Here is a 142,417-nt window from a genome sequence, read left to right on the forward strand (position 1 = left end):
AAGAGGTCTCTAGGCTGGCTCCTTCAAGGCTTGAAAAGACTAATGGTAGTCAATTAACTTCCGAGAACCCTATTTTAATAAAGTATAGACTTACTGTCCTATAGTTCTTAATATCTGTCCTCTTTTTTGCATCATAAGAACATGTGAGGATGAAAAATAGTGCATGAACTATCTAGACAAAGGAATTCCAAAAGTTCAAGGTGACGCCGTTATTTTCTGTGTGTGCTATTCCCTAAGGAAGCACTAAAAAAATGATTCCCTTTCCCTCTGAGTGCCCTGCATTATTGTAGCATAGCAATTATGGCCTACTACTGTTTGAGCAAGGACTATTACTGAATTGTTCTGCTTCCTGAATGAATGCTGAAAATGCAGTCCAATTACCCAATACTCCCTCCACTCTGTGACTATTAACACACTCATGCCTGGTCATCATATCACTCACAAATGCCCACCTCCAACTCGCCAAGCGGAATGTCCTCTTTGACCACAGCTGCCTCCCCTTCCGGCTTGCTGAGTGACATTTTTTTTTTTTTTTTTTTTTTTTTTTCTGTTAGACAAAACCTTAACCTTGAATGCTTTCGGATTTCTTTTCTCCCGGCCGGCACCTGAAGTGCTGTTCGGACAGTGGTACCACAGAGAAGATGTTAATTAGAATGTATATGATATGATGTATATTGTGATCTGTACTGTCCTGAAATGCGTTTGACACCCCCTGCCCCAAACTCTTCTCCTACTTTATATAGAAAACAGATGCCATGATCAGACAGCAATCTCTACTCTTTTTGATCCAAACACATCAACTACTTACATCTGCATCCATTCTATCCTTTTTCTTTCTAATAGGGAAGCTGCTTCTTCTCTCCCAGGCTAATCCCTGCCTCTGTGTGGTGGACTCCACCCTCTCCTGCTTTCTCGGGAGCACTGCCCTACGGGTTACTTTTTCTTTCTCTTGTATGTTCAACTTCTCATTGCATCCAGTTTTTAAAATCTGAAGTCCTTGCCATTAGAAAATAAAATAAAATAAAATAAAATAAAATAAAATAAATCCTTCCCAGTCCTAAATTCCTCTCTGCTCCCATCTGACTTTAGAACAGCTCTCACCCAGATTTCCAATGACTACCAGTCACTAAATCAAATAGGAAATTCTACTCATTTGCTCCCTCCCACGGCAGAGTTCAACACTGCTGTCAACTCCCGCCCACTCTCTCTCTCTTTTTAAAAATTTAAAAAAAAAAAAAATTACTATTTTTGGCCAGGCATGGTGGCTCACACCTGTAATCCCAGCACTTCGGGAGGCCAAGGTGGGTGGATCACGAGGTCAGGAGATCGAGACCACAGTGAAACCCCATCTCTACTAAAATATACCAAAAAAAAAAAAAAAAAAAAATAGCCGGGCATGGTGACATGTGCCTGTAGTCCCAGCTACTCAGGAGGTTGAGGCAGGAGAATGGCGTGAACCCGGGAGCTGGAGCTGGCAGTGAGCCGAGATCATGCCACTGCAGTCCAGGCTGGGCAACAGAGTGAGACTCTGTCTCAAAAAAAAAAAAAAAAAAAGAAAGAAATTTATTTGTAGAAACTTTTAAATATTCACAACAACAAAGAAAGCAGTAAACTAGCACCCCCAGGTGCCTGTCAACCAGTTTAACAATTTTCATATATTGACAATCCTATTGTGTCTGGAATTGGTGGGTTCTTGGCCTCGCTGACTTCAAGAATGAAGCTGTGGACCTTCATGGTGAGTGTTACAGTTCTTAAAGGTGATGCGTCTGGAGTTGTTCATTCCTCCCGGTGGGTTCGTGGTCTCGCTGGCTTCAGGAGTGAAGCTGCAGACCTTTGCAGTGAGTGTTACAGCTCACGAAGACGGTGTGGACCCAAAGAGTGAGCAGCAGCAAGATTTATTGCAAAGAGCAAATGAACAAAGCTTCCACAGTGTGGAAGGGGACCCAGCGGGTTGCCACTGGCAGGCTCAGGCAGCCTGCTTTTACTCCCTTATCTGGCCCCACTCACATCCTGCTGATTGGTCCATTTTACAGAGAGCTGATTGGTCCATTTTTTCAGAGAGCTGATTGGTCCCTTTTGACAGTGTTGATTGGTGCGTTTACAATCCCTGAGCTAGACACAGAGTGCTGATTGGTGCATTTACAATCCTCCAGCTAGACATGAAAGTTCTCCAAGTCCCCACTAGATTAGCTAGACAGAGTCCTGACTGGTGCACTTACAAACCTTGAGCTAGACACAGGGTGCTGATTGGTGTGTTTACAAACCTTGAGCTAGACACAGAGTGCTGATTGATGTATTTACAATCCCTTAGCTAGACATAAAGGTTCTCCAAGTCCCCACCAGATTAGCTAGATACAGAGTGCTGATTGGTGCATTTACAAATCTTGGGCTAGACACAGGGTGCTGATTGGTGTATTTACAATCCCTTAGCTAGACATAAAGATTCTCCAAGTCCCCACTAGACTCAGGAGCCCAGCTGGCTTCACCTAGTGGATCCCATGCCACGGCCGTGGGCAGAGCTGTCCGCCAGTCCCATGCTGCACCTACACTCTTCAGCCCTTGGGTGGTCGGTGGGACCGGGTTCCATGGAGCAGGGGTTGGCACTCGTCGGGGAGGCTCGGGCTGCGCAGGAGCCCACGGTGGTGGGGAGGCTTGGGCATGGCAGGCTGCAGGTCCTGAGCCCTGCCCCATGAGGAGGCAGCTGAGGCCCAGCAAGAATTCGAGTGCAGCCCCGGCAGGCTGGCACTGCTGGGGGATCTGGCACACCCTCTACAGCTGCTGGCCTGGGTGCTAAGCCCCTCACTGCCCAGGGCCAGCAGCGTCAGCCAGCCGTTCCAAGTGTGGGGGCCCACCGAGCCCACACCAACCCAGAACTCGCACTGGCCCACGAGCACTGTGTGCAGCCTCAGTTCCTGCCCACACCTCTCCCTCTGCACCTCCCCACAAGCAGAGAGAGCCAGCTGTGGCCTCAGCCAGCCCAGAGAGGGGCTCCCACAGTGCAGCAGCAGGCTGAAGGGCTCCTCAAGTGCAGCCAGAGTGGGCGCTGAGGCCGAGGAGGCGCCGAGAGTGAGCAAGGGCTGCGAGGGCTGCCAGCACGCTGTCACCTCTTAATCCCCCCTCTAAACACGACATCCCAACTGCTGTTGGGAATTTGGCGGATGACCACTGTAGCAACTTCCTGCTGGATAGGGGCAATGAAGGGGCCCTGCAGTTATAGTGCCCTCCAGAGGGGAGCTCTCTAGGCCAGTAAAAGTGCCAGCATGTCAGTCCAGGGGTCCTTGGTAGAAGTTGTTAGTTGAACTCATTTGGGGTTCCATTTGTAAGACCATCTGTAGCTTGATGGCCTCAAATCTAGAGGAAACAAATTTGACAAGAAGGTTGAAAATACAGGACCCAAAGATTAGTAACAGCAAGATGGCTGCCAAGGGACCTAGAAAGGGGAGAAACCATGTTGCCCAACTCCAGAGGTTGGTATAAGAGTTTGAAAGGCGTTGTCTGATTTCAGAAGCCTTTTCATGTAAACGCCAGGTGGCCTCTCCTACTATCCCTGACTGGTTAGTGTAAAAACAACACTCTTCCCCTAAGAAGGTGCAGAATCCTCCTTTCTCAGCAGTGAAGAGGTCTAGACTTCAGTGGTTTTGGAGAGTCACTGCTGCTAAAGAGTCTATTTGTGATTGCAAAGTAAAGATAGATTATGTTATTTCTTGCAAACTGTCTGAGAAATCCTTTAAGAGTGTGTGATAGTAGGACAATGAAGTAGATAAACCAGCTATTCTGGTTCCTATAGCAGTAGCCATTCCTAACCCTATAAGAAGGGGTATTGGTTGTATGGCTCTGCACTGATGGACTTGAGCTTTGAGGTGTACTAATAAGGTCTGATTTCCTGGGGCAATATTAATGTTGGGACTTAGAAAGACTAAGGTGTAGGTGCCTGTCCAGTTAGTGGGGAGGCAGGTATAGGTGGATGTTCCACATAAGAAGAATATACCTTGGCTGGGCAGACAGAACTGGTTATGTATGTTAAAAAGGTGTGTGAGTTTGTTGTTTTCATTTTCCCATACTCCTAGAGTACTTTCCAAGGTAGCTCCAGTAAGTGGCTGGAAAGCGGTGCTGGGAGCAAACTGACTGACTCCCTGTGTTATATTTTTCCCATTGGAGAAAGAAATGTTTTGTATCTACTAGGAACCATTCGAGAGAGTGATTGAAAGAGGGGATAAGAAGGCATTCACTAGTGGTGGGGGCACTGCTGCAGGGGGGTCCAGGGGTGAATGGTCATGTAGGGAGTGTGTTTGCCATTACAAAACCTGGAATGTTTGTTAAGCAGGGAGGAGGAGATGATTTTGGGGGAACCTGAGAAGCAGACAAGTCATCTGAATGGAGCTGTTTGGGGGACTCGGAAGTTACTATGATCAGTTGGGGCTTGAAGTTGTAGGGTGTAATTACACTGATATGTTAGTAGGTGCCCCAGAGGCAGGCCTGATAACAGGTTGCGTTGGATGCATAAAGGGGCTTGGAAAGTTAAGATAGTATTTGTGGTTACAGGGCCGTGTACGGGCTTTTCATTGCTTGTGTAATAGGTGAGGTTGGAAATTTAAGAACATAAAAGTTGGATTGCGCGTCCTGTTAGGGTATTCTTGGTCCTATTAGAGATGGGGAAGTCGGCTAATGATTGCATATTTAGAAGTTGGAAAGGGTCTTTTCCTTCATAATGAGGGTGGTAGGTTAAGTTGGTAAAGACCCAGTTTTTTGAAGGAATTGGAGTGGCAACAAAGGCAGAGGTTGATGAAGAGATACAAAGTCAACAGTCATTTGCCAGGGAAGGATTGGATTGGTTTAACAGAGAGTGAGTTAAGTTGAGAGTCTTGTAGAGTTAATTAGGAGCTAGTGGAAGGGGAGGGGTGATTGTATGAGGTATCCAAGGAAGCAGGAGGAATAGATAGGCAAAGAGCAAATAGGAAGGTAAAGAGGGTGCTCTGGAAAACGAGATCATTTTATCTAGTCTGAGTTAGAGGTAGAAGTAAGTTGCTGTCAGAAGGAAGGAAGATAGAAAGAAGGTTGATGTGATTAGGATTTTCGTCCTGGCAGGAGCTACAGTATATAGTCCTATCACGAAGAGTATGGTTAGTATGCTGTTTTCACTTATCTTTTTTAAGGAGAAAGGGGTCTTTCCTCAGGATCAGTTGTAGGAGCCTTTTTAGTCTGGGATTTTCCTTCCAAAATAGGAGGTGCAAGTCCTCCAACGGTTCGCAGGTGTATCGAGGCTGGTCTGGCTGATCTTGGGACTCCTGAGCTGATGGTCCTGTAGGTTCCTCAGGGGATGTCCAAAGTTTAACTCGGATGTAGTGAATCCAAGATTCTACTCCTGCCACCTTAACTGCAGTGGGAGCGAGTATGGTCCTTCCCACTAAGAGTCCATAGATGGGGAAGTAGAGGGGAGAGATTTGACCAACACTAGATCTCCTGGTTGAAACAACTCTGTTCCCTTTTCTCTGTGACATCCCTCAGGTAGATTTTTAAGGTTTTGTTGATATTTTGTGAAAGAAGTTATATCTTTGACCAAGTTGGCCGTTTCCTGATCAAGTAGGAGATCATTTGTGAGAAAAGGTCATCCATATAGCATTTCATGTGGACTGGGCCCTATTTTGTGAGGAGAATTTCGGATTCTCAACAGGGCCATGGGCAAAAGAGCAGGCCATGGGAGATGAGTTTCTTGTGTTAGTTTCCTTAAGTGCCTCTTGAGTATTTCATTTGCCTTCTTGACCTTCCCTGAGGATTGTGGCCTCCAGGAGCATTGAAGGTGATATTGTATCCCTAGCGCCCTGGAAATTCCCTGAGTTATCATGCCTTTAAAAGTCGGACCATTGTCGCTCTGTAAGCTTTGGGGAAGCCCAAATCTAGGAATTATTTCATGAATTATGACTTTAATCACTTCCTGAGCCTTCTCTGTCTTGCAGGGGAAAGCTTCTATCCAATTTGTAAAGGTATCAACTCAGACCAACAAATATTGAAATCCCTTTGACAGGCATATGGGTGAAGTCTCACTTCCAGTTCTCTCCAGGATAGTGACCTATTCTTTGTTCCCCCAAAGGGGCCTTACGATGAGCCAAGGGATTATTCTTTTGGCACACCTCCCAGGCTTTGACTACCTGTTGGATGATCCGGAGGAGATTTGGCCCTGTAAATGGGATTTGGCCATTTGATTAGTGTTTTCAATACCCATATGAAAAGTTTGGTGGAGGGTTTTAAGTATTTTCCACTGGCTGGCTTCAGGTATAAGTATCTTTCCTTCTTCTGTCGCCAACCACCCTAGGGGGAGAAAACTATGCCCCAGTGAAAGTCCCCACTCTGCTTCAGTCAGGGAATACTGGGGCTTAATCTCTTGGAGGGGGTTGTTCCATACCAAGGGTCCTTCTGTAGGTATTTCTAATGGGGGGTTCCACCTGGCAGCAATTTTGGCCTCAGCATCTGCCTGAGGGTTTCCTTCTGCCTTCTCTCCTTCACCTTTCTGATGGCTTTGGCAGTGTAAGACTGCCACCTCCTTGGGTTTTTGCACTGCATGCGATAACTCTATAATTTCCTTGTGGTATTTAATGGGGATTCCCCCAGAGGTTAGGAACTCCCTTTCTTTCCATATTGCAGCATGGGCATGTAGGATTAGATAAGCATATTTGCTATCTTTATACACATTTATTCTTTTTCCCTTTCCCAGTTCTAAGGCTCAGGTAAGTGCCACTAGTTCTGCTAACTGGCCACTGGTCCATAGGGGAAGAGGCTTACTTTCAAGTATGGTTACATCACTAACTATGGCATAACCTGCCCTTCGTATCCCATTCTCCACAAATGAACTTTCATCAGTATATAGGTTAAGGTCAGGATTAGCTAAGGGGACTTCTAAGAGATCCTCTCAGGCAGCATAAGTCTGGCATAACAAGAAAGGCGTGTGAAAAGAGCAAAGTCTCCCAATTACAACTGAGGAGGTGGGAGAAATACCTGGTTACAGGCTGTCCCAGCATTCCTCGGATGGTAACAGACCTTGAGGGCAGTTGTCCAGGACAGGAGATTAACACTGAGAAGGCTGTGCCAGTGTCCTGGAGGAAGTCAATTTCCTGGCCCTCAATGGTTAAATGTACCCAGGGCTCAGTGAGGGTGATGACATGAGCTGGTACTTGCCCCAGGCACCCTCAGTCCTGTTGTTGGATCATCTGGTTGAGGGCTTCTGACCCAGAGAACCTTTGTCCTCTAGGGCAGTGCACCTTCCAGTGATGGCCTTGGCTTAGTGGACATGGACGAGGGGGCAGCTTGTTTCTCATGGACAATCTTTTCTTTAAAAGTGTCCTTGCAAACCACACTGGTAACAAGCCCTACTGGGTGATTGGCCTGCTCCATTTTCTGTCCTCTCTGAACCACCAAGGTTTGTCTGTCTGAGGGCCATGACTCAGGCTGTGGCCTTTCTCTGATCTCGCTTTTCCTTTTGAGCTTGTTCCTCTTGGTCCCTATTATAGAACACCGAGGTTGCCAGGTTTAACAATGCCTCCAAATTTTGTTCAGGGCCCAGGGCTTGCTTTTGGAGCTTTCTCCTGATATCTGTGGCTGATTGGGTAATAAACTTATCTTTCAGAATCAATTGACCCTCGAGTGAGTCAGGTAACAGGGGAGTATATTTTCTTAAGGCCTCCCATAGCTGCTCAAGGAAGGCAGAAGGATTTTCTTCTTTTCCCTGAGTTGTGGTGGACATCACTGAATAATTCATCGGCTTTTTTCTAATTCTCCTTAGTCCTTCTAGAACACAGGTCAACGGATGTTTACGACTCCAGTCCCCATGATCTGAGTCAAGATCCCAGTGGGGATCCATACTGGGGATGGCTTGCTGACCGGTAGGGAATTTGTCCCTTTCTTCAGCTTTCATTGTATCATTTACTTAACTAAGATACCAGGTATCTCCAAACTCTCGGGCTGCAGCTAAAGCCGCATTCTTTTCATTAAAGGCCAGGGTTTGATCTAACAGTAGCATGACATCTCTCCAAGTGAGGTCAAAGGTTTGCCCTAGACTCTGTAGGACATCTATGTACCTATCAGGATCATCTGAAAACTTCCCCAGGTCTGCCTTGATCTGCTTTAAATCAGAGAGGGAGAAGGGGACATGTACCCGGGTTGGGCCAAATTCCCCTCCCCCTACAGCTTGAAAGGGATATAACCGATAGCCTGGGGGCTTTTGGTGCTTTGGCAATTTCTTTGCTTATTTCCTTCTGGACAGGGGAGATTAGAGGAGGATTATCATTAGTAGGAAGGGGAGCTATAGGAAGGCTAGGATATGGGGGTAAGCTGAGAGGTCCTCCTGTGGGATGTAAATTGTAAGCTTTGCATAGTTGTGTATTCTCCCTCAGTGAAAAGAAAGCTTGGACATAAGGTATTTCACTCCATTTGCCTTCCCTCTTACAGAAAAGGTCAAGCTGCAGGATAGTATTGTAATTTGTACTTCCCTCACGTGGCCATTTTTCCCCATCAGAGAGAGAATATTGGGCCCAGGCCATAGTGCAGAAAAAAATGAGCCACCTCTTTTTCAGGGTTTGTGGATCAAATTGGTCCCAAAGGCTTAGGATGCATTTCAAGGGTGAGCCTGTTGATGCCTGAGTGTTTCCCATCTGAAAGGCAAAACCACCTGCGGTTTTTGTTTGTTTTGTTTCTCCCCCTGCCCAAGAACCCGCAAAGGTCCCTGGACCCTGCTGATCGGAATAGTTGCACTCACCGACACAGCAGCAGAAACACTAATTTTCCTCCCAGAGCACAAGGAGGACCGAGGAAGATCGGATTTAGTGGCCCTTCCAACGTATTCTCGAAAACCTGCACCCTTACCTGTCCTCCTAGACTACAAGAAGAACCGACAAAAATTGGATTTAGTGGCCCTTACTGACGCATTCTCAAAAACCTGTTAGAGTCCTAAGCATTCTCCTGTTAGTACTGGGACTTTACCCCTGTCCTATAAAGATGTTATGCCCCAAAAATGAAGTGAAGGGCCATACCCTGAGGGAAGGAAGGGAGCTCCGGGGTTGGAATAGTGACACCTTTTGTACTCACTTATATGAATAGGAAGGACACAATTTCTGAGGCTCCCCATATCCCAGCTTCAGCAATAGCTTTTGTTAGGCCTGCTTGGCTGAGGAGGGATCCTCAAATTCCAGATAGTCTCCCCTATGATGGGGCTTTGGGCAAAAATTATGTCTTTCTGATTGGTAAGCCCGGGTGCCTAAAGAAGGTAACGGAGTCCTGGAGCTCATGCTAGAAATCATTCTTATAGGAGAAACTAGAAAAGCACCAGAGACAGGTAGTGATTTTTAAAAGCTGGACTAGCTTGGAAAAGAGAGGTGAGAGGAACTTTGTCTGGCAGGCATTAGGACCCAGGGGGCAAGGGTCAGGATAGATAGGATAGATGGGTGAGTGTGGCTTGGGCGACATGCCTTTGAGAGTTCCACTCATGGCCACAGGGTCAACCAACTTGTTGTCAGGACCCCGGAGCTGAATGGCTTTCCTCTCTGTCGACCCTCAGCTCAGCCCAGAAGTACAGGAAAAGCGGAAGCTGGTTCTAGGCAAACCAACGCTCCCAACTCCGAAGAGTTAGGGGTTGTTAGAGAACCCTATCCCAGAAAGCCTGACACCCGTGTCTTTAGCCCAGTGGCCGCACTAGTCACTTTTAACGGGCCAACAGGCACCCGGTATTTAGCTTCCAAATTCTAAGGAAAAATAGGACAGAATAGCAAGTGAAAGGTGTCCAATGGTACTCACCGCTTGGTGATAGGAGATAGTCTCACTGCTTGGCGATACATTATGGTCCCTTCGTGGTCACCAAAATGTGTCCGACTTTGGTGGGTTCTTGGTCTTGCTGATTTCAAGAATGAAGCTGCAGACCGTCACGGTGAGTGTGACAGCTCTTAAAGGCAGCGCATCTGGAGTTGTTCGTTCCTCCCGGTGGGTTTGTGGTCTCGCTGGCTTCAGGAGTGAAACTGCAGACTTTCGTGGTGAGTGTTACAGCTCATGAAGACGGCATGGACCCAAAGAGTGAGTAGCAGCAAGATTTATTGTGAAGAGGGAAAGAACAAAGCTCCCACAGTGTGGAAGGGGACCCGAGCGGGTTGCTGCTGGTTGGCTCGGGCAATAGCAAATGCGCATACTATTTTATGAGTGTGCACAAACACACTCCCTATTTTTGTTTTGTTTGTTTTTGATGGAGTATTTTAAACAAAATCCTAGACGTAATGCTGTTTCTCCCATTTATACTTTAGTATGTATCTGTAAACGATAAACTTGCTTACCATAACTACAAAATGAATTTTATAAAAATTAACGATAATCATTTTTAAGTGAATTTGAGATTAATGGAAAAATTAATAGTAATTTAAAAATATCATTTTATATTCAAGTTGTATTGAAATTTCCCAGATTATCTCAAAAACGTCTTTTGGCAGTTAGTTTGTTTAAACTGGGACCCAAGCAAGGTCTACACACTGTGTTTGATTGACATGTTCCTAAATCTCTTCCTCTGTAGCAGCTTCCCCTCCCACTTCTTCCACACTAATTATTAAATAAACCAGGTCATTCATCCTATAAAAATGCTCACTTAAAACTGATGGAATTATCTTGGTATTATTTAACGTATTTCTCTATCTTGTATACGCACTGTAACTAGTAGCTCGTTTGAGAGACTTGGTGAGATTCAGGTTCATCTTCATTAGGCGGTGGGGTTTGGCTGTATGCCTGGTAGCCTACAGGCCTGGTAATTTTCACATCTTGCTTACTGCTCTCAAGTTAACTGCTGATCCTTTTTTTTTTTTTTTTTTCTTACAGGACTATGTATATAATAGCATTTTACACATTTGAAAGGGCTGTACCAGTTCAAGTTGTAGGTAAAATAGAATATTGAATGGCTCAGAACCTGGTTGCTCAATGGCAGGCTAAGAGGAGAAAGGTACCTGGGAGGTTTACAAGGGTTTGTGCTTCAGGACTGGAGGAAAGAAAGGGGCAAATATTAGAGCTGTGTAAAGATCCAATTATATCAGAAGCACTGACCTCTGCACTATGCCTAGGGGCAGGGGAAGTAAAGCTAGGGCTAGGGGAAGTAAAGCTGAAGCTAAAGGAAGATTCTGACACCTGGTTGAGTTGCATGGCTATTTATTTCCCCAGGCTCATCAGATGGGAGTGAATAATAGAAATTCTCCGTTCAATAGAGCCTTCAGATTTTGTTGATTCTGCAACTCTCCAGAACAAGCAGGGGGGGCCTTAGGAACAGGAGAATAATAAATCATGCCAAGTTATTGTTTCCCAGCCTTTTAAAACCTAAGTTCATATTAGACAAACAAAAAATTCTCACGTCCCTCCTGGGGTCTTCTCCACTTGGTAAAAGCAATCTTTTTTTCATAGACCCTCTGGCCAAGAAGATTTTGTAAATCTTCACTTTCTGTAGATTGTGTAATAAAAATGATAGATGTAGCTTGTGTTGTGTTGTGTTATATTTTTTCCCAAAAATACATACTTATAATACTAGATGGGCTTCTTTATTTTATGCATGCTTTTCTGTGAGTTCTGCCCTATGTGATTTGAGTGTTATACTCAGGAGAGTGGAGTCTACCAGATTTTACTCCAATAAGGGGGGCTGAATGTCTATATAGGCTGGGTCAAAGATGCTTGGCAGATGTTTTCTTCCTTACACAGCCTCCTTTCTATGTTTGAGTTTTGCAAACATTTAGCTTTCACATACTCTTATATTTCTATTTTCTTTTATAGGCTTTCATCCCATTCATTTATTTAACAAACATTTATTGAGTTATCCTTATGTGCCAAGCACTGTGCTAAATAATGAGGCTATCTAATAAAAAGATATATAGTCCCTATTCTCAAGGCACAGCATTGAAGAAGTCACAGGAGAGGAGATCACTGATTCTAATACCACATGACAAGGATTATAACAGAAGCAGGCACAGGGGTGAGAGAAGCACAGAAAAGAACCAGCTTTTTCGGCTAGTCTTAAGACCTTTGCCCTCCACGCATTGATCTCCTGTGGGAACAATAACTACAAAGAGAGTAAACAGTGGGTTTTCTTTTCTGAATTCTGTGTTTACCACACATATGTTGTCATAAGCAATCTCACTTTGGAATTCAGGGTACTTTATTTTTCTGGAAGCTATGGTCCTGGAAAATAGAACTGACATTTCATTCATCCATACACACATACATCTACCCATCAAGGATGTATTGACTGTCATCTGAAGCCAGAGGAGCAGTAATTTCCTCGAGGGTCCTAGACCAAGGGAGCAAAGGCCATGTCCAATAGATTTAGGACAAATCCAACCAGACCATGACTAATCCACTCATTTCAGGCTCCTCTCGGACACAGTCAAGTGGCCTTAACTGGGTCAATTGCAAAACAGTGTCCATTGATCATGAAGACAGATGCAATTACCAAACTTTAATCCATCATTTAGGAATAATCGCAGCAAACCTAATATTTAAGATAACTTAAGGCTAGAAATGTGAGTGTGTGAAGGAAGAAAAAAATGTCACTTAAAAATAAAGAAAACATCATTGTTTCCTCTCTCTTAGCTCAAAGACCATACTGGCAGTGGACAATGCTTCCGGACAGTTCATTTATGTGAGACAAGTCTCTGAAGCTCTGTATTCAACTAAGAACTCAATCCAAGTCACTATATTGCAAGTGTGGGAAAAGGGAAGAGAGTGATTCTCATCTGGCTTAAAAATGAAAATATATGCATATATATAGCTTCTGGAGAGCAGAAAGGCATTTAAATTTTATTTCTACCACAAAACATTTTTAAGTCAACCAATGAGAATTAGACCTTTTATAAGATGAGGGCTACATTCATAGACTGTAACATCAATATCTAAAGTCCAGGTGTTTTACCAAACTCTTTTTAGCATTTGGAAATAGCACTTCCAGCAACATGTTTATTATGCATGATGCCATTTACCTTTTCTCTGAAGCGGCAGGGGAAATATGCAACATTTTCTGTCTTATTTACAGAAGTTTCTTGCACCAGCACTTACAAACGCCCATGAATTTTCGAGGCCAAAAACTGTAATTCTGTTGGTTATCACAGAGAAAGAAACAGGCCCAAGGCACCCAAAACAAAAAACTTGAAAAAAGAAAAATGCAGAAGACAAAATGGAACGTTTGGCCAGAAGACAAATGGAGCATGTTGATATTTTGTACCAGCAATGCAGATGACATTGTCTGAAATCTTAGAAGTTTATTTCCGTTTGAACTTCCACAATATCTTAGAATCTAATACAGTGAATAGAGCATAGAATTGTGAATCAGAGGATCTAGGATCTAGCTCTGATTCCAGCATCAATTAATGAAGTGGACTTGAGCAAATCTATTCTCCCCTTTAACCCTCAGTGTATCCATCTGTAAAACGAAGGTAGCATTCATGATTTCTGGGGTTATTTTCTTACTGTGAAATCCTTGAGGAAAATTAGGTCAGGATATGTGTACAGGAGTGACTGGACAGATGGATGGATGAATGAATGAATAATGACTCAATCAGTACAAAAGAAGCTTTGGATTTTCATGTGTGGTCATAATTCTCTCCAATCATATACAGCTATAATTACATATTTTTATGTTTTAATTATGTTTACTGATTGCACCAAATAAATTCTAATTTTCCAAAAGTTTGATTTGTCTTTTTATCGTGGAAAGCCTTAGTTGACTTTAATAGATTTATTACAGTGCCCTCTAGTGGAAGAATGAGCATATTGTGTCATCCAGCGACTGCTTAGTCATCAACAAACCTCTACATTTCACACATTTTTGATGAATCAAACCTCTATGCTTCTTGCAGTGAAATTTTCAGTTTCTAAGATATCACTCGGATTAAAATTCTGGTTTATAAACAATCTTGAAATTTAGCAACGACAAGTATTAAGGTAGAATATCATTTTTTTAAAAACCCTCTCCTGATTATTGACTAATGCTCTTGGAGTAAGTATATATAAAACATAAAGGTCAAACCTCATAGCGTTCTCCAAATGCATGAATTACAACCAGTAAAGAAAGAAGATTCTGATATCCTGAACTCTTTGCTGGTTTACCATGTATGTTTCTGTCACATGTTTCAGGTGGGACAGGGACAGTACCTGTGGAACGGAGAAGAGGAGCACCAGGATGGAGAAACTGTAGCCTCACAGAATGTTTAGAGTGTGAGAGCACAGGGGGCACGTGCCGTGGGCGTTCTTCAGCTATCTGTCCTCAGGTTACATAGGAACTTACCGTCTTACTCACTGGCCTCAGCTTCAATGTAATTGCTGTTGGTGTAGTAATCAATAGACATTTCTCTCCAGAAATTGAACTTTCCCCTTGGTTGACTAGCAACTGAAAGCATACGAGGGAAACATTTAAGCTCTGCCTACAAACCAATTTCACACAATTAACTGGTCAGTTTTGTTTTTAAAAAATGACAAAGGCATTTTAGTCAAGCAACAAACATGATGTTTTAAAGTAGAATTTCTCCAGTCATTTATTTCAGTTTATATCAACATACCAGATACCAACATACCAAAATATCACATTGGTTTGTATGTACAGAGAGTGTTATGGAGTAAATAAAAAGCTAAAAAGAGATGTGGTAACTTGAATTCCATAGGATTGAATAATTACCTTAATTAGTACTTTCTAGGACAACATCTGATGTGATTAGTTTCTATAACAACTCTTCATGTTAAATTTAGATCACTCCTCATAGCAAAAGGATGCATTTGCATTTTTTAATGTAACTATGGAAAAAAATCCATGAGTAATCAATCTTTGGGGTGCTGAAAATTCTTGCATTGAACAGAGCAAAATCCTGCCATCTCTACATTTGTCACCTGAGTAACTCACGTTTCCAGAGGTTCCCTACATCTTTAATTCTAACACTTCATATTCTCTTTTCTATTTACACCATTGGCAACAGGATAGGCTCCTACTCCACTGAGGAGGATAGGACGATAAATGAGGACAGTGGGTGAATCACAGGTGAGCAAAAACAGTGAGCCCTGGAAAACCTATGACACTAATATACTCAGTGTAATCCAGGCTAATTTCTAGGAAGGAAGCCCCTTAGGAGACGGGCTGCCACAGTTTAATTTAAACTTCTTTTTATTGAAGTGTAATATACATACAAGAAAGTGCACAAATCGTAAGTGTACAGCTCAATCTTTTTTTTTTTTTTTTTTGAGACAGAGTTTTCCTCTGTTGCCCAGTCTGGAGTGCAGTGATGTGATCTCCGCTCACTGCAAGCTCCAACTCTTGGGTCCACGCCATTCTCCTGCCTCAGCCTCCCGAGTAGCTGGGACTACAGGCACCCGCCACCACGCCTGGCTAATTTTTTGTATTTTTAGTAGAGACGGGGTTTCACCGGGTTAGCCAGGGTGGTCTCCATCTCCTGACCTCGTGATCCACCCACCTTGGCCTCCCAAAGTGCTGGAATTATAGGCGTGAGCCACCGTGCCTGGCCACAATTAATTTTTTAAAATAAACACGGCCGGGCACGGTGGCTCACGCCTGTAATCCCAGCACTTTGGGAGGCCGAGACGGGTGGATCACGAGGTCAGGAGAGCAAGACCATCCTAGCTAACATGGTGAAACCCCGTCTCTACCAAAAATACAAAAAAAAAATTAGCCGGGCATGGTGACGGGTGCCTCTAGTTCCAGCTACATGAGAGGCTGAGGCAGGAGAACGACGTGATCCCGGGGGACGGAGCTTGCAGTGAGCAGAGATCGGGCCACTGCACTCCAGCCTGGGCGACAGAGAGAGACTCCATCTCAAAAAAATAAAATAAAATAAAATAAAAATAAAAAATAAAATAAAATGAACACACCCATGTAATTTTTTAAAAAAGAAGAACATTAATGGCATCACAGGCCAGTGCCTGTGATTTTTTTGTAAAAATACAAAAAATTAGCAGGGCATGGTGGTGGGCACCTGTAGTCCCAGCTACTCCGGAGGCTGAGGCAGGAGAATGGCGTGAACCCGGGAGGCGGAGCTTGCAGTGAGCCGAGATCGCACCACTGCATCACCGTTCATTTAATTCTATTATTTAGAACCCAGATGCTATATATATCTATTGTTTTCTTGCACTGCTTTGGTCAACAGACAGTCAATAAATCAGAGTGAAAACCCACAGCGTCTCATTTTTTCTACCTGTCATCATTTATATCTTGATAGGATGACTGCAGAATTCATTCTCCAGGTGCCCTATTCAAATTGACTTTTGGAGGCTCTCCCTGCCATGGCACTGTGTGCCTGTGCTGTTAAATGGTAATATTTGCTGAAGAAAAATTTATGCTTTCATTTTATTTTTCAGAGACGGGACCCCACTCTGTCACCCAGGCTGGAATGCAGTGACATGATCATACTGTGTCCGGAATTGGTTCCTTCCGGTGGGTTCTTGTCTCCTTGACTTCAAGAATGAAGCCGCGGACCCTCACCGTGAGTGTTACAGTTGTTAAAGGTGGTGTGTCTGTAGTTTGTTCCTTCAGATGTTCAGATGTGTGCAGAATTCCTTCCTTCCAGTGGGTTCCTGGTCTCACTGACTTCAGGAGTGAAGCTGCAGACCTTGGCAGTGAATGTTACAGCTCTTAAAGGTGGTGCATCCAGAGTTGTTTGTTCCTCCCAGTGGCTTTGAGGTCTTGCTGACTTCAGGAATGAAGCCGCAGACTCTCGCGGTGAGTGTTACAGCTCATGAAGGTAGTACGAATCCAAAGAGTGAGCAGCAGCAAGATTTATTGTGAAGAATGAAAGAACAAAGCTTCCACAGTGTGGAAGGGGATCCAAGCAGGTTTCCACTGCTGGCACTGGTGGCCAGCATTTATTCCCTTATTTGACCCCGCCTACATCCTGCTGATTGGTCCATTTTACAGAGTGCTGATTGGTCCACTTTACAGAGTGCTGATTGGTCCATTTTTACAGAGTGCTAAAACCTTTAGCTAGACACGGAGTGCTGATTGGTGCATTTTTTTTTTTTTTAAATTTTAGACAGAGTCTCACTCTGTGGCCCAGGCTGGTGTGCAGTGGCTTGATCTCGGCTCACTGCAAGCTCCGCCTCCCGGTTTCATGCCATTCTCCTGCCTCAGCCTTCTGAGTAGCTGGGACTACAGGCGCCCACCACCATGCCCCACTAATTTTTTTTATATTTTTAGTAGAGACGGGGTTTCACCGTGTTAGCCGGGATGGTCTCGATCTCCTGACCTCGTGATCCACCCGTCTGGGCCTCCCAAAGTGCTGGGATTACAAGCGTGAGCCACCACGCCCGGCCTGATTGGTGCATTTTTACAGAGCGCTAATTGGTGCATTTACAAACCTTTAGCTAGACACAGAGTGCTGATTGGTGTGTTTTTACAGAGCGCTGATTGGTGCATTTACAATCCTCTAGCTAGACAGAAAAGTTCTCCAAGTCCCCACCTGACCCAGAAGCCCAGCTGGCTTCACCTCTCAATAGCTCACTGCAACCTTGAACTCCTGGGCTCAAATGATCCTCCCATCTCAGCCTCCTAGGTAGCTGGGACTACTGGAACATGCCACCATGTCCACGCATCTGGCTTTTTTATTTTTAACTTTTTTGTAAAGACTGGATCTCTCTATGTTGCCCAGGTTTGTCTCAAACTCCTGACCTAAGGAATCCTCCTGCCTTGGCCTCCCAAAGTACGGGGATTACAGGAATGGCCCATCACACCTGGTCAAAAATATTTATATATGTGTGTGTGTGTGTGTGTGTATATATATATATTCCTAAATATTGAACTCAATATTATATATACATAATTTTTTGTATATTTTACCTAAAGAATATGCCTTTTATATTTTGAATTTGTGGCTTGATTTTTCCGAAACATATTAACAAGACAAAGGAATGCGTATATATATATACACACACACACACACACACACACACACACAATTATTTACCTGCATTTAGAAAATGAAAGTAAAATTTTTAAATTAAAAAAAAATATTACCAGTGGTGTGGAGAGAAATAATGTGGGAAAGGACAGAGAAAGCCCGACTTTTCTGAATCTACTTTGTTTTGTAGATTTCATTTTGGAAACATGTAGGTATTTTACATGATTATATAACAAAATAAACTAATAGAAAAACAATCCTTGGCGGGGCGCGGTGGCTCACACCTGTAATCCCAGCACTTTCGGAGGCTGAGGTGGGCGGATCACGAGGTCAGGAAATCGAGACCACCCTGGCTGACACAGTGAAACCCCATCTCTACGAAAAATACAAAAAAAATTTAGCTGGGCGTGGTGGCAGGCACCTCTAGTTCCAGCTACTTGGGAGGCTGAGGGAGGAGAATGGCGTGAACCCAGGAGGCGGAGCTTGCAATGAGCAGAGATCGCGCCATGCCACTGCACTCCAGCCTGGGTGACAGAGCGAGACTGCATCTCAAAAAAAAAAAAAAAAAAGAAAAGAAAAAGATAAAGAAAAGCAATCCCTAAATATTGGACTCTATATGAAATAAATGAACTTAAGTGTGTATCTGGCTGATTTGCATAATTACATAAAGATAAACCACTGCAAGTGGTTTTATAGGTCATTTGACTTATTTCCCCAGTGGGAAAACCTGAAGGATAAAAAGACCTGTGAGGAAAAACCACATAAACTCTTTTCAGTATTTATATTGTTGTTGCTGGTGTTGATATTGCCATTTTGAAACTGATGCCTGTGTTGTTATTTTGAGATCATTGTAGGATAAAACAAATCAAAATTAAGTTGATGTCATTGAGAACCAGTACTTCTGGCAAGGAAAAAGAAAGGATATATAGATGCAAGGTTAATGAGATTACATAAAATCCTTTAGTACTGAAGTGGAATTCCAATGGGAACTCATAATCTATTTTTCTCTTTTTCTAAAATAAAAAGCTTTTGGAAAGGCATATTTAAAGGCCTAGAAACAATAACCAGTCCAGTAGTGATGAGCACCCTAGCACCCAAATTGTGACCTCCACTTGCCGTCTCCCAGTAAAAATAACCAAAGCTTCTTGGAGAAATGGCTGACTTCAGGTTGAAGATGAGGCCAGCACATCTTGTCTGACCTGAAAGCAAAGAAACCGTCAAGGATTACAGGGTCACGTTAAAGAGACTAAGGAGCTGACTTAAAGAGGCTCATACTTATTGCAGATGGGACACTATGAGCATCAGTAAACAGTAGTGATATGGCAATGGCCGTAGATGGAAAGATTTAAAAATTTGTTTACTCATGAGTTCAAAACGATGCTAGAAATCAAAACAAAAAAAGTTTATTCATCACCTTTGGAGGATGATAAACTCATTGCTTTGAGAATTGGCAAATTAATGGTAAATCATTGTTCCTGCCTTTCCTATATGAATTGTAAATCACAGCAATTAGTTATTAAAGTGGCAAGTAATAGTAATTAGGGAGGCAAATTCCTCTTTATAGAAATATTCTAGATAATACATGAAATAGCAATTATATAATTAGGATACCATTATTTTCAAACCTTAAAGAATTATAGTATCTAGGCAATGATTATCATTGGCTACTAACATCACAAAAAGACAGACAACCAGATATCTGGATATCAGAGTCGTGAAATACACTATACCTAGCATTGCTGCATAGAATCCCTAAGGAGTGGCTTTGACAAACAGCTTCCTAGTGATCTTACTGGGAACGGTTCAGATTTCAGTTCCCCCAGTAGATGTCTATCACTGTTTCTCAAATTTGTATGTGCATCTGAGTAATAAAAGAATTAAAAAAAAATACTGATCCCCAAATAGTGCCCCTGATCATGTGATCCAATAGATCTCAGTTGAGGAATTGATTTTATAAAATTTCGCAGGTATTTCTGATGTTCATCCAGATAAGGAACCATTGGCCTGTCTGTTATTGTCCCCAAAGCCTCATCTAATACCCTGTATGGAGCAGACTGTAGGCAGGTAAAGCCTTGGGATTTTTGGAGAATCCATCGAAAGGCTGATATCTTCAATCACTCCTCCACCTTATTGCTGGCACCTTCCATTCCACCATCAGCATGTAAAGTGTTTAGCTTTTTACTGTCAAAATAACTCACTAACGACGGGAATGGAAAACGCATAGCCAATGTAATACCATTTTTTACTTGCAACCAATGGCCCTGCGACTAATTGATCAACATCCTCTTCCCACTGAAATCAAATGTGACCTCAGAATCCTTCTCACTCCCATGATCCGGGCAGTCACAACCAGTTAATTATTGTTGACACGCAAAAATGATTTGTCATCCTTGGCTCCGGTGTTACTATTATCCCCTGCGCACTTTGAGTAGGCAGGAAAAGGTGATTTGTTTGCAGCTCCTTCTTAATATCCACTAAGGACCTGAGAGTGGCAAGTGGTGATAAAGTGAGAAATCACGAACACTTCCTGTATCTCAGGCTGACAATGGTGTGTGTGCTCATTACTTCAAGTATTTATAGAGTTGCTCATGTCCAGGTCCCATGTTTGGCAGCAGGGTTCAAAAGAAGAAAGTATACATGGCCCTCAGCCTCGCGGGGTTCACTGTCCCACACTTCACAGAGAGGGTCCCATCAAGAGGTGAGCATTTAGCTTGGAAGTTTCACAGGAATGAAGGAATGTAACAATGTTGTTTGCATGCACTTGACAAATAGGAAATGTAACATTTACTATCATTTCCTTGGAACTCCTGCTTCCTTCTTAATAATGTGCTCTGAGGATGGAATCCATCCTTTGGCCTCAGCAAGCATTTTAATTAGTAGCAAGACTCTCAGCTAATGTCTTCTCAAACCTTTTGTGGGTTTATTCTTCAATTGAGCTTGTTAATTTGCACAAGTTCTTGTTACTCCTGTGTTTGTTTCCTGTGTTTGTTACATCCCTGATTCACTAGAAAGAATCAGTGGCTCCAAAGTTGTTCACTGAGAGGGGAAATCAGAGATGACAACAGCAGTGTAAGTACCAGGCACAGAAGCAAAACCAAAGCCCAGCCTTGGCTCGAATGAATCTGAAAGCATGAGAGAAGCCAACTGAACAGCAAAACATTTTCCATCTTCCTTCAGGTCTAGAGTGTGTAAACACTTCTCCAGCAGTAGTGTCAAATTTTTGACATTCTCATGACATATTTAAGCAAAATGTGGTGGCCTCTTTATTAACTGTATTTATTTATTTATTTATTTATTTATTTATTTATTTATTTATTTTTGAGACAGAGTCTTGCTCTGTCGCCCAGGCTGGAGTGCAGTGGCCCGATCTTGGCTCACTGCAAGCTCCACCTCCTAGGTTCACGCCATTCTCCTCCCTCAGCCTCCCAAGTAACTGGGACTACAGGCGCCTGCCACCATGCTGAGCTAATTTTTGTATTTTTAGTAGAGATGGGGCTTCACCATGTTAGCCAGGATGGTCTCAATCTCCTGACCTCATGATCCGCCTGCCTTGGCCTCCCAAAGTGCTGGGATTACAGGCGTGAGCCATGCTCCGGCCTAAGTGTATTATTTTTTAAACAAGCAGAAAATAATACCTTCCAGCATGAGGTTTATACATAGGAGATGAGTTCAAGAGTACACAGGCATCATTCAGTGTTGCAGCCCTTATGGCAAAAACAGGTGCAAGTCACGGTATCACAAAGGAGCTTGTAAAACCAGTCTCAAAGTCAGTGACAAATATTTTTGAGTAAACAAAATAAGCTATTGGTTAAATACCTTAAATGCCTTTTCAGATGAAGCTGTTGGATTTTTTTTTTTTTTTTTTTTTTTTTTTTTTTTTTTTTTTGAGACAGTCTCGCTCTGCAGTTCAGGCTGGAGTGCAGTGGCCAGATCTCAGCTCACTGCAAGCTCCGCCTCCCGGGTTGACGCCATTCTCCTGCCTCAGCCTCCCGAGTAGCTGGGACTACAGGCGCCCGCCACCTCGCCCAGCTAGTTTTTTGTATTTTTTAGTAGAGATGGGGTTTCACCGTGTTAGTCAGGATGGTCTTGATCTCCTGACCTCGTGATCCGCCCGTCTCGGCCTCCCAAAGTGCTGGGATTACAGGCTTGAGCCACCGCGCCCGGCCGAAGCTGTTGGATGTTGCATCATATCACTAGTATACCATGTGGAATTACTATCACTTCTGCACGCCAACAGGCTTATACAGTTGTAACAATACCATTGATATGTAAAGTAGTACGAGGGAGAAGTGTTTGATGACTTTTTGTCCTCTGTATTGTGGAAGGCCCATGCCAAAAGGAGCAAAGATTTCCACCCAGCTCAATGGTTGGTGTGTGAGCCATAAGATAAACTGGAAGAGGTATACTGGGATCAGTACAGGCAACACCAGCTGTGTTTGCAGCAAAGAGGCTGTGAGGACACAACTGAAAAATGTGGCACCAGAATGCCAGTTCATGCATGGCTGAATGTGCAAAGAACAGTTGGTCTACAAAATGCCTTCTGGTACAGACATGGTGTTGAGAAAGATTGCGAAAGTTTCAATATGACAGTATCATGGCCACAGAATATGTGTTTAGCATGCTGCATGAAGAAAAGAACTCCAGTTCTGAAGGGAAGTGTATTCATGTTGAAGAAGAAAACAGCATGTTGAAGAAGAAAAAAGCATGTTCAATACCCCGATGATGTCTGTTCCATTATTTCCAATGAATGATCTTAGCAATAGATTTATTTTCTTGAATAGACTGAACTCTCACTTCTTGGATAAAATACCATAGTTTTTAATGCTGAGGGAAAAAAATATAATTTTTAAGAAGAGAAGACTATGGTGAGAAACTGCTTGATGCCCAAGATGTGATTCTTTCTCATTACTCAATAATTTTCCCCATTCTCCCCCTCCAGTCCTATGCCCTGCTGCCCAGTAGGCATATTTTTAAGAATAAAGAAGAAACCTCCTTAACATCCTCAATTGAGGATGTAAGAATGGCTGGATTCTCAGATATTCGTCACTCTCCTTGTAAAACATCAACAGGTGTCTGCAGCATGGTGATTCCACAATGACTCAGTATGTCTGTGTGTTCTGAAACATATTTATCACTTACACTTTTAATATAGGTGTATAATTTAATCAAACATTACACCAGCTGATGATATAAAGATATACACCAGACTTTCTTGGGAAGCTTTGAAAATCCCAGCCCATCCTCCAGACCAATTTCACCAGCATCCCTGGGAATGGGTCCCAGGCGTCAGTGTTTTCTTTACAGATCTTCAGGTCATTCCAATACGCAGCCAAAGCTGAGAAACAGAGATTGATCACCCAGCTATCTTAGGTATGGAACAAAAGAAACAGTTGGCACAAACTATTAGGCTTTTTTTCTTCTTTTTTAGCATAGCTCACAACGACCAAGCTGTCTCCATAGATTCTCAGGAATTTTATGTCTTTCCTTTTTTGATTCCTTTTACTAAGTAGTGGCATTTGAGAAGACGTTGCCATTTTAAAGGTCCAGGATGTAGCCTACCTTTATATAACTGCAGCTGATATATATATTTTTTGAGATATTGTGGGAAAAAAAGGTCCTGTGGCACCTCCCATCCTGATGAAGTCCTGAATCTGTGGGAGTATTCAGACATCTTCATAGCTCACTAAGCAAATAGAGACTACTCAAAAGATGCTTGAAGCTAGGCACAGGGTAGTTCCAGCTACCTCAGGAGGCTGATGCAGAGGATTACTTGCGCCCAGATGCTCGAGACCAGCCCAGGCAACATAGCAAGACCGTGCTGTGAAAATTTTTTTTCAAAAAAAAGAAAGTTGGGGAAAAAAATAGTGCAGTGGGGGCGGGACTGGAGGACAGCACCAAAGGGAAGATTTCACGCTCAGGAGGGAATTCTGCTACAGATAGACAGATACTGATTGAATACCAGGGTCGCTGGGTGGGCCATTGGTGAGTGTTACCAGGTGTGTGGGGGATGGGGGAATATGAGGATAGGGAGTGTAGTGGGGAGGAAATAATGTTCCTGACTGAGCAAAAGAAAAGTGAGAGGAGAGCTGAGCAACTCTGCCGTGTGTCTCCAGGGCCCTTGGGGAATTCCACTACCCAACCATTCTTGGAATCTCTTTTGTTATCCTCTCTGGGGTCCAGATGGGAAGACACAGGAACAACTGTTTCTCTGCAAGTCCTTGTTTCTCAGGCTTTCAAACTCATGCTCATTTGTCCAATCGGTAAAGGTTGCTTGAGATGGGAGCCTCTTTGGCTTATCTGAAAAACAGCAGCGTGGCCAGAGCCAGAGTGCAAGGCAGAAAGTGAGAGGTAATGACGTGAGGGAGCAAAACAACCAACCTAGAAAGCCATGGTGAGGAACGTGGAACATATCCCAAGGAAGCTGGGAGACCCGTGGAAGATCTTGAGCACGTCCTCTAAATTAGTTCCCTAAGAGGAATAGCTTTACCCTTAACGTTTGCAGAGCTGTTCGCTAGAGACATAGCCTCATTTTTGTGACTGTGATTGACATTAAAAGACTAATGTAAACCTGGTGGCAATCTGGTGTTTAAATACCTGTTGGGGATGACTGGATAAAGAAAATGTGGTGTATATACACGGTGAAATACTATTCAGCCATTAAAAAGAATGAAATTGGCCAGGTGTGGTGGCTCACGCCTGTAATCCCAGTACTTTGGGAGGTCGAGGCAGGCCACGAGGTCAGAAGATCAAGACCATCCTAGCTAAGACAGTGAAACCCCGTCTCTACTAAAAATACCGTGAAAAAAAAAAAAAAAAAAAAAAAAAAAAAAATTAGCCAGGCGTGGTGTCAGGTGCCTGTAGTCCCAACTACTCTGGAGGCTGACGCAGAATTGCATGAACTCAGGAGGTGGAGCTTCAGTGAGCCCAGATCCCGCCACTGCACTCCAGCCTGGCGACAGAGCGAGACTCCATCTCAAAAAAAAAAAAAAAAAACAAAAACAAAAAAACACGAAATTATGTCTTTTGCAGCAACTTGTATGGAACTGAAGGCCATTATCTTAAGTGAAACAAGTCAGACACAGAAAGACAAATACTGGATTTGCTTAGAAGTGGGAGCTAAATAATGTGTACATATGGACATAGCGTGTGGAATGATAGAAAATGGGAACTTGAAACAGCAAGGGAGCAGGAGGAGGTGGACAGTGAGAAATTCCTTAATGTGCACAATGTTTGTTATTCAGGTGACAGATACTCTAAAAGCCTTGACTTCACTACTGAGGAATCTATGCATGTGACAAAATTACACTTGTACCCCATACATTTACATAAATAAATAAATAAATAAATACCTGTTGGGTGTTTTTACTTAATGGACCAGTTTTTCTAAAGAATTACTTCCTTGACAGTTCTTTGCAAGGAGTCTTTTCTTTCTTAAGTGCTTTTGTTCCTAAGTCCTGCTTCCATACAGCACACAGGCATCAGCAAGATCCCTAGAGTCAGAAAGAACAGACCCCAGAGACCTGTCTTTCTTCCTGTGGGCGCCTGTGACTGATGGGGACCTAAGCAAGTCAAGGGTGACCATGGTTGAGCTATCTCGAGATGTGATGTGCTGTGGAGACTGGAGGAGAATAGCTTTGGGTGGCAAGTTCAAGTGGCTGCCCATGATATGTGAGTGCCCTCTGTGTACTGGCCCCTTAGGCAACTTCAGCCTCACATAAATGATGTCTGGGGACCCAGGGAGCACTGGGTAAATCTGCACTGAGGTTTGGGGTTTCAATTGACCTCAAGCTGCCTAGAAATCACAATTCCCGTAGGTATGATAAATAACGATGGATATATTCAAGTACCCTACCAAATCATGAATTTTAGGTAATTTAAGGATAGCAAATGGGAAGGATTTTTTTCTAATATAGAAAAGCTCTTTCAGGATATTATGGTTATGCACAAATACTATCTCTTCAGAAATATTCGTAAGTGCTGCCCAAGCCATTAAGGATGTTGGCAGATCAGTAGATTTTTTTTTTTTTACTTAAACTTTTAATGGACTTTAGAAGGAAATCAGTGAATAATGAAATACTGAAATACTCTAAACTATTTTTCTACTGGGAAATAAATGGCACTCTAGAGGCCTAAATAAATCATTACAGCTAATAAAATTTCCTGATATTGCCTCTAGTGAATTTTCACCAGGAAGATTGAATTTGTACAGATTTATACAGTCAAACAAGGTCAGTCTAGGAAAGGAAAGCTGTTTATCCAGCATGTGGGCAACATAAATTCAGACTATTCATTATGTAACCACACCTTTGGTAGATGCCCTTTGTAGCTTTCCTGTGAGATTGGAAAAGAGAAGGCTTACGTTGCTGGAAATAGATATGACTACTAGTGAGAGAGGACACTGTAAGATTTGCTCCTAGGATATTGAACTCAAAAGCCTGTGCCTTCGGTCATTGCAGGCTTTCAGTTTTATTTCTTCCCAAAATTATATCTCACTTTAATTTGCATTGTCATTACTATATTTAATTCTATTTTATGTGTAATTTTTCATATATATATTTAAGTTCCAAATTTCTTGTTTGTATATTTTATCTCTTTACCTATTTATTGTATCTGGATGGTTTGTCTTTCCCTTATTGATTTGTAAAAACTCTTTGTATATCATGGATATTATTTTGATTGACATATATGTTGCAAATATATTTCCCAGATTGTGGTTTGCATTTTGTCTTTGTTTATATCTTGTGGAGATTTTTTTTTTTTAATTTTTATGCACTCATCATTCAACTGAGGTTAAGATTAGCTTTATTTCAAAAAAACTATTCACTAATTATCTAAAATCCATCAATTTCCATTTAATTGATTTAATGATATCTTTATACTAGTTTATATTGCTATAGGTCTAATACTAGATTCACTACTTTCTGCTGTTCATTTGTCTATTTTAGTTTCTCAGCCTTGGCACTATTGACATTTTTGAGCTAGTTATTCATTGGCAGGTGGGAGTGGGGGGCTGTCCTGTGCATTATTGTAGGATCCTTAGCAGCATCCCTGGCCTCCATCCTCTAGATGTCAGTAACACACAACTGAGCATCCCTCAATTGTAACAAAAAATACCTCCAGCCACTGCCAAATGTCTTTGAGGAGCAAAGTTGTCCCCAGTTGAGAACCCTGGTCTATGTCTATCCCTCTACCTCATTATTTTAATAATAACTGTGGCTTCCCAGCATACCCCGGTATTAGGTATGGCAAGTTACCCCCTTTTATCAGAATTCCCACATTCAGAATTCCAAAATTTAGAATCACCTAGTGAATTAAGAAAAAAATTCTGATATAAATTATGTATCAATAAAGTTGTTATATTTTTAAAATCCTGTCAACATTTTGTTGGGTTTGCATTTAATTCAAATATAATTTGGTAGGAACTGACACCTTTTATGATACACAGCCATCCTCTTCAAGACATATCTCCACTGAGTGAGGTGCTTGTGTAATACTTTAGTGGAGTTCTATAGCTTTTTTTTTTTGTAAAGGTAGAGCGGCAGTCTCTAGCCATTAAGACCACAATCTTTGGTGCAAATCCTGACTCTCCTGTGTTCTGGAAATGACTTTGGCGAGCTGGTGATGCTTTTTGAAGCTCGGTTTTCTCAGTTACAACATAATTGTAATAATGTTAATGCCAACCCATAGTTTGTTTTGAGGATTAAGTGATAAAAAAAGTAAAGTAAAAAAAAAAAGTCCCCATTTCAACAGGTGTTTGCTATTAGCTACCATTGCGATTCCTAGATATTTCGTGTCTTGTTTTTGTGAATAGAACTTCTTCTTTCATGATGCAAATTGTTTCTGTAGAATGAAGTTTGTTGATCCTTGCATATAAATTTTACAAGTAACCACCTTACCGAACTCTCTTATGGTTTTCAATGATTTTTTTTTAATATAGTGATAGCATCTGGAAGTAAGAGGATATTGCCCCCTTCTTTCCAGGTGGTTTTAACTGCTTGTTACTGAACTGATGCATTATTTAGCACTTTCAGAACAATTTAAATTATAATAAATGACAAGCATCCTTGCTTCCTCAGGTGTAAATGAAAATACTTCTAGCCTGTCATCATTAAACATTGGTTCCTGAGAGGTATTATCGTTGTGTTGAAGTAATTTTGTATTATTCCTTTCAAAAGTTTTGTTTGTTCATTTTTTAATCAAGAATAAATACTGACAGAGAGTAGAATATGGTTGCCATTCTGCTCTAGCAAATGGGGAGTTGCTAATCAGTGGGCATGAAGTTTCAGTTATGCAAGAGAGAGTAATGCTAGAGAACTGCTGTACAACACAGCGCCTGTGGATAATGATACTATATCACACACTGAAATATCTGTGAAGCAGGGAGATCTCATGTTAAGTGTTCTTGACATAGTAGAAAAAATTTTTTAAAAAGTAATAGACAAGGAAACCAATGAAACAAAATAGACACAGACCCACACAATATAGGAATGATACATTGTTGAACAGGCAGATGCAGATGAGTGGGTACAGTTTGGGCATTTCAACAAATAGTGCATGGACAGCTGGTTAGACATAGGAAGTTTGACCCCTTACACCATACGATACCTAAAGAAACCAACTGTAGGTGGATTCGAGACTCAAATGTAAAAGGAAGAACTATAAAACAATTGGAAGACAGCACCAAATATCTATATTTTCTGAATTGAGAAGGTTTTTCATAAGATATAAAAAAAATATAGACCATAAAGCAGTGGTCCCCAGTGTTTCTGGCACCGGGGAATGGTTTTGTGGAAGATAATTTTTCCATGGACCAGGGCGGGAGGATGGTTTCTGGATGATACAAGCGCATTACACTTATTTATTTATTTATTTATTTATTTATTTTATTTTATTATTTTTTTTTTTTTGAGACAGAGTCTTGCTCTGTCGCCCAGGCTGGGGTGCTGTGGCCGGATCTCAGCTCACTGCAAGCTCCGCCTCCCGGGTTTAGACCATTCTCCTGCCTCAGCCTCCCGAGTAGCTGGGACTACAGGCGCCCGCCACCTCGCCCGGCTAGTTTTTTGTATTTTTTAGTAGAGACGGGGTTTCACCGTGTTAGCCAGGATGGTCTCGATCTCCTGACCTCGTGATCCGCCCGTCTCGGCCTCCCAAAGTGCTGGGATTACAGGCTTGAGCCACCGCGCCCGGCCGCGCATTACATTTATTGTGCACTTTATTTCTATTATTACTATATTGTAATATGTGATGAAATAATTACACAACTCACCATAATGTAGAATCAGTGGGAGCCCTGACCTTGTTTTTCTACAACTAGATGGTCCCATCTGGGTGTGATGGGAGAGAGATCATCAGGCATTAGATTCTCATAAGGACCACACAACCTAGATCCCTCTCATGCACAATTCACAATAGGGTTTGTGCTCCTATGAGATTAATGCTGCCACTGATCTGACAGGAGGCAGAGCTCAGGCAGTAATGTGAGCAATGAGGAATGGCTGTAAATACAGATGAAACTTCACCCATTTGCCCACCACTCACCTCCTGCTGTGAGGCCTGATTCCTAACAGGCTATGGAGCAGTACCAGTCTGTGGCCCTGGGGGTTGGGGACCCCTGCCATAAAGGGAAACATAATATAGTCAATTACAGTAGTATTAAAAACTTCTGTTCATGAAAAGAAAACATAAAGAAAGCAAAAATCCAATACTTTAACTGGGAGAATATATTGCAAAACATATAACTGGCAAATTATTTACATCCAGAATATATAAGGGATGTTTACAAATTAATAAAAAGGAGACAACCAACCCAATAAAAAATGGTCAAAAGGCACTTCGTTGAGGAACAAATCAAATAACCCAAAAAGAAATTCAAGGTCATTGGCAACCAGGGAAACTAATTGAAATGATCACACTGTTTTACTGGCAACAGATGACCAAAACTTTTTTTTTTTTTTTTTGAGACGGAGTCTTGCTCTGTCGCCCAGGCTGGAGTGCAGTGGCCTGATCTCGGCTCATTGCAATCTCCACCTCCCGGGTTTATGCCATTCTCCTGCCTCAGCCTCCTGAGTAGCTGGTACTATAGGCGCCCGCCACCACGCCTGGCTAATTTTTTGTATTTTTAGTAGAGATGGGGTTTCACCATGTTAGCCAGGATGGTCTTGATCTCCGGACCTCATGATCCACCTGCCTTGGCCTCCCAAAGTGCTGGGATTATAGGTCTGAGCCACCGCGCCCAGCCCCAAAACTTTTAAAAGCCTGATAACATCAAGTTACTGTGCAGATGTAGAACAACTGAAACAGTTACACAGTTTTCATGGGAATGTAAATTGGAACAACCTCTTTGGAAATAATTTGACATTATCCAGTAAAGACTAAGGCCAACCTAGGAAGACCCTACATATCAAGTTCGCTCCTAGATATGTAACCTGAAAAAACATGTACAATTGCACAGGGTCATGTATAAGAATGTTCACAGCAACACATTTTGTGCCAAAACTAGGAACACTGTGAATGTCCACATATCCCCAAATTAGTTGTGATGTAATCATGCAACAGAATACTATACAGTGGTGAACACTGGATCCAAGCTACACACAACATGGACACCCAACATGGTTGAGTTTTGGAAACACTGTGTTGAATGAAAAAACTGAGCCACAGAAGAATGCACGTAGTTTGTTCCATTTATAGAAAGTCAGAAATATGCAAAACCAAACAGTGTGTTTTTAGAGATACAAACATATTGTACAACACACAAAGTATAACACAGCAAGGGAGAGATAAACGTATTTAGATTTGTGACCACTTCTGATCAGGCAGGGAAGTGGGTAGAATAGAGAAGTGTCACTCAGGAGGTTTGTCCTGATCCTTCGACTGGGTGGTAGATTTGTGAGTGTTTTTTCACACATACATTCAACAAATATTTGTTCAGAGCCTCCCCTGTATCAGGAGAAAGAGCAGCTCTTCTGCCCACCGGAGCTGACTTCTGATGCCGAGAAATAGACAACACATTGATTAATAAATAATGTATGCTTTATAGTGATAAATGCTAAGGATTTTTTAAATGAAGAATAGAAGGAGGGGAAGCATTGGCTGGGATGGGTGCTGAAATTGTATATTTGGTGGCAGGGGAAGGGCTAACTGTAGAGGTAGCAGGAATTTGGGAGAATCTCTGGAGGAATTGAGGCTCAGCCCTGTGACTGTGTGGGGAAAACAGCTGCCGGCCGAGAAAGGGCCAGGGCAAAGGCCTTGAGTCTGAGGGCTGGGGGAGGGGGCAGCAGTCAGCTCTGCTGTAAGGACAGGATGGAGGCAGGTGACTGGAGCCCAGTCAGAGAAGGGTGAGGAGGAGGCCAGATCTGAGGTGGTGGGTTGGAGAGTAGATCATGACAAAGACTTTGGCTTTTCCTCTGAGGAATATGTGACACTCTAAGGAGGTTTTCAGCAAAAAAGCAACAGTCACTGCAACATGATTCTTTCTACCCTTACATAGCTTGTGAGTATTTGCTATGGTCTGAATGTTTGTGTCCCAGCCAAACTCATATATTAAAATCCGAACACCCTAGGTGATGGTATTTAGGATGCTAGGCCTTTGGGAGGTCATTAGGTCATGGGGGCAGAGGCCTCATCAATGGGATTAGTGCCCTTACAAATGAGGCCTGGGAGATACCCCTCAATCTTCTACTCTGTACGGATGCAGCAAGAAGACATCATCTCTGAACCAGAAAAGGGGCCCTCAACAGACTTGGAATCTGCTGGCACCTTGATCTTTGATCTTGGACTTCCCAGCCTCCAGAACTGTGAGAAATCAATTTCTGTTGTTTGAAATCCACCCAGTTTATGCTATTTTGTTATAGCAGCCTGACTGGACTAAGTATTCTTTTCTGAAAATTCAATATTAACTTGTTATAAAGCTATTTAAAGACAAAAGTGGGTTTTCTCCCACCTCCATCTGCCCACTTTATTCCCATGGGTTTATAGAAGAGGAAGCAGGCGAGCTTACAATTCAAGTGTTTCAATTAGTAAATAAGCTTAGAACTCGATTATAAACAGCAAAGGCTGCAGTAATTAGGCATCAACGTTGTGTTTCCTAAATAGCAGCCAGGAGCTGCTGTGGCTGTGACCAGAGGGTTAACTTGACACTGGTATGAACACATGCCTTGAAGAATTAGGACTCTGGTTCTCTGAAGTTTCTGTTCTCCAATGTTTCAGCCCAGTTTTGAGAGAATGAGAGCTCATTAAAGTCCCAGTGTAAGATTGTACAAACAGCTGATGTGACCAGGCCCACTAGACAAAATAATGTATTCTATACCATAACTAATCTAATTTTTATGAGAACTGGTCCTTTTCTTTGTGTTGTGTCATTATAAGAACATCACCTGAGCCTCTTGGTCAGTCATTACACACAAAGGTCTCTGCCTTCTTGTTGGTCCTGCTTTGTATTGTCTGCACCTGCCATTTTACCTGGGCACTGAATATTTCTTTTAGGCACACACAGGCAAGCCTCAATGGCACTCACTATTTCTTCCTAACATACCACAAGGCCCTGCTCCTGGCCTCAAGAACTTAGGAGCTGACGGACAAGACAGACCCTGTACACCCAATCTCTAATTCTCTCCTCCAGAAGATCTTTTTTGATTCCTTTTTTCCTAGATGGAATTTTCCAAGTTGAATCTCAGTTTACTCTCCTTCTCATCATTTCATTGGGCAGCCTGTAACTTATTTTTCCTTTATTATTTGACCACGGCTCCTTCTGTTAGCTCACTTTTTTCCCTACATTAGTGCTGAGAGGTAAATAAATGGACTGGTTATATGTTATTCTAAGCTAAAATAACACCTGTTTTTCTAGAATGACTGAATGATCTTGCTGGGTTAGCAGTGAGTGAAGAACTATTGCTAATTTTCTGCTTTTGACCTTACTGTGAGTTAGACAATCTGTTCATCGAAAAAGTATGGGCAGGTAATTTCTTCATATTTATTTGCCAGGCAACCCTAATGGTCACAAAATCCTTTCAGCCACAAGGATGTATATGCTTGAAATTGTGGAATAAAAATACAACCACACTGAAAAAGTGACTCATTTAAACACAGATTACCCAGTTTTAAAAATAAATTTTACGTGTGCATTTATGATCTTTCCTCAATTGTTATTGATGTAAGCTTTTCAGCGGTTTAAATTGGAAATATATCCTGGAAACCTCTCTTTTCTTGTTCCTTTTCTATGGAATTATAGGAAAAAGCAAACATTTACCTATAAAAGGGCATTTATACTCTGGCATGATATCCAAAACCTTCTGGAGCTACTTGGTGAGTTGAAAAATATGCCGTACTTAATTAGGTAATGGTAAATGTTCTTTTAATATATAAAATGTATTTCATATCTATTTATTTATATTCATATTAAATTGAGATATAGTTGTCCCTTGATAGCCTCAGGGATTCGTTCCAGTCTCCCTCCACCCAGGATATCAAAATCTTCAGATGCTCAAGTCCCTTATATAAAATGGTGTGGTATTTGCATACAACCTACATATATCTTCCAGCATACTTTAAATCATCTCTAGATTACTCAAAATACTTAACATAAGGTCAATGCTATGTAAGTAGTTGCTATGTTTTATTGCTTTTATTTATATTATTTTTATTGTGGTATTGTCACTTTGTTTTTTTCTCAAATATTTTCTATCTGCAGTTTGTTGAATCTGCAGATGTGGCACTGACCAACATGAAGGGCCGACTGTATTACCATGGCACTGAAATTTCTGAGTTAAAGCCCCCTAAAAATATCACTGTTAGACCGGGCACGGTGGCTCACGCCTGTAATCCCAACACTTTCGGAGGCCGAGGTGGGCGGATCAGGAGGTCAGGAGATGGAGACCATCCTGGCTAATACGGTGAAACCCCGTCTCTACTAAGAATACAAAAAATTAGCCAGGCGTGGTGGCGGGCGTGACTCTGTCTCAAAAAAAAAAAAAAAAAAAAAAAGAAAAGATCACTGTTAAACATCCTTTGAGAATAGAGGATTTTAGGTATAATTTACATATAACAATGCATGCAAAACATAAATGTCCAGATGGGTGCATTTTCATGTATAATGTGTAACATCTCTCCAGATCAAGATGTCAAGCATTTCCATCACCCTAGAGAGTTCCCTCAGGTTCATATCCAGACAGCCCTTCCCCATTCAAAGGTAAGCACTTTTCTGACTTTAATCATCATAAGGTACTTTTTCCTGTTCTTAACCTTTGTATCATAAGAGTCATACAATATTATTACAAATATTTTAAGTTTAAAAAATTGAATTATTTTAGAAGATTGCCACATGACCCAGCAATTCCACTTCTGAGTATATACCCCAAAGAAGTGAAAGCAGAAACTCAGTCAGATATTTATACCCACGTTCTTAGCAGCATTACTTGCAAGAGCCAAAAACGTGAAAATGACCCAAATGTCCATCAATGAATGAATACATAAATAAAATGTGGTATAGACATACTACAGATTATTACTCAGCCTTAAAAAGGAAAGAAATTCTGACACATGCTACAACATGAAGGAAATTTGAGGACATTGTCCTGAGTGAAATCAACCAGTCATCAAAGAACAAATATTGTATGATTCCATTGATATGGGGTACCTAGAGTAATCAATCAAACTCATAGAAATGAAAGATGGGTGGTTATCTTCAGGGGTTGTGAGGAGGAAAGAATGGGGAGTGATTGTTTAATGGGTAATGGGTTTCCCATTTGCAAGATGAAAGAATTCTAGAGAAGGGTGGTAGTGATGGTTGCATGTATGTGAATGTACTTAATTACCACTAAACTGTAAACTTATTAATAGTTAAGATGGTAAATTTTATGTTGTGTATTTTACCATGATTTTAAAAAGTGAATTATTTCAGTTATTTTTTCATTTTTAAAGCATCTATTTGTGGACACACTGACAGATAAATGCAAATACAGGCATACTGCACTTAATTGAGCTTCACTTTATTGCACTTTGCAAATAATTGCAACTTTTACAAATTGAAGGTTTGTGGCAACCCTGTGTTGAGCAAATTTATCAGCGCCATTTCTTCCAATAGTATGTGCTCTATAGCAGGTGTCTCTGTGTCATATGTTGGTAATTCTCTCAATATTTCAAACTGTTCCATTATTATTATATCTGTTGTGATAATCTGTGATCAGTGACCTTTGATATTACTATTATAATTGATTTGGGGTGCCGCCAAAAACCATGCCCGTAGAAGATGGTGAACTTAGTCAATGTTGAGTGCATTCTGATGCTTCATGCAGTGGCCATTCCTGTATCTTCCTCTCTTCTTGGGCCTCGCTATTCCCTGAGACACAACAATATTGAAATTAGGCCAATTAATACCCTTCCAATGACTTCTGAGTGTTGAAGTGCAAGAAAGAGTTGCACATCTCTCACTTTGAATCAAAAGCTAGAAACGATTGAGCTTAGTGAAGAAGGCGTGTTGAAAGCCAAGATAGGCCAAAAGGTAGGCCTCTTACACAAAACAGCCAAGCTTTGAATGCCAAGGAAATATTCTTGATGAAAATTAAAAGTGCTACTCCAGTGAACACATAAAAATTATAAGAAAGTGAAATAGCCTATTGCTGATACAGAGAAAGTTTGAGTATTCTAGACGGAAAATCAAAACAGCCACAACATTGCTTTAAACCAAAGCCTAATCCAGAGCAAGGCCCTAACTCTCTTCAATTCTGCAAAGGCTGAGAGAGGGAAGGAAGCTGCAGAAGAAACCATTGAAGCTAGCAGAGGTTCACTCATGAAATTTAAGGAAAGATGTCTCCATAACATAAAAGTGCAAGGTGAAGCAACAAGTGTAGATGTAGAAACTTCAGCAAGTTATCCAGAAGATCTGGTGAAAATAATTGATGAAAGTGGCTACATTAAACAACAAATTTTCGATTTATAGATGGAACAGCCTTCTATTGGAAGAAGATGCCATCTAGGACTTTCATAGCTAGGGAGGAGTCAATGCCTGGCTTTAAAGCTTCAAAGGATAGGCTGACTCTCTTGTTAGAGGCTAATGCAGCTGGTGACTTGAAATTAAAGCCAAGGCTCATTTACCATTCCAAAAATACTAGGCCCTTATGAATTATACTAAATTTACTCTGCTTGTCTTCTAAAAATGAAAAAACAAAGCTTGTGTGTAAACAGCACATCTTTTTACAGCATAGTTTATTTAATATTTTAAGCCCTCTGTTGAGACCTACTGCTCAGAAAAAAAAAAATTCCTTTCAAAATATTACTGCTCATTGACAATGCACCTGGTTACCCAAGAGCTCTGATGGAGATATACAAGAAGATTAATGTTTTCTCGCCTGCTAACACAATATCCATTCTTCAGCTCTTAGATCAAAAAGTAATTTCAATTTTCAGGTCTTATTATTTAAGAAATACATTTCATAAGGATATAGTTGCCATGGATAGTGATTCCTTTAATGGATCTTGGCAAAGTAAATTGAAAACCTTCTGGAAAGAACTCACCATTCTAGATGCCATTAAGAACATCCATGTGCATGAGAGAAGGTCAAAATATCAACATTATGAGGAATTCAGAAGTTTATTCGAGTCCTCACAGATGACTTGGAGGGGTTCAACTTTCAGAGGAGGAAATAACTGCAGATGTGGTGGAAATAGCTAGAGAACTAGAATTAGAGTGGAGCCTGACAGTGTGATTTAACTGCTGCAGTCTCTTGCTCAAACTTGAACGAATCAGGAATTTCTTATAGATGAGCAAAGAAAGTGGTTTCTTGAGATGGAATCTACTCCTGGTAAATGTGTTGTGAACAGTGTTGAAATGATAACAGGCCGGGCGCGGTGGCTCACGCCTGTAATCCCAGCACTTTGGGAGACCGAGGCAGGCGGATCATGAGGTCAGGAGATCGAGACTATCCTGGCTACACGGTGAAACCTCGTCTCTACTAAAAATACAAAAAATTAGCCGGGTGGGGTGTCGGGAGCCTGTAGTCCCAGCTACTCGGGAGACTGAGGCAGGAGAATGGTGTGAACCCAGGAAGCGGAGGTTGCAGTGAGCTGAGATCGTGCCACTGCACTCCAGCCTGGGTGACAGAGCAAGACTCCATCTCAAAAAAGAAAAAAAAAAAAAATGACAACAAAGAATTTAGAATGTTGCATAAACTGAGTTGATAATGTAGCAGCAGAGTTTGAGAGGACTTGCTAGAATTTGGAAAACATTTTACTGTGGGTAAAATGCTATCAAACATCATTGTATACTATAGAGAAATATTTTGTGAAAAGAAGAGTCAATTGATGCAGCAAACTTCCTTGTTGTCTTATATTAAGATATTAGCCACAGCCTCCCACCTTTGCCAACCACTACCCTGATCAGTCAGTGACCAACACTGGGACAAGACCTCCAGCAGCAAAACGATTGTGACTCACTGAAGGTTCAGATGATCATTAGCATTTTTTAGCAACAAGGTATTTTTAAATTATAGGATGCACATTGGTTTTTTAGACATAATACTGTTGCACCCTTACAGTGTAGCACACACATAAATTTTATACACACTGGGAAGCAAAAAAATACTTTGGACTCCCTTTATTGCCGTGGTCCCAGTGTCTCCAAGGTATGCCTGTACTTATGTCTGTGTTGAAAGACATGTTATATAAAAATCTTTGTGTCCAGGTTAAGTGGTTCATGCCTGTAATCCCAACACTGAGGCGGGAGGAGTTTGAGGCCAGGAGTTTGAGACCAACTTGGGCAACATAGCAAGACCCTATCTCTAAAAAAAAAAAAAAAAAAAAAAAAAAAAAAGCCAGGCATAGTAGTGCGTGCCTGCTACTTGGGAGGCTGAGGTGGGGGGACTGCCAAGGCCCAATAGTTTGAGGTTGCAGTGAGCTATGATCATGCCACTGCACTCCAGCCTAGGTGACAAAGTGAGATCCTGTCTCTAAAATTATAAATAAATAAAAACTTTTACAAGCTTTTGTAAAGCGCCAAAATATATGATTTCAAATTATTTAATGGATAAAACTGAATATACTGAGTATTTTCCTTTGATAACTATTTTCATAGTTTTAGAAACTCAAAAGAATTCCTCATATTGTTTTGCTCATAAGTAGCACTTGCATCCAGGGAACCCTCAAACTCAAGCCAGAGATGGAAAAGCTCAGACATGGATGAAAAGGAAAAACTTCTGGTCACAACGGGAACCTTAAGTTCTCAAGGTAAAGCCTAGGCCAATTAATGAACTGAATGAATTAATGGCTATGGCCATCTATCTTGAATGGTAAAAATAAGTCTGAGAGTATGACTGATCTGAGAAGTGGCAGGAAAAAAACAGCTTACTTCCTTAGAAAAGAGCATTCCTGCCACCCATGCAGAAGTGAAATTGTTGAAGCACTGGTTTGGATGATTGTATGTGGGGTCCTGGGAGAAAAGCCAGAGGGGAAGAAATACCTGCTATGAACTTCATTTTAACTCATCATGGACCATTTGACAAAGTCAAATTCTGGAAAACTGTTATCCTCGAAATTCATTTTGGGAGGTTTTCCAAAGACCCCTGTGTGGGAAAGATATTAACACCTGCTTACCTAATGATAACAAAAACAATTTTCAAGGAAAACTACTAATTAGTCTTATATTTTATGCCTGTATATTTTATCTAATCAACCAAAAGCTAAACATGCAACTTTAAAAAATGTATGACAACGCAATCTAATCTTGATATTTACTCACCAGAAATTATGATCCCATTCTCACCAAAAGATGTGTTCAAAAATGTTATAGTGGCTTTATTTTAATCGCTCAAAATCAGAAACAACCCATATCTATCAGTAATAGGTGGCTAAATAAATTGTGGTATATTCATGCAATGAAATACTACATAGCATCGAGAAGAAGCATCTAATTAATATGCACAACAGCAGGAATGATTTTCATAGACATGACATCGAGTGAAAACTGTCAGACACAAAAGAGCACAAATCATATGATCTTTAGAATCAGTAAATTCAAGTATTGTGTTATATAATTTAATTTTAATTGATTTATTGTGTTGATATTATTCTTTTTTTAGTTGATATTGTTCTTGTTCTCCCATTTAGCAAATATATTCCATTATTAGTTGCTTTTTTCCTATGAAATAGGGATTTTAATAGCACCTGCCTCGTGGGGTTACTTTTTAAAATCAACTTTGTTATAAACTTTATTATTTAAAATAAATGGCACCTATTTAAAGTATCCAATCTGATGAAGTTCAAAAACAGATAAAAGTAATAATCAAAGGTGATATAGGTTTCAGAATAGTGACTCCTGGGGGTGGTTACTGACTGGGAGGAGTCCTAAGGAGGTCTTCTCATTGTTAGAATCTTCTATATCTTTATCTCAGTGATAGTTACATGGGTGTATACATGCATAGAAATTAATCAAGGGATGCATTTAATATTTAGGTACTTTACTGTACTTAGCCCTTAATTTTAAAATATGTTAATTTAAAAATAATCTAGATGGTTTTAGACAATGAGATTTTATATTTAGAGATCTTTAGATAAGTAAACTCGAGTGCCACGTTATATAATTTAATTTTAATCAGTGTATTATGTTATTATTTTTAAGTTGATACTATTCTTATCCTCCCATTTAATAAATATATTCCATTATTATTTGCTTTTTTCTATGAAATAGGGATTTTAATAGCACCTGCCTCATGGGGTTATTTTTTAAAATCAACTTTGTAATAAACTTTATTAAAAATAAATGGCACCCATTTAAAGTGTCCAATCTGATGAGTTCGCACAGTGTGTTAGCCTGTGAAACCATCACCATGATCAAGATTGACCCCCAGGAGTCTCCTCTTGCCCCTTTACAGTCCATTTTTCCCTCCACCTGGTTCCAGGCAACCTCAATTTTCTTTTGGTGCAAAAAGATCCGTTTCCATTGTCTTGGATTGTAGATAAATCGAATTGCGGTGCATATTCTTATATGTCTGGCTCCTTTCACCCAGCATCATGCTTTCAAGACTTGTCCATGTTGTTGCATTTCACAATAGGCCACGCCTTTGTATTGCAGAGTGTTATTCCATTGCATGGATGTGCCACATTTGTTCATCGGCTCACCTGTTGACAGACTTTTTGGAGAAGCCAGGGACATCATGGAAGAACAGAGGTGTGTGGCAGTAGGAACATAGTTCCACCTAACAGTGAAGAAAATGGCTGTCCTACCTTAGTATTACCCAAAAGTCAGGTGGTATGGGACTTTTCCCAGGACTAGAGAATCAGAGGTAAAATTACTTATTGTAGACGGTGGATAGATGGATAGGTAGAGATAGAGAATACTGTTATATTAGAGAATAGTGGAGAAAGCATTGAGCTGGGGCTTAGGGCGCCTGGCTCTGCCCCCACAGAGTAACTAGTGATCCTGTCCTGGGCAAACTATTTCCCCTCCTTGAGCCTCAGTTTCTCCATCTATAAAACTGAGAATGTTTATGAGTATTTATAAGCCTCTTGCCCTTAAAATATAATATTTACACAGGTAAGAGTGTTTGTAAGTTATGTTATTATTCTTTTAAAAGTTTCCGTTCATCATTAACACTGTATATTTCTATTTTTTATTTTGTTGACATTGTCTTCTGGTCATAGTTCTCTGCCTTATAAAGCTCTAATCAAATATCTGCACGCTTTTCTGTAAGATAACTTTCGACTGATGTACCATAGTGGTATAGATTCAAAAGCCTTTTTGATTCAAAAGAATATTGATCTTTTCATCATAAAAAAAAAAAATTTCACATCCTTTCAATGTATTTAGTTGAGGGGCCCTCTAGTGGAAGAAGGTGGACATAGCATGACAACAGTGGCTGCTTACACATTTAATAGCCAGTGATACATATTATTCATTTAAAAATATCTATGCCTATATTACAGTAAAATTCTCAGTACTCAAGTTCTCACTCAGGTTGAACTTCTAGTTAGGATTCTGTATTAAAATGTATCAGAGACTACATATATAGGAATATGACATTTAATTTTTTATCCCGATTATTGGTTGTTACTGTTAGATTACCTTTGTGGGTAAGAATGTACAAAATTGATGAAATGTTATCTTATCCTCAAAAATGTATTAAAGGAGAAAACACCTGGGTCCTGAATGATTTCCCACTTTTGTAGATGGTTCCTGCGTTTTTCAGGTGAAAAAGATGAACACATGTGTGGGCTGGAGCAAAGGCTGGTGGGAGGCAGTGTGGCATTTCTTATGAGTGTTTGCCAGGTAACTATATCCAAGTTACATGGGAACCCACAGGCTCTGCTCTCTGGGGTTTTTCCTAAAGCAATGCTCTAGGTGTGCTCAATGATACAGTCACTCTCCCAGGAGCACTGACTTTACCCATTATTGAACAGAAAAATACTGTGAATTACAACTATTTTTAGCTTCAGTCAGAAGCCAATTTGACCTCATTTACTAGTCTTTTCTGTTTTTAAAATGTAAATATAGCTAAGGCAACTTAAGCAATTAATCTCATCTTTAAACTGATTTTCATGTGTTACCAGTGTCACTTCTGACAAATTGGTGTAATTCATCCAAAATATTAAATAGGTGTGTTTTCATTTACTCATGGAGTAAATGAAAAGCTAAACTTACTATAAGAAACAGATATGCTTGAATTTCATGGGGTTAAGTCATTATTCTCATTATTATTTTCTTGAAGAAATTCTTTCTAATAACAAGTTCCTGCAATGATTCTTATTAAATTAACTCCTTCTTCATAGCAGAGGGACAAGATAATAACCCATGACAACTACCTTAAGAGTTAGGTGTACTGTTATTTTCTCACATGACTGTGAAGAAAAATGGCTAATGAATAGTTGGAGTGTTTATATCTTCCTTTAATTGGACCCAAATCCCATTATTTCTCCGTAGATGTTATTGTCAGGTTATCTTGGCAAATCAAGGAGCCAGAGGTTCCCATTACATACACTATTTTATTACTGGCTCATTCTGGCACATTCTGAAACCGTTTACTCTCCAAAAGTGGGCACTGGTCTTCTGAGGTTCACATCATTGGAGACCACTGGGCTCCCACTCTCCTGGGGAGGCTGGAAGAAAGGCAAATGGGGCCATCACGCAACTCACAGCCTGTCCATCTGACAGCCCAGGGCAGAACAGGCAGCACTTTTAACTTCAAATAGTTACATATTCGCCTGGGAGAGTGGTTCCCAGGTGTTTTCAGTACGGGAACACAGGATCCAGTTTTGAAGGTTTGGTAGGGAGCATGATTGTGTTTTACTGATACTGATAGCGGGGTTGCCAGAACACGTTTCACACATAAATACTGAGACTCCAAAGTGCTTTGGGGACCTCATCTGCTTCCACGCCCCAGTTCCATGATGTAATTTAAGTGGAATTAAACTTGTAGAGCTAGAAATTGCGTAGTTCTTCACAGCCAGCTTCCACTGCAATCACTCACAGATGCAGAGCTACCAGCTGGACTCCAGGTAGTGTCAATTACTCAAGAAGGAAGGAAAGGAGGTCAGACCCCTCTGGTTCTTATTCCCTCAATAATGACATTAAAATGGTGTGGGCTACAGAATCCCTGGGCCATCTGTAGGCAACCGGGGGCACCTGTTATCTGCTACGCTGGCTAACAAGGTCAACTTTGTAGATGAAAATCACATGGATGCAATTCCCATAATCCCCCAGTGGATGAGGGGCACTTCGGGAACCAGTAACCCTCTTCCTGTTACTTCCTCTCTGTGCTAATGTGTCTCTTATCTCTCTGTGGCTTTCCTAAAATTCATCAGTTCTTCAGGAAATTTGGTTGTCTTCAGATCTCCCAGAAGAGATATTTGATATTTATAATTTCTAGCAGGTTATTTGCTGAAGAGGCGTTCTCCATCACAGCTGAGCTGCTTTTATGGAATCAGCATCTCCCACCTTTGGCATAATCTTAGTAATTGCCAGAGGAGAAAATCCTCAGAGTCAAGCAGCCTTAGATATTTGCAGCAGCTGCCCCTTCTTGGGCATTTAGCAGGGGCTGTGATAAGCCCTTACATGCATTATTTTATATATTCCCCACAATAACTGTGATGAAGTTACCATTATTGTTCTTACTCTACAGAGAAAAACTGAGGTTTAGAGAGATAGTGAGAGGTGACAACGTGCTAGCAGCCCTTGCTCGCTCTCGGTGCCTCCTCGGCCTCTGCGTCCACTCTGGCCACACTTGAGGAGCCCTTCAGCCCACCGCTGCACTGTGGGCTGGCCGAGGCCCAAGCCGGCTCCCTCTGCTTGCGGGGAGGTGTGGAGGAAGAGGCGAGGACGGGAACGTGGGCTGCGCGCACCGCTCGCGGGACAGCGCGAGTTCCAGGTGGGTGCGGGCTCGGCAGGCCCCACACTTGGAGCGGTCAGCGGGCGCCGCCGGCCCGGGCACTCAGGGGCTTAGCACCCCGGCCAGCAGCTGCGGAGAGTGCGCTGGGTCCCCGGCACTGCCGGCCCGCCCTGCAGCACTCGAATTCTCACCAGGCCTCAGCTGCCTCCCAGCCGGGAAGGGCTGGGGACCTGCAGCCCGCCATGCCCCTCCCCGTGGGCTGCCGCGCAGCCCAGCCTCCCCGATGGGCGCCGACCCCTGCTCCGCAGCGCCCGGACCGCCCAAAGGCTGAAGAGTGTGGGCACACAGCACGGGACTGGCGGGCAGCTCCACCCGCGGCCCTGACACAGGATCTACCAGGCGAAGCCAGCTGGGCTCCTCAGTTGGGTGGCGACTTGGATAACTTTTATGTCTACCTAAAGGTTTGTAAATGCACCAATCAGCACTTTGTGTCTAGCTCAAGGTTTGTAAACTCACCAATCAGTGCTCTGTGTCTAGCTAATCTAGTGGGGACTTGGAGAACTTTTGTTGTCTAGCTAAAGGATTGTAAATGCACCAATCAGCACTCTGTATCTAGCTAAAGGTTTGTAAACGCACTAATCAGTGCCCAGTTCAAATGGACCAATCAGTAGGATGTGGGTGGGGCCAGATAAGGGAATGAAAGCAGGCCACCCGAACCAGTAGTGGCAGCCTGCTCAGGGCCTCTTCTGTGCTGGGGAGGGTTTTTTCTTTGGCTGTTTGCGATAAATCTTGCTGCTGCACATTCTTTGGGTTGGCCCACCTTTATGAGCTGGGCACTCACCTTGAAGGTCTGCAGCTTCACTCCTGAAGCCAGTGAGACCATGAACCCACTGGGAGGGCTGACAACTCCCGACGCGCTGCCTTTAATAGCTGTAACACTCACTGCAAAGGTCTGCGGCTTGGCTCCTGAAGTGGGCAAGACTGACTGCAAACCCACCAGAAGGAAGTCAGCTCCAGACACGTCCGAACATCAGAAGGAAAAATCTCCAGACACACCATCTTTAAGAACTGTAACACTCACAGCAAGAGTCCGTGGCTTCATTCTTGAGGTCAGGGAGACCAAGAACCCACCAATTCCAGACACTATGGGAGATAATTTTGTGGATTTTTTCGGTAAAGTAAATGGCAATCTAGGTGATTTCACTTCAGAAAATGGCAGGGGAGGGTCGGGTGCGGTGGCTTAGGCCTGTAATCCCAGCACTTTGGGAGGCTGAGGTGGGTAGATCACGAGGTCAGGAGATGGAGACCATGGTGAAACCCCGTCTCTACTAAAAATACAAAAAATTAGCAGGGCAAGGTGGTGGGCGCCTGTAGTCCCAGCTACTTAGCAGGCTGAGGCAGGAGAATGGTGTAAACCCAAGAGGTGGAGTTTGCAGTGAGCCGAGATCGCGCCACTGCACTCCAGCCTGGGTGACAGAGCGAGACTCCCATCTCAACAACAACAGCAACAACAAAATGGCAGGGGAGTCTCATCCCATACGTAGACCCAATTATAAAGCTGGATTTTTGTGCACATTCCCACCCACAGAGGGAATGCCCCTAGGCATTCACATCTGTGCTATTAACATGATGAGTGTGTCTGGCAGGAAGATCCAGCTTCCTAATCTCAGGTAAGGACACCAAAGACCATAGCAATGCCAACCACCAGAAATCAGAGCCTACTGCATCTTCTATGGGTTTGGAGATGCCAAGGAGGGCTCAACACACAAGACACTGGTTGGAGCAATGCTTTACTCATAAGAAGAAGAGACCAGCATGAACAGTACCTTGTAGCGTGCACCCACCTCCCATGGCCAGAGTCCTTCCCAGTAGCCAGCGCAGGGTGATGGACTGAACACAGACCTCTTGGGCTGCTGGAGAACACTCACATTCCCTTGGGAGGTGTGGTGGTGGAAGATATATTGGTGAGGCTGGCCATGTAGCACACACTTGAGCAATACAAGGAAGCTCGCTCAGTACCCAGAACGGGCGAGTTTTCTCCTGATTAGGAAAAAGCATCATAGAACAAGCAACAGCTCATCACCCAGCGTCCATATAGAGGGATGTTCCACACCCAGGGCTCTGATCGAGCAATCCCAGAGAGGGGCAGGCAGTTCCCATGATGGTTGCTTTACCCAGCAGTGTAAATATTTCTTTAGAATTGGATCTGCCCAGCTTGAAGAAGCCTAAAGATGCTGCTGATGCTATATCTGTAGATGCAAACTATGTAGAAGGTGGTAGCATAACCCCCAAATAGAGGAGCTTCTGGACCACAGTTTCCAAGGTGATCAGCTATTACTGCTCAGATGGCAATTTTATTAACTTCCTTTTCTCCTTTTTTTTTTTTTTTTTTTTTTTTTGAGATGGAGTCTCTCTGTGTCGCCCAGGCTGGCTGGATCGCAGTGGCACTACCTAGGTTCACTGCAACCTCTGCTTCTCAGGTTCAAGCAATTCTCCCTGCCTCAGCTTCCTCAGTAGCTGGGATTACAGGCGCCTGCCACCACGCCCAGCTAATTTTTGTATTTTTTAGTAGAGACGAGGTTTTGCCATGTTGGCCATGCTGGTGTTGAACTCCTGACCTCAGGTGATCTGCCCGCCTCAGCCTCCCAAGCTGCTGAGATTACAGGCGTGAGCCACCGCGCCCGGCCCCTTTTCAAGTGTATTAGGTTTGGGGATAAGTTAAATTGGGGACCATCCAGATCAGCATCTCTCAAACTTCAATGTGCTCACAAAGCCCTGTGGAGATCCTGTTAAAATACAGATTCCCATTCAGCAGGAACAAGTGGCTTTTGCACTTGTAACTAGCTAGCTCTCAGCTACTGCCAAGGTTGCTGGTCTGCAGACCTCGCTTTGAATAGCAAGAATCTACATTTCTTCCAAGTAAAGGAATATATCATATACAAAAAGAATTCTCTCTTCTATTCTGTAAACAGAGAATGAGTTTGGGACCATAAAACCATTTTGTGTGTAGAAAGATTTTTTCCAGGAAAATGTTGTTTTGCCAAACTTGCTAAATATTATTAGTTCTTATTTTATTTAATGTATAAGGACTTCAAACATTGTTCCAAAGATTGCCAGTGTTCTGTGAGTATTCTGCCAGGGTGAGTGAAGAAAACTGTTGGAGAAAGAATGTTTGTTATAAACATTTCATTGAGCTAATCTAGAGTATCCATTAATGAGTAAAACTCATCTAAATGAATCAATCTTTTTCTCTAAATTTGTTTTGCACTTTTATCTATGACCTATTTGAAACAGCTCTTGGGAACTACAAAATGAGTCCTAAGGCCGTAATGTCTCAGTGTGATTCTGATCCAGTTACAATAATGCATATCTCGTTATTTCCTGAGCAGGATACTAACTAGAAAAAAAAAGATCACTAATGTGTAATCACGTCTGATTTTATAAGAGAATTTATAGTGTGTCAACAGCTAAATGGTTTTTCCAGTAATATTCTCAACACAGATATCTTTGCAGGATAGCCTTGCCCTTCCTGTAAAGTTTCATAAGGGAAAGTGTCTTGACATGGCAGTGACTAGGAATAATGTCACCCATAAAGAAATAGGATATTATTTTCAGTAATTTTTATGACTCATACAATTTTCTGCACGTTATGCATTTAAGAACTATCTTACATACTGCTTATACAGGAAAGGATATTTTAGAGAAAATTTAATTTAACTTTAAATTTAACCTCAGTTATTCAAGTTACTGGCTCATCTGAAATATTTAGTTTTCAACTACATGTTTGATACTCTAGACAAAGTTATAGTCACAAAATAAACAAAAATAATGTAATTAGTTTCATTTTCATGTGTTGTAATTTTCAATATGCAATGTTAATTATCAGTTATTTCTTATCAATTTTTTAAAATATGTATTTATTAAACTCAGACTCGGCGATACACATCATTTCACAAGGAAAATATCAAGTTATACGTTAAGTGTGTGGTATTAATCAGAGGTGAGGTCTATTCACTTAGAAGAGGGGAGGATTGAGCTTAACTCAAAGAAATAAAATAGATTAAGTTAGTAAATTCTGCAAGATCTTATAGGAATACAAAACAGGAAAAATTAATCATGATCACAATACTGATAATAATATTTATTATGTACCTGCAATGTGCCATGCCTTATTCTGTATGCTTTTCCTGTCTCATTTATTCTTTACAGGAACCCAGTGAGCTAGCTTTTATAACATTCGTCTTTTATAGATGAAGAAACCGAGATACAAGGAGCTTAAGCAACAAGTCTAAGAACACATTAGCATGTAGAGGAGCTGGGATTTATACCAAGGATATCTGATTTCTAATCCCACATACATCACCACGAAACTGTGGAAGATTTTGCATTCTTTAGGCCAGGGGTCTGCACCTTAAGCCTGCCACCTTAAGCCTGCAAGCTAAGAATGGTTTTTACGTTTTTTAAACATTGAAAAAACAAAAAATCTTTGTGAAACTCAAAAATTATCTGAAATTAGAATTTCAGTGCCCATAAATAAGTTTTATTGACACACAGTACACTTTTTTGTTTATATATTGTCCATGGCTATTTTCATGTCACAGCAGCCAGGTAGGGGAGTAGCTACAGAGACTCTCTGGCCCATTAGAGAAAAAAATTTACCAGTCTCTGCCATAGACCACAGAGGTGAAGGGAACTAAGAACATAGTTGGAATCTGAGCAAATGCAACAGAGGGTCCATCCAAAATGATCTCTGTGTTGTGCAAGGTTACCTGGCAATGGGACCTCATATTATAAAAATGATAGTATAATGAGAAAAACTACATACAATCGAGTAAGTAGCAATTAGAGGCAAAAAAAGAAAAAAAAAAGTGGCTGCCTAGGCTGCTTTTTCCTGGGGTGTAGGTGTGGGAAGGAATTTGGGAGGCATCTGGGCCAAATAAGATCAAGAGGGGCAGAATTATGTCCCAAGCTTTTGGATACAGAACACACCTGCCACTTCTTCTATTGATTTGGCAAAAATCAGAGCCAGTCAATCAAGGAAAGACAAAGTCTAATTTTTTCTACCTGTTGTCTTCGCTGTCTGAAGGGATTTTGGACTGGACACCTGCAGAGTATTTCCAGGTTAGGGCTGGGTTAGGGGTGGGATGGGGTGTACATGGGCTTGAGTGCAGACTGCCTGATCATGGGGGAAGGAAGGCAGGGAATTTTCCTGTGTCTCAAATTAGGCACTAAACTCATGTGCCCCTTTTATAAAAGTGGCAGTATTTGCTGGAAAGCTATTCATTCTATATGTGTTTTGCCAAGAAAATGGTCTTTCAAGAGATGATGTTTTTAAAATGTTATTAAGATCACTTTTTACCTCCCAAATAGTGATGACTTGAGACCATTCCAGTTCCTGAAAAGGTAAGATCCCAAAGATTTATTTATTTTCATTAGGACAAGAACTTCCCACACCAGGCATGGTTGCCCAGATGGGACTGTGACTGAGGCCTGTGAAGTGAGTCAGGTGAGCTATCAAACGCTGGAGATACCGGTCATTTTGTTCCTAAGTTCCTTTATACTTCCTCAAATAATGAAGTTCTGTGCCATGATGAAAGATGTGCTCTATAGTATCATGTTTATGGATAAAAATATGTCTGTCGAAAGCTAGTATCATTGGCTTGGATAGCACAGTAGGATTTGGGTTCTTAAACGACTAGTGAGAGTGGCAGGAAGCAGCCAAATGCCTGGGCAGATGGGGTGGGTCCCCGTTGAAATCCCACCTCCAAGCTGAAGACGGTTTAAAGCCTGAAAGCCAAGATACAAGCTAAATCCTCGGACTGGATTGAGAACTTGTCTTCCTGTTTGGTGCGTCCCCCACCCTTCACCTATTTTACATATACCTACCCTTTTCTAATTGGTTTTCTACACTGTCACGCCCACCTTTGAGTGGTGTCTTCACTTCAACCTTTTTTGCATACTCATAAACCTATCAGCATTCACTCCCAAGTCTGAGTCCATAAAAGGCCCCAGACTCAGCCACACGGGGGACTTCCCTGCCGTTGGGTAGGGCAACCCCCCAAACTGCATCCTTTCTTGGCTGAGAGCTTTCCTTTTGCTTAATAAATTCTACTCCACTCACTCTCTGGTGTCTGCAAGCCTAATTCCTCCTGGTTGCAAGACAAAAGCTTGAACCTAGCTGAGCTAAGGAGCAGAAAGACCACAACACTAGATGATACAAAAATGTATCTTTACATCCAAGTGTGGTTTGGTGAGGTTCTAGGCTTTTCTTTTTGGAACAGATTTTGAAATACACAGCAGTTTCACTGAACACATTGAGATGTCTGTGTGGGCAAGGTGAAGCGTCCACTGGGGAAAATGCAGTGCAGCATTGCTCTGTGGAATCCCCGAGCAGCAACTCTGCAGCTCCATGGGCATCCTGCCCAGAGGAAAAAACATTTCAGTCAACACCCCAAACCCAATACGTTGTATCAGTGTTCCCCAAGCGTGTGTGCCAAGTCACCAGGGGAGGTTCTGAAAAATACATAGTCCTCAGTATCACCCCCAGAGAGTCTGATTTAATAGATAAGAGTGCATCCCAGGAATCCAGACTTTACAGAAGTTCCCCAGATTTGGAGCTTTTGATTTATGTGCCTCTTGTTTTTGCAAAGCCTTATTGGATGCACTATATAAAGCTATGTGTGAGCAAGACAAACCCTACCTTTTCAGAGAAATCAGTCATAATGGACTAAAAAACTCATAATAGCTAATAAAATCCTAATAGCCTCAAAAAGAAACTTCCCAACACCTACTCAGAGAGGCCTGATTCCCCCTTCAGTACTTAAAGGCAGCAGTCAGCAGCATAACAGTCCCCTCTGCCCAGATGTCTGCATCCTAATCGCAGAATCTGTGAATATGTCATGCTATGTGGAAAAAGGGAATCAAGACTGCAGGTGGCTTTTTTTAGAGCACTGCATTTCTCTGCAGAGAACAGCACAATACCCCATGTGAATGCTTAGTAAACGTTTACTTAGAGAACCTCATGAAATTTTCTAAACATTCATGATAATGACGAAAAATGAATAATAAAAATAAATAGGGTTATGTGCAAATTTTCTCATTAAGATAAGACAAAGGAGTGTAAATTATTTTTAAAAAATATCAGTTAAAAATCCTTTTGTTAAGAAAGATATCTACTTTTATCATAATGAAGTCATTTGCAAATTGGTTTAATTGTTTCAAATGAATGGTTTACTCAAATAATTTACCTATTTCTGAACTTGGTACTTTTTTTGGAAAATACTGTTTTTAGAGGCCTAACTCAAATTTTTTTCCTTCCTGAAGAGATGAGCTTTATGTCAGTTTGAAAGGATGCTGATAATGTTCAGAATACATGATGTAAAATGGTGATAGAGATGATGGTAGGCAGTTGATAGATTCATTAATTCAGTAAGTGCTTAGAGAGTGTTGACAATGTGCCAAACCCTAATTTAGATATTGGATAGCTAAGAGTTGAAAATATAGACATGATCCCTACACTTAGGAAGTTTTCTGCCTCTTTGGTTTTTCTTAAAAGTGTGGTCCATCAAACAGAAGACAGATGGTGAATCAGCTGGCTAGCACTGCATAACAAGCCACCCCAAACACTCAGTGACTTGAAAAATAATCATTTGTTATCGTTCTATGGGTCAACTAGATGGTTTGGCAGATCTGGGCCAGGGTTGGCTGATCTCGCTTGGTCTCACTCATATGTTTGTGGTCAGCTGGCTGGTTGGCAGAGGGTTGGATGGTTTAGGGCAGCCTTGTGTGTATCGGCTTTCCTCCACATGGTCTCTCATCCTTCAGCATGCTAGCCTGTGCTATTGAACTTGGACTCCCAGAGGTCCAAGAAAATGAATATAAATAAGAATGACCTCTTGAGGCCTAGGCTCACAAGCAAAGTGTCATTTTCCCCACATTCTACTGGACAAGGAAGTCACCCGGCAAGTTCAAATTCAAGGGTAAATTCTACTTACTGATTCAGGTAGCTAAAAAGCCATATTGCAAAAGACATGGATAGGGAGCGAGGTAGGCAATTAGAGCATTTTTGGAATCAATCTGGGTGGCTTGTTAGTTTTAGTAGAGAATGTGATGAAACCATTTCGTTGACCTACATTTGACAGATCTGAGTTGTGAAATTTTTTATGATTTTCACAGAAATCCCTTTCATTTCTTAACAATTGTGGCCATACGTGGTGCAGAGGCCCTTGACAGTTTGCCTCAGCACCATTTCCTCACCTGAGAACAGTTCTCATGGGCCAATGTATTTTCACAACCCTTGTGTACTGGCTCATTCGCATTTGTCAAATTTCTATTTTATATTATACTTATTCTGAGTTATATTCTTATTTGGGGGTATTTAAAAAAAGATAGGCCAGGCGCAGTGGTTCATGCCTGTAATCCCAGCACTTTGGGAGGCTGAGGTAGACGGATCACGAGGTCAGGAGATCGAGACCACCCTGGCTAACACGGTGAAACCCCATCTCTACTAAAAATACAAAAAATTAGCCAGGCGTGGTGGCAGGCACCTGTAGTCCCAGTTACTCGGCAGTGTGATGCAGGAGAATGGCGTGAACCTGGGAGGCGAAGCTTGCAGTGAGCCGTGATCACACCCTGCACTCCAACCTGGGCGACAGAGTAAGACTCCATCTCAAAAAAAAAAAAAAAAGGATCAGTGACTTCAACTGGTTCATTAAAATGAGAAAACAGTGATGAAAACAGTAGCAAAAATACCAGAGCTCATAAACCTAAATAGTAAACAATAAGTTCATAACCTAAATAGTGGATAAGACTGAAAGGAGAATCCCCCATATGAATCTCTATGTCTTGAAACAAGCAGAAAATGGGATGGTGCTAACAGGGTACACAGCAATTATAAGCTAAACTTGGCTGACACTAGATCCACATTCATTTGTCCTGTCCCCTACTGCCAGTCTGCCTTGCTTTTCTCATGAATATTTGTCCTAAGTGGAGTTGATGATGTTGCTCTTTTCATAATATTTTGAATAATACTACAGACTGTTCAGATAAATAAATTTAGTCACTTTTTTTTTCCAGAACAAGCACAAATAATGCTTTGCAAAAATAAATGAATTTTTTTTCTAGTTTACCCACTGATTACAAGGGATAATTTAAAGGATACAAATGAAACAGCTAAACGAAGAGACACACAGGACAAGGTTTGGAAGGGTCCCAAGCTCAGTAAGAATGATTAATTTTGTGGCTAACGGTGAAATTCAACCCAAGAGTACACAGGCATTATTCAAACGTAACATTTCTTGTAGTGGAAACTGTTGCAAATCATGCTGTCACACGGAAGCTATAAAACCAGCCAAAATGATAATGATACGATATTGGGAGAAAAAATGAAGAATGAATTATCAGCCAAATTCCCTTATCAGATGACCCTTAGATGTTACATAATATCATTGGCATATTGTTTAAAATTACTGTCCAGAATGTGCTGAAGGGATGTCTCACATTACAGCTGGATGGCCCCATTCATGTGCAGACTTGGAATTGGTTTCTGGCACACATGGCACAAGGAAGAGTGCTTTACACTCTTTTTTGTCTACTTGATTTTGTCAACTTGATCATTGAATTTTCACAATTAAACATTGTTTTGGGAGCCATAACACAGACTAAAAAGAAGGCCCTGGGATCTACAGGGATAGAACCCCAACTGTGTTTGCATCGGAGAAGAATGTGACTGTTAAGATATAAAAGGTGGCAAAGAATTCTAAATCTCAGAGACCTGCTGATGATCAACTAAATGCTTCATGTTCCTGATTGAATGTTGAAAGACATAGTGAAAATGGTAAATTCAATAGAAATCTCTCTTAATCAGCCTCTGCCTACTCAAATCACTGTTTTCATTCATGTTCTCCATTCTTATGATCAACTCCTTTCTTACCTTTGACTCTTTTGATTGTCTCACCTCCTTGAAACATTTTCTTCTTTCTGTCTCCAGGACACCAGTTTCTCTTGGTTCTCCTCTGTCCTCACTGGATGCTCTTTTTCAAATCCTTCATTTCTCTGTGCTTGTAACATTGTAGAGCCTCAGGGCTTAGTATTTAGTACTTAGAAACATCTTCTAAGAGATCTCGTCTAGACTAATGACTTTATGTAAAACCCAAGTTGATATTTCTTACGTGGACCTTTCTTCTGAACTACAGAAAAACTGCCACCTCTCCATCTCCACTTAGACTCTAAGAAGACATTAATTTTAACCATGCCCAAAACTGAACTCTGAATCTCCACCCCAAACCTACTCCACTGACATGCAGCCTTCCCCATCTTAGTTAATGCAATTCCAGCTTTCCCATTGCTCAAGCCAAAATTTGGGGGTCATCCTTAACTCATCTCCATTTCCCCAACTCTCCCATCAAAATCCTATCAGTCTTTTTCTTTCTTTCTTTCTTTCTTTCTTTCTTTCTTTCTTTCTTTCTTTTTTTTTTTTTTTTTTTTTTTTTTTTTTGGATGGAGTCTCACTCTGTCACCCGGGCTGGAGTGCAGTGGCACGATCTCAGCTCACTGCAACCTCCACCTCCCAGGTTCAAGCAATTCTCCTGCCTCAGCCTCCCGAGTAGCTGGGATTACAGGCACCCTGTAAATAATCCCCTAATTCACCCTCAACCATAGACAGACACTGATCTGTTCTTTGTAGTTAACATTAGTTTTGCCTGTTTTAGAACTTCATGGAAGCCTAATAATATAGTTATATGCTCTTTTCTGTTGGGTTTCTTTCATTTAGTTTAATATCTCTGAGATTTGTCCATGATGCTACATGTACTCATACTTCATTTCTTTATATAACTGAGTAGTATTCCGCTGTATGAATATTGCATGATTTTTTTCAAATTTTATTTTAGATTCAGGGGTACATGTGCAGGTTTATTTCCTGGTTATATTGCATGATGCTGGGGTTTGGGTATGAGTGATCCCGTCAGCCAGGTACTAAGCGTAGTACCCAACAGTCAGTTTTCCAACCCTTGCCCCCACTCTCTCATGCCCCTGTCTAATAGTCCCCAGTGTCTATTTTTGCCATCTTTATGTCCACGAGTCCCTGACGTTTAGCTCCCACTTATAAATGAGAACATGTGGTATTCGGTTTTCTGTTCCTGTGTTAATTCACTTAGGATAATGGCCTCCAGCTGCATCCATATTGCTGAAAAGGACATGTTTTCATTCCTTTTTATGGTTGTTATTTTTTACTTCTTGTTTACTTTTAAACTTTTATTTTAGGTTCAGGGGTACATGTGCAGGTTTGTTATTAATATGTAGGTAAACTGCATTGCCAGGGTTTGGTGTGCAGATTATTTCGTCACCCAGGTAGTAAGCATAGTAACAGATACTTAGTTTTTCGATCCTCACCCTCCTTCTACCCTCCACCCTCAAATAGACACCCTACCAGTGTCTGTTGTTCCCTCCTTTGTGTCCATATGTACTCAAAATTTGGCTCCCACTTATGAGTAGTAGTTGGTTTTCTGTTTCTTTGTTAGTTTGCTTAGGATAATGGCCTCCAGCTGCATCCATGTTGCTGCAAAGGACATGATCTCATTCTTTTTTATGGCTGCATAGTATTCTATTGTGTATATGTACCACTTTTTTTAATCCAGTCTACCATTGATGGGCATTTAGGTTGATCCCATGTCTTTGCTATAGTGAAAAGTGCTGCAATGAATGTACATATGCATGTGTCTCTATGGTAGAATGATTTATATTCCTTTTGGTATATACCCAGTAATGGGATTGTTGGGTCGAATGGTACTTCTGTTTTAAGTTCTTTGAGAAATTGCCAAATTGCTTTCCACAATGACTGGACTAATTTACATTTCCACCAACAGTGTGTAAGCATTTCCTTTTCTCCACAATCTCGCCAATATCTGTCTGTTATTTTTGACTTTTTGATAATAGCCATTATGGCTGGTGTGAGATGGTATCTCATTATGGTTTTGATTTGCATTTCTCTAATGATGAGTGATGTTGAGCATTTTTTCCTATGCTTGTTGGCCACATGTATGTCTTCTTTTGAAAAATGTCAGTTCATATTCTTTGCCCACTTATTATGGAGTTATTTGTTTTTGGCTTGTAAATTTGTTTAAGTTCCTTATAGATTCTGGATATTAGACCTTTGAGGGATGCATAGTTTGCAAATATTTTCTCCCATTCTGTAGGGTGTCTGTTTATTCTGTTGATAGTTTCTTTTGCTGTGCAGAAGCTCTTTAGCTTAATTAGGTCCCATTTATAAATTTTTGTTTCCATTGCAATTACCTTTGGCATCTTCATCGTGAAGTCTTTGCCATGTCCTGTGTCCAGAATGACATGTCTTTGGTTGTCTTCCAGGGTTTTTATAGTTTGCATTTAAGTCTTTAATCCATCTTGAGTTAATTTTTGTATATGGTATAAGGAAGGGGTCAAGTTTCAATGTTCTGCATATGGCTAGCCAGTTATCCCAGTACCATTTATTGAATAGGGAGTCCTTTCCTCACTGCTTGTTTTTGTCAACTTTATCTAAGATCAGATGGTTGTAGGCGTGAAGCATTATTTCTGGGCTCTCTATTCCATTCCATTGGTCTATGTGTCTGTTTTTGTACCAGTACCATGCTGTTTTGGTTACTGTAGCCTTGTAGTATAGTTTGAAGTCAAGTAATGTAATGCTTCCAGCTTTGTTCTTTTTGCTTAGGACTTACTTGGTTATTCAGGTTCTTTTTTGATTCCATATGAATTTTCTTCTTTTTTTTTTTTTTGAGACAGAGTCTTGCTCTGTCGCCCAAGCTGGAGTGCAGTGGCGCACAGTCTTTGCTCACCGCAAGCTCTGCCTCCCAGGTTCACGCCATTCTCCTGCCTCAGCCTTCCAAGTAGTTGGGACTACAGGCACCTGCCACCATGCCCAGCTAATTTTTTGCATTTTTAGTAGAGACGGGGTTTCACCGTGTTAGCCAGGATGGTCTCGATCTCCTGACCTCATGATCCACCTGCCTCAGCCTCTGAAAGTGCTGGGATTACAGGTGTGAGCCACCACGCCCAGCCTCCATATGAATTTTCTAATTATGTGAATAATATTGATAGGAATAGCATTGAATCTGTAAATTGCTTTGAGCAATATGGCCATTTTAACAATATTGATTCTTCCTAATTCTCGTTGGAGAGGTCTTTCACGTCTTTGGTTAGCTATATTCCTAGGTATTTTATTCTTTTTGTGGCTATTGTGAATGAGAATGCATTCTTGATTTGGCTGTCAGCTTGAATGTGGTTGGTGTTAGTACTGCTACTGATTTTTGTACATTGATTTTGTATCCTGAAACTTTTCCGAAGTTGTTTATCAGATCAAGGAGCTTTTGGGCAGAGACCATGGTGTTTGCCAGGTATTGAATAATATCCTCTGCAAACAAACATAGTTTGACTTCCTCTCCTTATTTCAATACCTTTTATTTCTTTCTCTTGCCTAATTGCTCTGGCTAGGACTTCCAGAACTATGTTGAATAGGAGTGGTGAGAATGAGCATCCTTGTCTTGTTCCACTTTTCAAGGGAAATGTTCCAGCTTTTGTCCATTCAGTATGATGTTGACCATGGGTTTGTCATAGATAGCTCTTATTATTTTGAGATATATTTCTTCAATACTTATTTTGTTGAGGGTTTTTAACATGAATGGATGGTTAATTTTATCAAAATATTTTCTGCATCTATCAGGATGATTATGTAGTTTTCACATGGACACAAACAACTATGACACTACTCTTATGACTTAGGGCCATTGTTAAGTAATATAAAGCTTACCTGAACAAAACCACTGGATACCTCAACAGTTGATCTGATAACCCAGACAACTGACTACCAAGTGACTAACACATGGGTAGCATGTCCAGCCTGGAAATGCTGAACAAAGGGATGATTCATGTCCCAGGCAGGAGGGAGTAGGACAGTGCAAAATTTGATAATGCTATGCAGAAAAGCATGCAATCTAAAGCATATGAAGTGTTTATTTCTAGAATTTTCCAATTAATATATTCAAACTGTGGTTAACCACAGGTAACTGAAACTGCAGAAAGAGAAACTATTAATAAAAAGAGACTACTATATTTAATGTTGTCATAGTTTAATTAATGAACATTTGGGTTATTTTCATCTTGGGCTATTATGAATAAAGCTGCTATGACTGTTCATGGAAAAGTCTTTTTGTGGATATATGCTTATACCCAGTTGTGGAATTGCTGGTTTTTACGTAAGTGATGTTTACCTTTATAGGAAACTGTCAAACTTTTCCAAATTGATTGTCAATTTGATACCCCCACTAGCACTTTATGCACTTTATGAAATTTCCAATTGTTCTACACTTTTGGAATTGTCAGATATTTGCCATTTTACTGGGCTGTAATGATATTTCCTTGTGATTCTATTGTGCATTTCTCCAATGACTAAAGATGCTGAGCATCTTTTTGCATGCTTGCTAGCCACCTATGCATCTTTTTTGTGAAGTTATTGATTAAATATTTTTCATTTTTTTTCTTTCTTTTTTATTTTTATTTGTTTATTTTATTTATTTTTATTTTTATTTCTTTTTTTTTTTGAGACAGTCTCCCTGTGTCACCCAGGCTTGAGTGCAGTGGCACTATCTCAGCTCACTGCAACCTCCACCTCCTGGGTTCATGCCATTCTCCTGCCTCAGTCTTCTGAGTAACTTGGACTACAGGCGCCCACCACCACGCCTGGCTAATTTTTTGTATTTTTAGTAGAGATGGGGTTTCACCATATTAGCCAGAATGATCTCAATCTCCTGACCTCGTGATCCGCCTGCCTTGGCCTCCCAAAGTGCTGGGATTACGGGCATGAGCCACCGTGCCCGGCCCTTTATTTTTATTTTTATTGTTTTTGAGATGGAGTCTAGCTCTGTCACCAGGCTGAAGTGCAGTGGTGTGATCTTGGCTCACTGCAACCTTCACCTCCCGGGTTCAAGCGATTCTCCTGTCTCCACCTCATGAGTAGCTGGGATCACAGGCACGTGCTGCCATGCCCAGCTAATTTTTGTATTTTTATTAGAGATGCGGTTTCACCATGTTGGCCAGGATGGTCTCAATCTCCTGACTGTGCGGGTGATCTGTCCGCCTTGGCCTCCCAAAGTGCAGGGATTACAGGAGTGAGCCACCGCACCCAGCCTGATTAAATATTTTTCTATCTTTGTAAGTTGTTTGTTTTACTCTCAAGTTTGTAAGAATTCTTTTTATATTCTGGATACAAGTTGTTTGTTAGAAGTGTATTGTAGACACTTTTTCCAAGTCTGTGTCTTGCCTTTTCATTTTCTTAACAATATCTTTTGAAGAATAGGGTTTTAGTGCTCACTTCAACAGCACACATACTAAAATTGGAATTACACAGAGAAGATTAGCATGACCCTGCACAAGGATGAAGAGTAGGTTTTAAATTTTTGTAAAGTCCAGTTTATCTGTTTTTTATGGAGTGTTTTTTATGTGTTGTCTAAGAAATCTTTGCTTATTGTAAGGTAGCAAATATTTTTCTCCTCTATTTTCTACTAGAGGGTTTTAGTTTTGGCTTTTACATTTAGGTCTGTGACTTTCAGCACACTAAACACAGTAGTCTCTTCTTATCCATGTTTCTCTTTTTGCAGCTTCAGTTGCATGTGGTCAACCACAGTCCAAAAATGTTAATTAGAAAATTCCAGAAACAAACAATTCATGCGTTTTAAATTGCATGCTGTTCTGTGTAGCATGATCACATTTCACAGTGCCCTACTCCCTCCTGCCTGGGACATGAATCATTCCTTTGTCCAGCATTTCCAGGCTGGACATGCTACCTAGGCATTAGTCACTTGGTAGTCAGTTGTCCTGGTTATCCAGTCAGCTGCTGTGGTATCCAGTGCTGTTTTTCAGTTAAGCCCCATTTTACTTAATAATGGCCCTCAATCACAAGAATAGTGATACCTATGTCAGTCACCTCACTATATCACCACACGTAGGCATTGTATCATCTCATATCATCACAAGAAGGGTGAGTAGAATATAATAAGTTATTAAGACAGAGAGAGAGGGAGGGAAAGAAAGTGAGAGAGACCACGTGTACATCAATTTTATGAACATACACTGTTCTATTTTATTATTAGTTGTTGTTACTCTTACTGTGCCTAATTTATAAATTAAACTTTACTATAGGTATGTATGTATAGAAAAAATATAGTATATATAGGTTCGGTATTATTGACTGTTCTAGGAATCCACTGGGGGTCTTAGAATATACTCCCCATGAATAAAGGGGAACTACTGTAAGCCATTCCATTGCCTTTTGGCTTACTGTTTCCATTGAAAAGTCTGCAGTCATTCTTTCTTTATTTTCCCTGTATCTTTTTACCCTGTCTGCCTTTAAGTTTTTTTTTTTCTCTCTATTATTGGGTTTCACAATGTTACCATTTTTTGCCTTTGTTTGGTTTTCATTGGATTTATCCTACTTGATATCGTTCAACTTCTTGGATACATAGATTCATTTTTACAAACAATATTGGACATTTTCAGCCATGATTTCTCCTATTTTATTTAACATTTGGCCTAGGACTGCAATTAGGTGTGTGTGAAACTGCTTATTATTACCCCAAAGATCACCAAGACTCTGCAAATTTTCAGCCCTTTTTCCCCTCTCTGAACTTCAGAGTGAATGGCTTTTCTATTGCCATGTCTCAGTTTTCTGATCTTCTCTTCTGTATTTCTTAATATGCTAATCTTGTCTAATAGTTTCTATTTGTCTTCTCATTATGTCTATGTTTTCATTTAGCTCTTAAGCTTATTTATAATAGTTGTTTTAAAGTACTCATCTGCTAATATAATCCCTATCAATTCTAGATCTCCTTCTATTGACTAGTAAGTCATATTTTTCTGCTTCTTTGCATGCCTAATAATTTGATATTGGATGCTGAATACGAATAATTTTACATTTTTGATGCTTGAAGGTTTGTTTTTATGCTTTTTTATGGCACATTGAGATTAATCTTTACTCTAGGGATATTTTAGTCCTCTGAAAGCATGGCCTTTTGGGGTGTCTACTAAATGCTCTGATTATTCAATAAAATATCTTACTCTGTTGGATTGAATGTCTCCCATCATGTGTGCGCTCCAGGAGTTGTTTGGATTACAAATTCCATCAGCAAATTATTCTTTCTCATATGGTTGTTATCTGACCAGTCTCATGGAATCTTCCTATTCAAAGACTCAGGTGGACTCCTGTGCCAATTTCTGGAACTTTTCATATTTGTAGCTTCTTCTCTTCAGTACTCTGCTCTGCCCATTCCAAATACTTTGGCCTCACTAAACTCTGATTTTCATCTCCTCAGCCTGATGAGTCTTTCCCTTCTCGGATTCTCCCTCTCTCTGCTAGGGTTCTGGAAATGTCTCCAGACATATAGCTGAAGTAATTAGTGATCTCACCTCATTTGTTTTCCTTTTTCACTTATTATAATCTTGCATTGCTCATTGTCCAATCTTGGAGAACTATTGCTTCATATATATTTTCCAGACTTTTAATTATTTATGGTAAAAGAGCAAGTCTGAAACCACTTGCCCCATCATGGCTAGAGGTGTAAATCCCTCAGCTTGTAATTTTTGAAAGAGACTTTGCTTCCTGCCTTACAAGGGTAGTTGTGAAATGCACATGTGTAACAATCTCTGGCTTAGCCTGCCCCTTTGTGAGGCTGCTTGTATAATTCATAATTGTTTGGTGCCTCAAACACCTTAGGTATGGAACAAATATATATATGTGGTACCAATTATTGTTAGTCTTTTTTTTCTTTCTTTTTTACTTTTCTCTTTTGTGCTTTCTCTCTCTTTTTCCACTTTCATCACATCTCTCAATATTCATGCTGTGATCTTTGGGTCTGTTGAATTTTGCACCTCTTCCTATTTACTCTCTCTTCTTGTTCATTGGCACCTGGAAAATCTTGTTATTCCGTTCTTTAGTACTTTCAGTTGTCTCCCATTCCAAACCCATTGAGAGTCCATATTTTGAAAGAAGCTCAGAAGGAGTGGAAGATGGGCTAAGTGGGTACACAACAGGGTTGACCGGAATATAAACCGTGGAGAAGCTAATCAGATCTGTACAGCTGTATTTGTGATATAAAGAGAGTAAAGTTAATTGAGAATTGTGCAATATATTACAGCAGCCACTAGCCACGTATGACCATTGATCAGTTGAAATGAGGCTAGTGCCACATGTTAATATCGATATAATATTTTGTATGTATTAAATTATAAAAATTGTTAACATTATTTTCCTTGGTTTCTTTTTGCATTTTAAATGCAGCTTGCTTATATTCCTATTGGGCAGTGCTAATCTAGAAAGTACAGGAGAGGGGAAGGGAAGTGAGGTTTTAAGAAAGACAGTACAATGACCAGTCTGCATTTTAGAACTGACTTTCTAATGGTGTATAGAGAACAGACAGAAGAGGAACAGTCTGAGGGCAAGGAAGGCAGTTAGACTACTGTGATGGCTCAGGAAACACATGATTTGTCATATTCAGTATCACAAAAGTTGTATTTCTGTTTGATAAAATTACCATTTACTGCATTAGTATTGGGAAGCAGACTATAAATAAAACCAAAAAAAAGGCTACACAAAGCGTATTTGCATGAATTTGTTTTGGAAAGCAAATACCCAGTTTTACACACCTGTATATATGTATTAATGCCTCCTGGTATTCATTCCTGACTGTATTTTAGTGCAAGGCTAGACTAACACAGCCTGGGAGAACATGGCCTTCCGTGGATTGACGGAAGTCATTTGGAAATGGTGGGAAGAAATTGTCCCTCCTGACAGCTCTGCTACTTACCAACTGTGTGTTCCTGGGCAGGTTGATTAAACTCATGTCTCACTGACTTCATAAGGAAAACAGCTAATCCTTTAAGTTTGGTGGGAGATTAAAGGCAAAAACTTAAAAAGTATGGAAACCTAAGTAATCAATGCTATAAAATTTTAGGTATGCTTGTTATTCTAGGCCACAAAGAAAACCATCTTTATGTGTAACACAAGAGGGTTGACTATACGTTCACGCTTTGGGCCTGGATAGTGAATGTGTGACCCACTCACACTTGGCAGGATGGTAGCTCTAGAAAGTGTAAAGTAATTAACCACCCCCAGAACTTCACAGTGTTTTTCTGCTCAGGGAAGTTTGGGATGCTCCAGACGGCATGTCTTCCTTACCTTCAATGATCTTGGAAAGAGGCGGAGCTAGATGAAGGGAAGCAGGCCGGGCTCTCTGAAGGTTAAGTAAATGAGACCTCCTTTGGCTAACATGCTGGTTATCTGGCCACACAGGTGTTCTGAAACCTTTCTTTCCCTCACCAGGAGTTTAGTATCACAAGGTTGTCAGAAGCAAAGCCTAAACTTAAACCAATATTTAACTCTGCTGCAACTTGATTAGAAGCATCCAAGTTTGGCATTTTTATTTTCAAATGTGCAAGGTTTCTGGGGCAAAGTTGAATTGATGTTATATAATGCACCGGTAAACAGGACACATGGAATTAATTCTCAGTGAGATCCCGTCTTGGCTGTCAATGCCATGAGGTAGTAGGGTGGGGACTCTCAATGCTTCATTACCATTTGAACAGCTCCTAGTCAAGCCTGCAGTCCTGAGATGTGAGGAGTGACAGAGGCTGGTAGAAAGTAGCGTTTTGATGGGAGCTCCAGTCTGCCTCTGGTGTTTGAGGATCTCCTGTATATCAAGAACATTGAGCTACTCCAAGTTCACATCAATTGTGTCTAGGGACCCAAGCAACACTGGGTGAATTTTCTCTAAACCGTGGGTATCATACGGGCTCCGATTGTCTGTAGAACAATGGTCACCACTAGGGACTGAACTGAAAAATGCCCATTAGAATTTAAAATTTACCAAAATAAAGTGAATACTTGAGCACTTATTTTCTGTGACATGGGAAGTGGCAGGAAAGGGATTTTCAAAAATCAAGTATTAGAGAAAACCTGTCCAAGTATTAGTGTTATCCGTAAGTACCATCCAAATCTCATGTTGAAATTTTTAACCCCGCATTTAATGTTTGATACATGGACTGTTCATGGAAGTAGGAGAAGCATTATATAATAAATAATCTATTGGTTAAGATAATGTTAATTGTTATAACCCTTAAATCTCAAGGCTTAAAATAATCATTCATTTATTGCTCACATACAATTTAAAATGGATGTTTGTGATTGTGGGTAGTGTTCCTTTAAGCAGGGAGCCCAGGTTCCTTCCATCTTGTGTTTCTACCAGCTTCAATACACGGCCTTTAAGGATTTGTCTTTGTCTGCATCAAGCCACAGAAGGCATGGCACATGGAGGACCATGTGTGGTTTTTTCTTATCTTTTTTTTTTTTTTTTTTTTTTTTGAGACGGAGTCTCGCTCAGTTACCAGGCTGGAGTGCAACGGCGTGATCTCAGCTCACTGCAACCTCCGCCTCTCAGGTTCAAGCGATTCTCCTGCCTCAGCCTCCCAAGTAGCTGGGACTACAGGTGTGTGCCACCACACCTGGCTAATTTTTTTGGATTTTTAGTAAAGACGGGGTTTCACCATGTTGGCCACGATGGTCTCAATCTGACCTTGTGATCCTCCCACCTCGGCCTCCCAAAGTGCTGGGATTACAGGCCTGAGCCACCCTGCCTGGCCCATGCGTGGGTTTTTTAGGAACGGGACTGGACAGGGGTGCACATCCATGCACTCACATCTCATTGGCCAGAAAATTGCTAATATGACCCCATCTCCCTGCAAGGGAGGACAGAGAATAGAGTCTAGTTCTATCTTCTGTAGAAAGATGCTAGCCAGGCCAGGCGCAGTGGCTCACGCCTGTAATCGCAGCACTTTGGAAGGCCGAGGCGGACGGATCACAAGGTCAGGAGATCGTGCTGCTGCACTCCAGCCTGGGCGACAGAGCAAGACTCCGTCTAAAAAAAAAAAAAAAAGATGCTAGCAACTCTGCCACACATACTATGTAAATAGACGCTTCTAGGTAGTACATTGTCGTCTGAATGAAACAATGCGGTTTATAACATTTCACAACCCAGCTTAAGAGTTCAGCAGGATTATGTATAGAGGAAGTCATTCAACCAGAGCAGATGTAATAGACGGCTGATTATGTACCATTCTGTTCTTAGCTTTTATAAATTTGAGAAGTTGAATCTTCTTGAGATGTTATAAAATTTGAACTTATTTTAGTTTGCAAAATATCCCCACAGATTTTACTCTCTATTTCAGAATTTGGTGACTATTGATCCTAATTCTCTAAACTATATTAAACAAATGTCACCCTAATTATGGATTACATTTTGTACCATCTAAAATGCCAACTTAGAAACTTTGTGTGCATTACTTGGTAAGTCACACAAAATGTAAATGACTTCATGGTAAAACCAGAGTAAACAATGACTCTCATAGGATATGACTCTGAGATCAAAACAGTATTACCATGGCTAAATACGAGAGAGATGCAAGATTTCTGTTCTTAGAAGCTTATGGATTTTTTTTTTTAATGTTTTGAATAAAAGAAGTTTCAACAGCTTTTTACTTATGAGATTGTGGAGACAATTATTATTGCAGCAATTATGCAAAATAAATTGCTTTGCTTTTCGTATTCATTCCCTCATTTGGTTAATCATCCATCAGAGATGTGTTGAAGGCCTGCTGTACATCAAGTCCTGGGCTAGGTGCTAGGATGTGACAACAAGGCCCTGAGCATTCCAGCCTTCTCCGAGTTTATAATATACAAATGATCAGTCTCAAGTGAGAGAATTTCTAAAGAGAATCTTCCTTAGAGGGAACAAGGGAACCAGCTTAACCATGACTGGGGAAGACTGCCTGAGGAGGGGATGAAAGGCTGATATTTGAAAGATTAGGTGGGAATTTGCCATGGTGTCCATCCATGGATCCTTCCTTGTGCCTTCTGTCTTGTTGTTTAACAATTCCCTTGCCAAACTTCCTTGAACGGAATTCCCTCGTACATAATAATTCGGCTGCTTTTCTCTATACCTATAAACTTTTCCAGGGGGTTGAGTTATTTTTGACCACTTTTGACCTACGAATGTGACAATTTCAATAACTCAATGTATAGCTGCGACACTTCCAGGCTGAAAGGTTCTGGTCTCTTAAAATTATAGTATCACATTGTACTCTTTTTAACATTTATTGTAAGCAATCCATCCTTAGCTGAAAACATACCCAGTTACTTTCCATCAAACAATTCTCTTTCAGATTATTTTTTCTAAACCATTTTCTTCCAAGTTGAATCATATTTTTTCCGCTTATTCATCATTTCATCTGATAGTGGGGTCACAGATTCTGCCTCTATGCTTTTGGCTATACCCCCAATTCCTTTTCGTAGCTTATTTATTCTTTCCTCCATGATATTGTTGAGAAATAAATCAGTTATATAGACTATCAAAATAACAAATCAAATGCTTTTCCAGAAGGTATGAATTCTCTTGAAGGATTGCTTCTATTTCACTGTTTTTGAGGGTAAGGCAAGGTTATACAAAAATGGCAAGAGCTGGTAGGCTGTTAGCATTTGCTTTTAAGACTGCTGTTATTAAATCTGTGAAAACAATTTAGTTTCACACATGCCCACAGGCATGCACAGAGAATTGTAAACTTAAAAAAGGGACAGAAAGACTAGAACCTTTACTATAATGAAATTAAAAGTGATTTTGAGCTTTACATAATCACATATCTACCCCCTTTCTCATCTTCCCACAACTACTATGGAAAACTTTATCTACTCTGTCAACCCTGGTTTATCTATGATTAAAATTAGAAACACATCCTTGGGCCTTTCCTTGCATGCCATTTTTCCACGGTTTCAAAAAGATAAGCTTCGCCTATAAAAGGACCTTTTGTTGCTATCTGGTTGCGTGTGGAACCTGACCGAATTGCCACGGTGAGTCAGGAACATGTTTTCTAGGCCTAATTGATCAGAATTTATCCATTTTCCCCCAGAGATCTAAATGAACTAAAACTTACCGATCTTTTAAAAACTTAGCCAGACTCAATCATGTTTTTAATTTCGTGTAGATGCTGCTACTTTGGACTCTTTCACTGCTGCTGGGAGCAGTAGCAGGTAAGAAAAAAATATAAATATTGAGCTGGGAGAGATTCACTTTTCAACACGGTCAAGAGGGCTATGGCAGCTGAATTCAGGCCACAGTAATAACAGGAAGCATTACTTCAAGGAGTAAAGCACAGGAGATGCATAAGAACACAGGTATGTGGAGTAGGGTTGTCAGAAAACATCTAAGATGCCCAGTTAAATTTGAATTTCAGATAAACAACAAATATTTCCCACAAACAACAAATATGTGACGTATTTATACTAAAACATTATCATTTATCTGAAATTCAAATTTACTTGTATTTTGATTTGCTAAATCTAGCAACCCTGACATTAAGTCAAGTTAGGAGTTTGAACCTTGGCTCCACCACCACCTACAGCTGTATTACTCTGAGCAAAATTCTTAACTCTTCTGTGCTTCAGAATCTTTGTCTGCAAAATGGGGAGAGTTGGATACCCCATCTCCTAGGATTATTGTGAGAATTAGGTCAGATTAGTAAATCATCCAGCCCAGCACCTGGCACATGGTAAGATTGTGAGAAAGTTAGCCCCCACAACAGCTACTACTCTTACTCCTACCATTAATCTAGATTTATCCTCCTTAGAAAAGAGAAACCTTCTTTGAGTTTTTTTTGTTTTTGTTTTTGTTTTTCCTGAGACAGAGTCTCGCTCTGTCGCCCAGGCTGGAGTGCAGTGGTGCCATCTCAGCTCACTGCAAGCTCTGCCTCCTGGATTCACACCATTCTCCTGCCTCAGCCTCCCAAGTAGCTGGGACTACAGGCACCTGGAACCACACCTGGCTAATTTTTTTTGTATTTTTAGTGGAGACGGGGTTTCACTATGTTAGCCAGGATGGTCTGAATCTCCTGACCTTGTGATCCACCTGCCTTGGCCTCCCAAAGTGCCGGGATTACAGGCTCTTTAGGTTGTTTTTTTATGGAGTGACATTCAAGCCTGGAGTTGTGTTAAACCATGGATTTTTTGTTTGGTTGTTTGTGAACAGCTTCTTCATCACAGTAATGAAGATGATCTGCAGTACAGCAAGGATAGGGATATACGGTTTTGACCTTTCTATAAAATGTAAGCGCTCCTTTCAAAGCCCATAGCTAAATGGTGGCTACAAGAAGTTAAGGCTTAGGGACACGGGGTTGTCTCTTTCTTGAGCACCTATGGCCCAAGGAAGATATCTGAGTTCAGAGGCTAACAGGAGTCCCACATTGGGACTGGTCAGAGACACAAGGGGAGTGAAGTGATCCTGTGTGGTAGAATTGAGGACCAACAGCCTGTCTGGAACAGTTGTGTTGTCTTTTGAAGCTGTTTTGTGAGTGTGTGGCTAGGAAGGTGTTGAGAGTAGTAGAGGAGGAATGTCTACCACACAGTGTAATTTGACTCATATATATATTGGCAGACAGATCGTTAAAAAGAGCATGCTTGTAAAATAATATCCTTCTGGGGGATTGCAGGAAAAGAAGTTTGCTATGAAAGACTCGGCTGCTTCAGCGATGATTCCCCATGGTCAGGAATTGTGGAAAGACCCCTCCATATATTGCCCTGGGCTCCAAAAGATGTCAACACCCGCTTCCTCCTATATACTAATGAGAACCCAAACAACTTTCAAGTAAGAACTATCACTGTGTTTAGAACTAAGTTCCACCTGTTTTATGTAATAAGGATACTGAATATTCATGTTCTTAAGAGAAACAAATCAGGCTGTGAAATTTGCATCTTTGTAGATATTCAGGGCACTGAGCTTAGGTATTTCTTAATGTAAATTCTTTATAAAAGGTTCATTAACTTCGTATTATTCTTGTCCTTCCTCTATAACATTTAATAAATATTGTAAATATAGGGCTATATTTATATATATAAAGTATATAAACATTCCCAATATTATATATTTATATAATCTCCCATTATGTATGTATATCTATATTAGATAAAGATACATAAACATATGCACACACATACACACAAAGCCTTCCATTGCATGAAGAAAAGATCATTGCCACCAAGTTTATAACAGACATATTATCCCAAGTTGAACAACTGCAAACATGTCGTGATGACTGGGAAATGGCAACATGGTGATGATAGTGAATACTGTGGTTATAATGGGAGGACCATTATTCACAAGGATCCTGAATCCTAGCAGTCTTCTACTTACCGCCCCTCTCCATGTGGAACCCTCTCCACAAATAGTTCTATTGGCTACTATAGGAAACTGACATGAAACACTTTTCTGTCTAAACAGGAACTTGTCGCAGATTCATCAACCATCAGTAACTCCAATTTCAAAACAAATAGAAAAACTCGCTTTATTATTCATGGATTCATAGACAAGGGAGAAGAAAACTGGCTGGCCAATATATGCAAGGTGAGATGTAGTCATCTCTCAAGGAAAGGTTGTTTCCAAAGTGATAATTAACAAAGGCACTGGCCCCAACCAGTGAGGACAGTGCTGGTACCCACAGTCTTGAAGGATCTTCAGACCCCTGCGGGGCCTAGAGTTCCTAAGGGAGGTCAAGGAGGTGGTGGTGGGAAGAGGGGGTTTAGGATGCTCAGAGCAATGAGGCTGGCAAGCATTTGGTAGATCCAGGCACTAGTTATTTAACAACTAATATGGAGGTGTTTCAAAATTTTAGCAACAGATGCTCTCATGCTGATGCACACCAGCTGGTCATAGGCCCCTGATTTTTCATTTGTTTTTAATTTTATGTGAAGCGCTAAGAGGTCTCATTTTGCCTGAATGAATTATTTTCTTTTGATGTTCACTTGCTACTCTTTGATCTCCTCTGGTAGCAATAACTTGGAAAACTGTGTAGGTTTTTTATTTTGGCTTCTGTTGTTTCAACAGCAGTGGTCCTATTTTCTTTAATTTGCCTTTGGCTATGTGCTCTGTCATAAAGAAGAATGAAAAGACAGAAAATCAAATAGAATAAATTTTCCTAGTAACTGCTAGTGCTTGAGGAATATTATTATTGATTCATTTGTTCAAGTATTTATTCATGTATTCATCAAATTTCTTTGACCTACTGTGGCACAAAGGGAGTAGTCCTTTCTTCAGAGGTATCAAGAAGAAAGACACAGGCCGGGTGTGGTGGCTCATACCTGTAATCCGAGTACTTTGAGAGGCTGAGGCGGGCTGATCACAAGGTCAGGAGTTCGAGACCATCCTGGCTAATGCGGTGAAACCCCGTCTCTACTAAAACTACAAAACAGTTAGCCAGGCATGGTGGTGCGTGCCTGTAATCCCAGCTACTCAGGAGGCTGAGGCAGGAGAATCACTTGAACCCGGGAGGCAGAGGTTGCAGTGAGCCAAGATGGCGCCACTGCACTCCAGCCTGGGTGACAGAGTGAGACTCCGTCTCAAAAAAAAAAAAAAAAAAAAAAAACCAGAAGAAAGACACAAAGGTCCCCCTAAGCCCATAGAATTTCAGGTCTGCCTGTGGCTCAAACGAAGGCAGAATGAGTCAACTCCAGAGCATATCCATTGATCCTAAAGACAGATGAGCACCCTAGAGTCCGTACACTCTGCAAGTTTAAACACAAGCAGTAAAACCACAACTTGTCTTCCAAAATAATTTAAAGCTGATGATTATTGGAGGGTAGTAATAGATTTTTACACAACAGCGAAGAAAAAAAATATATATTATTCTCAGTTCAAAAGGAATATAGCTTCCTTTGATATGGCTATGCAATTTATTTCTAAGATCCCAAAGGCAATTGTGGTTTGTTTTTGTTTTGTTTTGTTTTGTTTTGTTTTGCATTGATTAGGCTTTGACAGCACTATTGCTTTGAGATGCAGAAACAAGTGGTTTAAACTAGAAGGATAAAGGTTCTACATTTCAGTCCTGACTCTTTCCGTAGCTATGATTAGCAAATCTTTTCCCTGCTTTGGATTTTTCCTTTTGAAAATGGAAAAGTTGGAGATGATTTCTAAGATTGTTCCATTATTCTCAAATTCTTTTTATTTTTGAGATGGAGTCTTGCTCTGTTACCCAGGCTGGAGTGCAGTGGTGTGATCTCGGCTCACTGCAAGCTCCGCCTCCCGGGTTCACTCCATTCTCCTGCCTCAGCCTCCTGAGTAGTTGGGACTACAGGTGCCCGCCACCAGGCCCGGCTAATTTTTTGTATTTTTAGTAGAGATGGGGTTTCATCGTGTTAGCCAGGATGGTCTCGATCTCCAGACCTCGTGATCCACCCGCCTCGGCCTCCCAAAGTGCTGGCATTACAGGCGTGAGCCACTGCACCTGGCCTATTCTCAAATTCTTTTTGGAAAAAAAAATAGGGTATACATAAACACACTCAGACAACAGAATTCCTTTCAGAACTAACCTCCATGAAGCCATAATTAAATGCCATCAAGCAAGGCTTTCCGTAGATATCTGGTAGGCAGTGTTTCCATGTGAAATATTAATAACTCTTTAGTGATGTACAATAAAACATGTTCATCTAAAAATTTTGATTAGTATTTCCATTGCGGAAAAACTTATTTACCTTCAATGTATTTATATAAGGGGTCCTAACATTGTCTTTCATTCATTCATTAAATATTTACTGAGCACCTTCTGTGTACCAGAATCTCTTCTGGACACTGAGGCTGCACCAGTGGACAAGGCAGACAACGTCCTTGGGTGCATTCTAGTAAGGGACAATGTAGTCTTGTGGCATTTAGGATGACCTAATGAACAACCCATTGTACCACATTTTATACATTTTTTTCTTGAATTAAATGTCTCTGTATCTGCTACAGCAGAAATCCCAAGAATCCAGTTCCCACTATGGTCAAATTCCAGTTTGGAGATGATGTTAAACTTTAGCAGAGATGATATATCTATAACAGACTATAAGTTTTGTCAGTTGCATTGGGGTTAAAATGATGTCGTGTCAGTCAAGGAAGGAATTTATCCTAGTCCTCTGATATGTTAACTAGTAATTAATAAAGATCCTGAATTATGTATCTGTTTATTGTGCCCCTTCCACCAGAATCTGTTCCAGGTGGAAAGCGTGAACTGTATCTGTGTGGACTGGAAAGGTGGCTCCCGAACTGGATACACACAAGCGTCACAGAACATCAGGATTGTGGGAGCAGAAGTAGCGTATTTTGTTGAAGTTCTGAAGGTAATTACCCCTGGATTGTATAAAAGCCTGTACACATGGTTTTCCAGATTGTCTTTCCAAAAAAAAAGTCTGTAGATTTAATCATAGATAAAGACATTTCTCTACTCAGATATGACATTTCCCTTGGTTGCAAAGAAAATTTTTTTTAAAAATCTAGCTTTGGGTTTCATCAATAACCCATTATGTTAATAAACTAGTTCTTTTTGGCTGGGTGCAGTGGCTCACCCCTGTAATCCCAACACTTTGGGAGGCTGAGACAGGCGGATCACGAGATCAGGAGATCGAGACCATCCTGGCTAACACGGTGAAACCCTGCCTCTACTAAAAATACAAAAAAAATTAGGCAGGCGTGGTGGCAGGCGCCTGTAGTCCCAGATACTCGGGAGGCTAAGGCAGGAGAATGGCCTGAACCCAGGAGGTAGAGCTTGCAGTGAGCCGAGAGCGCGCCTGCACACCAGCCTGGGTGACAGAGAAAGACTCCGTCTAAAATAAAATAAAATAAAATAAAATAAAATAAAAATAAACTGGTTTTTAAAATTTAATTTATTCAAGCAATTGGTAGGTTGTTTTTAATAAATTCCACGAGTATTTGTTTTAATTTTACTAGTTATTACCTATGTCAACCTTAAAATTAATCTAGTTTTGTTTGATTTTAGTTTTGTTTTCTTAAGAGAAGTACAGTGATAACAAGCTAACCTCATTTGGTAACAAAAAAACACAGAAAATGTTATACTCAAATGTGTTTAAATAACTGTTTTTATTTTTACTTTCTAATCCAAATACTTGCTTCATCATCTCTGGATAACAGCTCTTCATATTCATTAAGGTTTATCTCTCCAACAAAATACAGCCCTACTTCCTCCAGATTAAAAGTTAAACCCATTTCCATGTTTCATTATAACTATTTTAAAAAACATGGATGTCAAGTGCTTTGGAAAGGCAGTGTATCTTCTTGACACCAAGGTTTTTGAAGTTTCTCCCCGTGCGCCCCTCACGAATTCTGCAACACAGTCATGCACCACACAAGGATGTGTAGGTCAATGATGGACTTCAGATATGATGGAGGTCCCATAAGATGACAATGGAGCTAAAAAATTCCATTGCCTTGTGACTTATAGCTATCATGATACCATAGCACAACATATTACTCATGGATTTGTGGTCATGCTGTTATAAACAAACCTACTGCACTCCCAGTTATATAAAACTCTACCACGTACAATCATGTACAATACATGATAATGATAATAAACGATGACATTACTGGTTTACATATTTACTGTACTTTTTATCATTATTTTAAAGTATACTCCTTCTACTTATTAAAAAAAGAAAAAGAAAAACAGCCTCAGGCAGATCCTTTAGGAAGTATTCCAGAAGAAGACATGTTATCATAGGAAATGACAGCTTCATGCATGTTATTGCCCCGAAGACCTTCCAGGAAATAAAATGTGGAGGTGGAAGACAGTGAGGTTGATGATCCTGACCCTGTATAGGCCTAGGCTAATGCAGGTGTTTGTGTCTTAGTTTTTAACAAAAAATTTTGAAAAGTTAAAATGGCTGGGCGCGGCGGCTCACACCTGTAATTCCAGCACTTTGGGAGGCCGAGGCAGGCGGATCACAAGGTCAGGAGATTTAGACCATCCTGGCTAACACGGTGAAACCCCGTCTCTACTAAAAATACAAAAACTTAGCTGGGTGAGGTGGCGGGCGCCTGTAGTCCCAGCTACTCAGGAGACAGGCAGGTGAATGGCGTGAACCCGGGAGGCGGAGCTTACAGTGAGCTGAGATCGCGCCACTGCACTCCAGCCTGGGGGACAGAGGGAGACTCCATCTCAAAAAATAAATAAGTAAATAAATAAATAAAATAATAAAAATAAAAATTGCATAAAGAAAAATATTTTAAATGAACTGAGTGTAGAGTAAGTGTACAGTGTGTATTAAGTCTTCAGCAGTGTGCAGTGACGTCCTAGGCCTTGACATTCCCTCACCACTTACTCCATGACTCACCCAGAGCAACTTCCAGTCCTGCAAGCTCCATTCATGGTAAGTGGCCTCTACAGATGTACCACTTTGGGACTTTTTTTTTTTTTTTTTTTGAGACAGAGTCTCGCTCTGTCACCCAGGCTGGAGTGCGGTGGCACAATCTTGGCTCACTGCAACCTCCACCTCCCGGGTTCAAGTGATTCTCCCACCTCAGCCTCCCTAGTAGCCATGATTATAGGCACCCACCACCATGCCCAGATAATTTTTGTTTTGTTTGTTTGTTTGACGGAGTCCTGCTCTGTTGCCCAGGCTGGAATGCAGTGGGGTGATCTCGGCTCACTGCAAGCTCGGCCTCCCGGGTTCATGCCATTCTCCTGCCTCAGCCTCCCAAGTAGCTGGGACTATAGGCACCCACCACCAGGCCTGGCTAATTTTTTGTATTTTTAGTAGAGAGGGGATTTCAGTGTTAGCCAGGATGGCCTTGATCTCCCAACCTCGTGATCCGCCCGCCTCGGCCTCCCAAAGTGTTGGGATTACAGGCATGAGCCACTGCACCTGGCCAATTTTTTTATTTTTGTAGAGACAGGGTTTCACCAGATTGGCCAGGCTGGTCTTGAACTCCTGACCTTAGGTGATCAGCCCACCTCAGCCTCCCAAAGTGCTGTGATTACAGGCCTGAGCCACCAAGACCAGCCTAATATCTTTTATACTGTATTTTTACTGTATGTTTTTTAGGTTTAGATATATTTGGATACACAACTAGTTACATTGTGTTCCAATTGCCTACAGTACATGGTACAGTCACATGCAGTACAGGTTTGTAGCCTAGAAGCAACAGGCTGTACCACATAGCCTAGGTGTGTAGTAGGCTATGCCATCTAGGTTTATGTAAGTACACTTTATGATGTTCCCACAACAACAAAATCGCTTGACGATGCATTTCTCTTAACATATCCCCGTTGTTAAGCAACTCATGACTGTACTTGAAAACATTCTAAAAAGGTTTTCTTTCCAACAGTCGGCGTTCGGTTACTCACCTTCCAATGTGCACATCATTGGCCACAGCCTGGGTGCCCACGCTGCTGGGGAGGCTGGAAGGAGAACCAATGGGACTGTTGGACGCATCACAGGTTGGTCAAAACAGTGAAAGATGCCAGGGGGTTGAGGCAAGAGGATCTCTTGAGCCCAGAAGTTTGAGGCCAGTCTGGGCAACATAGTGAGACTCCCATCTCCTTAAAAAAATAAAAATAAAAATAAAAAGTAAGTAAATAAATAAATAAAGCTACAAAATTAGACTACATGTAGACTGTCTGTGGTCTAAAAGGAAATACAAGACGGAAATTTGGTGCAATTCTACTTTTTACCTTCTCATGTTTTCTGAATTGGGCCTCACAATCGGAAATCACTGTGTTCTGAGGCTTTGTAAAGTCTTCATTGATACCAGTCTTTGGTCTACAGCACTCTGTTTAACATATTTATATTGCACGTGACTAAAATGTGAATTAAGGACATCTAGAGATTTTATTCATGCCTATTTCCCCATTGACCAACATTCACAAAGGATAAGTTTCATGAATAGAGTACACTTCATAAATAGTAGAATAAATACAATTAAACCCAAGAAGCTGAAATTTGTATAACTGATTATATTATGCTTCAGTAGCAATTGCTAATGTGCTTAAACCTCAAACGTAACCCCAGAGTCGTCAGGGAAAATGTGGTCAGGGTGCCCTGGGCTGCCAGTTCTGTGTGCTGCTAATGAGATAACAAACAGTATTTTACAAACCTCAGGCTAGCTGCATTCGGCCAGTGAGCTCATATATTGGATATCCAGATTCTAAAACCTCTGTAAGGTTGTAAGAAAGATTCTACCATCCTGGATCTGAGAGGTGATTATTTCAAGGAAGGACCACTTTCCTCTTCCATCAGTGTTCAACCTTTTTGTCTCTGACTTGGTGATTCTCTTTTTAACCCTTGGGATAAGTCGGCTGTATCTGGACTTGGAATAATCTGGAATGCCTATCCATTCACTTGCTGAAGGGGAGTTCTGCACAGGATTTTCTTTTCCACCGTCTGTAAATGTTTCTTTCCCATAGCCTGCTCAGCCAGGCGCTGTGCAATGCAAGCCTGTGTTCTCAGTGACGTTTATGGAAGCCAAGGTCCTTGCTCTTGTGGGAGTTCACAGTCTACTGGGGACTCTTTTACCCTGAGTGGTTTTTAGTCCAGTGTGTCCCAGAGTCTGCCTCTTTTCTTGTAACTGCGCTAGTGACCAAGACTCTCCCACTGACTACACGGCCATGAGGAAAGGCATATTCTTTGGTTTGGAGAAAATTCACTTTAAAGCAAATAGCTAGAAGCAGATTCCCCTTCAGCAAATGGTCAGGTAAGGAAGAACTCGTTCATCCCTTTCCATGCATAACTCATGTTTTACTCTTAATACTTGTACTCAGGACTGTACTCAGGACTTGTCATAATTCACGACACATACTCTTTACTCTAGGGTTGGACCCAGCAGAACCTTGCTTTCAGGGCACACCTGAATTAGTCCGATTGGACCCCAGTGATGCTCAATTTGTGGATGTAATTCACACGGATGGTGCCCCTATAGTCCCCAATTTGGGTGAGTTCCTCAACCTGTCCCCCAAAGGGTGTTATATCGTCTGAGTCTATACATTAGCATAAACCCTCATTTACTTTTATGATTCTTCAGGGTTTGGAATGAGCCAAGTTGTGGGCCATCTAGATTTCTTTCCAAATGGAGGAGTGGAAATGCCTGGATGTCAGAAGAACATTCTCTCTCAGATTGTGGACATAGATGGAATCTGGCAAGGTAGAACTATTATGTGTACAAAGAGATCTTCTTGGGGGGAAAGCTTGCATTTTGTTTTGCTAAACTTGCTAAATTCTTTGTAATTGTACAGGTCTCACATTTTATGTAACAAAAGACTTTTAATTGTATCCATGAGATGTAGGTTTTCACTGGGATAAGTGGGCATGAGGAGACTGGGAAAGAAAGTGGATTTTCAGTCAACTTCCAAACACCTAATTCAGGGAATGAGCTTTTATTTATTTAGACCAATCTTTTTCTTCTACAGTATGTTAAACCTTTTATTTAATTACAGTATTATCTATTATAATCTTTAACAGTACTCAGCTTCTGATTATATCACAAATCATAAATATACTTTACAAATGACTTTGTTCTGTGACCCGCATGAGCTCACGTTAATTAGAGAAATCTATTCAACCACTATATTCTGAATATGACGTTAACTCGGAAAAATGCAATCTGTCCTTGATGTGTAATTGTGCCTGATTCGAAGGGACTCGAGACTTTGCGGCCTGTAATCACTTAAGAAGCTACAAATATTACACTGATAGCATCGTCAATCCTGATGGCTTTGCTGGATTTCCCTGTGCCTCTTACAACGTCTTTACTGCAGTAAGTAGACTCCACCTTCTGCATAAAGAATTTTGTGACTGTCACTTCACATGACTGGTGTGGTTTCCTATACATGACCTCATTCAATGAACGTTTTTATACTTTCGAACTTATACATGCCTTTAATTATAGATATGTGTTTAAATAGTGATAAATTAGAGCACTTTAGAGAAATGAGCTTGTAAATGGAAATGTCCTATGTTTACTTTCATTTGTATTACTCTTGTATTCATTGGGTAAATGTTCAAACTTGTTTTAGAAATAACCCTAAACAAACAAAAAATAATTAGTCTATGGAAATCTGAGAAATATCTATAGGATGGTGATGAACATGGAAAAATTTTCTTAAATGCTGACCTTTTAAACTATTAATATATAATTATAGACATGTGTGGATGTTTCTGTGCAATTTCATAATTGCCAAGATTTTTTTTTTTGAGTTTTCATTTTATTTGGTATTCTCTTGATATCTTGGTTGAATTATTTATTTAATTTTACTTTAAGTTCCAGGATACTTGTGCAGAATGTGCAGGTTTGTTACATAGGTAAATGTGTGCTGTAGTGGTTTGCTCTTGGTTGAATTCTTTATATGTGATCTCAGATATGACATATCTATTCTCTGGGTTTTTTTTAATAAAATTATAAAATTGACTTTTCTTTGCACCATAAAGTTTTGAAATTAAAATTTAAAACCTATGGATTTAATAAGAAAATTTCCAGTAACAAATGTGCCAGCTGAAGTCATAATTACCCAGGATATATACCTTAGTGATTAGGAGAGAGGATGCAAATCCTGGTTTCACCATTACATAGCTGAATATTTTTGAGCAAAACACTTCTCCAAGAAGTTTCTTCATCTGTAAATGTAAATACTAATGGTAAACTCAACATATTTGGTGAGAGGACTTAATGAGAATACATATGTTAATTGCTTAGCTCAGAGCAAAAAATATAATAGCATTCAATTAATGTTAGCTATTATGGGAGAGGGAGTACATATATTATTCACACTACAGCTTCCATATACAATAAGACAGAAGATCCCTCCTCTTTCTTTATTTTAACTTTATTTTAATTTTCTTCCCCAATACCCAACAATAAGTAATGGGGAAAAAATAAAGAAGCAAACACAAAAGCCTCAGGTTTCATCCAGTTAAAACTTAGTCTAATTCAACGATATAAACAGTTCTTTTAAGTGATACTCAGCACTTGCATAAGAAAAAATGTCTCAGTCTTGCAGATTTCTTCACCTTTGCACTCCCTTCTAAGCTTCTCTCCAAGTGAGTGCTGGGGCCAGGTGATCTGGTGGTGGTGGTCAATGTGTGTTCAGCAGAGGAAATGAATTGGGAGTCCATGGGTGCAAAGTCTTTGGGCTCCTTTGGACGCTGGGTAATAGCCTTGTCTTTTATTGACGGTCACACTGCTGTATTTAGAGATGAAGTCTTGGGCCTGTCTGTTCTTCTGGCTCTAGCAATGCCCTCAGAGAGCTTTGGCTATTTCTTCCTGGCTGGCTTAGGCAACACCTGGATTTTGTTGAATGCCAACCCTGGGACTGTGATAAGCCCATAATATGGTCCATTGAGCCAGGAGTCCACCACTTGCCTTTACTGTAGAGTAGCCCTGCCCCTCATAGTGGGAATTGGGACACTTGTTCTGCCAACTTGGTTCCTCCCTCTCCATCTCTTTTTCTCATAAATCCTTGGTTCAGAAACAAGGAGTATTTTCCTATATGAATATGTCTTCTCCAAGTATCAGCCTCGCAGTAAGCCTTAGGCTAGCTGGGGCATTTTCTCTTCACATAGAGGAAATTCCGGGATACAAATCCTTCAGGGCTTGATATGCTAAACATGAGCTAAAACAATTGAAGAAAGCCAGGCGCGGTGGCTCACGCCTGTAATCCCAGCACTTTGGGAGGCCAAGGCGGGTGGATCATGAGGTCAGGAGATCGAGACCATCCTGGCTAACATGGTGAAACCCTGTCTCTACTAAAAATACAAAAATAAGCTGGGTGTGGTAGCGGATGCCTATAGTCCCTACTGCTCTGGAGGCTGAAACAGGAGAATGGTGTGAACCCGGGAGGCAGAGCTTGCAGTGAGCCGGATCACACCACTGTACTCTAGCCTGCGTGACAGAGAGAGACTTTATCTCAAAAAAAAAAAAAAAAAGGAAAAGAATTGATTTTGTTTATCAGAAGCTGATTATAACCTCTATTCTACTTATGCAATATAAATTCTAGCTGTAAGTAGATGAATGTCTTGGGAACGAATTAGGCAAAAGAGGAAAAATAGAAGATAGATACACACACACACACACACACACATATATATATATATTCTCATTGTATTTTTTATTTGTTTGTTTTTGTTTTTTGTTTTTTTTTTTTGAGATGGAGTCTTGCTCTCTTGCCCAAGACTTGAGTGCAATAGCGCAACCTCGGCTCACTGCAACCTCTGCCTCCTGGGTTCAAGCAATTCTCCTGCTTCAGCCTCCAGAGTAGCTAGAATTATAGGCGCCCGCCACCATGTCCAACTAATTTTTGCATTTTTAGTAGAGACGGGGTTTCACCATGTTGGTCAGGCTGATCTTGAACTCCTAACCTCAGGTGATCCACCTGCCTCAGCCTCCCAAAGTGCTGGGATTACAGGTGTGAGCCACCGCACCCAGCTCACTGTATGATTTTTATAGTACTGTGTTGTTTAACAGTGAAGTTGGTGACTTACTGTTGTGAATAATGAAATGGATTGTTAATCTTTGCTGCTGAGACACTGTTAAAATCCCCGTTTACCATCAGAACAGAACTGGCTTTAGAATATTTGAATGACAACAACATGTAGGAAATATGGTATACAATTAAAAGAAAGGGCATCCTCATTCATCATTTGTTTGTTTTCACCAGAACAAGTGCTTCCCCTGTCCAAGTGGAGGCTGCCCACAGATGGGTCACTATGCTGATAGATATTCTGGGAAAACAAATGATGTGGGCCAGAAATTTTATCTAGACACTGGTGATGCCAGTAATTTTGCACGTAAGTTTCTATTTTCTGTATCTTATATTCGTATTGCTATATATTTTATTATTATGTCCACTGAAAATGTGCATACTTGCTTTTCTTTTTTTTTTTTTTTTTTTTTTTGAGACGGAGTCTCGCTCTGTCGCCCAGGCTGGAGTGCAGTGGCGCTATCTCGGCTCACTGCAAGCTCCGCCTCCCGGGTTTACGCCATTCTCCTGCCTCAGCCTCCCGAGTAGCTGGGACTACAGGCGCCCGCCACCTCGCCCGGCTAATTTTTTTGTATTTTTAGTAGAGACGGGGTTTCATTGTGTTAGCCAGGATGGTCTCGATCTCCTGAACTCGTGATCCGCCCGTCTCGGCCTCCCAAAGTGCTGGGATTACAGGCTTGAGCCACCGCGCCCGGCCCATACTTGCTTTTCTATACAAAAGCTTTAAACACCCCCTCTGCAATGTGGAAAAATGCTCAATGCTATGTTCAAGGTAATTATAGCTAATTAGGGTGGCAGAACAGAGTTTGGGTCCTGGACTCTTAGAGCTGCAAAAATAAGTTTCTTCACATTTGGTTCTGGTGCTATATTCAGAAGGCTTTCTCTGCTCCAGCCTCTTTATATTCACTCAAAAGTTTCACTGAACAAAATTCTGAGACTTTCGTAAAAGCACAAAGGTAATCTAGGAGAGAGAGATGGCAGAGGTTGTGAGAATGGAAAGACATTGACAGATTTAAGAGATGTTTAGGATTGTAGGTTCCATGAGTGATGGGAATTAGAGGATGGAGGAGTAGTAGGAATGGGAACAGGTTCTGGGTTTCTTTTCTTAATAATAGAGGAAGAAAACTATTTGGATGAGAGTCAATTGGGTTACCGTTTTTTTTTTTTTTTAATACTGATGACAAATGTTATCTCCTCCGCAATTTGCTCAGGCTATCTCTAAATGGCAAACTATTGGCTAGTACCAAGAAAACGTTCTTTTGGTTTTCATAAATTAATATATTCCCAAAGGCAATGAAAAGTTGAATTATGGAATTTTGAAAATAAATGTAGATATTTAGACAAAAAGATGGCAGTACTCTAAAATTTGGTGATCTATGAAAATAAATTAAACTGAAAAAATGTCACAGTTCACAATTTTACAACTACCTTTTAACATAACGTTCTTATAACTTTCAAGGATAAATTGTCAGGTTGGAAACTGAAAACTAAATGTATTCTTTAGTCCCTTGGCTTGAAAAAAAATATGTCTTAACTTTGAAAAAATTCTGCAAAGCCCCTGCTACCTAATGCCTATCCCCTAAACACATATAAAGGAATATCTATGACTATTTGATTAGAAAATTACACACACACACACACACAAATTATAAATAAATTATTCAAAACTCAGCAGTAGTGAGATCCGAATTAACTTGTTTTTAGTGTCTTTTATCTCCAAACTGACATTTTGCAATTTTTCTCCCTTGCAGGTTGGAGGTATAAGGTATCTGTCACACTGTCTGGAAAAAAGGTCACAGGACATGTACTAGTTTCTTTGTTTGGAAGTAAAGGAAACTCTAAGCAGTATGAAATTTTCAAGTGAGTAAAATAATATTGCTCTATGGTTTTTTTGTTTGTTTGTTTTTTTGAGTTGAAGTCTCGCTCTGTTGCCCAGGCTGGAGTCTCGCTCTGTCACCCAGGCTGGAGTGTAGAGGTGCAGTCTTGGCTCACTACAACCTCTGCCTCTAGGGTTCAAGCAATTCTCCTACCTTAGCCTCCCGAGTAGCTGGGATTACAGGCACCCACCACCACGCCTGGCTAATTTTTGTATTTTTAATAGAGATGAGGTTTCACTATGTTGGCCAGACTGGTCTCAAACTCCTGACCTCAGGTGACCTGCCCACCTAGGCCTTCCAAAGTGCTGGGATTATGGGCATGAGCCATGGTGGCCAGCCAATACTTCTTAATGTTGGAATACTGCACATGTATAATGTATGTCATCAACCTAAGAGTTTGTCTATTCATTACTATATGGAAGTAGAGTACTGACATGTATAAGGAAAAAGGAAGAAATTATGTCATCCTTATGCCTTAATACTATTCAGAATTCGGTTTCTAAACATTTTCATGCTATTTCCTGATAAAACCATTCATGTTTGCTTTGATGACTGGCATCTGATTTATAATCAGTAATTAATTAGTCTGTCTACAAAACACATGCAAAAAGATGATGGAATACTCTCATCATTTATTAAATTGTGGAGGAATTGTGACTAATACATGTTTGAAGTTTTATTAAAGCAAAGGTGACTAATATGAGATATTAACGGCAAATGGACTACCAGTGAGTTAGCATGCATGTCTGAATTTGTTTAATACATTAGAATGAAAAATGTACTACCAATCACCTTAGCCAGAAATGCACTGTAAGCTGGTCTTAGAAACATAAATGTGTATGTATATGTGTATATATATATATATATACACACACACACACACACACACAAATATATATGTATATATTTATATGTATGCTCATGTATGTTTTTATTCACTTCTTAAATCCTCAGGGGCACTCTCAGACCAGATAATACTCATTCCAATGAATTTGACTCAGATGTGGAGGTTGGGGACTTGCAGAAGGTTAAATTTATTTGGTATAACAACGTGATCGACCTAAATTTACCCAGAGTGGGAGCATCCAAGATTATAGTGGAGACAAATGATGGAAAACAGTAAGTAATGAAAATCCCAGGAGATGTGAAATATCAAATCTGTGTTTATAGTTCTATTCCTTCTAAAAGTCTAATTTAAGTGAAACCTCTTACAGGGGATCACCTACATCCTAGTTACAGTTGCTTCCTAATGCCTTCTGTTTCTTTAGGAAAAAGGGTAGAACTTTAGGAAACAGCTTTGATCAATTCGTAGACAAATATGTGATAGCTGATACAAATTAAATGTTAGAATGAGAGTCTGGCTTCATGATTCTAAGGTGAGAGGAATGCTTCCTTTGGCAGCTGTGTTTTGTGCTATGTGAGTGCTTCTTGTGTGCATCTTCCAAACTTCCCGGGCTCACCTAATTGCTGTTTAAGTTGCTAGGATCACAGTGAATGTATCAAGGAATAGAAATAGGCTTTTCCGAATCACTGGTCTTCTTAGTGAAGATGAAGGTCCAGGAGATAATCCTTGGTTTCAACCAGGACTGGAGGGTGTGGGAGCCAAAGGAAGGTGAACTACCAGGAAAGGTGATCTGATGATAATCATGACAATACCAACACTAGACCAAGTATTTCTGAGTATTAGGCCAAATGCTGAGGCAAGCCCTGTGCTTCTGTCATTCTATCCTTCCATCCTCATGAAAACCAAATGGGGGGGACTTTGCTTCTGGCAAAGATGGAGTAACAGAACCCAGATTTACTGTCCTGATTGAAATAACCAAAAATTCAAACTAAGTATGTGAAAAAACAGTTTTCCAGACACTGAACATCAAGGAATAAGGGATAGTGATCCCTGAGAGACAAAAACGGACAAGATGGAGCCTTGCAGTTGCCCCAGCTTACTGCTCCAAGAGATTTCCAGGATGTGTCACAGGGAGGAGAAACCCAGGCAGAGTTCAGTGGACTCCTTAAGTTAAAGAATCAGAGTTAAGAATCAGAAGATCCAGGGAAGTAGATTTCACAGGACAGCATACCAGACAGGAGTGAGTTGCCAAGGGAGAATCCCAGAGGTTATGAAAAGTCCCCCTGAATATTCATCAAGGTACTGATTGGCCCATGTATGAGAACAAACCAGCTGGAGGTCATTGAAATATCCATTTGATGGATTAGAGAAAATAGTTCCCATACTCTTGCAGGACTGGGAATGGTGCTTACTTCCACCAAGCAGTCTAGAAAAGTTTATAATTCAAAGGACACAGGGTAGAGTATTTTAGAAAGTCTTGCTTTATAGTGGAAAATAATTTACCTATATTGACCAAGATCTGTAAAGAAACTATTTCCAAATAACTTAACTGCGTTGCAGAACAAAAAGGTCAAGAATATTTATAAAGATTCAGAATTATCAAGCACCTAAAAATCTAAAATCCACAGTATCTGACTTTGACTCAAGGATTCCCAGGTATATAAAGACACAGAAAAATCCAACCTATAATGAGGAGAATAATCAATCGACACCAAACCAAAACTGACACAGATGTTACATTAGCAGAGGAGAAAATTAAAACAATTCTTAAACCTGTATTCCATTTGCTTAAAAGGTCAGTAAAGGCGTGGCATATACAGGTTGAGTGTTTCTCATCCAAAATGCTTGAGATCAGAAGTGATTCAATTTTGAATTTCTTGGGACTTTAGGAATAGTTCCATTATATGTACCAGTTGAGCATCAAAAATTAAAAAAAAAAAATCCAAAATCTGAAATGTTCCAATAAGCATTTCCTTCGAGCATCATGTTGGCAATCAAACATTTCAAATTTCAGAGCATTTTGGACTTTTAATTTATTTTTATTTTATTTTTCCATAAGTTATTGGGTACAGGTGGTATTTGGTTACATGAGTAAGTTCTTTAGTGGTGATTTCTGAGATCCTGGTGCACCCATCACCTGAGCAGTATGCATTGCACCATATATGTTGTCTTTTATCCCTCGCCCCCCTCCCACTCTTCTCCCCAAGTCCCCAAAGTCGATTGTATCATTCTTATGCCTTTGCGTCCTCATAGCTTAGCTCCCACATATCAGTGAGAACATACAATGTTTGGTTTTCCATTCCTGAGTTACTTCCCTCAGGAATGGATTTTTTATTTTTAGATTTAGATGCTCAACCTATATAGAAAAAGACCCACACTGAGTTTCTAGAGATGAAAAATGCAATGTCACAAACAAAACATGCACAGAATGTAACTAACAGTAGATTAGACATTATAGAAGACAAGGTTAATGACGTTGAATACATAATAGAAACTTTCTGAAATGAAATACACAGAGAAAAAATCTTTAAAATAATTTTAAAAGAATATCAGTGATCTGTAGGACAATAACAATAAGGCTTATTTATTGGAAATAAGACCCTAACAAAGAAGGGACAGAAAAATATATGTGAAGAAATAATACCTTGAAAATTTTCAAACATGGTGAAAACTATAAACCAACAGATCAAAGAAAATCACAAGAAACATGAAAAAAACAGCACAGCACCAACACACATAAAAATCAAAATGCTCAAAACCAGGTAGAATGTACATTATTCAGGTGATTACACTAAAAACCTAGATTTTACCACTACACGATATATCCGTCTAACAAAACTTAACTTGTTCCCTTACATTTCCACAAATAAAAAAATGTTGAAACCCAATTATAAAGACAAAATATTGAAAGCAGTCAGAGAAAAATGACACATTAGAACAGTGAAGAAAGAAAATTACAGCAAATTTCTAATCAGGAACAATGCAAGCTAGAAGACGGTGAAACAACATCTTTGAATATGGAAAGGAAAAACTGTTAACCTGGAATTTATACCCATAAATATCTTTCAAAGACAAAGATGAAATAAAGACTTTTAAAACTGAAATAATTCCTCACCAGCAGGTTAACACTAAAAGAAATGTCAAAGGAAGGACTTCAGGCACAGGAAAATGATACCAGGTAGAAAAGAATTCACTAGAAGAAATTAAGAACACAGGAAATAGGAAATACATGATAAATACATAGTATGTTTAATTCTTATTACTAAATTCTCTTTGAAAAAATTGACTACTTAAAAAATAATGACAGTATTTTGGGGAGTATATAATAGATGTATAAGTAAAATTCAACACTGACATGAAGGGCGGGGGGAGAGAACTGAAAATATACTATTGGAAGGTTCTTATACCATTTATGAACTGGTATACTCTCTTTTGAAAGTAAGACGTGATAAATAAAAAATATGTGCTATAAATTCTAAAATAATGAAACAAAGCATGATAGCAAATAACCCAAACAAGGAGATAAGATGGAATAAAATATAATCCAAAATACAGTATAAAAAGAACTAAAAGGGGCCGGGTGCGATGGCTCACGCCTATAATCCCTCCGCTTTGGGAGGCCAAGGCAGGCGGATCACGAGGTCGGGAGATTGAGACCATCCTGGCTAACACGGTGAAACCCATCTCTACTAAAAACACAAAAAATTAGCCGGGTGTTGTGGAGGATGCCTGTAGTCCCAGCTACTTGGGAGGCTGGAGGCAGGAGAATGGCGTGAACCCGGGAGGTGGAGATTGCACCACTGCACTCCAGCCTGGGCGACAGAGCAAGACTCCTCTGTCTCAAAAAAAAAAAAAAAAAAAGACAATAGCCTCATACCTAGCCATATAAATAATCGTATAAAGTAAAAATGGTCTAAATACCACAATTAGAAGACAAAACTTACTCCACTGTATTTTTAAAAACTCAATATCCAATTGTATTCTGGCTATATAAAATGTACTTTTTTATTTTTATTTTTTTGAAATGGAGTCTTGCTCTGTTACCCAGGCTGGAGGGCAGTGGCACGATCTCAGCCTTTGCCTCCTAGGTTCAAGTGATTCTCCTGCCTCAGCCTCCTGTGTAGCTGGGATTACAGGCAGCAGCACCACTGCCAGCTAATTTTTGTATTTTTAGTATAGGCAGGATTTCACCATGTTGGTCAGGCTAGTCTCAAACTGACCTCAAGTGATTCACCCACCTCGACCTTCCAAAGTGCTGAAATTACAGGCGTGAGCCACTGTGCCCAGCCTGAAATGCACTTTAAACATAAAAACACAAATAGATTTCTCAATGTGAAAGAACCGAAAATGATACACTGTTAATCATTAGAAAAATGCAAATTAAGAACAGAATGAGATACCACCTATTTAAATGGCCAAAATTAAGATTGATAATACCAACTCTTGTGAAGGACTATCATACAGTGCTGATGGGAATATAAAAAGGATACAACTACTTTGGAAAGCACCTTAACAGTTTCTTAAAAAGCCAAACATGCATCTAGCTGAGTCAGCGATTTCGGTCTTCGCTCTTTACCCATGAGGCAAGAACACATATGATTATACAAAAGATTTGTACATGAATATTTGTAGCAATTTTTGTTTTTGAGACAGAGTCTTGCTCTGTCACACAGGCTGGAGTGCCGTGGCACAATCTTGGCTCACCACAACCTCCATCTCCTGGGTTCAAGTGATTCTCCTGCATCAGCCTCCCCAGTAGCTGGGACTACAGGCATGAGCCACCATGGCTAGCTAATTTTTGTATTTTTAGTTGAGACAGGTTTTCGTCATGTTGGCCGGGCTGGTCTTGAACCCCTGACCACAGGTGATCCACCTGCTTTGGCCTCCCAAAGTGCGAGGATTACATGGGTGAGCCACTGCGCCTGGGCCTATAGCAGCTTTTATTGTAACAGCCGAGAAGTAGAAACAATCCAAATGTCTACCAAAAAAGGAATGGATAAACAAACTATGGTCTGTCCATACAATGGAATATTACTCAGCAGTGACAAGGAATCAACTAATGGTACACTCAACAATATGGATGAATCTTGAGATAATTATACTGAATGAAAAGCTAGACCAGAGTGCATACACCTTAGATTCCATTTATATAAAATTTCAGACAATTCAAACTACTCTATAGTGACAGCAGAGAATGGTTGCCTGGGAGGAGTGAATATTGGAGGGAATGGGAAGAAGAAATTACAAAGGGGAAGAAAGACAATTGGGGAGATGATAGACATGTTTATAACTTTGATTTTGGTGATGGTTTCAGAGGTGTATGTTGTGTGTGTGAAAACGTATCAATTTAAATATGTACAGTTTATTCCAGGTAAATTAAAGCTCAGTAAAGCTGTTAAAACAAAAATGTATATCCTATGAGGTAGTTTCATTATCCTTATTTTACGGATAATTAAATGAAGATACCGTTTCTGAATTTCTGTGCAGGAAGTTTGACTCTACAAAATTCTTAACTACTACAAAACAAATTCAGTTCACCTTTAATCATATATAAATATTGGTGCCTTTCATTTCTTGTGTCCCTGATTGATAACTGTTTTAACCTTTAACTTCCTATTTGTGAGGCTGCCAGTCATTGAGGAAGTGAGCGTGAAGGGAAAAAAAACATTTTCTGAGCACTTTTTTCTGTGCCTGATAGTTTACATATGCTAAGGTATTTTATTAAAGAAAAATATTCCAAAGCATCTTAAGTATTGTTCAGCCTTTTCTTTCTTCCCTTCCTCCCTCCCTTCCTCCTTCCCTCCCTTCCTCCTTCCCTTCCCTCTTTCCTTCCCTCCTTCCCTTCCCCTTCCTTCCCTCCCTCCCTCCTTTCTTCCTTCCTTCCTTCCCTCCCTCCCTTCTTTCTTTTCCTTCCTTCCTTCCCTCCCTCCCTCCCTTCCTTCCTCCCCTTCCTTCCTTCCTTCTTCTCTTCTCCTTTCTTTCTTTCTCTTTCTTTTTCTTTCATTTCTCCTTCCTACCTTCCTTCCTTCTTTCCTTTCTTTCTTCCTTCCTCCCTTTCTTTCTCTTTCTTTCTTTCTCCTTCCTTCCTTCTTTTCTTTTCTTTATTTGATGCACACATGAAAAGAAGACATATTATTCAGTCTTAATGAGAAAACTTTGTCATTTTAATTCCAATATTGAATTAAAATAATGGTTAGCCAACATAATACCAGAAATTCGTTTTTATATGCTGGGCTGATTTATTATGATGGTGACTCTGCTGTTCCTCAGTTGCATTTTTTGACATGGGCTAAGTGTTCAGTGACTGCTCATGACAAATGAGTCTTTCTTTTTCTTTGGGGTGTCTATTGACAGCTTCTCTCTCTGCTGGTGCACAACCAGAAAATAACACTGGAAAGGAGAATTCATTCCTTTATGTAGAAGAGGTCCTCCCTCAGCCATTGTCTGATCTCCAGCATAGGGTGTGCCCTTCCCTCAGACTGGGAGGTTGGGGGCAGAGGTTGTCCTCATTGTCACACTCCAGATGTGTGCCAGGAAGAGGAGGTGACTTTGTGTTGTTTTCTCTCCACAGGTTCAACTTCTGTAGTGCAGAAACCGTCAGGGAGGAGGTTCTCCTCACCCTCACACCGTGTTAGGAGACTACTGTTACCAATGAATTGACTTCTAATAAAATCTGGTGGTGATGCATTACGCGCCTGTTTCTTTTGTCCAAAACCTCCACTGTTTCAAGTGAATCTGTTGGATAAAGTGACTAAACTCCAAAATTTGGAGTTGGTCGAAAGAACTACTAATGACTGTTGAATTTTGCTGCATATTTGACCTTACGAATGCTGTTTACAGGATACTGTCATCATGTTCATTATTAATATTACTTACGCCATTCTTGTCACTTAAGGCAGTCTTCCATGTCCAAAATGACCCCCTCTTGATGGGCTCACATGGAAAGACTCACAATTGCCACGTTTTCCATAATCTTTAAGTTCTGTGTCTGCTCCTAATCAGACATCTCAGGGGAAATGACACACAAGGAGATGAGGACTAGACAGATCCAATGCTCCCTAACAGGTCTACCTGGTTTATGTGGGGCTCCCCAAAACCTCTCACTTCTCCTGCAGCCTCTCTGATTTTTCTGAAGCACAAATAAATCATCCTCCCAGTTGTCCCCAGGACAGAATCCATATTCTTTTTTTTTTTTTTTTTTTTTTTTGAGATGGAGTCTCACTCTGCTGCCCAGGCTGGAGTGCAGCAGCGCGATCTCCGCTTACCGCAAGCTCCATTCCCCGGGTTCATGCCATTCTCCTGCCTCAGCCTCCCAAGTAGCTGGGACTACAGGTGCCTGCCACCACGGCCGGCTAACTTTTTTGTATTTTTAGTAGAGACAGGGTTTCACCGTGTTCGTCAGGATGGTCTCGATCTCCTGACCTCATGATCTGCCTGCCTCGGCCTCCCAAAGTGCTGGGATTACAGGCGTGAGCCACCGCGCTTGGACCCATATTCTTTAGTAAGCCTTGTGAGGTCCTTCTTGGTCTGGTTGTCTCCTTGGACTCCAGCTTCATCTTTCACTATATTCCTTCTGGAACTCTACATTCTGACCCTGTCCCCCAAGAGGGTCTTGATCTCTGATGCTGCTGGATGTTGTCAGGAACTCTTCTCCCTGGGATGCTCTTTTCTCTGTCTTCCTGTCTGTTAAATTCCTATTGGTTCTTAAATCTCTTTGTAGACATCACTTCCTCCAGGACTCCCCTCCATTATCCACACCCACTAAGACTTGATTAGAGGCTTACCACTATGCTCCTACCACACCCAGACATTTTGCCATCTCAACACTGAACTTCCCATATTGTAATTGCTTGCTGGCTCACTTCTCTGTATAGCCCATTTCTAAACTCCTTAAGGAGTTTGCCCATTGTATGTGCCTGGCACATGCCTAGCATGTAGTAGAAGAGAAAATACAAATACATATTTTTTTTAATGACTTTCCCACTAATGGAAGCAACGAATGAATCCACTAGGGTCAGGTACTTAAAATTAGGCCATGTCTAAACAATAACATCCTAAGAAAGAAGGGGATATTTGTGCTAGGTCTTAAAAGTTGAGTAGGGATTTGCTAAGAGGATATGGTGGGAAGGGCACTCCAGAGAGAAGGAACAACATAGCCAAAGGCACAGGGCTATGAAAAATTGAAAATACCATTTATTCTGTATTTCATCAAAATATATAAAGTTAACACACAAAGACTTGTTAAAGGGCCATCCATTTATATTAATTAAGATGCTTTCACTTGCATGAACCAAAAGCTCCAACTCAAAGTTGCTTAAACAAAAAGGCAATATTTGACTCATGTGATTGGAAAGTTCAGAGGTGGAGGAAGCTTCAGGTTTTGATGACCCAGTCACTCAATGACCTCTTCAAGAGCCACTTTCTTTTTCTGTCTTCTGATATCTATGGTGCTAGTTTTATACCAACTGTGGCTTCCTTCTCCGTTGAAGAAAGGCCATCTCCCACAACTAAGGCTATAAACATTTCTTTCACATACAACAAGGAGAGAAAGTGCATCTCCTTTCCTATTTTTTTCCTCACAAAACTTGTGAGATTCACTCTTACTGGCCTCTGACCAGGGAAGTAGAATGTGTTGATTGTCTTAAGTCAATCAGTGAACACTCCTGGACAAAGAACAAGGCCAGCATCCTCAATGTACATGAACTATATAGAGAAGGAATTGATATCTAAATGAAAAAGGGAATTAAGAATGACTCATGGGTCATCATTGCAACTGGAAGGATGGAGTTGCCATTGCCTGAAATGGTAATAGTGTCTCTCAATGCTTTGAGAGGCACTATTTTGAAGAGGCAAGTCAGAAGGTCAGTTTTAGTCATGTCAAATTTGAGAGGCTCATCAGGCATGCAACTGGCCATGGAATGCAGGCATTTGGATATATAAGCACAGAGGTGAGGACAGAAGTCTGGATTAGACATACAAACTTTGGCATCTTTAGTCTACAGATGTCATTTTTAAGCACTGCACTTCTCTGCAAAGAGAATAATGCAATGTTTATCACATGTGAGTGCTTAATAAATGTTTACACTTGTAATTACTATAAGGACCTCATGAAATTTTCCTAAACATTAATGATAATGAATAATAAAAATCCATGAAACAATAGGATTATGTGCAAATTTACTCATTTAATAAGATGAAACAAAGGAGTTTAATTTTTCAAAATCAGTTAAAAACCTTTTGTTAAGAAAGATATCCATTTTCATCATAATGAAGCTGTTTCCAAGTTAGTTTAATCATTTCAAATGAATGGTTTACTCAAATTATTTACATATTTCTAAACTTAGTGAATTTTTTGAAAATACTACTTTTAGAACCCTAAATCAAATTTTTCTTCCCCTTAGAGATGAACACTTGTGAAAGGATGCTGATAATGTTCAGAATGCGTGATGTAAGATAGTGGTGGAGACAATGGCAGAGAATTGATGAATTTGTTAATTCAATAAGTGCTTAGAGAGTGTTGACAATGTGCCAACCCCTAGTCTAATATCAGAGAACTAAAGTTGAAAATAAAGGTATCATCCCTACCCTCATGGAGTTTTCTGTCTTATTTGATGTTTCTCAAATTGTGATCCACCTAACAGAAGACAGGTGATTAGTTGACTAGCACTGCATAGCAAATCACCCCAAACTCAGTAATTTAAAAACAATAATCATGTATTATGGTCCTGTGGGCCAACAGACAGAGCTGCTGATCTCGGCCAGAGTTGGCTGATCTTGCTTGGTCTCACTCATGTATTGGTGGTCAGCTTGTAGGTTGGCGGAGGGCTGGATGGTTTAGTAGGGCCTGTGTGCATTGACTTTCCTCCACATGATCTCTCATTCTTCAGCATGCTAGCCTATGCTATTGAACTTGAACTCCCAAGGGACCAAGGAAATGAGCATAAGCAAGGAAGACTGCTTGAGGGCTAGGCTCAGAAGTAGCAAAATATCATTTTCCCCGCATTCTATTGAACAAAGCAAGTCACAAGGTAAGCACAACTTCAAAGATGAATACATAGACTATACTTCTTGATGGGAAGAGCTAAAAGTCATATTGCAAAAGGCATTGCTAGGGAGAGTGGTAGGGAACTGGGACCACTTTTGTAATCAATCTAGGGGGTGTCTCAGTTTTAGTAAGGAATGTGATGGAAACATTTCTTTCTCTCACTTTTGACAAATTTGAGTTATGAAATCTATTAATACTTCCACAGAAATTCATTTCCTTTCTTGAATTGTGGTCATATGTGGTGCAGAAGCCCTTGACATTTTGCCTCAGCATCATTTCCTTGACCGAGAAAACATTTCTTGTGGGTGAATGTATTTTCACATCATTTACAAGTAGTTGCTTACTCTAATGTGTTAAATGTGCATTTTTTATTATTCCCATTCTGTTAAGTTATATTCTCATTTTGGGATGTGAAAAAAAAATCAATGGCTTCAAGTGGTTCATTGAAGTGAAAAAGCAGCAATGAAAATACTAACACAAATACAATATCTCAGAGTAAGATCGTAACTGAAATAGTGGATAAGACTCATATGAAACTCCTCCCTATCAATCCTTGTATCTTGAAACAAGTGGAAAATGTGGTGTTGCTAATGGGATACACAGCAATGATCAGCTAAACTTGGCTGATGCTAGATCCGAGATCATTTGTCCTATACAGTATCCTGTACCCAACTCCCTGTCTGCATTGCTTTTAGTCATGAATATTTGCCCTAAGTAGAGTTGATGATGTTGCTGTTTTCGTAATATTTTCAAATAATATCTTTGTATGCTCAGATAAATAATTGATCTTTTTCTAAAACAAGCATCAAATAATGCTTTCCAGGATGAAATCAATTAATTTTGCAATTAAAGGTAGAAATAAACCCACAGCTATAGCCATTATTCAAAATTACATTTCTTGTAGTAAAAACTGTTGCAAATCACACCATCACACAGAAGCCAAAAAACAAGCCAAAATGATAATGATACCTGTTATATTGGGGGAGAAAACGAAGAATATGCTATCAGCCAAATTCCCTTATCAGACGACCACCATAGATGTTACATAGTATCACTGGCATATTGTTTACTATCCGGAATGTGCTGGAGAGATGTCTCACATTACAGCTGGATGGCCCCATTCATGTGCGGACTTGGAATTGGTTCCCAGCACACAAGGCACAAGGAAGAGTGCTTTACACATTTCATTTTTTTGTCTACTTGATCACTTAATTTTCATTGAACGTTGTTTTGTGAGCCATAAAACAGACCAAAAACAAGGCACTGGGATCTACAGGGATAGAACCCCATCTGTGTTTACATCAGGGAAGAGTGTGGCTGTTAAGATATAAAAGGTGGCAAAGAATTCTAAATTTCAGAGAATGACTGCTGGGTGGTCAGCTAAATGCTGCATGTTCCTAATAAAAGGTTGAAAGAGGCTGGGCACAGTGGCTCACACCTGTAATCCTAGCACTTTGGGAGGCCAAGGCAGGTGGATCACGAGGTCAGGAGATTGAGACCATCCTGGCGAACACGGTGAAACCCCATCTCCACTAAAACTACAAAAAAAATTAGCCAGGTGTGGTGGCAGGTGCCTGTAGTCCCAGCTACTCTGGAGGCTGAGGCAGGAGAATGGCGTGAACCTGGGAGGTGGAGCTTGCAGTGAGCCAAGATCACGCCACTGCACTCCAGCCTGGGCAACAGAGCAAGACTCCATCTAAAAAAAAAAAAAAAAAAAAAAGTTGAAAGAGTGAAAAATGGTAACTTCAATAGAAATCTCTCTTAGCCTTTACCTAGCCAAATCATTGTTTTCACTCATTTTCTCCATTCTTATGGTCAACTCCATTCTTACCTCTGAGACTACTGATCATCTCATCTCCTTGAAACATTTTCTTCTCTTTGTCTCCAGGACACCACTTTCCCTTGGTTCTCCTCCATCTTCACTGGCTGTTCCTTTTCAAGTCTTCCTCATTTCCCTGTGCTTGTAACATTTTAGGGCCTTAGGGTTTAGTACTTGAACCTCATCTAAACTAATGGCTTTATGTGAAACAGATGAACCCCAAGTTGATATTTCTTACCAGGACCTCTCTTCTGAACTACAGAATAACTGCCTACTCTCCATCTCCACTTGGACTATAAGAAGACATTTCATTTTAACCATGCCCAAAACTGAACTCTGAATCTCCACCCCAAACCTGCTCCACTGACATGCAGCCTTCCCAATCTTAGTTAATGCAATTCCAGCTTTCTGGTTGCTCAAACCAAAATTTGGGGGTCTTAACTCATCTCCATTTCCCCAACTCCTGTCCAAATCCTATCAGTCCTATCTTCAAAATATATCTGGAATTTGGGCAATTCTCATTATTTCTGCTGCTAGCATGAAAGAGTTCCGGGTCTTAATTATTCACAGGACCTATGACAGCAACTAGGAGTCATGCAGAAAATATACAACTGACAATGAAACAAGGCATGAGTGAATGAATGAATTACCAGGATCAAAATATCAAGAGAAGGTGAATTGATAGAAACATCCAGTTGTCAGCCACCCTTAACAGAATTCAATTCAACGAATAGTTTCTGAGCACTTAGCATGGGCCAGGCGTGTAAAATTTTTTCAGTTTTATTGAAGTGTATTTTACATACAAGAAAATGCACCCAATTTAAGAGTAAGGTTCAATGAGTTTTGAAAAATGTATATATCCATGTATACAATCAAACTCTTGAAAAATGTATATGTCCACGTGTACAATTAAACATTTCCATTATTTTCTGAAAACATTCCCCTAATTCACCCCCAACCCAAGCAGATGCTGACCTGCTCGCTGTCATTATAGATTAGTTTTGCCTGTTCTAGAATGTCATGTAAGGATAATAATGTGGTATGCATACTTTGTTATTGTGTTTCTTTTATTTAGTTTAAGATCCCTGAGATACATCCATGTTGCTGCATTTATTCATAGTTCTTTTCTTTATATGTGAGTCGTATTCTATTGTATTAATATAGCATAGCTTTTTTCCCTTCACCAGTCAGTGGACATTTGCATTTTTTCCATCTTGGGGCTACTATGAATAAAGCTGCTGTCTTAGTCCATTTTGTGTTGCTATAACAGAATACTGCAAACTGGGTAATATAGAAACAATAGAAATGTATCTGGCCCATGGTTCTGTAGGCTGGGAAGTTCAAGATCAAGTGGCTGCATCTGATGAGGGCATTCTTGCTGTAACCTAACACAGTGGAGTGTGTCACATGGCAAGAGAGCATGCAAGACAAAAGAGGTGGGTGAACTTGCTTTCATAACAAACCTAATCTCAAAAAGACAATCCTACTCCCACAATAAAGACACTAATCTATTCATGAGGGCAGAGCTCTCATGACCTAATCACCTATCTAAGATTCCATCTGTTGCATTGGGGATTTATATTTCCATCACATAAACTTTCAGGGACACATACAAACCATAGCAACTGCTACAAATATTCACATAAAAGTCTTTGTGTTGACACATGCTTATATCTCTCGGGCAAATACCTAAGTATGAAATTGCTGGTTAATATGTAAGTGATTCTTTAATTTTATAGGAAACTGCCAACTTGTTTTCTAAAGTGATTGTTAATTTGATACTCCCACTAGCAGTTTATAAAAGTTCCAATTGTTCCACATCTTTAGTATTGTCAATTTTTGCCATTTTTACTTGCCTGTAATGGTATTTCCTTGTGATTTGATTGTACATTTCTCTGATGACTAAAGATGTTGAGCATCTGTTTGCATGCTTATTGGCCATTCATAAATTTTTTGGGTGAAGTGATTGATTAAAATTTTTGCCTTACTTTTATTAGGCTGTTTGTTTTATTAAGTTCTGAGAGTTCTTTTCTAAGTCTGAATATAAGTCCTTTGTTAATGTGCTTATTGCAGACACTTTTTCCCAGTCTGTATCTTGCCTTTTATTTCCTCAACAATGTGTTTTGAAGACTAGAGTTTTAATGTTCATGAAACCCAGTTTATCATACTTTTATAGAGTAAATTTTATGTCCTGCTTTGAAATCTTTGTCTACTCTAAGGTAACAAAGATTTTCTCTTATGTTTTCTATTAGAAGGTTTTGGGTTGCTTTTTACATTTAGACCTATGACTTTCAGCACTTTGAATAAGCTATTCCATTGTCTTCTGTCTCCATTGAGAAGTCTGAGGTTATTCTTATCTTCTTTTTCCTGTAGGTAATGCATCTTTTGGTCTCTCTGTCAAACTTTGATTTTTTTTTTCTTTATCATTGGACTTATTTTTTGCCTTTGTGTGATTTTCACTGGATTTATCCTGATTTAGATTGTCCAACTTCTTGGTTATGCTTTTCATATTCATTCCTTCAGTTGTTTGTTTATCCATTCAACACGAATGTGATGAAACCCAACGTACCAACCACTGGGAAAGATGCTAACATGTCACAATGAGGCCCAGAAAATTCCAGATTTCTCTGAGTTTACAACCCACAAATGATGGTGATGGTCTCGAGCAAGGGAAGCTCAAAGAGAAGGCTTTCTTCAAGGGAACAGGGTTACCAGTCTAATCAGGGCTGAGACATGAAGGGTTGTGTGGGAATTTGCCATGGTTCCTATCCACTGGAATTCCTCCCTTGTCTCTTATGCATTCTTTCTTTATTTTAACAATTCCCTTGTACACCAATAATTTTGTTGATTTTCTCTGTACCTGTAAACTTGAGCAGGGGACTAAATTATTTTTGACCACTTTTGACCTACAAACATGGCAGTTTCAATGATTTGACCTGTATCTCTGACACTGTCAGGCTAAATGACTCTGGTCTTGTAAAGTATAGTATCATTTTGTTGTCTTTTAAAAATTCATTGGAAGCAATATATCACAAAATCATCCTAGTTCCTTCTATCAAACATTTCTCTTTCAGACTATTTTTTCTACACCATTTTTTCGAAGTTGAATCATATTTTCCTTTCTTATTGATAACTCCATCAGATGGTGGGGTCGCTGGTTCCTCCTCTGTGCTTTTGCCTGGACCCCTCCCCAGTTCCTTTTGTTAGCTTGTTTATTCTTTCCTCCATGATACTGCTGAGAAATAAATTAGTTCTACAGACTATCAAAGTAACATATCAACTGCTTTTCTAGAAGGAATAAACTCTTGAAGGATTGCTTTTATTTCACTGTTTTTGAGGAAAAAAGCAAGGTTATACAAAAACTGTATGACCTGGTAGGCTCTTGGTGTTTGTTCATAAGGCTATTGTCATCAGATCTGTAAAAACAATGCCCACAGACCTGCACAGAGAATTGTAAACTAAAAATGGGCAGCGAGACTAGAACCTTCACTACAATGAAATTATAGTGATTCTTAGCATTACATAATCACATATCCACTGCCTTTCTCATCTTCCCACAACTACTGTGAAAACACTGCCTACTGTATCAACCTTGGTTTACCCACAATTAAAATTAGAAATACATTCTTAGAACTTTCTCTCTTTGCATGCCGCTTTTCCATGGTACTCCTCAAAAAGATAAGCTTTACCTATAAAAGGACCTTTCGTTGCTATTTGGTTGTGTGTGGAATCTGACAGAACTGCCACGGTGAGTCAGGAACATGTTTTCCAGGCCTAACTTATCAGGATGCACCCATTTTCCCAGAGAGGGCTAAATGAACATGAATTATGCCAATCTTGTTAAAAAAAAAAAAAAAAAAAAAAAAAACTTAGCCAGATTCAATCATGTTTTTAATTTTGTGTAGATGCTGCTACTCTGGACTCTTTCACTGCTGCTGGGAGCAGTAGCAGGTAAGAAAAATATGAATATGGAGCTGGGAAAGATTCACTGTTCAACAGTCAAGAGGGCTATGGCAGCTGAGTTCAAGCCATGATGTGGATGACGAGTAAAGAGAGGGAGATGCATGGCTAACAGCACGGGTGCTTGCAGTAGGGTTGTCAGATAAAATCTAAGACGCCTAGTTAAATTTGCATTTCAGATAAATGGCAACTGTTTCCCACAAACGTGATATATTTATATTGAACATGTTATTGCCTATTTGAAATTCAAATATATATATGCAAGTTAAATTTGAATATATTTATTGTTGTTGTTACATCTAGCCACTTTAGCTTAGGGTCAAGTGAGGGGTTTGAACCCTGGTTCTGCCACCTACAACTTGATTATCCTGAGCAAAATCATTAACCCCTCTGTGCTTCAGAATCTTTGTCTGTAAAATGTAATGAATAGGATTCCCCCTCTCCCATGATGTGAGAATTAGGTCAGATTAGTAAACCATCTTGCCTAGCACCTGGCACATGGTAAGATTTTGAGAAAAGCAGCCCCCACAACAGCTACTACTCTTACTCCTACCATTAATCTAGATTTATCCTACTCAGGAAAGAGAACCCTTCTTTGGATTGTTCCTTTACGGAGTGACATTCAAGCCTAGAGTTGTGTTAAACTATGGATTTTTTGTTTGATTGTTTGTGAACAGCTTCTTCATCACAGTGAAAGGAGCTGGGCACATTCCTCAGCCCCGGGCTCAAAACTCCCTGAGCCTAGTACAAACACATCCCATCCTCCCATCCCACCACATACCACCATATATCTCTCCAACTCCCTGAGCCCAGTACAAACACCACCTGGAAAGTCTCCGATAAGGGGACAGCCGTTCAAGGTTACTGAAAGCGCGGGAGCCAAAAGAATTTCTTTGTTCCCCTGCAACTTTCGGGCTATAAAAAGCAAACGCTCGCATTGTTCGGGGCCCTCTTATATACTGTGGAATGGAGGGACCAAGTTCGAACTTGTAGTAAAGATCCTTGCCGCTTGGCTTTGACACTGGACTCTGGTGGTCTTCTTTGGGGAACAAACGGTCTGGGCATAACAACAGGAATGGAGATGACCTTCAGTACAGCAAGGATGGAGACACATGGGTTTTGCGACCTTTCCATGAAACTTAAGCTCTCCATTCAAAGCTCAAAGTTATATAGGCCCAAAATCCGAAGTACCAAGGGCCAAAGAAAACATTTGAGTTTAGAGGCTAAAAGGAGCCTCAGATTGGGACTGGACAGAGACACAAGGGAAGTGAGGTGATCTTATGTAGTAGATTTTAGGAACAGTAGCCTGTCTGTAACAGTGGCGTTTTCTGTGAGTGTTTGGCTAAGAGGGTGTTTGGGGAAACAGAGGAGGAAAATCTGCCACAAAATGTAAATTAACTCACATTTTGGCAGAGAGGCTATTAAAAAGAGTGTTCTGGTTAAACTAATACCCTTGAAACACATCTAGGAGATTGCAGGAACAGAAATCTGTTACCCAAGACTCGGCTGCTTCAGCAATGATGCCCCGTGGTCAGGAATTATGGAAAGACCTCTCAAAATACTGCCCTGGGCTCCAGAGGGTGTCAATACCTGTTTCCCTCTGTACACCAGCGAGAACCCAAACGACTTCCACGTATGAACGCTTACTGTTTTCAGGACAAAGTTCCATCTGTTTATGTAATAAGATACTGAATATACACATCTTTTAAAGAGACCAAATCAGATAATGGAATTGCATCTATAGACACTTTTAGGGCAGTGATCTGAACTGTTATTTTATGTAACTTTTTATAAAAAGTTCTTTAACTTCATATTATTTTTGTTCCACCTTCATGGTACCATTTAACAAATGGTACCATGAGGTACCTAAATATGAGGAGATTTATATATATTTTTATATACATAGTATGAGATTTATACATATTTTACTCTATACATAGTAAAAAAGCCCAATATTATGTGTTTATATAATCTCCCAATTTTATATATATATATCTCTATATTAGATGAGTAGAGTACCGATATATAGAGATACACGCACACATACACACAAACGCACAAAGCCTTCCATTGTGTGAAAAGAAGATCCTTACCACCAAGATTATAACAGATAAATTATCCCAAGTTGAACAATTGCAAACATGTTGTGATGACCAGGAAATAGCAACATAGTGATGATTGAGAATGGCGTGGTTGTAATGGGAGAATCATTATTCGGAAGGATCCCTGAATGGTAGCACTCTTGTACTTACTGGCTCTCTCCACCTACAAATGGCTTTGTTGGCTACTATAAGAAACTGACAAGAAACACTTTTCTGCCTAAACAGGAACTCGTTGCAGATCTCCATCAACTATCAGGCATTTCCTGGGTCCAGACAGTGGTTATTTAATAACTAATACTGAGATGTTTCAAAATTTCAGCAAAAATTCCTACCATACTGATGCATTACAGCATGTCCCAGGCCCCCGTTTTTCACTATATATATATTTTTTTTTTTGACACAGGCTCGGAACGGTGGTTCATGCCTGTAATCCCAGCACTTTGGGAGGCTGAGGTGGGCGGATCACCTGAGGTTGGGAGTTCGAGACCAGCATAACCAACATGGAGAAACCGCGTCTCTACTTAAAAAAATACAAAAATTGACCGGGCGCGGTGGCTCACGCCTGTAATCCCAGCACTTTGGGAGGCTGAGGCGGGTGGACCACGAGGTCAGGAGCTGGAGACCATCCTTGCTAACATGGTGAAACCCCGTCTGTACTAAAAATACAAAAAAATTAGCCGAGCGTGGTGGCGGGCGCCTGTAGTCCCAGCTACTCGGGAGGCTGAGGCAGGAGAATGGCGTGAACCCGGGAGGCGGAGCTTGCAGTGAGCTGAGATCGCGCCCAGCCTGGGCGACAGAGTGAGACTCCGTCTCTAAAAACAAAAATTAGTCGAGCGTGGTGGCACGTGCCTGTAATCCCAACTACTGCGGAGGGGGAGGGGGAGGCAGGAGAATCGTTTGAACCCAGGAGGCAGAGTTGAATCGAGATGGTGCCATTTTGGGCAACGAGAGCCAACGGAGAAAAGAAACAAAGAAGAGGAGTTACTAATACTACAAGCAGAGAACTTAAAATGGATGATTTATATAAAATTTTAGGGAAGAGGAAAATTATGGATATGCCTTTTTATAAATCTTTAGAACAGCTGTCTACTTTTTAGCTTTTGGTATATAGATTTCATTTTTTAGCCTGGTTAAGTGCAATATGTCACCTAGCTTAATCTTCAAATTTACATAAGATCTATGGTTAAAAAATGTTAATACAAAAAGTCTTGGTAAGTATGAGAAGTAGAATGATGGAGAAAGCGGCAGGAGTTTGGGAAAGTTAAAGTCAGGAAGGAAAAATAGAGGCCTAGAATATAGACATCAATAATCAAAGATAAATATTGTTAATACATTGCCTTTATATTTTAGTGGCTAAGAAAACAAACAAAAAAAAACTTGAATCAATCCTTGTTAAGTAAGTTACTAACTCTTCAGAAATAAAAGAGCTTTTCATAGTCTCCTATTCGTAAAAAAAAAAAAAAAAAAAAGAAAGAAAAGAAACAAAGAAAAATTGGCAGGGTGCGGTGACTCAATCCGGTAATCCCAGCGCTTTGGGAGGCCAAGGTGGGCGATCACAAGGTCAGGAGTTGGAGACCAGCCTGACCAACATGGTGAAACCCTGTCTCTACTAAAAATATAAAAATTAGCTGGGCGTCATGGGAGCCTGTGATCCCAGCTACTCGGGAGGCTGAAGCAGGAGAATCGCTTGAACCCGGGAGGCAGAGGTTGCAGTGAACTGAGATTGTGCCACTGCCCTCCAGCCTGGGCAACAGAGCGGGACTCCGTCTCAATAAATAAATAAATAATGAAAATAAAATAAAGACGGAGTCTTGCTCTTATGCACAAGCTGGAGTGCAGTGCCACAAAGCTCACTGCAGCCTCGAACTCCTGGACTCAAGAGATGCTCCAACCTCAGCCTCCCAAGTAGTTGGGACTACTGGTGCACACCACCATGCCTGCTTAATTAAAAAAAAAAAAAAAAAAAATTCTTTTTTTAAGACAGGCTTTCCTTATGTTGTCCCCAGCTTATCTTGAACTCCTGGTCTTAAGGGATATTCTCCCATAGCTGGGATTACAGGCCGGAGCCATTGCACCTGCCTCTCTTTCATTACTTTTCAATTTTCATGTGATGCACTAAGAGATCTCATCTTGCCTGAGCGAATTCTTTTCCTAGATTTTCACTTGCTACTCTTTGATCTCCTCTGATAGCAATACCTTGGGAAACTGTGTAGGTTTTCAGTTTTGGCTTCTGTTGTTCCAACAGCAGTGATCCTATTTTCTTTAATTTGCCTTTGGCTATGTGCCTGTTATAAAGAATGAAAAGAAAGAAAATCAACTAGAGTAAATTTTCCTAGTAACTGCTAGTGCTTGAGGAACATTATTATTGATTCATTTGTTCAAGTATTTATTCATGTATTCATCAAATTTCTTTGACCTACTGTGGCACAAAGGGAGTAGCCCTTTCTTCAGGTGTCAAGAAGAAAGACACAAAGGTCCTTCTAAATCCATACAATTTCACGTCTGCCTGTGGCTCAAACCAAGGGCAGAATGAGTCAACTCCAGAGCATATCCATTGATCCTGAAGACAGATGAGCACCCTAGAGTTCATACATTTTGCAAGTTTAAACACAAGCAGTAAAACCACAATTTGTCTTCCAGAATAATTTAAAGCTGATGATTACTGGAGGTAGTAATAGATTTTTATAGAACAGTGAAAAATGAAATGTGATTCTTAGCTCAAAAGGAATATAGTTTTGTTAGACAGTGAATACAATTTATTTCTGAGATCCCAAAAGCAGTTACATTTTTCTTGTATTTGGTTTGGCTTTGTCACTGTTGTATTTAGATAAAGAAACAAGGAGATTAAACTAGAAGCATAAAGGTCCTAGATCCCCGTCCTGATTCTCTCCTTAGCCAACCATGATATTAGTAAAATCAAACTCAGTCCAGGATATCAGAAGTGCTGTGCCCGATGCACACTTTTATGTTGTCATTCAAGAGTAGCCAAACTGGATTCAAGAGAATCATTTCCTTGCTTTGGATATTTCCTGCTGTAAAATGAAAAAGTTGGAGATCATTTCCAAGATTACTTTATCATTTCCAAATTATTTTTGGAAAAAAATGAGGATATATATAAACACATAGTCAGATAAACAAAACTCCTGCCCAAAGAAATATTCATGAAACTATAACTGACTCTCATCAAACAAGTCTTCCAGTAGATATCTAGTAGGTTATATTTTCTATTGAAATAACTCTTTAGTGATGTACAATAAAATACATTCATCCAAAAGCTTTGTTTAGTCTCAATCATTGAAAAGCTTATTTCATTACCTTCAATATGTTTATGTAAGAGAACCTAAAATAATATTTTTTTCATTCAGTAAATATTTACTGAGCACCTACTGTATGCAAGAATCTGTTATAAGAATTGGATATAGCAGTGAACAAGGCAAACAATGTCCTTAGTTGCATCCTAGTAAGGGACAATGTCTTACAACATTTAAGATGACCTAAGGAACAACCCATTATAGCACATTTTGTACATTTTTTGAAGTAAATGTCTATGTATCTGTCACAATAGAAATATCAAGATTCCAGTTCCCATTGTGGTCAAACCTCTAGCTTAGAGCCAATGTTAAACTTTAAGAGGGATTCCATATCCATAAAAGACTAGAAGTTTTGTCAATTGCTTTGGGGTTAAAATGATATTGTGTAGGCCGAGAAGAGAATTTATCCTAGTCTGCAAATGTGTTAACTAGTCATTAATAAAGATCCCAAATTATATATCCATTTATTGTCTTTTTAACCAGAATCTGTTCCAGGTGGAAAATGTGAACTGTATCTGTGTGGACTGGAAAAGTGGCTCCCAAACTGGATACACACAAGCCTCACAAAACATCCGGATTGTGGAAGCAGAAGTGGCATATTTTGTTGATACTCTTCAAGTAATTATCCACAAGTTGTACAAAAACCCATACACATTGCTCTTTGAATTCTCTTTCAAAAAAAAAAAAAAAATCCGGCTGGGCGCGGTGGCTCACGCCTGCAATCCCAGCACTTTGGGAGGCTGAGACGGGCGGATCACGAGGTCAGGAGATCGAGACCATCCTGGCTGACACGATGAAACCCCATCTCTACTAAAAATACAAAAATTAGCCAGGCGTGGTGGTAGGCGCCTATAGTCCCAGGTACTCAGGAGGCTGAGGCAGGAGAATGGTGTGAACCCGGGAGGCAGAGCTTGCAGTGAACTGAGATTTCACCACTGCACTCCAGCCTGGGTGACAGAGCGAGACTCCATCTCAAAAAAAAAAAAAAAAAAAAAAAAAAAAGAAAGAAAAAAAAATCCATAGGTATGATCAATGAGAAAGCCATTTTCAGCCATTTCTCTTTCCCCTTAGTTGAAAGAAAACTGCAAAAAAATCTAGCTTTGGCCATCATCAATAGCCTTAGTTGGGTAAATAAACTAGTATTGTTTATTTGTTTGTTTGAATTGATTCAAGCAACTAGGTAGGTTATTTCTAATAAATTCCATGAGTGTTTGTTTTATTTTTACCAGTTATATCCAAGTTGATATGACAATGTCAACCTCAAAATTAAACTAGCTTTTTGCTTTTGTTTCTTGAGGAGAAGCACAATGATAATAAGCTGATCTCATTTGGTAACCAAAAATACAGAAAATGTTGTATTTGAATATGCTTAAGTAATTGCCTTCATTATTACTTTCTAATCTAAATACTTGCTTCATCATCTCTGGGTAACAACTCCTCATGTCCATTAAGGGTTCAGTCTACATAGCAAAATCTCAAAGTAGAGCTCCTTCCACCTCTTCTGAAGTTCAGTTCATTCCCTTCCTCATTATAACCGTGAAAGAGAAACATGAAAATCATTTACCTTGCATGGGAATTACCGAAGGGGGCCACGACACCTGGCCAATAAGGGTTAGCCTCATTAGTAATGCTATTGATGCAGAATATAATTAATTAGACAAATTTTGATCCTTTGGGTTTAATTCTATTTATTCCATTAGGTTGGTGCAAAAGTAATTGCAGTTTTCATCATTACTTATTTTTTTTTTTTTTTTTTTTTTTTTGAGACGGAGTCTCCCTCTGTCACCCAGGCTGGAGTGCAGTGGTGCAATTTTGGCTCACTGCAAGCTCCGCCTCCCTGGTTCACGCCATTCTCCTGCCTCAGCCTCCTGAGTACCTGGGACTACAGGCTCTCACCACCACGCCCGGCTAATTTTCTGTATTTTTAGTAGAGATAGGGTATCACCGTGTTAACCAGGATGGTCTCGATCTCCTGACCTCGTGATCCACACGCCTCGGCCTCCCAAAGTACTGGGATTACAGGCGGGAGCCACCGCACCTGGCCTTATCAATTACTTTTAAGACCAAAACTGCAATTACTTTTGCACCAACCTAACATTATTTATGGTATGTATTCTATAAATGAAACTTGTTCTTTGTAAATGCCTGTTAATGGGAAAGTAGACATGAATGAATAAAAACTCTGGATGTCCTTAATGCACATTTTAGTCACATGTAATATTAAACAAGGTGCTATAGACAAAAGATGAATATCATTAAAAAAAATACAAGAACTCCAAAGGTTCTGATTTCTGATCATGTGGCCCAATTCAGAAAATGTAAAAAGGGGCCAGGCGCGGTGGCCTACACCTATAATCCCAGCGCTTTGGGAGGCCAAGGCGGGCAGATCACAAGGTTTGGAGTTTGAGACCAGCCTGACCAACATGGTGAAACTCTGCGTCTACTAAAAAAAAAATTAAAAAATTAGCCAGGCATGGTGGTGTGCTTGTAATCCCAGGTTCTCAGGAGGCTGAGGCAGGAGAATTGCTTGAACCCGGGAGGCAGAGGTTGCAGTGAGCCGAGATTGCACCATTGCACTCCAGCCTGGGCAACACAGCAAGACTCTGTCTCAAAAAAAAAAAAAAGAAAAGAAAAAAAAGAAAAGAAAAGGTAAAATACTTATTGAATGAATATTTGTACTTGCATACCTATACTTTTGATCATAGATAAGTATTTTAATAGAGAGAAAGTATTTGAGGACTTAAGAAAAATGGATTTGTAAATGAAAACGTCTAAAGTCTACTTTAGTCACCCTCACATATGTATGCATCAGGTAAATGTTCAAACTTGCTCTGGAAATAATTCTGAACAAAAGAAAAAATGAGTCTGTGTAAATCTAAACTATGTCTATAGGATGCTGATGAACATGGGAAATTTTTCTTGAATGGTGACCTTTAAACTATATAATTATGGACATGTGGATATTTCTGTGCAATCTTACAGTTACCAATAATTTTTTTTCATCTTGTTTTGTATTTTCTAGATATGTAGGTTGGATTCTTATATCTAATCTTGAAAATTATATATCTATTGCTTGGATTTTTATAAAAGACTATTATTTTCAGTATAATTTTATTGAAATAAAAAATGTTAATGTATGCCACTTAGAAGTAACATTTCAGGTAATAAAATGCCTAGTGCAGTCAAAATTACCAAGGATATATGTTTTAGTGACTAAGAGAGAGGATTTGAATCTTGGTTTTGCCATTAAATAGCTGAATTACTTTGGGTAAAATATTTCAGTTCTCTAAGGCAGGTTTTTCATTTGTAAATGTAAATATTAACGGTACACTCAACATTCTTCGTGGGAGGCCTTAAAGAGATGATATATGTTGAATGCTTAGGTTAAAGCCAAAAATATAATAATTAGCATTCAACAAATGCTGGCTATGAGAGTGCACATTTTATTTCCACTATAGCTTGCAAATACAGTGAGTATGGACACCACCTCTCCCCTTTCTTGGGTTTAACTTTATTTTTATATTTTTCAACTTCTGTAGTCTAGAAACAGTGTGAGAGGAAGTTCTGTTCACCCTCACACTGTGTTAGGAGGCTGCTGACATGTGATCACTAAATCTTACTGCTAATAAAATTTAATGGTGGAGCAATACATTCTTGTCTTCTATCATAAATTTCCATTCTTCTCAATGAAACTTTTCAATATGGTCTCAAGAACCATAAATGACTGTTAAATTTTGCTGCCTTTTGAACTTGGGAATACTGTTTACATGAGACTGTCATCATTTTCATTATTAATATTACTGATGTCATTCTGATCACTTTAAGCAGACTTCCAGGTCCAAAATGGCCCCTTCTGGGTAGGTCCATGAGGAAAGTACCGATCATTGCCACTTTTCCCACCATCTTTAGTTTTGTCTCTGTTCCACATCAGACATCTCAGGAGAGATGCCACATAAGGAGATGAGGACTGGACAGAATCGATAATTCCTAACTCATCTCTCTATCCCTGTGAAAGTAACTAGGTAGGTTATTTCTAATAAATTCCACGAGTGTTTTTTTGTTTTTGTTTTTGTTTTTTGAGATGGAGTCTCGCTCTGTCACCCAAGCTGGAGTGCAGTGGCGTGATCTCGGCTCACTGCAAGCTCTGCCTCCTGGGATCACGCCATTCTCCTGAATCAGCCTCCCAAGTAGCTGGGACTACAGGTGCCTGCCACCGCGCCTGGCTAATTTTTTGTATTTTTAGTAGACACGGGGTTTCACCAGGTTAGCTAGGATGGTCTCGATCTCCTGACCTCGTGATCTGCCCGTCTCGGCCTCCCAAAGGAGTGTTTGTTTTAATTTTACCAGTTGTAACTAAGTTGACATGACAATGTCAACCTCAAAATTAAACCAGACCTCTCATCTCTCTGCAGCCTCTTTCATCTTTTTAAAGCACAAATTCATCATCCTCCCAATGGTCCCCAGGACAAAATCCACATTCCTTAATGAGCTTTGTGAGGTTCTTTATGTTCTAGTTGTCACCTTGGACTCCAGCCGTCATCTCTCACCATGCTGCTTCTGGAACTCTACATTTTGGCCTTGTCCCCCAAGAGGGCCTTGATCTCTGATGCGGCTGGATGTTGCCATGAATAGTTCCTCTTCCCGGGATGATCTTTTCCTTATCTTCCTGTCTGTTCAACTCCTACTGATTCTTAAGTATCTGAGTAGACGTCACTTCTTCCAGGAAATCTTTCCTCACCTCCATTACCCATACCCCCTAAGACTTGATAAGGGGCTTCCCGGCAATAATCCTACTGCACCCAGAAATGTTCCCACCTCAACCCTTGACTCTCCATATCATAAGTGCTGGTTCATTTCTCTGTATATCCTATTTCTAAATTCCTTAAGGGGTTTGCCTATTGCCTACATGCTAGCATATAGTAGGAGAGTGCATAAATATTTTTTGAATGATTTTCCCACTAATGGAAACAATGAATGGATCCACTAGGGTCAAGTATTTAAAATTAGGCCATGTCCAAACAATAACACCCTAAGAAAGAAAAGGATATTTGCATTAGGTCTTAAAAAGTGGATAGAGAGGGCCAGGCATGGTGGCTCATGCCTATATCAAGACACCAGTTTGTTAGAGCTCTGCGAATTCTTACCCAACCCATTGGGATAATCTTAGAGTTATCAGCCTATACTTGTCAGAGTACTTGCCATGAATCTCCATAAAGCTGAAGCTCTATAAGGTTATAGTTGCTTGCAAAAAGCTTTCAGAAAACAATTAACTGACTGGGCGCAGTGGCTCACTTTGGGAGGCTGAGGCGGGCAGATCACTTGAGGCCAGGAGTTCGAGACCAGCCTGGCTAACATGGTGAAACCCTGTCTCTACTAAAAATACAAAAACTAGCCAGGCATGGTGGTGTGCACTTGTATTCTCAGCTACTCAGGAGGCTGAGGCAGGGGAACTGCTTGAACCCGAGAGGTGGAGGCTGCAGTGAACTGAGATCGTGCCACTGCCCTCCAGCCTGGGCGACAGAGCAAGACTCTGTCTCAAAGAAGAAAGAAAGAAGGAAGGAAGGAAGGAAGGAAGGAAGGAAGGAAGGAAGGAAGGAAGGAAGGAAGGAAGGAAGGAAGAAAAGTAAAAAAGAAAACAATTAACTATTTAACGATCTGTGCGTAACAGAACTTAAAATGGCCATCATTAAAAGTTGAGAATTAATTATAACAGTGACACAATTCACAAGGAAATGTGGTTGTTTTGCAGCATATAACATTTTAACATAATAACCAAAATTACAGCTGCTAACACATTAGATTTCTAAGAATTTATTAGTTTGTGGAACACATATTAACAACACATTTATACAAATATAACTCAAAGAAGGTTAAATATAACTTCTTATTTACAATGCTTCCCATATAATTTAACATATTTAATAAACCTAACTTGTTTAATATCTTTCTTCCTTTGAGAAGCTCCAGGGACCCTCTGGTATGTCCCAAAGTTATTCTGAGATCAAAAGATTTAACTTAGAATTTCAGAAGTTTGTAAGAAATGTCAAAAGACCTAAAACATTTTCTTAAATAGGATCTCGGTCATTATGAAACAACTAAAGGTAAGTACAGAAAAGTTACATAGTTTTTAAAAGCTTAGCTCTTTTAATATTAAGAAGACAGTTTGTTATGGCTTCTGGGCAGTATTCAGAGAGGAGAACTGTAGCAGACAAGACTAGGATGGTCCTTCAGTAAGCATTCATGCCTTCCACAAACATGTATTGAGCAACCACCATACGTGAGGCACTCTTCTAGACACTGGAGACATACAAGTGAACAAAAGAAAGACCCAGTTCCTGGTCTCCAAGGTCCATGGCAGCTGGATGATGAGGACTTCCTCATGGACGAGCAGAGGCCCCCAAAAGTGGCTTCAGCCAAGTTTTGGGTGTAAATCAACCATGTTGATACTTGCATGGAGAGCAAGTTCTGATCATTTCCTTATCTAATCATCATTTAAGTTTGCAGAACTTCACAGCACCCAGATTCTGAAGGCTGGGGGTTGTTCTGGAAATGCCAAGGACCCCTACAGAGGAGTGCAGACTTTTGGACCTAATGCATTCCAGCTGGCACCAGGGTTTGTCTGGCCTCAGTGAGACAACGGTCATCAAGGACTTTGAGAAGTCTAGGCGAAACTCAGAAACTGAGTTCACTTCCCACAGACAGGTATCTCTAATGCAAGAAAAAGAAAGAAATCAGTAGCTGACTAATGATGAGGCAAGGTCTTTTACCCTACTTCCATTACAACACACAGAGGGACAGTCTGCCAGGTCATGGGATATTTAGAAACATAGTTCAATGTAATGCAGCCTGAGTCTAGGCTCTGGAAGAGATTTAAAAACCAGCTTTCTCAAAACAAACATTTCTCTAAAATTAAGGGACTCTTAGAATCCACCTTGAGCCCAACTGTATCATTCTCCCAGAATTAAAATTGAAGGAGCAAACAAGGACAGAACTGATTGCCTGAAGGAAAGCAGATATTTGGGCTCCATCTACACATGCATATATAACAGATAATAGCTGATGATTTCACTCTTTAGGTTCCTGACCTTCAATGAGTCATACATCTTGAAGACCTGAGAGCTGTCTGGTGGAAATGAAGTCATGGTTTCAAAAAGAGATGCACAGATTTCTAGTCTGTGAATCCTTACTTGTGATCCTGAAACTGACTGGGATGTAAAAGTTCATTCAAAATACTCCAGTTGTTGGCCAGGTGCAGTGGCTCACGCCTATAATCCCAGCACTTTGGGAGGCCAAGGCAGGCGGATCACGAGGTCAGAAGATCGAGACCATCCTGGCTAACATGGTGAAACCCCGTCTCTACTAAAAATACAAAAAATTACCCGGGTGTTGTGGCGGGCGCCTGTAGTCCCAGCAACTCGGGAGGCTGAGGCAGGAGAATGGCCTGAACTCAGGAGGTGGAGCTTGCAGTGAGCCGAGTTCACGCCACTGCACTCCAGCCTGGGCAACAGAGCAGCAAGACTCTGTCTCATAAAAAAGGGATGGGCGCGGTGGCTCACGCCTGTAATCCCAACACTTTGGGAGGCTGAGGTGGGCAGATCACAAGGTCAGGAGATCGAGACCATCCTGGCTAACACGGTGAAACCCCATCTCTACTAAAAATACAAATAATTAGCTGGGTGTGGTGGCGGGCGCCTGTAGTCCCAGCTACTAGGGAGGCTGAGGCAGGAGAATGGAGTGAACCCAGGAGGCGGAGCTTGCAGTGAGCTGAGATCATGCCACTGCACTCCAGCCTGGGTGACAGAGGGAGACTCCCTCTCAAAATAAATAAATAAATAAATAAATAATTCCAGTTGTTACCGTTGTTTCAAAGCCTCACCCAGAAATGTTTCCAACTGGTGTGGAATGAATAAATTGTTCTGACAGCCTCTGAAGGAGAAGCAGCTTGAACCTCAGCCTTGCTAGAGGCTTAGTCTATTTAAATTCCCCAGAGCATTTAAACAGGAGCCAGTGCATTGGAGCAGTGTATATTGACTGATGCAGGGAGTTTCCTCATTGCCTTGGGAAAGGGTACGCTCAGACCTGATGCTGTGTGCCGAAGAATAGTAACAGTGAGTGCAACAGGTGCTGCTGTCTGAATACCAGGCATGGCTTGGGTTCCTGTATTGGTTAGCTACTGCTGCATAACAAACTATCCCCAATTCAGTGGCTTAAAGCAGTAAGCATTTATCCATGCTCAGAAATCTGAGTTTGCTGGGAGGTTCTTCTGGTCTTGGCTGGATTTACTCATGCATCTGTGGTTACTGTGGGTTGAGTAGGCAGTGCCACTAATCTTGGCTGGGTCCTTTACATACTTGGGGGCCAGCTGGCTTTGAGTTGTTCAAAGATGTTGCTGTTACCCCACTTAATGACCAAATCAAGTCATACCACGTCTAGCTCAGATTCAAGAGGTGGAGAAATAAACTCCAGTTCTTGATGGAAGTAGCTGCAAGATCATATTGCAAAGGGTGTGTGTACAGGAGGAAGGGATGAAGAACTGTGATCACCTTCCCAATCCATCACCAAGTCTAGCCTGTTTTTCCATCCTGGGGAAGCCTGGAAGTGGGGAGGAAACAGGTCAGGGGCCAAAAGGGTTTTCACATTTTCTCTTTTGGCTCATTCTTTGTATCCCTCTTGTTCTACATGGTTGACATCCACTGAAGTTTGCTGATTACTAGCTCAGCACAACTGAATATTCAACACTCCTTATTTCACTCTGTACAGCCTGAATTCAAATCTTACCTCATCACTCATCAGTTGTGTGACTTTTTAGGCAATTTACTCATCTCTCTGTGCCTCAGTTCCCACATTTATAAAGAGAGGCTTGTGGGGTTGTTTTAAGACTAATTAGGTAATACACGTAAGGTGCGTGGAATTCTGACTGTACTTGGCAAGACTTCGTAATAGTTGGCAGCTATTCTTTACGATTCCAGGATTCCTTTCCATTTTATTAAGAGGAAGGCCCTTAGGCCTGCACCCTTGCGTTTTAGTTATTCAAGATTGAGAACTTTTATACTGAGGCATATTTAACTTGGCAAGGAGAGGCACTCATGGTGTTTGCCTTGTGAGGGCTTATCTGCCTTGCTGTGTGAACTGGCTGGGCTGCTCACAGATGCACAGATCTCTGGGTATATCATGACGGCCTTACAGGGGCCAAGAATAATCTGCAGGTGTGCAACCTCCAGAGGACCTGGAGAAATTCAACAGACATGACATGGGCCTCTGGGGGCTCCTGAACCCAACTATTGAGATGATAGTGGCATAATGCAATCATTGCTATCGTTTTTAAAGTGTTGTATTTTGGATTGGTTCATTGCATAGCAATAGATAACTGGAATAGGCAGTTAATGGGAGGATTGTGGTCAGAGGCTACTGTGGGGGCTGTTGAATTTTTCTCCAAAGCGCAGATGCCCAGTATTCCTAGTCTTTGAAAGAGGGAGAGGAAAATTGAGAGAGAGAGAAAGAGACAGAAAGAGAGAGAGAAGAGGTTTTCTTAATCAGAGATTTCTCTTTACTTTCAACTATTTGCGGGTATTTTCATCTATTCTAAGTGAGAAATACTACCCTCTATTTTTAGGGTTTGCTGCTGTGTCCCTATTGAGACTTGTAAACTATTTGGTGATGAAATAGAAAATTGAAAAGTGGGGGCCCATTCAGCTCACAAGTACATGCATAGTTATATAGGTGAAAGGTTGGTGACCTCACTCCCTGTTTTAACCAAGCATTCTGTCATCTTTCCAGACTTGTGGGAAGACTTGACAGCTATTATTAATCTTGTTTTGTGTATTCGGGCAGATTAAAGTATTAAGCGCACACAGCATGGGTTATCATCACCTGCTGTTTTCTTGAAGTAGTGTCCAAATGATAAGGCTGGAATATATATTTTTAGAAAGGCCTGGATACTCGATCCGGTGGGAGAGAACATCTGGAACATTAGACAGGGTAAGCCACCTTTGCCACTCCTTTCCCCCTGCTGTGACGTACAGGTGAGGCAAACGGTACTGAAGTCAAGGGCGTCGGTGCTCACTGCTCTGGCAATGCCTGGTGAAACTGAGTTATGTTTGAATTTATTGTAGATGCTGATCTTCTGGACAATCACACTTTTCCTGCTGGGAGCAGCCAAAGGTAAGAAACACCACTCCTGCCCCGTAGGAAGGGCTTAAACTTAAGCTCTCAGCCCTGGCCAGAGAAAGCTTTAACTGTGGCGGGGCTCCCAGCAGCTCCAGGGTACCAGAGAGAAGAGGTGGGCTGCCTGGGAGAGTAGGCTGGGCAGTTTAAGTGATACCTGTTTCTGGGGATCCCCCCAGTGGCCTACCTTCATGCTCGGGGAGCCCAAGGCCAGACATTTCTAAGTAAAGCATGAAACATCTGCCTGAGTTAACATATTGACTTATCAATGCCCATTATCAAATTAGTCAAATAAATGTATCAGAAGAACTAGGAATGGGGCTTAGAACTTTCCAGTTTTGATGGTAGTTCTAAACAAAGGTACCAGTGGTGTCCCTGTGGGATTCAATGGGACTGCTACCAGGCCAGTAGGTGGGCACTGGGGTCAAGAAGAGAGTGGGAGGGCTTGCAGTAGTTTCATCCATTGTCTTCAGACTGTCCCTGAACAGAAGAGTGACCAGGCCCGAACAGCAGTGACACCCCAGAGCACACCTCGAGAGCAAATCCTTAAGCAGATTCAACCTTTCTCTGCAGGAAAAGAAGTTTGCTATGAGGACCTCGGGTGCTTTTCTGACACTGAGCCCTGGGGCGGGACAGCAATCAGGCCCCTAAAAATTCTCCCCTGGACCCCTGAGAAGATCGGCACCCGCTTCCTGCTGTACACCAATGAAAACCCAAACAATTTTCAAGTGAGACCTCTGTCATGTTAATGTCACTGTAACTGGGCACGGGGCTATGCCCACCCTGCACCTTATCTCTGTGCCCCCTTCCTCCACCATGCCCCACCCCATCCCTCAAGCTGCCCCCCAGACCTGGCTAGACCTAGACAGAGCAGGTCATTAGTAATGTTGGTTTGAATGAATGAATGGTTCACATTTGCCAGAACTTCTAGCTGCTGTGTGATTCTGGTCTGGAGCAAACAGCTTACTGTCTAACAAGAACCACAGGGAAGGTAAGAACTCAAACCACAATCCAGGCCTGGTAGAAGCAGTGATTACTCACCTGGAGAGATGGGGCAGGGAAAGGGAGATCAGGGTGGGCTTCATGGAAGAGGTGGCTTTTTGCTAAGCTTTGAAAAGTAGAGGCATTGGGACAGGCGGAGATGAGGAAGGAGAAAAACAGGCCTGTGAGGCTGGGCTGCGAAAACATGCAGCACTTCTGCATTTGTCACAGATTCTCCTCCCCTCTGATCCATCAACAATTGAGGCATCAAATTTTCAAACAGACAGAAAGACCCGATTCATCATCCACGGCTTCATAGACAAAGGAGATGAGCGCTGGGTGATAGACATGTGCAAGGTAGGAGCCGGCTCTGATCCCTGTGGCCAGCTGAGGCCAACACTTCCTGCTGACATCTCTGCCTCGCTTTATGCACTCAAGAAAACTTTACATATTAGGTAACTTTATGCAATTAAAATGCTTCTCTTCACAAAAATTAAAATGCCTTTCCATGTTTCTGCACTACGTCTGCACCCTGAAGCAACCACATTCGCTATTAGAAAAATACTCCTACTATCTAATTTCCGGTTAAACCAAGGCCCGATGTTTTCTGCTTCCGTTTTTAGTGAGAGTACTTTGTATCCCATAAACAAGGGACTATAGGGCTTTTTTTGTTCAAATCTTTCCCATATCCCTGAGAGGCTGACATGTGTTTCTGTGACCATTTAATTGATCTCAGCACTTTGGGAGGCCGAGGTGGGTGGATCACCTGAGGTCAGGAGTTCCAGACCAGCCTGGTGAACATAGTGAAACCCTATCTGTACTAATAATACAAAAATCAGCCTGGTGTGGTGGCAGGCGCCTGTAGTCCCAGCTAGTTGGGAGGCTGAGGCAGGAAAATTGCTTGAACCCAGGAGGCAAAGGTTGTAGTGAGCCAATATTGTGCCACTACACTCCAGCCTGGGCAACAGAGCAAGACTCCATCTCAAAAAAAAAAAGAAAAGAAAAACAGAAAACTAAAATTGAGTTACTACAATGACAGAGTAGAAAGTGCCACCTACATGTAATATAGGTCAGAAGGAGAGCAACAGAAGAATACACACATGTGTATACACACACACGGACATGTGTGCAACTTGTGCATATGCACACAAACACACACGTGCGTGCGATATACCACAATATACCGTCATCCTTTCTCTTTATGTGGAGACTGGTTCAATAGATTTTTCTGTCATCTAAGAATTTACCCCAGGAGCCTGCCTTCCACACATACATTAATAACACCAACCGGTAATGTCAAAAGGAAAAATTACAAACCCAGAAAATTAAAGTCATTCTGCACTTGGCCTTGGTTTAGCAGGCATTTCACTCTTGGCACCTTTCCTGTCCTATCATTAATAAGCATCTTATTGATGCAGTTTATGCTCCAAATTATCCAGGCTTGTGAAAGATTCCTCAGGATAGCTTGAAAATGAATGTCCTGGCCAGGTGCCAGGGCTCATGCCTGTAATCCCAGCACTTTGAGAGGCCGAGGTGGGTGGATCACCTGAGGTCAGGAGTTGGAGACCAACCTGACCAACATGGTGAAATGCTGTCTCTACTAAAAATACAAAAATTAGCCAGGTGTGGTCGCAGGCGCCTGTAGTCCTAGTTACTCAGGAGGCTGAAGCAAGAGAATTGCTTAAACTAGGAGGCAGAGGTTGCAGTGAGCTGAGATTGCGCCACTGCACTCCAGCCTGGGTGACAAAGCGAGACTGTCTCAAAAAAGAAAAGAAAAGTCCTGAGGAGAAAACTCCCACTATCTCTGTGCAAGTGATCACACATATTAGTATACTATATGTGGAATGATTCCAAGTGGATTTTAAATTTATAGTACCCCCCTTTTAAATTCAAGCTGGTAATATGTACTGCCTGGCAGAACTCCTAAAGATATATCAGCTCCTTCGACATCCAGGAAGACATTTTCCTTCCAGAATTCTTCAATCTATTTTAAATCAGTACAGTTCTATTTTTCAAATATCTACATGTGTCTTCTCCATGAAGTACTGTGTCATCGTGACTATAAAAATAGTGAAGCTTCTCTCTCACTTTCCAGCTCTGTAAACGCCCAGCAGGCTGGGGCATCGCCAAGAGCCTGAAAGGACGCCTCATAGTCAAATCCGCAAGGTCATTTTGACACTGGCCACCAGAGACTGCACCTACGCCTTTTCCTTTTCGAAACAGGACTCTTTTCATGATGCAATTGTTTTTCCCTTCCTAATCAACCTTACTGAATTTGGTTGAAGGAAATCAGAGAGTGGCCAGCTTCCAATTAATCTGCAAGCTGGAGGGGAAATCAGTTTGCCTTTCTCATAGCATTCGCCCTGAAGGATAACTCTTAATTACCAACAGGATTCCCTAATAGAGTCTAGTTTATCTCATGCCCTAGCTAGGAGAGAGAAGTGACCATTTCTGAGCCCTGGCTGGATAAGGTTTCCCCTGCTCCCATGATCTCCCCAACCCCACTATCTCCCCAATACCAGAACCTGTTCAAGGTGGAGGAGGTGAATTGCATCTGCGTGGACTGGAAGAAGGGCTCCCAAACCACCTACACGCAGGCCGCCAACAATGCGCGAGTGGTGGGCGCCCAGGTGGCCCAGATGCTCGACATCCTCTCGGTGAGTCAGCTGGCTGGGCTATGTGAGGAGGGAAGTAGTGACTGCTGGTCTCTGGTAGAGATGCAGCTGAGAGTTATGGATTAAAGAAGGAGAAAAAATTGATATCCAGATCTTACTTCTAAAACTCTGAAATTTGCCTTCATAATGACACGCCAGTGGAAGCAAAAATGAGAATTGCTAACACTTAGAAAGTGTTTTTTGTTTTTAAAATATCTTCAATTTACAGATAAAGAAAGTGAGGCCCAGAAAGTTTAACTAGTTTGCTCCCAAAGTCATAAAGCAAATGAATAGGAGAGGTGCCTTTTGATCCAGACCATCTAGCTTCAGAATTCACCCACAACAGCAGGTGGGCTCTGTTTGGGGTGAAACACAGCATGGCCAGAGAGAGCCACAGAGAGCCAACGGACAGTACGTGCAATTGGCATGTGTCAACTACTGGCCTGGTGGTGTGGGTGCTGTTGATGTTGGGGAATTCCTTCTGCCACAATCATTTCACTTATTTCTTCCTACACTGTTTCATTTTAGCTAACTCTTTCAGTCTTTAATTCTTTAAGTTTCTAATCCTTTGTGACTATTTTCTGTACTAGGTAATGACGAGAGCCATTTCTCTTAGAGCTAAAGGGTCTACAAAATAACCAACTTCTGCACTCCTGCAGAAATCAAAACCCATGGTATTTGTACAAGAAGTATGGGAGACCAATAAACGAAGTGCCTTTGGGTGAATGTCTCTGAGATCAACACGTGCAAATACCTCATAGCTCTATTTGATTGGCTCGTTCACCAGTTTTTTTGGAGCACAATGTCAGGAGTGTGTGAGGAAGTAAAAAAGACACATGAGGTCCCAGACCGTCAAGGAGCTTGCAGTGAAGACTTGTAATGCCAGCAGAGTGTGATCTATTAGTGGGTTCTGATGGGGAGGGTAGGAGCTTTGCAGGAACACATAGAAGGCAGCTAATCCACACTGACGGGGCAGGGAAAGGGATTAAGGAGGTCTCCCCTCCCAAGGAAGAGACGTCTAAATTGAGAGCTGAAGGCTAGTCTGTTGATGTTAGCTGGCAAGTGCTTGGGGGATAGACAACAACAGGAAGAGAAGAATGAACCAGGCCCAGAGGTGAGAGGCTATGATGTAATCGAGGGTCTGAAAGTTCAACAAAGGGTTTGGCTGAAGAGTCTAGAAAAATAGATGATGAGTTAGGAAACCTCTGAGGCCTTCAAAATGAGTTTGGGCTTGATCCTGAGGGCAATGAGAGGCATGGAAGTTTTTCAGCAGAGGAGTAATATCCATCAGGCTGGCATTTTAGAAAAACTACAGCAAAAAAAAAAAAATGTCCTGAAAATACAATCCCCCCTCTCCAGACAGAGTACAGCTATCCACCTTCCAAAGTTCACCTCATCGGCCACAGCCTGGGAGCCCACGTGGCTGGAGAGGCAGGGAGCAAGACTCCGGGCCTGAGCAGGATTACAGGTAAGGCCCCAGGGGCAGGGCTCCAGTTTTGTCCCCAGAAACCCCAGAATGAGGTCTCAAGAATGCAGCCCAGTTCAGAGCTCCCCTGAAGGAGACTGCCCCCTTGGCTGTGAGAGAGCTGCTTGGAGCCTACACAGAACATTTTAGGGAGCCCCCCAAGAAGCTCATGTGCCACCTTCATGGCAAGGGAAGGGTGATTTTGTTCCTCTTTGCTTCTTCCACCTCTGTCCTAGCGCCTCCTTTCTAAGTCCCAGTTTTCTGGTGGTGTTGGTTTCTCAGCAGGACTGGGCACCCAGGAAAACGCACAGTGAGACTAGTATCAACATAAGCGAAACATAATCAAGGAGGGTCTATATTGCCAAGTCTTTCTCCCTTCTCTTTGGAATCAAGGGCAGAATAGAATCTAAAAATTGTTTCCTACTGCTTCTACTGGTAGAAGAAACCCAGTCGCCGTTATGGCCAAAAGCATTCTTTTAACCCAGTCAAAGCATTTGAATTATAACAGCAACAAGATATATCTACATAATATGATGGTGATCATAATAATAATGTTATTATAATTATTATAGTAAGCATAGATTAAGTGCCTGCTTATCCCAAATATTGCACAAAAATTTATATTTTCTCATATAATTCTCAGAACTGAAGAAAAAGGCTCAGGGATGCAAATAACTTGCCCAAAGCCACACAACCCGTCAGTGGGAGAACCCAGATCCAGACCTAGTTTTGCTGATGTTTGGTTCAAGCAACTCTGTATAAGAAATCTCTCTGTTATTTTCAGCTGGCAACTACATTCATGTTCCCGTTTATCAGCTGCTCTAACCAAGCCTTCAAAAACTATTAACAAATCCAAGATCCCTGCTAAGAAGGAAAATTGTCAAAAATAAGAATTATTAATATCTTACGTATACACCCATGAGTATACATCAGGCATTGTGCTAAGTGCTACATAGCAACTCATTTAATCCATAACAACCATATCAAACAGATGCCATTATCACCCCATTTTGTAAAATGAAAAACCTGAAGCACAAAATGGTAGAGTGACATGCTCAAGGTCATGCGTCTTGCCCCAAAAGCAGCTGAGTAGGAATTTGGAGCCGGGCAACCTAGACCCAGAACCTGTGTTCTTAACTATGATACCACATTGCTTCACCCCTTTCTTTCTACAAACTTGAGGAGAGAAAGGATGTTGAAGAAGAAAGATACACAAGGAAATGGGAGACTCTGGTGTGGAAAAAGTCCTTGCTTAAACAAAACCTAAATTTCTTTGCTCATCTGCCCTCCTCTATCCATGCCACTGGGAACCCCTTTGTAATGAACCACATTCAGACTCTGTGTCCTCATATTTAGCACCCACGGTCATGGCACTGCACAACTCCGGGGCATGGTACCCCTTGATTTGGGTAGTGCATAGCCTGGGCAGCTGTACACCTTGGTGCTGCTGACATCTACAGTCAGGTCTATTGTTCTGCAGTGCTGATCATCTCTTTTAGGGTTGGATCCTGTAGAAGCAAGTTTTGAAGGTACTCCTGAAGAGGTGCGACTAGATCCCTCTGATGCTGACTTTGTTGATGTGATTCACACGGATGCAGCTCCCCTGATCCCATTCTTGGGTGAGGCCCACAATGCTCCAGCTGTGAGCATGCATGACTGTGTTTTAAGCATGAAAGTCCTGCATAACAGAAAGCTCATTGCTGTTCTAAACATTTCAGGTTTTGGAACAAATCAACAGATGGGCCATCTTGACTTCTTCCCTAACGGAGGAGAGAACATGCCGGGATGCAAGAAGAATGCCCTGTCTCAGATTGTGGATCTAGATGGCATCTGGGCAGGTAAAGTCGTGGTGGGGTGAGGGGAACAGGGCGGGTGCTTTCCTGGAGCGACCAATACCTTTGTATAGCAAATCTTAAGAATAAAAATGAAACTGTCTTTAAAAATATACAATTCCCTCTTCTGAGGATTATTTCGGAAAAAAATGTAGCTACATAGTATTTGTTATATCTCAGCTTTACTGCTTTTGTGCTTCCTTAAAACATTGCTGTGGATGTCCTGGCACATACAAGCAACAAAGAATTATAAAACTGTCACTTAAAGCTATGACTCCATAGAGCCAGGAAATAGCATAAGAGCAAACATCCTGACTGTAACTAAGAGACTTTTGCTACAAATTCTCTCTCAGGAATCAGTGATAAGGTTCAAAATGATGTAATCAGCTCCCCTTCAGTAGCTAGAATGAGAATATTCCCAATAGTTCCCACAGCAAGCCTATTTGCACAATGAGAGCCATTGCTCACCTATGTTGAGTAGGAATGAGGAGCAGTCACAGTTAAGGAAGGTGAGATGGGAGACTGTTATTGGACGTGGTTATTCTTTATTGTTGATCTAGCGCACTTGGGAAGAAAGGGCATCCTGCAGACACAGCTCTGACTCTGTATCTAATGAGGCCAAAAGGACAATGGACAGGTGAAGTTTTCATCCAGACTTATCATGTGGCACCACACAGGAAAAAACCCTTAGTAGTCTGACCAAATGTAATGAGTAAAGATTTTTATTGAATTTCATCAAAATGGCTTGGCATATATGGATGCCATCAAAGCAAATATTAAGAATGAAGACAGGCCGGGCATGATGGCTCATGCTATAATCCCAGCACTTTGGGAGGCAAAGGCAGGCAGATCATTTGAGGTCAGGAGTTTGAGACCAGCTTGGCCAACATGGTAAAAACCCATCTCCACTAAAAATACAAAACTTAGCCAGGCGTGGTGGTGTGTGCCTGCAATCCCAGCTACTCGAGAGGCTGAGGTATTAGAATCATTTGAACCCAGGAGGCAAAGTTTGCAGTGAGCCAAGACCATGCCATTGCACCACAACCTGGGCAACAAGAGTGAAACTCCATCTCAAAAAATAATAATAATAATTTTTTTAAATGAGGACATAAGCAGTTTGTCTGTCACAGCCTCGTGAGGGGCTGCATGCATAGGGCAGCTGAAACTCTTCATCAGTAATGGCCCAGCAAGCTCAGGCCAGGTCTAGAAGGTGCAATGTAACATTTGTCACTTGGAAGGAGTTGCAGGGAGCCAAGAAAGGTTGCAAGGAAAATCAAGACACTATGAGAGTGAAGCTCATACAAAGCCACCTAAAGTTATACAGTCCTTGTTTTTATTTGTATAACTGCTGCATGGAAATGTCCTCACATTGGCTTGGTCATGTCACATCTAGTCATGTCTTTGAGGACCTCCAGCATGGTGCCTGGGACATGAGATGGCACAAAGGTTGGAGGGATGGGCTCAAGACCAGATGGGCATGGGTTTAATTACCAGCTTTCCCACCTATTAGCTAAACTGTAAATCTGAGCCTATACTCTGTAGTTCTTTCTGTAAAATAGGGATGAGATGATAATGTATAAATAGGAATGATATAGTACCCACCTCCTAGGAAGACTGAGGATTACATGGACAAGGCATGTAAAGTGATCAGAACGTTGCCTGGTACACATAAATCACCCTCTATATGTTAATTGTCATTATTGTGGCTGAATTTTGGATTTATCTTAAGTTTCTGAAAGTATGGTCCTACTTTGGAACCATCTCATTTGGAGAGAGAGGCAGAGAAGCTGTTTCAGCCCCCCAACCACCTGTTCAGGCTTCCTTATTTGTTTTCCCAGGAACCCGAGATTTTGTGGCTTGCAATCACCTAAGAAGCTACAAGTATTACTTGGAAAGCATCCTCGACCCCGATGGGTTTGCTGCATACCCCTGCACTTCCTACAAGTCCTTTGAGTCTGTAAGCTATTGTCCTGCCTCCAGCAATGGGCATCACCCCACTATGGGACTGTTGTCCTGCTGTGTTTGGGATTTGCAATGCCTTCTCACTACATGTTTTGCATTATCCCTCAGAGTTCATGGTCCTGTGGAGTGGAAGAGGAAAAAACGTAAACAACTTTAGGCAGGAGGTGGCTAAAATTTTCGATGAAATGAGTCATGTGGCAGAGGAAAACTGGGAAATCAGAGAGAAAGAGCAGTCAATTCAATGATACAGAGAGGCTTCCTGCAGGAGGCGACCTCTGAATCTGGCTTAAAAATGAGAGAGTTTAGAAAACACAGGAATGCACATTTCTGGCACGGGCAGGGCAAGAGTAGAAGAATGTACAGAGAATAATTCACACCAGAGAGAAAGCAAGGTGGATGCTGGAGTCCTACATGCCAGACTGGCAACAAGGGGAGAGATGGAAGAATGACAGGCTAGAGACTGCCTATTCTGGCTCACGAGAGCCAGTGTGAGTATCCCTTCCCAACTCCACATTCAGAGACATCATGTTGGTAGCCTGAAATTGGCCATAGTCAGAGTATTTACACCACTGAAATTGGTAGGCACTGCAATCCAGGGTTTTTGTCCCAGAGAGTTGGCTGCTTATCATTCACCACCTCACCATTTAACGGAAGGTATAATTGATCTAACCTAGGTCCTGGGCATCAGTACTTTTTAAAGCTCCTCAAATAATTCTAATGTGTTGTGCCTAAAAGTTGGGAACCCTGATCCAGATGAAGGTAACTTAGAGATCATCTGCCCCAACCCCCTTGCTGTCACAAAGGAGAACGCTTAGGCTGTAGGAAAATTGAGTGTCTGCTCCCTCAGATGTATCAATCATACAAATACAAATTCTCCTTACAGTCCCATCTATCTCTTCTCATTAGGACAAGTGCTTCCCCTGTCCGGATCAAGGATGCCCACAGATGGGTCACTATGCTGATAAATTTGCTGGCAGGACAAGTGAAGAGCAGCAGAAATTCTTCTTGAACACAGGAGAGGCTAGCAATTTTGCTCGTAAGTTGCACTTTGACTACCTGCCCATGTAAAGGAAGTATATAGTTTCTGTTACAAATGAGGGGCTTGCTTTCAACCTGAAATATTTGTGCATACATTTTGATTATCTTAGAAAGGGACACATTCACCCAAACTATCCCAGTTACAAGTCAACTGAGGATTTAGAAAGAGTGTGCATTTCTTCCATTCTATTTCTGTGGCATGAAATGAGAGCAAGCCCTTGTATTTCTCTGGCATGAAATGAGAGCAAGCAAACAGTATAATTAATAGGATGAGGCCAATTTGCACATCCTTGTGACCAGCTACCCTGAATTTTTACCACTCCACAGTTCATTGTTTCTTTCCTTTTTAAGGCCGCATCAGACATACCTGTTCTTCTCTTCATTCAGCAAAGATGTCATTGGTACCAGCTCTTTGCTGGGCTGTGTCCCTTAAGAAGCTCAGCTCCATACTGTGATTTCCCCTCTGTCTATGCATCCCTGATGCCCAGGGGCTGCCTTGCTGGTGGAGTGCAGGTGGGAATCAGGGAGAAGGATGGTTTCTCTCTAAAACCAGCTGAATGAACTAAGACAATGGACTAAGACACAGGGTAGAGACTGGGCATATTTGGACCACTTAGTACCAACTTGCCCTATGACAGTTCCATAGGAGGTGGCCCAGTAAAGACAGAGGTTATATATTCATATAAATATATAACACATCTTACATAGTTTTTAAAGTCAGAGTTATTGAGGTATAATTTATATTCGGCAAAATGCACGCTTTTTAACATACACGTCTATGAGTTTGGACAAATGAATAGTTGTGTAACCACCTCCAAATCAAGATACAGAACATTTCTATCACCATATATATCAGTCTGTATTTTTTTGTAAGAAGACATTGGTTAATCAATCCTTCCACTGATGTTGTGATACATGAAATACTTGCCAATATTTCAACAACAAATTAAACACTCAAAAATCATGTTTTCATTCCTCAATCAACAATTATTTATGGGCCACAGACTATGCTAGACACTGAGGATGCGGGGACAAACAAGACACTCCTCTTATGAAATCAATAATCCAGCTGAAGAGAGAAACTGAGCAAGCAACTACAAACGTGTTGGGATTGGTGGCTGTTGCCATGACATTATGGGACAGGGAACCTGGCCCTGACCAGAAGGAGGGTCAGGGACAAGGTCTCTGAATATATGAAAGATGAATAGGAGTTAGGCAAGAATCATGTGTGTGTATATTAATGTACATCTGTGCACATGTGTGGGTGTATGCATGCATGTGTGAGTGTGTTTATGTGTGCATGTACCTTTGTGTGTATGCATGTGTTTATATATGTATGCATGTGTGTCTGTATGTTTATGTATATGTGGGTGCATGTGTGTGTATTCGTATGTGGGTGTCTGTGTATGTGTGTGGTTATATGTGTGTAGGTTTGTGTGTGTGTGCACATACACATGCATGTTTGTGTAGATGTACTTGTGTGTGTGCACGCACATGCGTATGTTTGTGTAGATGTACTTGTGTGTGTGCACGCACATGCGTATGTTTGTGTAGATGTACTTGTGTGTGTGCACGCACATGCGTATGTTTGTGTAGATGTACTTGTGTGTGTGCACGCACATGCGTATGTTTGTGTAGATGTACTTGTGTGTGTGCACGCACATGCGTATGTTTGTGTAGATGTACTTGTGTGTGTGCACGCACATGCGTATGTTTGTGTAGATGTACTTGTGTGTGTGCACGCACATGCGTATGTTTGTGTAGATGTACTTGTGTGTGTGCACGCACATGCGTATGTTTGTGTAGATGTACTTGTGTGTGTGCACGCACATGCGTATGTTTGTGTAGATGTACTTGTGTGTGTGCACGCACATGCGTATGTTTGTGTAGATGTACTTGTGTGTGTGCACGCACATGCGTATGTTTGTGTAGATGTACTTGTGTGTGTGCACGCACATGCGTATGTTTGTGTAGATGTACTTGTGTGTGTGCACGCACATGCGTATGTTTGTGTAGATGTACTTGTGTGTGTGCACGCACATGCGTATGTTTGTGTAGATGTACTTGTGTGTGCACGCACATGCGTATGTTTGTGTAGATGTATTTGTGTGTGTGCACGCACATGCGTATGTTTGTGTAGATGTATTTGTGTGTGTGCACGCACATGCGTATGTTTGTGTAGATGTATTTGTGTGTGTGCACGCACATGCGTATGTTTGTGTAGATGTATTTGTGTGTGTGCACGCACATGCGTATGTTTGTGTAGATGTATTTGTGTGTGTGCACGCACATGCATATGTTTGTGCATATGCATTTGTATTTGTGTGTGTGTGTGCATGCAGGCCCTGGGACAGCACTTCAGGTAGAAGCCTAAGTGACAACTGCTCATGCACCTAGTCTGTGCTAGAGACTGCCCAGGGCCCTGGGGAGCAAAGATGAAACACAGTCCCCGCCCTCGGGGTGGTTGCCAGGCTGCACTCCTGAGCTACCTTCCCAAATGTGGAGACAAGCCCCTATTCCCTCTCTCTTCACCTTAACTCACTGTACTGTCATTCTGGGGCAGAGCTGGCCAATAGAACTTTCTGCAATGAGGGGCATATTCTGTGTAACCATTAGCCTTATGTGGCAATTTAACATTTGCAACACAGCTAATGAGTTTGAGAAACTAAATTTGTAATTGTATTTAATTTGGATTTAAATGTAAGCAGCCACATGTGGCTAGTGACCTCCTCACTGGGCAATGCAGTTCTAGAGGGGGATATTGCTGAATATATACTTCTCCTTAAGGCCTTGTTTGATTTGTAGATTAACAAGTAGAATTTCTTATACTTTGGCTGGGCGTGGTGGCTCATGCCTGTATTCTCAGCACTTTGGGAGGCTGACACGGGTGGATCACTTGAGGTCAGGAGTTGGAGACCAGCCTGACCAACATGGTGAAACTCTGTCTCTGCTAAAAATACAAAAATTAGCCAGGTGTGGTGTTGCGTGCCTGTAGTCCCAGCTACTAGGGAGGCTGAGGCATGAGAATCACTTGAACCGGAGAGGCAGAGGTTGCAGTGAGCCAAGATTGCACCACTGCACTAGAGCCTGGGTTACAGAGTGAGACTCCATCTCAAAAAAAAAATAATAATTTTTTAAAAAATAATTTCTTATGCTTTGATGCCTCAGAGTAAGAGAAGGAGACAAGTCTGGGATGTAGGCTACCTAATTTGTATGTGAATAAATTGAACTCTTCCATCTCCTGTGCAGGCTGGAGATATGGGGTTTCCATCACACTGTCTGGAAGAACAGCCACTGGTCAGATCAAAGTTGCTTTGTTTGGAAATAAGGGAAACACTCAGCAGTACAGTATCTTCAGGTAATTTGCCATTTTAATACTACGTCTCATTTGATGATATACACAGTCTTCAAACCACACACTTAATTTGAACACTTATCATCTCTTCATATGTCAATGGTTTATAATTATAGTCATGTAACATATAACAACATTTTAGTTGATGGACAACATACACAAGAGTTGCTCTATAAGTTTGTAATACCATATTTTTACTGTACTTTTTCTATGTTTGGGTGTTTAGATACACAAACACTTACCACTGTATTCCAATCATCTACAGAACTCAATACAGTAATGTGTAGTACAGGTTTGTAACCTAGGAGCAATAGGCTGTACCATACAGCCTAGGTATGTAGTAGGCTGTGCCATCTACGTTTGTGTGAGTACATGCTATGATGTCCACACAATGATTAAATCACGTAAGGACACATTTCTCAGAACATATCTCCATTGTTAAGCAACGCAGGACTATATGACTTTATGACTGAAGTTAATTGCAGACTTCTGCTAATAATTTTTCTTTTCTGCTATAAACCTAGGCATTTCGTTCTTTCTCTCTCTCTTTTTTTTTTTTTTTTAAGAAAGAGTCTTGCTCTGTCACCTAGGCTGAAGTGCAGTGGCACAATCTTGGTTCACTGCAACCTCCGCCTCCCGGGTTCAAGAAATTCTCGTGCCTCAGTCTCCCAAGTAGCTGAGATTATGGGCATGGGCCACCACACCTGGCTGATTTTTGTATTTTTAGTAGAGAGGGAGTTTCGCCATGTTGGCCAGGCTGGTCTCGAACTTCTGACCTCAAGTGATCTGCCCACCTTGGCCTCCCAAAATGCTGGGATTATGGGTGTGACCCACCACGCCTGGCCTCTTTCTCTCGTAATAGATGTTTTTTCTTAAACGTAAATCTAATATTACTTCAGATATCCTGTTTTCTGATTAGTACAATAACACATGCTTATTGTGCCATACCATGTGGCTAATTTGTTACTGTACAAATAATTCTTCCAAAAATATAAAATGATATGCAGGAATTCTGTTTTATTTTCTATAAGAAAGCATTCAATTTTAAAACTTGAGTTTTGAAAACCATAGTTTGAACAGTGCTTGCATATTGCTGGCTTTTCCATGTCTCCATCCTTTATTTGGAAATTAATTCAGAAAAATAATCTTGTTAATCTAGAATAGAAAATAGCAGCCTGGCATTGTATGGTCATTAGAACTCATTTCCATGAACAGGGATGTTTATGTTTCTCTATTTCAAGGGGGATTCTCACACCAGGCTCAACCCACTCCTATGAGTTTGATGCAAAGCTGGATGTTGGAACAATTGAGAAAGTCAAGTTTCTTTGGAATAACAATGTGATAAATCCAACCCTCCCCAAAGTGGGTGCTGCCAAGATCACTGTGCAAAAGGGAGAAGAGAAGACCGTGTATGTATCTTTGTTGGCTGGTGCTGAAAAATGTTTGCAGAGATTCATGTTATAATGAAAACCCACCCCAGAAAGTTACGCATAGTTAAGCAAGAAAAGTCAAGAAAATTTACTCATCTGTGGCCCCTTCTCCCCAAACAAGCAACTGACAAAGAGCATAAAACGTTTCTGTTGGGTGCACCTTATTGGGTGTTCTCAGCACCGCCTGTGGGAATACAGAAGATAAGACTGTACTTTCAAGGTAAAATGAGAAAATATAAGAAAGAGAACAAGAAATCCTTTTGAAGGGTACAAGTTTATAAGTATGGGCCAGTGAATAGCTATACTTGAAAGAAGAGAAGACCAATCACATTTCAGGATAATAAGACGGAAAATAAACCGGTTTTAGGAAAAGATGGAGAATTTTATATAGGACAAGAAAGCACGAGGGTTGCAATACTTGTGAGATCCTGACCTGTGGTCTCCCTGGCTTTGGGCCTGAATAAGCACAGGGCCGTGGGTAGGAAAAAGGGACAGCTGGAGGAAAAGTTGGAGTGGTGACCTGAGAGGGCAGAGCGACTATCTCAAACCTCAGATCCCAGGTCTGGTCAGTAGAACATGTGGCTTTGTGGGAAGGAGATCCTGGTCTCTCAGCCACCGATGGTCTTGAAGTTTGGGGTTAGGTGGAGTCACCAAGGTCAGGTCCCAGAGACTGTCACTCCCCCAGGTGGGGAGGGTGGGGTGGCAGAGTAGAATGGGGGCTGACTCCACATCTGGATCTCCTCGGACTGGGTGACCCAGTGAGGTTCTCCCTATCCCCACAAGGCAAGGAGAACAAAGAGGCTGGCCCTGCCAGGTGGTCGGTGGAACCAGGAGGCTTTATAAGCTAGAGCATAGTATAGAGGAGACCGGGCCGGGCTGGCGGGGAGCCCTGTGCAGGCTGGAGGTGCAGCCAAATCCTTTCCTCCCTGACCCCATCGGAGGATTCTCAGCCTCTAAAATTCAGCTCCCCAAGGCCTCATTAGCAAGCATCCCATGGCCTGAATCCTGGGACTGTGTGGTTACAAACATGTCAGGTGGTGGCATCACTGGAATCTTAAAAATGAGAGGTGTTCCCAGTCGGGCGTGGTGGCTCACGCCTGTAATCCCAGCACTTTGGGAGGCCGAGGCGGGTGGATCTCCTGAGGTCGGGAGTTCGAGACCAGCCTGACCAACATGAAGAAACCCTGTCTCTACTAAAAATACAAAAATTAGCCGGGCGTGGTGGCACATGCCTGTAATCCCAGCTATTCGGGAGGGTGAGGCAGGAGAATCGCTTGAACCTGAGAGGCGGAGGTTGCAGTGAGCCAAGATTGCGCCATTGCACTCCAGCCTGGGTGACAAGAGGGAAACGCCGTCTCACAAATAAATAAATAAATAAATATGAGAGGTGTTCCCAGGAGCTGACTTGCTCACAGGTAAGACATACGAGGCCAAATCAGCCAGGGCATTGCATCTTCTAGGTTTTCTGAGGAAAGGCTGAGGTTTTCTGAACTTTCCGCAAATCGAACAGAACGTACTTAAGGCTACACCTGAGGCCCTGTGCCCATCAGCTGTCATCTGCATTCTAGTGGCTGAGTGCAGCTCCCCTCGCTGTCTGCTCCAGAGACTCTTTCTTAAGAGCAGCTGGATATAAGACATCAGGTTTTTAAACAGAGGAAAGTCAAAACCAGCTTTAAATCTCTCAAACTAGCTTGGTGAATAAAAACATTGAATTAGTTGAATTACTCAAAAGTTTTCCTGTTATGAAAATGGCCAGTAACATTTAATAATAATAATAATAATAATAAAGAAGCTAAAGAAAATCAAGATTTTGGTCCAAGCTCTTCTCAGAATCCCCTCATATTTTTTAGTAACCTCATTGGGGTTTCAATTCCTACTAAGGAATCTGCCAGACTAGGATTCCCTCCAATGACACAGTATCCAAAGAGAAAGGCAGCCCTCCCCCTCTTTATTTCTCCCTGTCCCCCTCTCTTTCTTTATTAAGTACCTATTGTAAATGTACCCTTGCAAATGACTTTATTAAGTACCTATTGTATGGCCTGGCAAATAGTAAGGGATGCAAAGACAGAGCCTACACTCAAGGAGCTTACAGTTTAGCTGTTGAGAAAAATCAGACTTATGGTTCACAGGAAAGGTCAAAAGACCAAATAAAGAACTCCCAGGAGAGGCTCAGAAAGATAGTGGCCAAGGAGGAAAGCAGAGGGCCCCGGGGAGGCTGTGATGGAAGGAAGGGCAGCTCTCAGGATGAGGGAGGGAGGAGGACGGAGGAAAGGCACAGGGGCAGGGCAACAGGTCCAGGTGCATGAGGGGCGACAGGGCCTAAGTGCAGGGAATATGATCGGAGGCCTCTGATGCCAAGTTAGGGCTTCTTGGAAGAAGAAATGAAACACAGAAGAGAAGGTGGGAAGGGGCCAAGGAACACAAGTGAGGAAATGGGGCAAAGCTTCCGAGCTCACAGGTGGTTAGGCCTGAGAGAAGTCCAAGCTCACAGGTGGCTAGGCCTGAGAGAACCGCAATAATAACTGCTTACATCTGCATTGTTTTGTGTTAATTATAAGACTTTTTACATTTACCATCATGGGATGTTGCGTTCTTATCACGGAACTCTCAACAGTCATGAGAGGGAGCCCTCTTCCACAAATGAAGGGGGCTGCCTTTCTCTCTCTCTCTCTCTTTTTTTTTTTTTTTCCCTGAAATGGAGTCTCGCTCTGTTGCCCAGACTAGAGTACAAGTGGCGTGATCTCAGCTCACTGCAACCTCCACCTCCCAGGTTCAAGAGATTCTTGTGCCTCAGACTCCTGAGTAGCTGGGATTACAGGCATGCACCACCACGCCTGGCTAATTTTTGTATTTTTAGTAGAGACGGGGTCTCAGCATGTTGGCCAGGCTGGTCTCAAACTCCTGGCCTCAAGTCAGGAGACCATCAACCTGCCTCGCCCTCCCAAAATGCAGGGATTATAGGCATGAGCCACCACACCAGGCCTTGCCTTTCTCTTTTGATACTGTGTCATTGGAGGGAATCCTAGTGGGCACGTTCTTTAGTAGGAATTAATACCCCAATAAAGTTATTAAAAAATATGAGGGGATTCTGAGAAGAGCTTGGACCAAAATCTTGATTTTCTTTAGCTTCCCAGTTATTACATCCTTCCTCAGAATCCTCAGATAACTAGCCCCAAAGCATTCAAACATGGGAGGGCAAGGTCATGAGGAACTCCAGGGAGGAACGCCAGGTCCCCCGACTCCAGAGCTGGAAGACAAGGTCAAGGAAGGCTTGAAGTGTGATCCTGAAAATACAGCCTCTGGCATCAGATGGACCTGTTTTTGCATCTTTGTTATTCTGCTGATTAATGGAGAGCCCTCTGTGTCTCAGTTTCCTCTCCTGTAATGTAGAACTAATAATCAGACCCCCTCACACATGTGTGGTGAGGATCAAGTTTGCGCAAGTGAATTATGCCCCATAATTGGCCGCAGATGAGAAGGGCTCAGGGCGTGTTGGCCGCTGTCCCCTTCCGAGAGTGACTGGAGGACAGCATCCCTCTGTAAGCCAGGCTGCTGAGCCTATGGTGGCCGCCAGGCACCTGTGGGAACAAGGGAGTGAGAGTCCCTTCCTTCGGAGGCCACCGTCCTGTGTGACACTCCAGAACCATAGCAGACCTTGTCCTAGAGCCTCCAGGCAGCAAGCACTGCAGGTGCTGGTTGCAGCTCCAGTCCTAGGGCCTCCTCGGGCCTCCTGAATCATTCCTCAGCTGTGACTTGGGCTTAACCCCTTAAGAAAAAAAACAAAAAAAACAAAAACAGCAACACCTGGCTTTTGCTAAGGTGACCCCCAAACGCTTACAAAGCTTCCCTTTCTCCCCAGGTACAACTTCTGTAGTGAAGACACGGTGCGGGAAGATACGCTGCTCACCCTCACGCCCTGCTACGTGGCGTAAGCTCCGTAGCTTACGTGGCTGCTGCGTTCATGCCAATAAAATCCACTGGTGCATCTGTATGCTCTGAGTCTGTCTCCTGCTGCGGCCGCCTCCCGGGGATACATTAGGGAATGGAACGTTTGCAAATGTCCCGAGCACGTCCCCATACCTGGGTTTCTCCCCATTGACTTTGGGTCACGCAGTCTCCCTGGCTCCTGTGCCTGGGTGGACTGTCTTCTCCGTGCCTGAGCTCGTGGCGATGGACTGAACTCCGGAGCCTCAGTTCCAGGGGCACCAGCCTTTAGCCCCGCCCCTCATTTCACAGGGAGGAAACTGAGGCCCAGAGGGGCAGGTAGCTGTTCAGACTCACAGGGTGACCCGCTGTCCCCGTCAGGCCGGAGGGCCGGGCCCCGGACCCCTCTTTCACGGACCCTCCCTGACTCACCGAGACCACCCCGAGGGATCGCGGCAGGCCCGGGAGGACGAGCCTCTCTGAGGAGGTAGATTTGAGGGTGAGGGGACCCCTCGTTGGCCCTGGCTGCTGGGGAGGTGCCCAGAGGCGGGCACAGGTGCAGGGTGCTCCCGGGCTTCCGTCCCGCTCCCCTGGGTCGGGGCTGCCTAGCGGGCGCCTAAGCACGGAGCGGCGCGGAGGCAGGGCCCAGGGCGGGCCCTGCTGAAACGGGCTTTTCCATCAGCCAATCGGCTGGGACCCCGAGGAGCCCCCAGCCAATCTGGCAAACCCATGGGCCCAACCCACACAGACCTGTGAGGAGCGGGCGTTCTTCCAGGCGGCATTTCTGGCCTGCGGTGTCCCAGGTCACTACTGCCCCCAGGGAGTCTCCCCGTGGTTCACCAAGCCCTGCATCCCACCCCTGCAGTCCTGGTGCCGACTTCTGTTTCTAACCTCCCTGGCCACGTCAAGCTATCATTGAACTTAAGACTTGAATGCGAGTGGGCTTCGATTGTCCCTCCAAAGCAGGGTCGTGGCGAGGATCAAAGGAGCGACCTTAGGAAGGGGCCTCACAGGACAGGGTGCAAGGCGAGTGCTCGATAAACCGCGGTGATGACGAGGGTGATAAAGACGGCGGCGGCCAGGGACACGCAGCCCTTGGGTAGTGGCACCAAGTTCGGAGACAACCGAACCCTCTGGTTCTCTGTCAGTTTCAGCAGCATCCTCAGTGAACCCACATCCCAGACAAGGCTGCACTGTGTTGGCGAAGAGCTCAATTAATGGAACGTCGATTCGCCAAACACTTATCAAACACCAGCTCTGTGCCCACCTCTGTGCCAGGCATTGGCAGGAGAGGAAAGCAGAAGACATGTGCCCTCAAGCAGTGCTGAGTGTTAGGGAGGCTGCCCCTGAAAAAAGCACTGTGATGCTGCCTGCTAGGCACAAAAAGCAAGGTAGGTCCCAGGCCAGGGAATTTCAGAAGTGGGAAGGAGCAAGATGAGAGGGCTCCACAGAGAGGGTGGTTACAAGCCCAGGCTTGAAGGAAGGAAGGAGACCACTACTACTCCTGCTGCCCTCCTCCCCCCACCTTTCCCAGTTCACAAGACAGGAGGAAAGAGAGAAACAAAAGTAAGATAAATAGCCAGACAACCTTGGCACCACCACCCGGCCCTAGGAGTTTAAAAAAAGTAGTAATAATAACATCAACCCGTGACCTAAACTAGTTGTGTTATCTGTAAATTCCAGATACTGTATGAAAAAAAGCATTGTAAAACTTTTTATTCTGTTAGCTGATGCATGTAGGCCCCAGTCACGTTTCCCATGCTGGCTCGATTTATCACGACCCTTTCACATGGACCCCTTAAGGTTGTAAGCCTTTAAAAAGGCCAAGTATTTCTTTTTGGGGGAGCTCAGTTCTTAAGACGCGAGTCTGCCGACGCTCCCGGCCAAATAAAAAACCTCTTTCTTCTTTAATCTGGTGTCTGAGGAGTTCTGTCTGCAGCTTGTCCTGCTACAGAAGGAAGATGTCCTACTAAGACTGCAGGCTGGGAGGCCAGCTAGGAGGAGGCAGCATCTGCCAATACCCAGAAGTGATAGGGATCATCTGAGGGTAGTGATTGGAACCAAGGTATAAGGGAGGGGGTGTGGTTGGTTGGCCGTGGGTGAGACCCCTGCTCCCTGGTCAAGGAGAGTCTGTCTGACCGTGCTTCCCAGACTAACAGCTATGGGTGATGACTTGGGAAAAACAGTTTTAAAATAGGAAGGAAACTGAGAAGCGGTTATAGCCCTGGAGAGAGGATGCCAGTTGGGGAGGCTCCCCAAGGCTGTTGGCCACATCCATAAACACTCAGCCAAGGCACTGCTCTGAAACTTGGAGTGACCGGTGGTGACCTGGGTCCCAGTTGCGGGGGCAGAGATGGTTGCATCTCCACGGACAGGGAAGGCAGCAGATGGAGACCCAAGCTGGAGCGGGGCCAGGCCCCTACTCACTCCTCCCACATTCCCTTCCTGAAACCTTTGTCCTTTTATCAGTTATGCAGCTGGAGAAAATCCCCAGGAAGGCAAAGAACAGCAGGTTCCAAGATCACCAATGTGAACTTTGACCACTGATCAGTGTGGGTGTCTACAGTCCACTTTCTGATGCCACTGGGGAGTCCAAGCTCAGACCCACAGATCCACAGCCCTAAAACCCTGACTTGAGGAGATGCGGAGTCCAGGCCTCTCTGGGGTAGGCCTGCCCTGTCTTTATGGCCCTGACCAAATCTGATCAGGTTTCTAGATTTAAGGGGTTGCATGAGGCCAACTTGATTGGACTTTACTATTTGTTTTTTAAGTAACAAAAGTGGCACATTGTTCAGAATGCACATGGATAGAGTCTTTGGGGCCGTGAAAGTATGCCGTATTCACATTGACTTTATTAACATAAAGTTCAGATGGACATCCAGTCTTGTTGGAAGCAATGAAAAAGGGCACTGAGCTAGCGTTCAGGATTCTAGTCAAGCCAGGTGGCCCTGGACAAGGGGTTTCCACCTGTCTGGACCACAGCTTCCTCATGGGTGAAATGAATGCAGCATTTGAGGCCTGCCTTTCTCATGTTGTCTTCAGGGTCTAACTTACAGGGATGTCCAACCATTTGGCTTCCCTGGGCCACACTGGAAGGAGGATTGTCTTGGGCCACACATAAAATACACTAACGATAGCTGATGAGCTAAAAATAAATAAATAAATATAAAATAAAATATTAAAAGCTTGCACAAAATCTCATAATGTTTTAAGAAAGTTTATGAATTTGTGTTGAGCTGCATTCAAAGCCCATGGGCCATGGGTTGTACAAGCTTAGATTCTAACAGAACCAGCAGCACCATGGGAATGTAAGGCCCCAGCCTTAAGTCAGTGTGCTATAAGGCAAGCAAGGTCATCCAAGGAGTGTGGTCACAGTCTGGCCGCACAACCCAAAGTTAGCAGAAGGCCATAGTCATGCAGAGCTTTGGGGTCCCTGCTAGGTAGTAATGCTTGTTAAGGTTGGCTCCATGCCACCCAATCCATACCCTGCATAAAATTCCAAGGTGCACGAAGCCCAAAAACAATCAAGACATGCCACGTGTTCTCCATCCTGGCTGCAAACCAGAGTCACCTGGGAGCTTAAAAAAAAAAAAAAAAAAAAAGGAACAGAGAAATCCCAGGTTCCACTCCAACCAATTAAAGGGTAATCATAAGCCACAAGTCACTTTAAAAAGCCCACAGGTGATTCCCATGTGCAGATAGGTGAGTCTGCCCTGATACAGGAGTATTTAACTCCCAGGGCTCCTGGGCAGACTCTCTCTGAGAAATTACTATGTGTTTCCATTTTGATGATAATCTATCTTTACCAGTTATAGAAATAAATCTTCCTTTTTGTTGTGATAATTTGTAGCAGAACTTTTGTTTCCTGAACTGAGGCTTAATAGAATGAAGTCAATAGGAATATTCCAGGGGGTCATGAGAGGTTTTTTTGTTTGTTTTTTTGAGATGGAGTTTCACTCTTGTTGCCCAGGCTACAGTGCCGTGGCATGATCTCAGCTGACTGCAACCTCCGCCTCCCAGGTTCAAGCGATTCTCATGTCTCAGCCTCCTGAGGAGCTGGGATTACAGGCTCGCACTACCATGCCTGGCTAATTTTTGTATTTTTAGTAGAGATGGAGGTTCACCATGTTGATCAGGATGGTCACGAACTCCTGACGTCAGGTGATCCACCCACCTCAGCCTCCCAAAGTGCTGGGATTACAGGTGTGAGTCGCCGCCTCTAACCCAGCCCATGAGAGTTTTTTTAAGAAAGAATAGAGTTCACATATTTAATGGCATCTGAAAAATCTTGGAGAGTATAATCTGGAACTGAAAATGTGGAAGAGACGTCCAATGTCACAGACTGTGCGAACAGAGAGAGTTTCACCTGGGACCTGAAATGAAGGCGGAAACGTGCTGGCAAGGAGCCCCGGGCACTGGAGGAGAAATGAAGCTGGGAGACCTGGGAGTGGGGGTGGAGATGTGGAAACATTCCTGGCATGGGGAACCCCAGGTGCAAAAGCTCAGAAGAGGGGAAAAGCAGGTTCAGAACTGTAAGTGTTGACTGTTTGTGTCATTCTATGTAGGCAATTATCAGCTGGGAAGGCATCAACGATGTTGGCAGAAATTAGGCTGGGCAGAGGTCATATGGAAGCTGTTAGTTTGCTGGGGCTGCTATAACAAAGAACCACAAGCCAAGGGGCTTAAGTAATAGAAATGTATTGTCTCCCCCAACTTCTGGAGGCTGGAAGTCGAAGATGAAGGTGTCGGCAGAGTTGGCTCCTTCTGAGGGCTATGAGGGAGAATCTGTTCCAGGCCTCTTCCACAGCTTCTGATGGTTTGCTGGCCATTCATTGGCAATCTCTGCCTTCACGTTCACAGGATGTGTGTGTCTCTGTGTTCAAATTTCCCCTTTATAGAAGAATGTCAATCCTATTAGGGCTTACCCTAATGACCCCATTTTAACTTTATTAGCTCTGTAAAGATCCTATCTCCAAATAAGGTCGTGTTCTGAAGTACTGGGGGTTAGGATTCTAACATATCTTTTTGTGGGGCCTGTATTCAACCCATATCAATGTCCATCTGTTATGGTTTAAATGTTCATGTCCCTCCAAAATTCATGTCAAAACTTAATCCCCATTGTGACAGTATTAAGAAGTAGGGCCTTTGGGGAAATGATTAAATCATGAAGGCTCCACCTCTGTCAATGTCCTTATAAAAGAGGCTCCAGAGAGCTACCTGGCCCTTCCATCTCATCTGCCATGTGTTCATCCTTCATTGTCCCCTTTTACCATATGAGGATACGGCAAGAAGGCAGCATTTTCAAGCTGAGAGCATCCCACACCTGACACTGAATCTGCTGGTGCCTTGATCTTGGACTTCCCAGCCTCCAGAACTGTGAGAAATCAATTTCTGTTCTTTATAAATGACTTAGTCTCGGGTATTTTATTATAGCAGCACAAATGGACTAAAATATCACCCTTGCATCCTAGCTTTGGTGCTTAGACTCCACCTAAATTCTTACCCCTCTCCACAGAGTTATTCTCTTTAAATAAAGCCCAAATTACATGATAGCTCTCCTCACCTGCCTTCTCTTCTTAGTGCTTTTGATCATTTGTAATTCTGTATATATTTATAGGTAACCACTGCCTGTGCCCCATGGGACCATCGGTCCATGAAGGCAGGGAAGGAGGATGCTTTGCTCACTGTTGTGCCTTCAAGGCTGGAAGAGCTCTAGCACACTGTACCCATGTGAAAATGAATGTGAATGAGTGAACCGACACGTGACTAATGCATCTGAAGGCAGTGAGGAATCACCCACAGGATTCAAGCTGAGAAGGACTTTAGGAAATGAGCTGGAGGGAGATGCAGAGACCTAGAGAGAGGTGATGCTAGCCCCAGGAGGGGAAGGACAGGGGGAATGAAGGGAGGGGACCAGGCATGGTGGCTCATGCCTATAATACCAGCAGTTTAGGAGGCTGAGGCAGAAGGATTGCTTGAACTCAGGAGTTCAAGACCAGCCTGGGCAACATGGTGAAACTCCATCTCTACAAAAACTACAAAAATTAGTTGGGAGTGGTGGTGCATGACTGTAGTCTCAGCTACTTGGGAGGCTGAGCTGGGGGAATCTCTTGATCCTGGGAGGTGGAGGGTGCACAGAGCCGAGATTGCACCACAGCACTCCAGCCTGGGTGTTGGAGTGAGACCCTGTCTTGAAAAAAGAGAAAGTGTTAAGGGGAGGGACAAATAGGTTTCAACATGCCTCAAGGACAAGCAAAGGAGGACTCAAACCACCCCCATCCCCTGGGTAGCTGCTGTGCCAGCTGGCAGGGCTCACTCAGGCCCTGACTCTCCCACCTGCCAACCATGTGGTCAGCAAATGAGTTTTCCCACAGGTGCTGACCTTCGCTTCCTTCCCACAGTAGACAGCTGGCACCTCGGGCCTTGGTGCCACGGGCAGGCAAGTGGGAGTAAATGACTGCTGCTGGGTGGAAGCCTGGGGGTCCCAGCTGCCTGCCTTGGGCCACCCTGTGGAAGAGACCAGGCAGGCTCGGGACTGCTTAGGAGCACCCAGTGTGTCTCTTCTCAACTACTGGTGACTATGGCAGGGGTACCCAGCCCTCTTTGGAGAGCAGCTTGGTGCAAGGACAATGTTCCTTGATGAGCCTAGATTCCATCTATTTCACAGATCAACAAATTGATCTGCAGGAGGAGAGACAATAGCACCATAGTAGGAGAGGAAGCCCACAGGTCAAATCCCTCCTCTTCCATTCACCCTCACACTAACCCCTTTAACCTTTCTGGGCCTCGGTTTTCTCAGCTGTAAAATGGGAATTAAATAAGACTCTATTTCTTGCATGTTTTACAACTCTAAGAGCTTGGATTTGATCACTGCCATTTCTCTGAGGGCAGCTTCTAAACCACCACCACCTGATTCCTTTCCCATTGTCAGCTCTCTCCCATGGCTCTTAACATCTGCCCTTGGGACTGTATCCCCCAGATGTGTTTGCTCAGTTTATTCCTCATTACCTTGGACATTGTTACCTCTTGGGTGATTTCTTATCCCCTTTAGAAAGGGGGTTTAAGTGATGTGCTCCTTCAGGGTGACTGTTGCTTGAATAGAAAGGCAACATCCTTTCTCTAGGTTGCAGTTTCCAAAATTTCTGGTGGGGTCCCAGATTTGAAAACAACCTTGGAAGAAGATCACCTAAGTCAACCCTTATCTGCTGCTTGACTTCTGCCAACCTCTGCTCATGTTGTAATGTCATTCAATGGGGCAGAGAGATCATTCCCCACCAACAAAACTCCATTCTATTTTCCAATGAGTCTAAGCTCTGGAAAGAGTTTCCTTACACTGAGCAAATCTGCCTCAGTGAGTCCTTCCAGAGCAGGGGTGACTGTGATCTGACTTGGCACTCAGAACAGAGTTTGAATAAAGCAGAACAGGAAATAACAATAATTGCTTCTTGCCTGAAGGAACTGTAACCTCCCCTTTTTTTCTAGCTCTGCTCTCTGGGGTGGATGCTGACCAGATGATACGCCACTGACCACTCAGTGAGAAGTTTTCTTTGACTATTCGTGGCTAGAGCCAGGTGAGGATGATGATGGGACCCACAGGTTATCTGCAAGTGCCTTAGCTAAACCTCACCAAAGGCTACGAGCAAGCCACAGAATGGGTTAGCTACTGCATGGGTGACTAACCCAAAAATCAAAGAACTACACAATTCAAAACCCTCTGTCTTTCCTAAAAAAGAAATCCTTGCTAGGAATATAGAGTCAGGAAAGGAAGGTGCCTAGCTAATCCCCTAAAATGGACCATAGGCCTCTGAACAACTGCAATCATTCTCTCTCAGGGGGAGTCCAGTGCCCAGCTGCACCTGTCAGAGCCTGGGAAAGAAATACTCCAACCTCTTCCTTCCACCATCCCACCTGCTGATACCTCCCATTGGCTGAACTCATTCAGAAGGCCAAGGGCCAAGTAGCCCAGGGTGGAAGCCCATAGAGGCAGCCTCAGGGCACAGAGCAGAGAGGAAGAAGGGAGACTGCATCTGGGGACACAAATAGGATCAGCTCATCACCAACCTAATGAATCAATAACTTTTTTTTTTTTTTTTTTTTTTTTAAGAGACAGGGTCTCCCTATGTTGCCGAGGCTGGACTTAACACTTGGGTTCAAGTGATCCTCCTGACTCCTTAGCCTCCCGAGTAGCTGGGACTACAGGCACCACATCTAGCTAAAACGGGTCATTAACGTTTAATTCCCCATGTTCACATCTGGCAAGTATTTACTCATTACCTACTACCCGGCAGGTGTGTGCTAGGCTGTCACAACATAGCAATGACTACACAGAACTTGACCCTTTTGTCAAGACAAGACCTAAACAAATTGTCATGGAAATGTCATTATCAATTGGGATACTTTCTATGAAAGCAAAGATAAGGAACATGACTATGAGATGTTAAGGAAGGTCTGGTTTGAATTTGAGGATTGAAAAAGGCTTCTTTGTAAGCTGAACCCTGAGGGATGACTTCGATTTAGGCAGGGAAATGGGAGAGTGTCAGGAGAGGAAATAGAATGTGGAAAGACCCTGAGATGAGCACTTTCAAGAGACCACCTGGAGTTTAGTGAGCAAGGGAGAGACGCAGGTGAGGCCAGGGAGGACGAGAAGGTCCAGAGAACACCACACTCTAAAGGCCATGGTAAGGAGTTTGGATGTTTTCCCAAAAGCTACCGGCACCCACTAGTCCCATGTCATGGGCCTAGGGCTTCATTCAGCCTCGTGTTGTCATTCCAGGCTCCTCAGTGGGGTCACTTATGCACATCAGTGCCGGGCCTTAGATCTGACCTCCTCTCTCAGCTGCCAAACACCTCCAGGGGCAGCGGGTGGTGACATCAGGCTTCGGATTTGCTGAGACATAGGTGACCCCATTCCGGCTTCATCGTCACTACAGATTCCAGAAAACTTGACTTCATTTTTTCCTCTTTAAAAATTTATTTCATTTATTTTTTTGTTTTGTTTTGTTTTATTGGAGACAGAGTCTCACTCTGTTGCCCAGGCTGGAGTGCAGTGGTGCAATCTCAGCTTATTGCAACGTCTGCCTCCCGGGTTCAAGAGACTCTCATGCCTCAGCCTCCCTAGTAACTGGGACTACAGGCATTGCATCACCATGCCCAGCTGATTTTTGTATTTTTGGTAGAGATGGGGTTTCACCATGTTAGCCAGGCAGGTCTTGAACTCCTGGCCTCATGTGATCTGCCCACTTTGCTAGGATTACAGGCGTGAGCCACCACACCCGGCCAGAAACGTTGACTTTTCTTAAGCCCGTTTGAGATAAGAAAGTTCATTCTTGGCTTCCCTCAGCTCCACACTCCTCCAGCCTCAGAATTCTCAGAAGAGAGTTTCAAAAAAAAAGCTATTTTTTCTACACGTGAAATGCTCAGGAAATTGCTGGCAACCTCATGCTTCTGGGATTGATCAAAGGCCGGGGTGGAATGGGGAGCAGCTAGAGCTCCCGTCCAGCTGCTGGTGGGACTTACGCTGGTGCGACCACTTTGGGAAACTGGTAGCATCTCCTGAAGCTGAACACACTCCAGGACCCTCACAATACTCCTGGGTATAAACCCGAGAGAAATGAGTGCCTATGTCTACCAAAAGACCTGTGCTAGACTAGAATGTCCTTGGCAGTAGCGTTCATAATAGCCCCAAACTGGAGAATTCAGATGTCCACCAACAGCAGAATGGATAAACAAATTGTGCTGTATTCTTACAGAAATATATCAATACCACATAGCAATAAAAAATAATTAACCACTGATAATTACTAATAATTACTGATAATTAACTAATAATTAACTACTGATAATTAACAATAATTAACTAATAATTACTAATAATTAACTACTGATAATTACTAATGTAACAACGTGAATGAATCTCAAAAATGTCTTGGGGAGGGGAGAAAAGCAAGATGCTAAAGAGTACATAATGTATATGACATTCTAGAGCAGACAAAACGAACCCATGATGATGGAAATTAGAGTATTGTTACAAGGGTGGTGATGGTGATAGAAAGATCTGGCTGCTGAAAATTTTTTTTTT

The 142,417-nt window shown here is 41.6% G+C and overlaps 2 protein-coding genes and 1 pseudogene across 2 annotated transcripts; all 3 read left to right on the forward strand.

The window, feature by feature from the left end:
• The first annotated feature begins 48,646 nt into the window (after positions 1–48,646).
• PNLIP (pancreatic lipase) lies at positions 48,647–88,987 on the forward strand. The gene is made up of 13 exons (XM_050802965.1): positions 48,647–48,707; positions 66,272–66,317; positions 67,772–67,926; positions 68,560–68,682; positions 71,295–71,429; positions 74,434–74,545; positions 75,916–76,035; positions 76,126–76,245; positions 76,739–76,857; positions 79,754–79,883; positions 81,328–81,436; positions 82,408–82,572; positions 88,869–88,987. The coding sequence occupies exons 2-13, from the start codon at positions 66,272–66,274 to the stop codon at positions 88,930–88,932; spliced, it is 1,398 nt and encodes a 465-aa protein (XP_050658922.1). The 5' UTR covers positions 48,647–48,707; the 3' UTR covers positions 88,933–88,987.
• On the forward strand, positions 58,552–58,646 carry LOC126963445 (uncharacterized; annotated as a pseudogene).
• Positions 88,988–113,493: 24,506 nt separating the features above from the next.
• On the forward strand, positions 113,494–128,560 carry PNLIPRP1 (pancreatic lipase related protein 1). The gene is made up of 12 exons (XM_050802966.1): positions 113,494–113,512; positions 113,647–113,695; positions 114,272–114,426; positions 114,911–115,036; positions 117,202–117,336; positions 118,693–118,801; positions 120,298–120,417; positions 120,517–120,636; positions 122,469–122,587; positions 123,499–123,628; positions 126,880–126,988; positions 128,227–128,560. The coding sequence occupies exons 2-12, from the start codon at positions 113,647–113,649 to the stop codon at positions 128,447–128,449; spliced, it is 1,395 nt and encodes a 464-aa protein (XP_050658923.1). The 5' UTR covers positions 113,494–113,512; the 3' UTR covers positions 128,450–128,560.
• Positions 128,561–142,417: the final 13,857 nt, after the last annotated feature.

This window comes from Macaca thibetana, chromosome 9 (assembly GCF_024542745.1).
Source record: "Macaca thibetana thibetana isolate TM-01 chromosome 9, ASM2454274v1, whole genome shotgun sequence".
NCBI classification, from domain to species: Eukaryota; Metazoa; Chordata; class Mammalia; order Primates; family Cercopithecidae; genus Macaca; species Macaca thibetana.

Bases quoted from the DNA above. Each gene is read 5' to 3' on its own strand.
- PNLIP (XM_050802965.1), top strand. From the start codon at position 66,272: ATGCTGCTACTTTGGACTCTTTCACTGCTGCTGGGAGCAGTAGCAG. The intron at 67,927-68,559 runs GTAAGAACTATC...CTGTCTAAACAG, and splicing joins AGAACCCAAACAACTTTCAA to GAACTTGTCGCAGATTCATC. The intron at 76,858-79,753 runs GTAAGTAGACTC...TGTTTTCACCAG, and splicing joins CTTACAACGTCTTTACTGCA to AACAAGTGCTTCCCCTGTCC.
- PNLIPRP1 (XM_050802966.1), top strand. From the start codon at position 113,647: ATGCTGATCTTCTGGACAATCACACTTTTCCTGCTGGGAGCAGCCAAA. The intron at 123,629-126,879 runs GTAAGTTGCACT...TCTCCTGTGCAG, and splicing joins AGAGGCTAGCAATTTTGCTC to GCTGGAGATATGGGGTTTCC. The intron at 126,989-128,226 runs GTAATTTGCCAT...CTCTATTTCAAG, and splicing joins CAGCAGTACAGTATCTTCAG to GGGGATTCTCACACCAGGCT.